Source organism: Cottoperca gobio, chromosome 20 (genome assembly GCF_900634415.1).
Source record: "Cottoperca gobio chromosome 20, fCotGob3.1, whole genome shotgun sequence".
NCBI lineage: Eukaryota > Metazoa > Chordata > Actinopteri > Perciformes > Bovichtidae > Cottoperca > Cottoperca gobio.
The window spans coordinates 12339270-12480320 of NC_041374.1; the positions used below are offsets into that span (position 1 = coordinate 12339270).

Genomic DNA, 141051 nt, shown 5'->3' on the forward strand with positions numbered 1-141051 from the left:
TTTTTTTATTTTTTTTTTTTGTTTTGTTTCTTTTCCTTAATGAGTTTACTGACCATTAACAAGTTTACCATAATTAGTTTTAATTCTGATTACACGTAACCCTGTATCGGCGCCCGATTAGAAACTAATCCCGGCAATTATAGTAATCAGATGAACTTAAGTCATCAGGAGACAATTCAAACTCTGGTAAACTTTTCTCAAACATGATGATTTTTGCTGCTGTTGTGTTTTTGTAATAACAACACATTGGATTATTTGTGTGTTGGACCTCACCTTGCACTCTTTTTCTTTTCCTTTTCCCCCCTTTCCCCCCATAATTGATAATTGAGTAATAAAAAAAGGTCAAATACGGAACAGAGAATACTACAGATCTGTCTTCCGCTTCCTCCCTCTTGTGTCTGTGCAGTGGTATCTGTGTGGTGGACAGTACTGGCTGTCCCGTGGAGGAGGTGTGCTTCATCCTGGGCATCTTGACTGGCCTGTCTCACCTGGGTAATGCGCTGACAGGTAATGGATACCAAACACATACACACCGAAGTCCAATACAACGCAGTCCCCTCTGTCCATCCTCTGCATACTTTTTTGCTTTTAAACACTCCTGCAATCTTCAGCGTCTTTTACGCTGCAGTTTTCACTACCATCACAACCTCACACACAGAGACCATGACACTTGTGCCACGAAGCACAAAGTTCATCCTAGAAAGAATCGCTTTAGTCTCAACAGATGTCCTTTCGTATGCTGCTTTCTAGCATGGTAGACATTTGTGCAAGATAAACAAATGATAATCTCAATCAACCATTTTTCTACACACACACGATGCATAATGGCTCAATGTTATGTTAAAGAGTTTCAGCCTTTCTGCATGTGCACGCTCATTCTGCTGATCTCAGACCTCATGCTCGCATCTGCACGACCCAAGCTCTCCGATAATTGACATAATGGATCCAGCCTGTGTCTGCTCTTTTGTCGGAGATTGAAAATCACACAGGGAAACAGTAAGTTTTTGGAGGCTTGTGAGGGAGAATATGCCAGTTAATCAGCTAACAGCCTTCGTTTATTTGCTGAACCAAATTGAGCATCGCATCTGTTTGTTTAAGACTCGTCAATTAATGCAGCCTCCTGGGAGGAAAAGGAACATTGCTAATCTCAGGTTGGATTACAGTAAGTGCTGCTCCCGCATCCAACTGAACATTGGTTAACCATTTACGGATCCGTCAGTGACTCTTGTGAAAAAATGGCTTTCCTATCTTTTATTTTCTATGTTTATTTGATTGAAACCTCAATTTAAAAAAGTTTTGATTAATACATTTAAATGTAACTTCAATTTGACAAAAATCATCCGTTACATTTGTATTAAGTTTGAATGATGGACTCGTAATCTGTGCTCATTGCTCTACTGCGGCGCTTCGCTTGTATCGTTATCTCTTATTTACGGAAGTCTATTTTCTCTTCTCCAACCCCTCTTACTGTTAATATTTTAAACATTGTGAAAAGTGTTTCTTCTGCTGTTGGCATAATCAGCACTTACATGATCCTTTACATGCTGTTTGTAATTATTGGTTTGTTTAAAAAAAGAAAGTAAGAAGAATTGAATTACTAAAATAGACTTTTGGAAACAAAATGGTCAATTTAATTGATCAATAAGTTGTATAAGTTGTCTGTGTTGCGGCAACGTTCCGTTTTTTCAGTGCACCCTCGTTTCTTCTTCTCCTCGCAGCGTGTCCGGGCCAGACTCTCTGAACCTCTCTAACCTCTCTGACCCTGTCGTTGTGTTGGGGTGCTGTGTGTGTCTCTCCGTACCTCCTCCATCTTCATCGCATGCGTTTTCTGTTTGGGCGGCAGCTAGTGCTGAGTCTACCTCATTCTGGTAACATCACTCTTGAGTATACACATTGCAGGAGACCCTCTTTGTTTTTAAGTTAGTGGAAAGATATTTCCATATTTCGGCTAAACGTCTAAAAAAAACTCTACAGCTATGTTATTTTGTATGGTTGTGTTCTTACACATAGAAATCAAATGTTTCCAACAAAATTCGATACTTGCATTTTGAAGTGCAAACAACGTAAGCACGGACGAACAAGGTCTCCTTCAGAGAAACCCGATTTCTTTCTTTCTCTTCAGTATTTTACTGGTTGTATCAACAAAATATAATTAGGCTCCCCCGGTACAAAACACCTGACGATAACCTTGAAAGAATCTTAACCTGTGAACGCGGCCGCCAACAAACTCCATCTTTGTTTTGTTTTGATCGAGCGAGCCTAGTTGCAGACATGACCTATTGTGCGTTTACGAGTCCTAACAGCCATGTAGCGGATGTTTACCTTGTTAGTTGTGGTGTAAGCAGTCGCACTAAAACCAAATTGGCAGATGAGGCTGAAAAGATTAGTCAGGATTGATGTTGCTTTTTTACGCTCAGGTCTGGAGCTGTTTGAACCGTCTCTCTCTGAGGCTGGTGGTGACCCATGCTGGCCGGGGCTGATGACTGTAGCCGGAGCTTCTGCTGCTGGCCATCGCTCTGGGAATGCCCAGTCTGGAGGGGCCCTGCTGGGCCGCGCCGCCCCGCTGGACACTCTTCCTCAGTTATGGGTACGTGTGTGTGTGGTGTGGGTGTGGTGTGTGTGTGTGTGTGTGTGTGTGTGTGTGTGTGTGGTTGCACTTTGGTTTGTCGGTGATATTCTCATGTGTTGCTTTGTGGATTCCCATTTGGAGGACCTTATCATCTGCATTTTCTGTTCATATTCAGATAATTCTTGTTGCCTTGTACATATATGGTATAGTATCCACATGTTTTTCTTTCCTGTTAACTACAGCAGACAGAGATTGAAGGGGACCTGATAGTCTTTTGAGAAAGTGTCCTGATGCCAACTGACTGGCTGAAAGCTGCTGGATGGACCGTATTGATTTCCAATCCCTCGCGGCACACTGAACCTTTTAGTTCTGTCAGTTGCATTAAGACTCCTTTGTTTAAGTCACCCAGTCCTCTTAGACCTCTGTTCAAAGATCAAGCCTTCTTGCAACTCAAACCAAATTAATAGAGAATTAAAGTATGGTTACTAGCCATGGATTGCAGTTTGGAAGAAAAGCCGGAATTAAGAAATTAAGATTCGCTACTTTTTTGGCGCCCCACGTGGGTATTTTTCCATCCTGATGGAGCCATATTTATGGGTTGCATAGTGTTGGTGCTGGTTCAAAGGTGCAGCAAGAAAGATCAAAGAGTGTCCCGGACATATGTTTGGTCTCTTCTGCAGCATTCCTGGGCTGTTTCCAGAGTCTCCTCGCTGGCTCCTTCTGTCAGAGCGGTCTGCAGCCATAAAAAAAAAAAAACAAACCCCTCCTTCACTGAGAGAAGAACTCCACACAGGGATGGTGAAGGGACGACGAGAGCTTCACAGGTGTGGTTGTTGTGTTTGTGTGTGTGTGTGTGTGAGTGTGTGTGCGTGTGCGTGTGTGTGTGTGTGTGTGGTGTGGTGCGTGTGTGTGACCACATTTAACATATTTTCTCTCTCACTTTTCACTGCTGGGGTGTTCAGCTTTAGGATCTGCATTATTTATGGGTTCCTCATGGCAGTGCATTTCAAAACATGAGTACCTTCACCGACACACCCAAGCAGGTAATGATTCTCCAATTATAATGCCTTGAACTTTTATTAAATACGCATGGAGTTATAATAAGGCGTAATGCCTCGCAGCTCCCATGATCTGAACACTTTGTCTGTAAACAGTTTTCCCGCATTAAACTCGTCCTTTGCGATTGTTTAGGTACATCGTGGCCCCCACAAGTTACATTTTGTTGACAATAAGCTTTAATTCCGTCGTTTTTGAGGGTCCCGCATAGGCCCCTCTGCTAATGTGGTAAACAATATGGACAATAATGCAAATGAACCTTCTTTTCTCATCTCATGTCACTCGTTCTCTGTCTGTGTTTGAGCTGTGAATTAAAAAGCCTGTTTTGTCCTTCTTTGCCTGCTGCAGAGCGTGGATTCAGAGCCGACCCCCTCCTCACCTCCCCCCCACCTGTCCTACCCTGCTGAGCTCTTCCCAGCGGACAATCTGGAAGAACCGGTGTGTGCTCGGCTTCACTCGTAAGTCATGCTCCACACTCGTGACAATTTTATTTTGAGTCCAGCCCTTTAGTTTTGCCGTGCACTTTCCTTTAAGGAACTGGTTCTGCTGGCATATTATTACATGTTCTGACCACTTTTATAATACATATTGCTGCCTCTTTGTTTCTTCTGTTCCTCCTTCAGATTCCTCTCTCACACGCTTCGTCCGGTACAGCTCTTTCCGAGTGACGTCAGAGCCGGCCCCCCAGCTTCTACTGGACGTACTGCTGTCCCGTTGTGTCGGGGGTGGGGCCTGGTTGTTGCTCTGGCGACTGTAGACAGGTGCGGTCGCCGTGGCATCCTGCTCCTATCCATGACCATGACGGGGCTTGGCCTCTTGATCCTCCTGGGACTATGGAGTGTAATCCGCTTTAGTTGCAGGATATTGTTTTCTCCAATAAATCTGGAGTCGGATAAAAGCTTTAATATTTCGTTGCCAACAGGTGGACACAGTCCTCCTTCATCTCCGCAGAAGTCCCCCCCTGGGTGGTAGAGACCTTATGTGAGGCTTCTGTGCGGATTAAAGGCCTTGCTTCTCAAATCCTAACTGAATGGAGGAAAAAGTAGTTTAATTTGATGCTAAGCACAGCTTTGGTGTCCATATTAGATCATCTAAACAGACTGACGTCATGTTTTGGGGCTCGTGCGTCATGTATTAGAAATAGATTAAAAGCAACGTGGTCGTCTCTGATCGTGGGAAAAATATGTTCCAGGTGCCATTTTTTCCTTTACAGCATGGGTGGTCAAAACACACTCATAGTTTTGCCCTCCAGTCTCTGCCTCCCCCTTGTGGCCGAACTGAGTATTACCGTCAGAATTATGTAGGACACTGCGGTAGCAGAAAATGTCAGGTGATGTGCTTTAATTCATGCATCACAGGTGAGGGGACAGTAACACCAGGGGGGTGATGGTGTTTCAGGTGACCTCACTACTGTCTGTGTCTACTGTTAATTATCAGAAGTCTGGAAGTTATTAGAGAACAGATTTTCAGATTCTACATTAGAACATGGTTACATCAACAGGGCAGCATCGTATATTCAATTCTGCCCTGCAAGCTGTCCATGTACCGGTGCTCGTCCTTTCTCCTCCCTTCAGATCTCAGTGAGACGCCCCAATCACAGTTTTTCTCAGTGTGTTGGGTCTCTTCTCCTCCCAGGCCCCCGCCCCTCTTTTTTGCATCTCTTAACTGCAGAGATACTGCCCACCGTCATCAGTAACACTGACCCGGCCACCTGGAGTTTTTTTTTTTTGAAAAGTTAAAACGTCTTTTATTTGTGAGAATATGTTGAGTATTAGAATGTGGTAATCTTATTTTTCGGTCAAAAAAGAGCCCTGCTCAGCTCAGCCTTTGTGCATAGTAAATGAAATGCAGTACTCTCCTCAATCTATTGTAATGAGATGTTTTCATACATCTGAATACTGAATACTGAATGACCTGGGGGTCACTTATAAAATGACATGAACAGCTCTTCTTCATAAATGATGCCTCAAGTTGAGGGAATTTTGTGTAATTTTACAGTGTCTTCTGTGTAACGACCTGATATTCCTTAAATAAATGTTTATCACTTACTTAAATGAAGAGTTCAATATGCTCATATTCACTTTTTCTTAGTTTGATGATAGATCACTATCCACTCTCATGCATGTGTGCTAAATATGAAGACTACAAGCTAGGATAATGTTTAGCTAGCTTAAGCATCATAAAAGTTCTGGACAGGGGGGCGAGCCTCGCGTTGTCCAAAGTTAAAGAACATTTTTAACAACTTTGGTGTTGTATGGACTAAACAAATGAGATATAACTGCTAACCTCTTAAAATCAAAACATAACAAGTTTATTTCCTTCCTCCCAAATATTAAACTATTCTTTTTAAAGAAATACACAGTTTGGATTCATAACATAGGGCAAACCATGACCATGTTTACAAACTTTTTAATCACATTTTATTTATTAATCGATTAAATAAACTTATGAATGCTGTTTTTTACTTAAAACATAAATATTGTTTTATCCACCAAACGGCAAACCCTCAGCAAATAATGGGAGTTTTCTCTTTGACTGAATCCCCCCGAAAAAAAAAACAATTTCGCAATCCTTCATCTGAAGTGTGTCTCAGGGGCAAGTGCTGTGTGCATCGTGCTGGGCCCTGGGCTCGTGGGCCGCCTCACTCCCCGCTCATGGAACCCGGAGGAACCACTTATCGGGGGGTATCTTCTTCACCACGTGGTCTCTCCTCTCTGGCCCTGCTGCCGTGCTGTCCATCCTGCTGCTGGCCCGAGAGCAAAGGAAGCCTCTGCCCATACGTTGGTCGACTGGAGCATTACAGACGCCCCCCCGCTGGGCATGAGGAGGGGGACAACGTGCCACTCTCGCCACGCACGCCCAACCCAGAGACCTAAAACACCCTTTAAGAGTTTAACCAGACTCAAAATCACTCACTTTGCAGCCAGAACATTTACATCCATCATGTTCAATGCCGAGGAGGAGGAAGACGGCTGCACGACGAGTGTGGACCACAATGAAGGACGGTGGATTATCGTGATCAGACGTCCTACAGCTTCCTAACATATCATCCTCCAGTTTCCAAACGCAGGGGCGAGCTGCCATTTTTCTTCAAACCATTCTCTACTTCCTTCCGTGCCCATTCAGAATGTGTGTAATCTGACACACAGGGTTCCCAGACCCAATGTATGGACGTCCTTCATGTTCATCTCCATGTGACACAACCAGCATACATGCTGCGTCAGGCGTCTGTCCTTAGAGATGTTTCGCTTCTTACCCCGTCGACACTCCAGACCAGAAGAGAGTAGTCGCTAATTATTCCTAGCATATGACTTAACCATAGAACGTTCTTTGTCGTGTTTGCGTGTACGACAACACTAGAAGCGCTCGACTGTGGCAAAACAAAGCAAAGTCAGCTTTTGTATACCTTTTCTGTGACACCTGTGATAATGATGTGCACCCTACAAGCAGGGAATTGACCACAGCTCTCGAACATATGTTGTAACTCGCTGGTAGTGGGGTGCCGTTGTAAATACTCTAGACTTAGTTTCTTTAACTTCTATGCTTCTGAGTTTTTGTTTAAAGCAGACCCTGCCTGGGCTGAACGGTACAGTACGCTGTGCATGGAGCGCGTGCACTTTTTAAAGATGGTGGTTCGTTTAAAAACCAGGCTTCTTCATTTTAAGGGGCAGTTCGGATGAAACATTAAGTCATAGTGGCACCAAGGGCGAAAAACAAAACAAAAAGGCCTTCAACTGAAAAAGAGTTCATGTTCAAACTGTTTAAATCCAGTTTAGAATCTGGCCTGGAGCCGGCAATATTTATGTCTTATTTAGGGTATTAATCATAATCGTAATTATCAGAGCCTAGCATTTTAAAGAAGTATTAACCTAATATATTGTTAAATTTTGGATGCGATGACTCGGACAACATTCCTATCTGCATGTATGGAGGCACTGAAGGGGCTTGTTTTCTTCCATCAGAAGCTTCTAGTTACTCAACACCCTCCGTAGATACAGTCTCAGCTGTAAGAAGATCGACTGCTATAGACTTGTATAACCGGCACATATTCTTTGTCAGCACTAAAATGTGGAAGTTTTGTAAAGAGGTCATCTGTTATCTTGCCTGGTGTTTATTGATGCTGGAGAAAGAGTGCCCGGTGATGAAGCTCTGTGAGGTTTTCAGTGAGAGTCTGAAAGTGCCCCAGAGCTCCAATGACCCCCCCCACTACAAGAAGATGCTTTTCTTCATGGCTTCGTTTTTGTGTGCTAGCGAGCTGATGCCATGTTTGCATATGGTTAAATCCTGGAGAATTATATCAAAGCCGTCCTCTTTCAGTGCTTAAAAGAAAAACAATCACCAGTGGTATGTTCGTGTGCTATGGTAATTCGTTTACTCAAGTTTTCGTGGTGTGTGACATTAAGAGGCAGCGGGAGACGTTTCATTTGGAACTCTGAACGTTGAGGATTTACTAAAAAATTTCTGAAGGACACTTTGCTGATGGCTTCTTCTCCGGCAGCCTTTTGGCATCGTTCCCGCTCTGTATGTTGCACTCAACGTCTAACTTTATACACGATTATCACTATGATTAACCTTGGCTCGAGTACTTATGTCTGGCAACACTGATGACCTGTTAAGTGATGAGTGATCATTAACGATATAGCCTGATTTAATGTCAGTAAAACCGTAAACAAACACGACATGGACATTTTCTCTAAAGAGTTGTTAACAGTATGAATCATCTGAACTGCCACTGTACAACAATATAAACAACAATTAGTTTCATGTCCCTTTATTCATAGTAAAATTCTTATTTTGCTTTCAAAAGACACCCATTTGGATGTTTTTTTGTTTTAGATGCATTTATTCTTAAATTGGATCAACAGGTTTGGACATTTGTAAATCGCAGAGTAAAACTTAAAACCTCTGAAAACCACAGAGAAGTTCATCTACATGATACCCCGCTGTAACCTTAAATACAGACATCTGTTTTAACCCATGCTGTCTTTCACATAATCTTAAACAGTGCACCACTATCTCTCACTGATCAGGCGTAACATACCCTAAGCCATCACTTACGGAGCAATGGGTTCACCATAAAATAACCTATTTTTTAATCAAATCCTTTCAAATACCATGAGGAACTATCCTGCAAATCACTATTTCTGCAGATATTTAGAATGTGATATGGCGTAACACTGACTCTGCACTGCTCATCGCAGTGTGAACTTCTAAATCCCTCAATCGTTTTGGAGCTACAGCTGGTGCTTTTGTATGTCATCTGTCCTGGATTGCTATCCACCATCTATGATGAAATCAAAAGAAAAAGGAAAAAGGGTAGCGAGAGCACATAACTGGAATCATTAGCAGGCAATGGAAGAATCGGCAAACAAAAACACTCCAAAGGCAGGCACTGAATCCAAAATACACAAGAATCAGGCTGATGTTAAACACAGCAGGCAACAATGTTTCAGGTAACATTAGATTACGAAACCAGAAGGCAAAGGTTCAGACGCACACGGAGACTTTGATGAATGGGTGGGAGTGGCTGTTGACCACTGGCAGGGCTGACCAGGGAAATTGGACAGGTGTGTATGGGTGAGAGGGGACGTCACGTGACAGACATTCAAAAAGTTTTCGAGCATCAATTGGAAGGTTTCATCAGATTTGCAGGTCTGGCTTAAAGTTGTAAGACATTGTTATTTGCTAAAATCGGAGTAAACGGGTAACATTTCAAACATTTTTTTAAAAGGAAGGCAAAGACTTATTGGTCGTATAATTGATAGCAGGTCCCTGGACCCGAAAGGATAGATTCTGATGAACATGCAGCTCGTGAGATGATCAATGTTGAGCAGTGTGGGTCACATCCACACAGTGTAGAGGAGGACTGTCCCTGTTGGAACTGAAGATGGAGACACCACAAGGGCACGAGGTATCGTCACACAGAATACCTGGACCGTTGAGACAACATGTATCTGTCAATTACTTTTTGAAGAAAGTAGTTCTTTGAATCTTTTCTACATGCAACAAACCACAAAACACAATCACATTCACCTCGACTGTGATCGGGTAGCGGCACAAATATTAGAGTCACAGCACGTCTTCACTGTGTTGCCTAGACGATGGTAACTTTTAGATGTGACACTGAGTTGCATCACTGACCTTTCATACTTGTGGGATTAACCTCCATATTACATTGACATAAACGAAATATTTTTAACCAAACACAAAAAAAGTTATAGCCGCTGGAACACATCACTCAATTACCATGACAACAGTGCACGTTACTAATGTGGGCTTTAATTGGAAAATAATAAAAAGGATTTTTTATTATTATTATCATGAGCAACTATTTAATATGAGTTTTTCTTTTAATTCAAGCCTAAATATCAGAACTGAAACATCTGTAACACAACAGAAAACATAATTGTACGAAAAGTTGTAATAGAAGTAGGTTCGGACTAAACTGTTTACATTATTACATGACAAGAAAAGAGTTTGGAGTTACAGGTCAATACATTACCATCCGCGGAAGTGTCGAAAGACTTACGTAATGTAATTACTTCGGAATAGGACTAAATAAATCTTATGCTAATTTTGATCCATCTCTACATCTATGTTTACATATTTCTGTGTTTCTTACATTTCTAACTGATTAGCAAATCAATAGAGCCTCTATTGTATTGGGGTCTTTCATCTCTAAACGTTGGGGCAAAGACGACACATCTTTACACGACAGCCTTTCCAGTATAAAAATACAACAGAGTATCAGTTAAATACTACTCCGGAAGATTGGTTTAATCTTGGACATTATGATGCACTTTCAGAACTAAATATATATGTTTTTTGAATGTTAATGCAGCAGTGAGCATAGAATAATACACTCACAGAAGGCCATATTACTGAAATATGAGTACTTTGATAATAATACCTACTTACTCTTATTAAGTGAGAACTTTTCAATGCAAGAGTTTTACTTGTAATGGAGTATTTGATCTTGCGTATTGCTACTTTGATTAAATAAACATAAATACTTTTTTCCTCCAACACTGTGACAACATACTTACAAAGAATAGGCAGCCATATGAATACATCACGAATGACATGTTAATTTCACTATGATGCTTTTACCACCGTTTTTTTTCGAAAGGCATGCACAAAACTCTACGCTCATGACAACATGTCCCTTGTTATTAATTGTGTACGGTTTTATAAAAGTTTAGTTATTTTTAGGTCCTTTCCCGCACTAATCCCGTAAACCTTGCACCGGGTAATATTTCATTCATCGGTTCCCCATTTTACAAAAATTATTTAAACTGCCATTTTGGAACTATTCTCATAAGGTGACTGGAAATCCTGCATCACAACTTTCTGAATACTTTACATACGGGAAAGATTTATTCTCCCCCTACCCACCTCACATTTCAATTCAGGCCCTCAGTGCAGCGGCAGTCCCACATCAAGTGTCTGCTGGCGTCGCTTGGCGTCTGTCCTTTGTCTGTAGACAGAGCACCACAGCAGGAGAGACGTTGTGATGGTGAAAGTGTAATGCAGCTGAGATGTGATCTCAACACAGATTGTATGTTTCCACCCTGATGGCAAAACAATGTTCCTCTCGGTTAAGCGGCGCTCTACACATGAGGTGAGCTGTGAAAGTTGGAGCGCGAGGTCAAGATGGTCCCATAGGTCTTCACACTCCCTCCAGTTATACAAGACACTTAACCACCTCGTAACGAAGACGCTGCACACTTTCCCCGAGGCACTCAATCAACACCAAGCACATTTGCCTTACTTGCTGAAGTAATAAATAAGACCTGCCTGGGAGCTCAGCACCTTGTATTTACATCACAGTGCTTGTTATAATTCAGACCCCCACGTCCTTTTCACCCCCTCGTGTAAAAGCTCTTATGTAACCTAGTGGGATTCCTTTTTTTTTTTTTTTTTTTTGTTGGTTGCAAGACCTCCTGGCCCTGTGCACGGAAAACACGGCAACACTGGCTGCTAGTGGAGCACCATGTGCACCCACAGAGGAGGCTGCTGAGGAAAGCACAGGCTGTTCACATTCCAGCCCTCAACTGGGAGCACACAGAGCAGCCTGTAACACACAGAGGGAAGGGCTTCCCTCTTCCCTGAAAAACAACCTTTCAGGGGTTTTCTTTACCCCACAACCGATTAAATAACAATAAATAGTTTGGCCCATAAATGTCAGCTGTATAATCATTCAAGCTGTCTGTCTCTAGTCTAAAATTAGGTCACATTGTCTAGTGGACCCAGTCCCACGTGCACAGGTATGATCTCATAACCCTTGCACTAAATTTACTCTGGATGGACAGAATTGGATTATGTAAACAAGCTCCTGTATGGTACAGTATTCTTCTGTGCTGTAGGAATGTGTGCACATATATTTGCTCAGTATTTAAAATAGTGTAGTCTGACTGAAAGGACCCAGTGTGTCCCCTCTTACTCTGCAACTGTTGGGACAAAATGCAACATTACTGTGTACTTTCACATCCTTGTCACTCCACAAATGACATGCAACATGCTGTCCAGCAGGCACACGGCACGTGCTTGTGGTGAACTCACATGAGCATCGAACTAAAATGTATTTATGTGCTTTTCCTATTGTGAAAATGTCTTTAGTGAAAAAGGTTATGCATGTTTTTTAATGATCTTTTTAAAGATTTAGGCCGCTACAGTCCTCAGGTGTTAAAACTATAAAATGATGCTGTGTATTTCTCTTCTTCCACAGAGCTTTCCTGCAGCTCTTCTGCCAGGAGACCAACCATATCAACATCTTCCCCCGTCTCCACCGTTAACCCCCAACGATGACATCCCCGGACTCTCCCCCTCTGGTCTCCCCTTCCCCTTGCCCTGCTCCCCCTCCATCCCTCCCCCTCCTCTCCAGTTTCCCCTCCTCCCCAGCGCCCCTCTTCGTCCTCCCTCCCCCCCCCAGCCCCTCGCTGCGGCTCCTACAGGTGAGGTGATGGTACTAGGCTCTGGTGGCAGGAAGAAACAGAGGGTTCTGAAGTTGCTCTCTCCCATCCTGCCCAACCTCTTTCTGGCCTTCCTGCTCTCTTCTGACCCCCTCATCACCCTCTCCCCGCCCCACCACTACGTGGCCACCTGGCCGGGGCCCTTAACGTCGCCCGAGGTCCTAAAACGCCTCCGCTGCCCTGAGGAGAAGGGGGAAGAGGGCCCGGGGAGAGCGGGGGACTGTCTCATTGTAGGCAGTATGTCACGGCAGCCAGTCAGCAGTGGTGGACTGCGAGGCCGGCTGGGACTACAACGTTACAGAAGGGCTGAGGAACACATCGTTACTTGAGGTAACGCTCTGGTGCCTGGGATCCTCCTCAAACGCTATAATTATGGTCCTGGCTTAGTTATTTTTGTGGGAGGGCTACCTTTTGGTTTATTCATGAATTTAGGAGCTTAAAATGCTGAAACAGTTGTTTCTCTTTCCTCCTGTATTTATCCACAGGAGGGTCTTGCTGAGCATGCAGCCTCCGTTTTTTGCAATGCTCTGCTAAACTTAATGTGCACATATTTGTACCCATGAGTCTGACAAAAAGTCTTCCCTGGTGGCAGAAGAGCCTTGGATCTTGCTAGTTTCTAATGCGACTTAGCTTTAATTGCCTTTTATTTTGAAGGGAAGTTTTGTAGCGGTTGTTTGGGGACAGAAGTTGTTGTGAAAACTCTTCTCTGTTGGTGCTTTAAGAAAACTCCAACGTCAGAGATCCGGGAGATCCCGATACCTTTTTCCTACACAAACGTCCTGCTGCAGGTAATGACGTGTGTAGTACCCTGCGTGTGAGGTAGTCGTACGAGACTGATATCAGAAGTTAATCTCGGGAGAGGCTGATGCTGTTTGTTCCATACACACTACTGCAGAATTACCCATCATTCAAGAAAGACAAGTTAGTTAAGTTTATGTATAGTGTCTCTCAAACGCTCACCCTCTCACTCTGTGTCTTTCATGAGGCGTTAATAAGAAGAGAGCTAACCAGACTCTGCAGTCTGTTCATCAGCTCTGCTTCAGGCTTGAAGCTAAATCTAGTCTGCTGCCGCGACTGGGATAACACACCTGAATCTCCAACTGAACTTCCGGCAGTCGGTGGCGTGGTGGTTTTGAAAAGGAAAAACTCAAAGTTTTTCTGGATCTGCTGAATCATTTCAGTCCTGTTGCACTGTTAGTCGCTCATTAGACTTCTATTCAACTATGACGGGAGGGTTGTGAAACCAGGTTGGATAATGCTCAGTGACTCATTCAGAAATGTTTGTTTTTACCTACGTCACTGTCCAACAGCAAGGGTCACGAGAGGGAGATTTGACAGAAGTGGAGCTCATGTTTCTCATGTAATTATAGATTTAGGTCAGATTTTTCACATACACAGATTTTTCACATACACACTGTAGGAAAAGCTGGCTCTGCTGCTCTGCTGTTCACACTCCGTGTACATTTATTTGAATTGTCATAATAGGTAAACAATGTAATAAATACAGCAGATAAAAGCTGTGTTGACGCACTAATTGTCACTTCTAAACTGCTTTTTTGACTTTAATTTTCAGTGGGAAAAACATGCATTTCCTATCAGAGCTGGATTTTTATAGTGATAACATTGAACTGCTCTTGTTAATGTCTTTCACGGAGCTCAGCCAGCTGCTCCAAGTTTTCCACTCAGGCTGGTCACCGAGTGGCCTGTGTGTGTTTTCATTTCTTCTGGTGCCTACTGATGTGGCAACCACAACACCCATCTCTGTAGTCCATGGTATTAGGACAGTTCGCTGGTAAGCCACTCACAGCACTGCAGTGAGCAGAGGATACGTAAACGCTGCCAAGGGAAGCATTTAGCCGGAGCATGTATGCAAATGCCTTCTTATAGCGCTACAGTAAGAAGGATGCTTGCAGTTTTGCTCACCCCTCATTGTGCACACTGACAGTGACTCAGACAGACAGAAGAGTGACATATTTTGGCTCTTAGATCAGGTTTAGCTCAGAAAGTATTTTTTTGCCATCATTATGATCTGCTCCTCCAGCGCTGCTTCGCTCTGCTGAGCTGGCAGTCTGGGCGAGCAGGAAGCAGGAGGCGCTCTGATCAGCTTCTGCCCCAGATCAAATGAATACTGTGTCACTTCACTTAACGTCTCTGCACAGACACTTCCTGTCGTCATTAGGGTTGTGCAGTACGATGATAATATGGAAGATTATACATTTGTCAACCCTCAATAATGTTGTCCACAGCGTTTATATATTAGTGGCTATATCTTTAATATATCTGGCTGTATTAGGCACTTTCGGTCAATATTGCAAATCGATAAGCAGGACTGCTTTATGGTAGTATTCCATTCATTGTTTGTCATATTAAACATAACAATACATTTACTGTATATTGACAAATCGCCATTATGACATATTTTTTCCAAATCATTTAGCTCTAAAAGTTGTGTCAAATGATAAACTTCACAGTAAGATTGTTGTCGTACTCGACCGTCTTTCAACCTCAACCTCCGATCTGAAACCTCTGGGTCTGACTGACGGAAAAATTGAGCGGAAAATGACAGTAAAAATATCGATTAGCAAAGTCTCAGTTGAGGCTCTGTGAGTCAGAAATGTAAAAGGAGGACGTGGCTGCTGGTTTCAGTCCTTGGTGCCTGAGCGTCATTCACAAAACCAGTCTGGGGAGTTTACAAACTCGTTTGTTAACATTTCACCCTCCTCCTGTTGTCCAAAGCATTCCACCCCTGTGAGCACTATAGTTTTGCGACGCTGCCCTTTACTCGACTGGCGTGCACTGTTGTGACTCTGCCTCAGTAATGGGACCGCTGATATTATGTGACAGGCTTTTATGTTTCTGTGCATGGCCTCCAATTATGTGAGGCCTTTCTTAGGCCCTCTGCTAGATCATTAAAATCCTTTTCTCTCAGCGGCCGGCAGACAGCGACATTAGCAGATCTCAGCTGTTAATGCAAATCAGTGGGTCGGCTTAATGTGGCTTAAAACTCAGATCTGAGAGCAGATATCTGTTTTCTTTAAACATATGTGCTCACTTTCCATGTGGATGCTCTATTATGTAAAGTCACACAGTGAATGTATGAGACTGTCACACACCACTGTTACTACTATCTACTTCTATTACTGCTGCTAGTACTGCAGTACAACAAGTTCATTGTTCATTGTTATCAGCACATACACAGTAATATTATGTGTACATCCTCCTGTGTTATAGTAATGGAGGCTTTATACTGCGTCATTCTCTCAGCCTGTCGTCTCCTTTTGTGTACACATCATTGTTTATCAAAACACAAAATGGTAAAGTGTTACTACAAGCTGCTTCTCTGGCAACATCTCTGTGAAGTAACTGAAGAAGAAGAATTTATTCTGTTAATTAAATAAAACTGAGCTGCCTTTTGAATCTGATTAATTCATTAATTAAGTCAATTTAATTTGCCGAAGGCGTATTTCTTCACGAGTGAGTCAAGCTAACGCTCAGCGTGAACGCTCAGTGATGTTGTACATTTAAAAGATGGCAGATAGGAAGGCAACACAAACTCTTTTCTACTTCTCTTTCTGTTGTCTTCAAAGCGAGACACGTACACAAGTCTTCACAGCAAGGTGTAAATAATGTGTGAGCTCAGTGTTCGCCAATTTCCTTAATGAGTTACTGACAATTAACAAGTTTACCATATAGTTTTAATTCTGATTACACGTAAACATGTAGTAGAGCCGATAGAAACTAATCACAGGCAATTATAGTAATCAGATGAACTTAAGTCATCAAGGAGAACAATTCAAACTCTGGTTAAACTTTCTCAAACATGATGATTTGCTGCTTTTGTGTTTGTTGTAATAGACAACACATTGGATGTATTTGTGTGTTGGACCTCACCTTGCACTCTTTTCTTTTCCCCCTTTCCCGCCCATAATTGATAAATTGATTAATAAAAAAAAGGTCAAAATACTAGAACAGATAATAACTAACAGATCTGTCTTCCTCCCTCTTGTGTCTGTGCAGTGGGATCTGGTGTGTGGACAGTACTGGCTGGTCCCAGTGGAGGAGGTGTGCTTCATCCTGGGCATCTTGACTGGCTGTCTCAGCCTGGGGTATGCCGCTGACAGGTAATGGATACACAAACACACACACGAATGTTCCAATACAACTCAGTCCCTCTGTCCATCCATCTGCAGACGTTTGTGCTTTTAAACACTTCTGCAATCTTCAGCGTCTTTACGCTGCAGTTTCACTACCTCACAACCTCACACACAGAGACATGAACACTTGTGCACACGAAGCACAAAGTTCAGTCAGTAGAAAGATCGCTTTAGTCTCAAGCAGATGTCATTTCGTAGTGCTGCTTTCTATCATAGTGAGACATTTGTGCAAGATAAACCAAATGATAAATCTCAATCACCAGTTTTCTACACACCAGCGATGCATAATGGCTCAAATGTTAATGTTAGAGAGTTTCAGCCTTTCTGCATGTGCAACGCTTCATTCTGCTGGATCTCAGGACCTCATGCTCGGCAGTCTGCACGACCCAAGCATCTCCGATAATTGACATAATGGATCCAGCCTGTGTCTGCTCTGTTGTCGGATTGAAAATCACACAGGGGAAGCAGTAGTTTTGGAGGGCTTGTGAGGGAGATGATGCCAGTTTAATCAGCTAACAGCCTTCGTTTATTTGCTGACCAATTGAGCATCGCATCTGTTTGTTAAGACTCGTCAATTAATGCAGCCTCCTGGGAGGAAAAGGGAACAGTGCTAATCTAAAGGTTGGATATACAGTAAGTGCTGCTCCCGCATCCAACTGAACATTGGTTAAACATTTACGGATCAGTCAGTGAGCTGCTGTGAAAATGCATTTCTATCTTTTATTTTCTATGTTTATGTGATTGAAACATCACTTTAAAAAAGTTTTGATAATACATTAGAATGTAAATTCAATTTGACAAAAATCAGTCGTTAAAATTGTATTAAGTTTGAAATGATGGACTCGTAATTCTGTGGCTCAGTTCCTACTGCGGCGCTCGCTTGTATCTTATCTCTTATATTCACGGAAGTCCTATTTTCTCTTCTCCACCCTCTTACTGTTAATATTTAAACATGTGAAGAAGTGTTTCTGCTGTTGCATAATCAGCACTTACATGATCATTTACAGCTGTTGTAATTATTGGTTTGTTTAAAAAGAAAGAAAGAAAGAATTGAATTACTAAATAGACTTTTGTAAACAAAATGTCAATTTAATTGATCAATAAGTTGTAGTAGTTGTCTGTGTTGCGTCAACGTGTCCGTTTTCAGTGCACCTCTCTGTTTCTCCGCAGGCTGGGCCGGGCCAAGACTCTGCTGACCTCTCTGACCCTGTCGGTGGTGTTTGGGGTGCTGGTGTGTGTCTCTCCGTACCCCTCCATCTTCATCGTCATGCGTTTCTGTTTGGCGGCAGCTAGTGCTGGAGTCTACCTCATTCTGTACATCACTCGTGAGTATAACACATTGAAGGATACACCATCTTTGTTTTTAGTGGAAAGATATTTCCAATATTTCTGCATTAAAATGTCTAAAAACATCTACAGCTATGTTATGTTGTATGAGTTGTGTTCTTACATTATATCAAATGTTTCCAACAAATTTCGATACTTTGAATTTGAAGCAAACGTAAGCAGCAGGACGAACAGAGTCCTTCAGAGAAACCCTGATTTCTTTCTTTATTCAGTATTTTACTGGTTGTAATCACAGATAATTAGGCTCCCGGTAAAAAACACCTGAACGATAAACATTGAAAGAATCGTAACCCGGTGAAGCTGCCGCCAACAAACTCCATCTTTTGTTATTGTTTTGATCGAGCGAGCCCTAGTTGCAGAACATGACATATTGTGCGTTTAAGAGTCTACAGCCATGTTAGCGGATGTTTACCTTGTTAGTTGTGTGTGTAAGCAGTCGCACTAAACACAAAGTGCAGATGAGGCTGAAACAAGATTAGTCAGGATTGATGTTGATGTTTGACGCTCAGGTCTGGAGCTGTGTGAACCGTCTCTGAGGCTGGTGGTGACCATGCTGGCCGGGCTGATGACTGTAGCCGGAGAGCTGCTGCTGCTGGCCATCGCTCTGGGATGCCAGTCCTGGAGGGGCCTGCTGGGAGCCGGCGCCGCCCCGCTGACACTCTTCCTCAGTTATGGGTACGTGTGTGTGTGTGTGTGTGTGTGTGTGTGTGTGTGTGTGTGTGTGTGTGTGTGTGTGTGTGTGTTGCACTTTGTTTTCGGTGATATTCTCAGTGTTAGCTTTGTGATTCCCATTTGTAGGACCTTTATCATCTGCATTTTCTGTTCATATTCAGATATTCTTGTTGCCTGTGTACATATATGGTCATAAGTATCCACATGTGTTTTATTTTCCTGTGAAACTACACAGACAAGAGAGTGAAGGGACCTGATAGTCTTTTGATAAAGTGTCCTGATGCCAACTGACTGGCTGAAAGCTTTGCTGGACCGTATTGATTCCAATCCCTGCGTCACACTGAACCTTTTAGTTCATGTCAGATTGCATTAAGACTCCTTTGTTTAAGGTCCCCAGTCCCTCTTAGACCTCTGTTACAAGATCAGCCTTCATTGCACCTTCAAAACCAAATTAATAGAGATTAAAGTATGATTACTAGCCATGGATTGCAGGTTTGGAAGAAAAGCCGGATTAAGAAATTAAGAATTCTGCTACTTTGCGCCCCACGTGGGTTATTTTCCATCCTGAGGGAGCACATATTATGGGTTGCATAGTGTTGGTGCTGGTTAAAGGTGCAGCAAAGATCAAAGAGTGTCCCGGACATATGTTTGGTCTCTTCTGCAGCATTCCTGGGCTGTTTCCAGAGTCTCCTCGCTGGCTCCTTCTGTCAGAGCGGTCTGCAGACATGAACTCCTTCACTGAGAGAAGAAACTCCAACAGGGATGTGAGGGACGACGAGAGCTTCACAGGTGTGTGTGTGTGTGTGTGTGTGTGTGTGTGTGTGTGTGTGCGTGTGCGTGTGTGTGTGTGTGTGTGTGTGCGTGTGTGTGCCAACAGTTTACATTATTATTCTCTCACTTTTCACTGCTGGGTTCAGTTTAGGAAGTCTGCATTATTTATGGGTTACTCATGGCAGTGCATTTCAAAACATGAGTACCTATCACACGACCCAGAGCAGGTAATGATGCTCAATTATAAATCCTGATTTATTAAAGACGCATGGAGTTATAATAAGGCGTAATGCCTCGCAGCTCCACAATGATCTGAACACTTTGTATGTAAACATGTTTCCCAGTAAACTCGTCCTTTGCTATTGTTTAGTGACATCGTGGCCCCCACAAGTTACATTTGTTGACAATAGCTTTAATTCCTCGTTTTTGAGGGTCCCCATAGAGCCCCTCTGCTATATGTGTAAACAATAATGACAATAATTGCAAAATGAACCTTTCTTTTCTCAGGTCATCGTTCTCTGTCTGTTGTTGAGCTGTGAATTAAAAAAGCCTGTTTTGTCCTTCTTTGCCTGCTGCAGAGCTGGATTCAGAGCCGACCCCCTCCTCACGCCCCCACCTGTCCTACCCTGAGCTCTTCCACAGCAGGAACATCTGGAAGAACATGTGTGTGCTCGGCTTCACCTCGTAAGTCATCCCACACTCGTGACATTTTAGTTTTGAGTCAGCCCTTTTAGTTTGCCGTGCACTTTATTTAGAGGAACTGGTTTCTGCTGCAGATTATTACATGTTCTGACCACTTTTATAAATACATGATTGCTGACTCTTTGTTTCTCTTTCTCCTTCAGATTCATCTCTCACGGCATTAGTCACTGTTACAGCTCTTTCCGAGGTGACGTCAGAGGCACGGCCCCCAGCTTCTACTGGACGTACCTGCTGTCCGTGTGTGCGGGGGGTGGGGCCTGGTTGTTGCTCTGGGCGACTGTAGACAGGTGCGGTCGCCGTGGCATCCTGCTCCTCTCCATGACAATGACGGGGCTGGCCTCTTTGATCCTCCTGGGACTCATGGAGTGTAAGCCGGCTTTAGTTGCAGGATATTGTTTTCTCCAAGTAAATCTGGAGTCGGATAAAGAAAGCTATTAATATTCGTTGCCAACAAGGTGGACACAGTCCTCCTTCATCTCCCCAGAAGTCCCCCCCTGGTGTTGTAGAGACATTATGTGAGGCTTCTGTGAGGATTAAAGGCCTTGCTTCCTCAAATCCTAACTGGAATGGAGGAAAAAGTTAGTTTATTTGATGCTAAGCACAGCTTTGTGGTCATATTAGATCATCTAAACAGCACTGACGTCATGTTGGGCTCGTGCTTCATGTATTATGAAATAGATTAAAAGCAAACTGGTCGTCTCTGATCGTGGAAAAATATGTTCCAGGTGCCTTTTGTCTTTACAGCATGGTGTCAAAACACACTCATAGTTGCCTCAGTCTCTGCCTCCCCCTTGTGGCCGAACATGAGTATTACAGTCAGATTATGTAGGACACTGCAGTAGCAGAAATGTCAGGTGATGTGCTTTAATCATGCATCAAAGGCTGAGGGGACAGTAGCACCAGGGGGGTGATGGTGTTTCAGGTGACCTCACTACTGTCTGTGTCTACTGTTAATTACAGAAGTCTGGAAGTAGTCGAGAACAGATTATTCAGAGTTCTACATTAGAAACCAGGTTAAATCAACAGGGCAGCATCGTATATCATGCTGCACTGCAAGCTAGTCCATAGTAACCGGTGCTCGTCCTTTCTCCTCCCCTTCAGATCTCAGTGAGACGGCCATCACAGTTTTCTCAGTGTTGGGTCTCTTCTCCTCCCAGGCCACCGCCTCCCTCTGCATCCTCTTTACTGCAGAGATAATGCCCACCGTCATCAGGTAACACTGACACGGCAACACTGAGTTTAAAAGTTAAAACTGTCTTTTTATTTTGTGAAGATATGTTGAGGATTAGAATGTGTTAATATTTATTTTTCGGTCAAAAAAGAGCCTGCTCAGCCCTTTGGTGCATGAGGACATGAAATGCAGTACATCTCCATCATATCTATTAGTAATGAAGAGGTTTCAGACATCTGAATACTGAAATACTGAATGACTGGGGTCACTCTAAAAATGACATGACAGCTCTTCTTCATAAAATGCCTCAAGTTGAGGGAATTTTGGGTAATTTACAGTAGTCTTCTGTGTACGACCTGATATTCCTTAAATAAATGTTATCAATTCGTACTTAAATGAAGAGTTCAATATGCATATTCACTTTTCTTAGTTTGATGATAAGATCAATATCACTCTCATGCATGTGTGCTAAATATGAAGCTACAGCTAGGAGAATGTTAGCTTAGCTTAGCATAAAGTCTGGACAGGGGGCGAGCCTCGCGTTGTCCAAAGGTAAAGACATTTTTACACTTTGGTGTTGTATGGACTAAACAAATGAGATATAACTTCTAACTCTTAAATAAAAACATAAACAAGTTTATTTCCCAAAATATTAAACTATTCTTTTAAAGAAATACACAGTTGGATTCATAAACAATAGGGCAACAATAGACATGTTTACAACTTTTTATTCACATTTTATTAATCGATTAAAAATAAACTTTATGAATGCTGTTTTACTTAAATACATAAATATTGTTTTATACACCAAACGGCACCGCTTCAGAAATAAATGGGAGTTTTCTCTTTGACTGAATCCGAAAAATCGCAATCCTTACATCTGAAGTTGTGTCTGCAGGGGCAGTGCTGTGGGCATCGTGCTGGCCCTGGGCTGCGTGGGCCGCCTCAGCTCCCCGCTCATGGACCTGAGGAACCACTACGGGTACTTCCTGCACCACGTGGTCTACTCCTCTCTGGCCCTGCTCGCCGTGCTGTCCATCCTGCTGCTGCCCGAGAGCAAGAGGAAGCCTCTGCCCCAGACGTTGGTCGACGGGGAGCAGTACAGACGCCCCCCGCTGGGCAGGAGGAGGAGGGACAACGTGCCACTGCTCGCCACGCCCAACCCAGAGACCTAAAACACCTTTAAGAGTTGAACAGACTCAAATCACTCACTTTGCAGCCAGAACATTTACATCCATCATGTTCATGCAGAGGAGGAGGAAGACGAGCTGCACAGACGAGTGTGGACGGACAATGAAGGACGGTGATGAGCGTGATCAGACAGTCTAAGCTTCCTAACATATCATCCTCCAGTCATTCCAAACGCAGGGGCGAGCTGCCATTTTTCTTCACCATTCTCTACTTCCTGCCATTCAGATGTGTGTAGATCTGACACACAGGGTTCACAGACACATGTAGGGAAGTCTTCATCTTCATCTCCATGTGACACACCAGCATACACTGCTGCGTCCGGGCGTCTGTCGTAGAGATGTTAGCTGCTTACCGTCGACACTCCAGACCAGAAGAGAGTAGTCGCTAATTATTCCTAGCATATGACTTAACGCATAGAACGTTCTTTGTCGTGTTTGCTGTGTACGACAACACTAGAAGCGCTCGGACATGTGCAAAATCAAAGCAAAGTCAGCTTTGTATACTTTTCTGTGACACCTGTGATAATGATGTGGCACCCCAAGCAGGGATGGACCACAGCTCTCGAACATATGTTGTAACTCGCTGGAGTGTGGGTGCCTTGTAAATACTCTAGACTTAGTTTCTTTAACTTCTAGGGCTTCTGAGTTTTGTTAAAGCAGACCCTGTGGCTGGACACTGTACAGTACGCTATGCAGTGGAGCGGCGGTGCACTTTTTAAAGATGGTGGTTCGTTTAACCAGAGTCTTCTCATTTTAAGGGGCAGTCGTATGAAACATTAAGTCAATATTGGCACCAGAGGCGAAAAACAAAACAAAAAAGGCCTTCAAACTGAAAAGAGTTCATGTTCAAACTGTTTAAATCCAGTTTTAGATCTGGCCTGGAGCCGGCAATATTTATGTCTTATTTATGTTATTAATCATAATCCGTAAATTATCCAGAGGCCTAGCATTTTAAAGTATTAACCTAAATATTGTTAAATTGGATTGCGATGACTCTGAACAACATTCCTATCTGCATGTATGGAGCACTGAAGGGCTTGTTTTTCCTCAGAAGCTTCTAGTTACTCAACACCTCCGTAGATGACCAGTCTCAGCTGTAAGAAGATCGACTGCTATAACTTGTATAACCAGGCACATATTCTTTGTCAGCACTAAAATGTGGAAGTTTTGTAAGAGGTCATCTGTTATCTTGCCTGGATGTTTATTGATGCTGGAGAAAGAGGGCCCGGTGATGAAGCTCTGTGAGGTTTCAGTGAGAGCTGAAGAGGGCCCCAGAGCTCCAAATGACCCCCCCCACTCCAAGAATATGCTTTTCTTCATGGCTTCTTTGTTTGTGTGCTAGCTGAGCTGATGCCATGTTGCATATGGTTAAATCCTGGAGAATTATCAAAGCATGTCTCTTTCAGTGCTTAAAAGAAAAACAATCCCAGTGTATGTTCGTGTGCTCTGGTAATTCTTTTACTCAAGTTTTCGTGGGTGTGTGACATTAAGAGGAAGCGGGAGACGTTTCATTTGGACTCTGACGTTGAGGATTTACTAAAGAAATTATGAAGGACACTTTAGCTGATGGCTTCTTCCTCCGGCAGCCTTTTGGCAATCGTTCCCGCTCTGTATGTTGCACTCAACCAGTCCTAACACTTATACACTGATTATCACTATGATTAACTTGGCTCGAGTATTATGTCTGGCAACACTGATGACCTGTTAAGTGATGAGTGATGCAGTTAACTATATAGCCTGATTTAATGTCAAATAAAACCGGTTAAACAAACACGACATGGACATTTTCTCTAAAGAGTTGTTAACAGTATGAATCATCTGAACTGCCACTGTACAACAATATAAACAACAATTAGTTTCATGTCCATTTATTCATAGTAAATATTAGTTTTGCTTTACAAAGACACCCATTTGGATGTTTTTTGTTTTAGATGCATTTATTCTTAAATTTGGATCACACAGGTTTGACATTTTAAATCCAGAGTAAAACTTAACCTCTGAAACCAGCAGAGAAGTTCATCTACATGAGACCCGTCTGTAACCTTAAATACAGACATCTGATTTTAACCCATGAGGTCTTATAACATAATCTTTAAACAGTGCACAATATCTCTCACTGATCAGGAGTAACATACACGTACAGCCATCACTTACTGAGCAGATGGGTCACCACTAAAATACATATTTTTTAATCAAATCATTTCAAATACCATGAGGAACTTCTGCAAGTATCACTATTTCTGCAGATATTTAGAATGTGATGATGGCGTAACACTGACGCTGCAGCCTGCTCATCTCAGTGTGAACTGCTAAATCCCTCTAATCTGTTTTGGAGCTACAGCTGGTGCTTTGTGATGTCAGCTGGCCTGGAGCTGACCACCAATCTATGATGAAATCAAAAAAGAAAAGGAAAAAGGGTAGCGAGAGCACATAACTGGAATCATGAAGCAGGCAAGGGAAGAAGTCGGCAAACAAATCCAAAAGGGCAGGCAAGGAATCCAAAATACACAAGATCAGGCTGAGGTTAAACACAGGCAGGCAACAGGTTTCAGGTAACATTAGATTACAGAAACCAGAAGGCAAAGGTCAGACGCACACGGAGACTTTGATGAATGGGTGGGAGTTGGCTGGTTGAACACTGCAGGGCTGACAAGGGAAATGGGAACAGGTGTGTAGGTGAGAGGGGACGTCACGTGACAGACATGCAAGAAAGTTTGAGAGCATCAAGTGGAAGGTTTCAGGATTGCAGGTCTGGGCATTTAGAAAGTTGTAAGACATTAGTATTTGCTAAATCGGAGTAAACGTGTAACATTTCAAACATTTTTTTTAAAAGGAAGGCAAAGAGCTTATTGTCCGTATATTGAATAGCAGTCATGACCAGAAAGGAGAGATTCTGATGAACATGCAGCTCGTGAGATGATCATGTTGAGCAGTGTGGTCACATCCACACAGTGTAGAGGAGGACTGTACCTGTTGGAACCTGAAGATGGAGACACACACAAGGGCACGAGGTATCGTCACACAGAATACATTGACCGTTTGAGACAACATGTATCTGTCAAGTACTTTTGAAGAAAGTAGTTCCTTTGAATCTTTTCTAAATGCACCACAAACACAATCACATTCACCTCGACTGTATCGGGGTAGCGGCACAAATATTAGAAGTCACAGCAAGTATTCACTGTGTTGCCTAGACGATGGTAACTTTAGATGTGACACTGAGTTGCATCACTGACCTTTCATACTTGTGGGATTAATCCTCCATATTTACATTGACATAACGAAATATTTTTAACCAAACACAAAAAAAGTATATAAGCGGCTGAACACATCACTCATTACCATGACAACCAGTGGCACGTTACTAATGTGGGCTTTAATTAGGAAAATAATAAAGGATTTTATTATTATTATTATCAATGAGCAACTATTTAATATGAGTTTTCTTTTTTAATTCAAAGCCTAAAATATCAGAACTGAACATCTGTCCATCAACAGAAACATAATTGTACGAAAAGTTGTAATAGAAAGTAGTTCGGACTAAACTGTTTACATTATTACATTACAAGAAAAGAGGTTTGGAGATTACAGGTCAATAAATTAAACATCCTGGAGTGTCGAAAGACTTACAGTAATGTAATTACTTCGGAAATAGGACTAAATAAATACTTATGCTTAATTTATTGATCCATATCTACAAATCTATGTTTACATATTTCTGTGTTTCTACATTTCTTAACTGATTAGAAATCAATTAGAGCCTCTATTGTATTGGGGTATTTCATCTCTAAACGTTGGCAAAGACGACACATCTTTACAGCCTTTCCAGTATAAAAATACAAACAAGAGGACAGTTAAATACTCCGGAAAGATGTGGTTTATCTGGGACATTATGCACTTTCAGAACTAAATATATATGTTTTGAATGTTTAATGCAGCAGTGAGACCATAGAATAATACACTCACAGAAGCCATATTACTGAAATATGAGTACTTTGATAATAATACCTACTTACTCTTATTAAGTGAGACTTTCAATGCAAGAGTTTTACTTGTAATGGAGTATTTTGATATTGCTGTATTGCTACTTTGATTAAATAAACAGAATACTTCCTCCAACACTGTGGACAACATACATTACAAAGAATAATGCAGCAAATATGAATACATTCAACGAATGACATGTTAATTTTCACTATGCTTTTACCACCTTTTTTTCGAAAGGCATGCACAAGAAACTCTACGATCATGACAACATGTCCCTTGTTATTATTGTGTACGTTTTTAAAAGTTATTTATTTTTAGGTCCTTTCCCGACACTAATCCCCGTAAACATGCACCTGGTAAATATTTCATCGGTTCCCCATTTGAACAAAAATATTTAAACTGCAATTTTGGAAATATTCTCAGTAAGAGTGACTGGAAATCTGCATCACACTTTCTGATACTTTACATAGAGGAAGATTTATTCTCCCCTCTACCCACCTCACATTTTCAGATTCAGGCACCTCAGTGCAGCGGCAGTCCCACACAAGTGTCTGCTGGCGTCCGCTTGGCGTCTGTCTTTGTCTGTAGACAGAGCACCACAGCAGGAGAGACGTTGTGATGAGTGTAAGGCAGCTGAGAATGTGAATCTCAACACAGATTGGTATGTTTCCACCCTGATGGCAAAACAATGTTCCTCTCGGTTAGAGCGGCGCTCTACACATGAGGTGTGGAGCTGTGAAAGTTGGAGCGCAGGTCAAGATGGTCCATAGGTCTTCACACTCCCTCCAGTTATACAAGAGCACATTAACACCTCGTAAAGACGCTGCACACTTTCCCCGAGGCACTCAACAGCACATTTGACCTTTACTTGCTGAAGTAATAAATAAAGACCTGCAGTGGTGAGCTCAGCACCTTGTTATTTACATCACAAGTGCTTGTTATAATTCAGAAGCAGGCTTGAAATTCCTTTTGTGAGTTGAATGAATACACTCTTACTTTTACACACTACATACTGTAAAAACGGCACACTGATCACGTAGCTATTTTTGTAGCCGTACTACTACTGTGTCTGTAGGATGACAGACTGTTGTATCTCAACAACTATTGGACAGATTGCTAAAACATTTGTGTTCCTTATGTTTAGTGCTAATTGGTAAATGTTTGAATGTTCCCCACCCACATCTGGCTCGTTCCATCAGAGAGAAACCCCCTGTGGAGTCCAGCCGGGAGCTCCCAGTTTCCTAACATCTCCCTCTCCTCTCCCCATCAAGTTTCAACCAATCGACATGTATCACTCCTCAGATTGCCTAAAAAATCCTTTAATCCAGAAGACTTCAACAGGGAGTCTGTGACCCCTAGAGGGTCCATGGAGGTACTGCAGGTGCAGTGCCATCCACAGATGGGTTGAGGATTCACTGTCCCTTCTACATGTATGTTTAATAAAAACAAAACATGAATTTGTGAATTATTTTAATAGCTCATTGTTGTATGCAAGATGTATGTTTCAAAATGGTAGTGGCACGGCCACCCTGTACCTTGCACATGTATACAATAAAAACATGAATATATGAACCTGTGTATTAATTGAATATCTTAGTATTGAATTATTCTCATCCATTAACATCTTATCCAACCCGTGAGAACTGGGTTAAAACAGAAAACATAGAAGTGAACAATAAATAAATAAATATGTATGCATATGAAATCAGTGCCACTAAATTACACAATAAACGGCACACATCCAACACGTAGCATACAGCACAAGCTAACACATACAAGCATGTAGCATTCATACACACACATAACCTTCAAATCAGACACAGTTTCCCAAAACATTATGTAAACATACATCGTAGGCTGCTTGTCATCTAGAGGGGCTAATGTCTTAAAACTTCATCTTATTGAGCTTTATATGAGTTTATACTCTAAGAGATCGCAAACTCACACTGTGCTACACTGGTATGGAGCCGCGATCACTAAATGCGTCAATTAAATAAACCGTGTTACACAAACACCCCAGATTAGCTCCGCCTCTATGAACCTGTACCTTAAAGGTAGGAACCAAAATTAAAGTGCAATACGAATACATAAACAGGGAAAACGTGAAGACAGTTACAACAGGATTGTGATGAGGCTTCATAGGTGAGTTGGCTCAAAATTATGATTTTGATTTTGCTTGCTAGTTTGAGGAGCTGGTTGTGATCTCAACATCTAAATAGACGGGTTTCGAAGCTTTCTAACGATGTATGGCATGGGTACCACATCCAGCATGGTGGACTGTACACAACACGGCAAAATAAAACTCCTGGTGGGCCCGCGGGCGGACCGTCCAGCCTTTTACACTTACAACTTTCATAGATAGGCTATATAAATAAGTATGTGGATAATGGTGAATAAGATGCGCCTCCATGCACACAATATGTCTCTGCTGCAAATACTGTGAGTTACATCTGAGCAACCAAACTGAAAACGGCGAGTAATAAATGTCCAGTGTTATAATACTGATCTGACTGAGGCTGCAGTCAGATCTGGAGATTAATATTTAGATATGGAGTTGATCTCAGGCTGATTGTATGAACTTCCTGATCACAGAGATGAGATGTGACTGTAAGAACACATGTGCACAAAATGGACGTGGAGGATTCCATGGTTGCTATGTTTTTCTCCAGGTGCATCATTTATATACATCATTATTTCAAAAATAAACAAAGTCTGAAAACCGTTAAGAAAAGTGTTTCTCAACTTTCACTCGACGATTTCTTCCAAGTTATCGCTGTTACTGAGGACTTTTTACATCCGGACAAGAAGTAAAGACTCACAGAGACGAACGAAAGAGACGCAACAAACTTCCATCATGGAAAATGTGAGATTTGATCCCTTTGAAAGTCTGCAGTGTTTTCTATGTCATTTACCGTCGAATCGTCAAACTATTCGTTAAAAACAACGTACAATTATGTTTTAATAATATTCCCTTTATATATACAATACAATAATGTATATCACTGATCTCCCAGCTGGAATACATTGATATTGCGTATTTTAATGAAGCTAATTAAAATAGGCCTACGGCACTAAAGTACTTAGTACATACAGTAATTGCCAGTAGATATGTGACATTATATTTTCATACAATATAATAAAATATATAATATAATATGGGCTACAGTATATGCATCACTGAGTTATTACTGACATGAGGGCAAAGTCAAAATGTCTGCTTTGAAAATGTTGAATTGTACTTGTGAAGCCTCATTCTAACGTGTGTGTTGTTGCAGTGTGATGTGCCCGTCCACCTGCAAGACAATCAGACAGGAAGGAGAATCTCTGCAAGGAAGCCTGCAGCCTGCAGACCGTGTCCCTGCTGCAGAGACACCCAGGTGAGACATTTGATTATCATGTTTGTTCTTTCATATTGTTAAACGTATGTTGTTAAGTAAGAAGTTTAGTGGAGCCTGACATCCTCTCATGTGTTGCTGACCTTCTCCAGGTGCCAGTTTTAAAGCGCCAGCGCTCTCCTTCTTCGGCAGACCTTCCCCAGAAGAGGAAGCGGACATCTGTGGCCCCCAGCCCCCAGACCCCCACTGCTGCACTGCACCTTGACGGAACTGTAAAGATCCAGAACCGCTCAGTCGAGGACTACCAGCAGCTCTACCATGAAGCTGTGGATCACATGCTGAGGTATGTTGTGTCAACAATCAATCAGATAATTAACACATTTTCCATCACTATGAAATCTATCGCAAAATGTTTCATTCATCGTTCTGATTTAATTTCTGTGTCTTCTGCTCCTCACAGGTTCAAGAGTGGTCGTCTGCGTCCGTACAGTTTAGCTCTGGGACGTCGCATCAAGCAGAAGCTGTGGGAGAGACTGGACCGTCCCACGTTCACACAATCAGTGGATGAAGACGGACTGGTGCTGGTGGACATTTCCTTCGGGGTTGCTGTCCATCCTCCGCTTTATGACGTGGATGTTTCCGGAGAGCCAACTCCGCCTGTCAGCAACCTGCAGGCATAACCTCCACCTGCAGATTCCTGCAAACAGCTTCAGCCAAACCTCCACCTACAGCCTCTGTCATTGACCTACAGCCACCGCCTCCACCTGCAGTTTCTGGCAGACAGCTGCGACAAAACATCCACCCACAGTGTCTGTCAGCAACATGCAGGCATAACACCCACCTGCCGATTAAGGCATACAGCTGAGACAAAACCTCCACCTACAGCCGCTGTCAGCAACCTGCAACCACCACCTCCACCTGCAGGTTCTCACAGACAGCTGAGACAAAACCTCCACCTACAGCCGCTGTCAGCAACCTGCAACCACCACCTCCACCTGCAGGTTCTCACAGACAGCTGAGACAAAACCTCCACCTACAGCCGCTGTCAGCAACCTGCAACCACCACCTCCACCTGCAGATTCTGTCAGAGAGCTGAGACAAAACCTCCACCTACAGCCACTGTCAGCAACCTGCAACCACCACCTCCACCTGCAGATTCTGTCAGAGAGCTGAGACAAAACCTCCACCTACAGCCGCTGTCAGCAACCTGCAACCACCACCTCCACCTGCAGATTCTGTCAGAGAGCTGAGACAAAACCTCCACCTACAGCCGCTGTCAGCAACCTGCAACCACCACCTCCACCTGCAGATTCTGTCAGAGAGCTGAGACAAAACCTCCGCCTACAGCCGCTGTCAGCAACCTGCAACCACCACCTCCACCTGCAGATTCTGTCAGAGAGCTGAGACAAAACCTCCACCTACAGCCGCTGTCAGCAACCTGCAACCACCACCTCCACCTGCAGGTTCTCACAGACAGCTGAGACAAAACCTCCACCTCTCCCGGCAACTTGCAACCTATTGCCATGTGGAGACCTCAGCGAGGATCGGAGATACACACACACACACACACACACACACACACACACACACTATGATCTTTCAGTTTACATACAAACACATTTATAGCTGCCTGGGCAGATAGTTTAAAAGCTGCATTTCTGTTTATGTTCGGTTTACTTCTTCTTCTTCTTCTTCTTCTCCACCTCCTCCAGACCCTGTTGGACTTCACAGACTTAAGATCTACCAGAAGATGATTGAGGGCCGTCAGGATACTTTCCTTCTACACGAGTTGTGTACCAGAGATGCTTCTTCCTCCTCCCCATCCTGCACGTTCACCACCAACTCCTGCTCCTCTTCCAAACTGAGAGCGACCCTCCCTATCTCAGTTCCACCAGCAGCTTCTCACCAAGCAGAGTAATGTAGGTTTGAAGAATGCAGAGACGCTCCACCTGAGACTTCAGTGCCTTGCTTTTCCAGCCATGCTCCCTAAAAAAGACGACCAGTTTGCACTTTTACTGTTTACTTCTGATCCTTTGCACTGTTCAATAAAGGTCATCATTATCTGCAGTCATCAGTTCGGTCATTTCAGTCCACAAGAATGAACATAAAACACATTTTTGGGATCCGAATAAATGAGTGTAACTTTGAATGCTGTTGTCTCGTCACACATTTCTAATTTCTTTTTTCTTTTCTATTTGAGTTTGCCAGCAGATAACTTTACCAACTAGTTACTTTGTGATAAGTCACCCCTAATGAATGGTTTATAGGAATTATTTAATAGCTTAGAAATGCTCATGTGTCTCTCTCTTTCTAAGTTATTAATAAAGGGTCTTGAGTTTTTCACTTTCTAATAAATCATCAGAAAAGCTTGTCAATTATACATAAATCATTAATAAAGGAATTATTACAGTAATCCATTAATGTTGCAGTTGTAAGTGTTTTATTTCTATTAATTCATATATTATGTTGGATATCAATAACAAATGGAGGTTCCCACTAAAAGCTAGTGAAGACAATCCTCTACTAAACGATGCATTACACAATTATAATTTAGTAAAACATTTACAACAAATTACCTCCAAGTATCAGAAAGTCTGCCACACAGCGTACAACATACTGTAGTATCCAACAGTATCACCACGCTGACAAAGTAGCATCTAATTCATTGTTGAGTTTTTTTAATTTAATTTTCCCATATTTCATATTTTATTTATGTTATTTTGTTGTTTTGTCTGTTCTGAGACCAGACCTGCTGTATTTTAGCCTTTACATCACCATGGAGCCCTATGGGTGACAGGAAGTTATCAAAGGTCACTTGGGTTTTAGAAAAAAGAGGAAATCACTGGGTCACATGACACACGATTACTTAATGACTTGGATAATTGCAGTAAACCTGGAAGAGGTGACAATACAAGGCACTAAGCCACCACAAGACCCCATCATTTATCTCTTCTATTAACTAAAAAGCTTCTTGTTTAGTCTACACCATCTATATTGTGAGGGTTAATACTCAGTAAATCAGAAATACACAGTACATGCTCTACTTTTTTCGCTGAAAAGTTGCTAATATGTGCTGAGCAGACATAACAGGTGTCTGACACAGATGTCACAGGCCAACTCTTCATACAACAGCTGAGGAGAGTTTTGTGGGTTTCGAAGCTTTCTAACGATGTATGGCATGGGTACCACATCCAGCATGGTGGACTGTACACAACACGGCAAAATAAAACTCCTGGTGGGCCCGCGGGCGGACCGTCCAGCCTTTTACAACTTTCATAGATAGGCTATATAAATAAGTATGTGGATAATGGTGAATAAGATGCGCCTCCATGCACACAATATGTCTCTGCTGCAAATACTGTGAGTTACATCTGAGCAACCAAACTGAAAACGGCGAGTAATAAATGTCCAGTGTTATAATACTGATCTGACTGAGGCTGCAGTCAGATCTGGAGATTAATATTTAGATATGGAGTTGATCTCAGGCTGATTGTATGAACTTCCTGATCACAGAGATGAGATGTGACTGTAAGAACACATGTGCACAAAATGGACGTGGAGGATTCCATGGTTGCTATGTTTTTCTCCAGGTGCATCATTTATATACATCATTATTTCAAAAATAAACAAAGTCTGAAAACCGTTAAGAAAAGTGTTTCTCAACTTTCACTCGACGATTTCTTCCAAGTTATCGCTGTTACTGAGGACTTTTTACATCCGGACAAGAAGTAAAGACTCACAGAGACGAACGAAAGAGACGCAACAAACTTCCATCATGGAAAATGTGAGATTTGATCCCTTTGAAAGTCTGCAGTGTTTTCTATGTCATTTACCGTCGAATCGTCAAACTATTCGTTAAAAACAACGTACAATTATGTTTTAATAATATTCCCTTTATATATACAATACAATAATGTATATCACTGATCTCCCAGCTGGAATACATTGATATTGCGTATTTTAATGAAGCTAATTAAAATAGGCCTACGGCACTAAAGTACTTAGTACATACAGTAATTGCCAGTAGATATGTGACATTATATTTTCATACAATATAATAAAATATATAACATAATATGGGCTACAGTATATGCATCACTGAGTTATTACTGACATGAGGGCAAAGTCAAAATGTCTGCTTTGAAAATGTTGAATTGTACTTGTGAAGCCTCATTCTAACGTGTGTGTTGTTGCAGTGTGATGTGCCCGTCCACCTGCAAGACAATCAGACAGGAAGGAGAATCTCTGCAAGGAAGCATGCAGCCTGCAGACCGTGTCCCTGCTGCAGAGACACCCAGGTGAGACATTTGATTATCATGTTTGTTCTTTCATATTGTTAAACGTATGTTGTTAAGTAAGAAGTTTAGTGGAGCCTGACATCCTCTCATGTGTTGCTGACCTTCTCCAGGTGCCAGTTTTAAAGCGCCAGCGCTCTCCTTCTTCGGCAGACCTTCCCCAGAAGAGGAAGCGGACATCTGTGGCCCCCAGCCCCCAGACCCCCACTGCTGCACTGCACCTTGACGGAACTGTAAAGATCCAGAACCGCTCAGTCGAGGACTACCAGCAGCTCTACCATGAAGCTGTGGATCACATGCTGAGGTATGTTGTGTCAACAATCAATCAGATAATTAACACATTTTCCATTACTATGAAATCTATCGCAAAATGTTTCATTCATCGTTCTGATTTAATTTCTGTGTCTTCTGCTCCTCACAGGTTCAAGAGTGGTCGTCTGCGTCCGTACAGTTTAGCTCTGGGACGTCGCATCAAGCAGAAGCTGTGGGAGAGACTGGACCGTCCCACGTTCACACAATCAGTGGATGAAGACGGACTGGTGCTGGTGGACATTTCCTTCGGGGTTGCTGTCCATCCTCCGCTTTATGACGTGGATGTTTCCGGAGAGCCAACTCCGCCTGTCAGCAACCTGCAGGCATAACCTCCACCTGCAGATTCCTGCAAACAGCTTCAGCCAAACCTCCACCTACAGCCTCTGTCATTGACCTACAGCCACCGCCTCCACCTGCAGTTTCTGGCAGACAGCTGCGACAAAACATCCACCCACAGTGTCTGTCAGCAACATGCAGGCATAACACCCACCTGCCGATTAAGGCATACAGCTGAGACAAAACCTCCACCTACAGCCGCTGTCAGCAACCTGCAACCACCACCTCCACCTGCAGGTTCTCACAGACAGCTGAGACAAAACCTCCACCTACAGCCGCTGTCAGCAACCTGCAACCACCACCTCCACCTGCAGGTTCTCACAGACAGCTGAGACAAAACCTCCACCTACAGCCGCTGTCAGCAACCTGCAACCACCACCTCCACCTGCAGATTCTGTCAGAGAGCTGAGACAAAACCACCACCTACAGCCGCTGTCAGCAACCTGCAACCACCACCTCCACCTGCAGATTCTGTCAGAGAGCTGAGACAAAACCTCCACCTCTCCCGGCAACTTGCAACCTATTGCCATGTGGAGACCTCAGCGAGGATCGGAGATACACACACACACACACACACACACACACACACACACACACACACACACACACACTATGATCTTTCAGTTTACATACAAACACATTTATAGCTGCCTGGGCAGATAGTTTAAAAGCTGCATTTCTGTTTATGTTCGGTTTACTTCTTCTTCTTCTTCTTCTTCTCCACCTCCTCCAGACCCTGTTGGACTTCACAGACTTAAGATCTACCAGAAGATGATTGAGGGCCGTCAGGATACTTTCCTTCTACACGAGTTGTGTACCAGAGATGCTTCTTCCTCCTCCCCATCCTGCACGTTCACCACCAACTCCTGCTCCTCTTCCAAACTGAGAGCGACCCTCCCTATCTCAGTTCCACCAGCAGCTTCTCACCAAGCAGAGTAATGTAGGTTTGAAGAATGCAGAGACGCTCCACCTGAGACTTCAGTGCCTTGCTTTTCCAGCCATGCTCCCTAAAAAAGACGACCAGTTTGCACTTTTACTGTTTACTTCTGATCCTTTGCACTGTTCAATAAAGGTCATCATTATCTGCAGTCATCAGTTCGGTCATTTCAGTCCACAAGAATGAACATAAAACACATTTTTGGGATCCGAATAAATGAGTGTAACTTTGAATGCTGTTGTCTCGTCACACATTTCTAATTTCTTTTTTCTTTTCTATTTGAGTTTGCCAGCAGATAACTTTACCAACTAGTTACTTTGTGATAAGTCACCCCTAATGAATGGTTTATAGGAATTATTTAATAGCTTAGAAATGCTCATGTGTCTCTCTCTTTCTAAGTTATTAATAAAGGGTCTTGAGTTTTTCACTTTCTAATAAATCATCAGAAAAGCTTGTCAATTATACATAAATCATTAATAAAGGAATTATTACAGTAATCCATTAATGTTGCAGTTGTAAGTGTTTTATTTCTATTAATTCATATATTATGTTGGATATCAATAACAAATGGAGGTTCCCACTAAAAGCTAGTGAAGACAATCCTCTACTAAACGATGCATTACACAATTATAATTTAGTAAAACATTTACAACAAATTACCTCCAAGTATCAGAAAGTCTGCCACACAGCGTACAACATACTGTAGTATCCAACAGTATCACCACGCTGACAAAGTAGCATCTAATTCATTGTTGAGTTTTTTTTAATTTAATTTTCCCATATTTCATATTTTATTTATGTTATTTTGTTGTTTTGTCTGTTCTGAGACCAGTACCCGCTGTATTTTAGCCTTTACATCACCATGGAGCCCTATGGGTGACAGGAAGTTATCAAAGGTCACTTGGGTTTTAGAAAAAAGAGGAAATCACTGGGTCACATGACACACGATTACTTAATGACTTGGATAATTGCAGTAAACCTGGAAGAGGTGACAATACAAGGCACTAAGCCACCACAAGACCCCATCATTTATCTCTTCTATTAACTAAAAAGCTTCTTGTTTAGTCTACACCATCTATATTGTGAGGGTTAATACTCAGTAAATCAGAAATACACAGTACATGCTCTACTTTTTTCGCTGAAAAGTTGCTAATATGTGCTGAGCAGACATAACAGGTGTCTGACACAGATGTCACAGGCCAACTCTTCATACAACAGCTGAGGAGAGTTTTGTGGGTTTCGAAGCTTTCTAACGATGTATGGCATGGGTACCACATCCAGCATGGTGGACTGTACACAACACGGCAAAATAAAACTCCTGGTGGGCCCGCGGGCGGACCGTCCAGCCTTTTACAACTTTCATAGATAGGCTATATAAATAAGTATGTGGATAATGGTGAATAAGATGCGCCTCCATGCACACAATATGTCTCTGCTGCAAATACTGTGAGTTACATCTGAGCAACCAAACTGAAAACGGCGAGTAATAAATGTCCAGTGTTATAATACTGATCTGACTGAGGCTGCAGTCAGATCTGGAGATTAATATTTAGATATGGAGTTGATCTCAGGCTGATTGTATGAACTTCCTGATCACAGAGATGAGATGTGACTGTAAGAACACATGTGCACAAAATGGACGTGGAGGATTCCATGGTTGCTATGTTTTTCTCCAGGTGCATCATTTATATACATCATTATTTCAAAAATAAACAAAGTCTGAAAACCGTTAAGAAAAGTGTTTCTCAACTTTCACTTGACGATTTCTTCCAAGTTATCGCTGTTACTGAGGACTTTTTACATCCGGACAAGAAGTAAAGACTCACAGAGACGAACGAAAGAGACGCAACAAACTTCCATCATGGAAAATGTGAGATTTGATCCCTTTGAAAGTCTGCAGTGTTTTCTATGTCATTTACCGTCGAATCGTCAAACTATTCGTTAAAAACAACGTACAATTATGTTTTAATAATATTCCCTTTATATATACAATACAATAATGTATATCACTGATCTCCCAGCTGGAATACATTGATATTGCGTATTTTAATGAAGCTAATTAAAATAGGCCTACGGCACTAAAGTACTTAGTACATACAGTAATTGCCAGTAGATATGTGACATTATATTTTCATACAATATAATAAAATATATAATATAATATGGGCTACAGTATATGCATCACTAAGTTATTACTGACATGAGGGCAAAGTCAAAATGTCTGCTTTGAAAATGTTGAATTGTACTTGTGAAGCCTCATTCTAACGTGTGTGTTGTTGCAGTGTGATGTGCCCGTCCACCTGCAAGACAATCAGACAGGAAGGAGAATCTCTGCAAGGAAGCCTGCAGCCTGCAGACCGTGTCCCTGCTGCAGAGACACCCAGGTGAGACATTTGATTATCATGTTTGTTCTTTCATATTGTTAAACGTATGTTGTTAAGTAAGAAGTTTAGTGGAGCCTGACATCCTCTCATGTGTTGCTGACCTTCTCCAGGTGCCAGTTTTAAAGCGCCAGCGCTCTCCTTCTTCGGCAGACCTTCCCCAGAAGAGGAAGCGGACATCTGTGGCCCCCAGCCCCCAGACCCCCACTGCTGCACTGCACCTTGACGGAACTGTAAAGATCCAGAACCGCTCAGTCGAGGACTACCAGCAGCTCTACCATGAAGCTGTGGATCACATGCTGAGGTATGTTGTGTCAACAATCAATCAGATAATTAACACATTTTCCATTACTATGAAATCTATCGCAAAATGTTTCATTCATCGTTCTGATTTAATTTCTGTGTCTTCTGCTCCTCACAGGTTCAAGAGTGGTCGTCTGCGTCCGTACAGTTTAGCTCTGGGACGTCGCATCAAGCAGAAGCTGTGGGAGAGACTGGACCGTCCCACGTTCACACAATCAGTGGATGAAGACGGACTGGTGCTGGTGGACATTTCCTTCGGGGTTGCTGTCCATCCTCCGCTTTATGACGTGGATGTTTCCGGAGAGCCAACTCCGCCTGTCAGCAACCTGCAACCACCACCTCCACCTGCAGATTCTGTCAGAGAGCTGAGACAAAACCTCCACCTACAGACGCTGTCAGCAACCTGCAACCACCACCTCCACCTGCCAGATTCTGGCAGACAGCTGAGACAAAACCTCCACCTACAGCGCTGTCAGCAACTGCAACCACCACCTCCACCTGCAGATTCTGTCAGAGAGCTGAGACAAAACTCCACCTACAGCCGCTGTCAGCAACCTGCAACCACCACCTCCACCTGGCAGATTCTGTCAGAGAGCTGAGACAAAACTCCACCTACAGCCGCTGTCAGCAACCTGCAACCACCACCCTCACCTGCAGATTCTGTCAGAGAGCTGAGACAAAACCTCGCCTACAGCTGCTGTCAGCAACCTGCAACCACCACCTCACCTGCAGATTCTGTCAGAGAGCTGAGACAAAACCTCCACCTACAGCCGCTGTCAGCCAACCTGCAACCACCACCTCCACCTGCAGGTTCTCACAGACAGCTGAGACAAAACCTCCACCTCTCCCGGCAACTTGCAACCTATTGCCATGTGGAGACCTCAGCGAGGATCGGAGATACACACACACACACACACACACACACACACACACACACACACACACACACTATGATCTTTCAGTTTACATACAAACACATTTATAGCTGCCTGGGCAGATAGTTTAAAAGCTGCATTTCTGTTTATGTTCGGTTTACTTCTTCTTCTTCTTCTTCTTCTTCTCCACCTCCTCCAGACCCTGTTGGACTTCACAGACTTAAGATCTACCAGAAGATGATTGAGGGCCGTCAGGATACTTTCCTTCTACACGAGTTGTGTACCAGAGATGCTTCTTCCTCCTCCCCATCCTGCACGTTCACCACCAACTCCTGCTCCTCTTCCAAACTGAGAGCGACCCTCCCTATCTCAGTTCCACCAGCAGCTTCTCACCAAGCAGAGTAATGTAGGTTTGAAGAATGCAGAGACGCTCCACCTGAGACTTCAGTGCCTTGCTTTTCCAGCCATGCTCCCTAAAAAAGACGACCAGTTTGCACTTTTACTGTTTACTTCTGATCCTTTGCACTGTTCAATAAAGGTCATCATTATCTGCAGTCATCAGTTCGGTCATTTCAGTCCACAAGAATGAACATAAAACACATTTTTGGGATCCGAATAAATGAGTGTAACTTTGAATGCTGTTGTCTCGTCACACATTTCTAATTTCTTTTTTCTTTTCTATTTGAGTTTGCCAGCAGATAACTTTACCAACTAGTTACTTTGTGATAAGTCACCCCTAATGAATGGTTTATAGGAATTATTTAATAGCTTAGAAATGCTCATGTGTCTCTCTCTTTCTAAGTTATTAATAAAGGGTCTTGAGTTTTTCACTTTCTAATAAATCATCAGAAAAGCTTGTCAATTATACATAAATCATTAATAAAGGAATTATTACAGTAATCCATTAATGTTGCAGTTGTAAGTGTTTTATTTCTATTAATTCATATATTATGTTGGATATCAATAACAAATGGAGGTTCCCACTAAAAGCTAGTGAAGACAATCCTCTACTAAACGATGCATTACACAATTATAATTTAGTAAAACATTTACAACAAATTACCTCCAAGTATCAGAAAGTCTGCCACACAGCGTACAACATACTGTAGTATCCAACAGTATCACCACGCTGACAAAGTAGCATCTAATTCATTGTTGAGTTTTTTTAATTTAATTTTCCCATATTTCATATTTTATTTATGTTATTTTGTTGTTTTGTCTGTTCTGAGACCAGTACCCGCTGTATTTTAGCCTTTACATCACCATGGAGCCCTATGGGTGACAGGAAGTTATCAAAGGTCACTTGGGTTTTAGAAAAAAGAGGAAATCACTGGGTCACATGACACACGATTACTTAATGACTTGGATAATTGCAGTAAACCTGGAAGAGGTGACAATACAAGGCACTAAGCCACCACAAGACCCCATCATTGATCTCTTCTATTAACTAAAAAGCTTCTTGTTTAGTCTACACCATCTATATTGTGAGGGTTAATACTCAGTAAATCAGAAATACACAGTACATGCTCTACTTTTTTCGCTGAAAAGTTGCTAATATGTGCTGAGCAGACATAACAGGTGTCTGACACAGATGTCACAGGCCAACTCTTCATACAACAGCTGAGGAGAGTTTTGTGGGTTTCGAAGCTTTCTAACGATGTATGGCATGGGTACCACATCCAGCATGGTGGACTGTACACAACACGGCAAAATAAAACTCCTGGTGGGCCCGCGGGCGGACCGTCCAGCCTTTTACAACTTTCATAGATAGGCTATATAAATAAGTATGTGGATAATGGTGAATAAGATGCGCCTCCATGCACACAATATGTCTCTGCTGCAAATACTGTGAGTTACATCTGAGCAACCAAACTGAAAACGGCGAGTAATAAATGTCCAGTGTTATAATACTGATCTGACTGAGGCTGCAGTCAGATCTGGAGATTAATATTTAGATATGGAGTTGATCTCAGGCTGATTGTATGAACTTCCTGATCACAGAGATGAGATGTGACTGTAAGAACACATGTGCACAAAATGGACGTGGAGGATTCCATGGTTGCTATGTTTTTCTCCAGGTGCATCATTTATATACATCATTATTTCAAAAATAAACAAAGTCTGAAAACCGTTAAGAAAAGTGTTTCTCAACTTTCACTCGACGATTTCTTCCAAGTTATCGCTGTTACTGAGGACTTTTTACATCCGGACAAGAAGTAAAGACTCACAGAGACGAACGAAAGAGACGCAACAAACTTCCATCATGGAAAATGTGAGATTTGATCCCTTTGAAAGTCTGCAGTGTTTTCTATGTCATTTACCGTCGAATCGTCAAACTATTCGTTAAAAACAACGTACAATTATGTTTTAATAATATTCCCTTTATATATACAATACAATAATGTATATCACTGATCTCCCAGCTGGAATACATTGATATTGCGTATTTTAATGAAGCTAATTAAAATAGGCCTACGGCACTAAAGTACTTAGTACATACAGTAATTGCCAGTAGATATGTGACATTATATTTTCATACAATATAATAAAATATATAACATAATATGGGCTACAGTATATGCATCACTAAGTTATTACTGACATGAGGGCAAAGTCAAAATGTCTGCTTTGAAAATGTTGAATTGTACTTGTGAAGCCTCATTCTAACGTGTGTGTTGTTGCAGTGTGATGTGCCCGTCCACCTGCAAGACAATCAGACAGGAAGGAGAATCTCTGCAAGGAAGCCTGCAGCCTGCAGACCGTGTCCCTGCTGCAGAGACACCCAGGTGAGACATTTGATTATCATGTTTGTTCTTTCATATTGTTAAACGTATGTTGTTAAGTAAGAAGTTTAGTGGAGCCTGACATCCTCTCATGTGTTGCTGACCTTCTCCAGGTGCCAGTTTTAAAGCGCCAGCGCTCTCCTTCTTCGGCAGACCTTCCCCAGAAGAGGAAGCGGACATCTGTGGCCCCCAGCCCCCAGACCCCCACTGCTGCACTGCACCTTGACGGAACTGTAAAGATCCAGAACCGCTCAGTCGAGGACTACCAGCAGCTCTACCATGAAGCTGTGGATCACATGCTGAGGTATGTTGTGTCAACAATCAATCAGATAATTAACACATTTTCCATTACTATGAAATCTATCGCAAAATGTTTCATTCATCGTTCTGATTTAATTTCTGTGTCTTCTGCTCCTCACAGGTTCAAGAATGGTCGTCTGCGTCCGTACAGTTTAGCTCTGGGACGTCGCATCAAGCAGAAGCTGTGGGAGAGACTGGACCGTCCCACGTTCACACAATCAGTGGATGAAGACGGACTGGTGCTGGTGGACATTTCCTTCGGGGTTGCTGTCCATCCTCCGCTTTATGACGTGGATGTTTCCGGAGAGCCAACTCCGCCTGTCAGCAACCTGCAGGCATAACCTCCACCTGCAGATTCCTGCAAACAGCTTCAGCCAAACCTCCACCTACAGCCTCTGTCATTGACCTACAGCCACCGCCTCCACCTGCAGTTTCTGGCAGACAGCTGCGACAAAACATCCACCCACAGTGTCTGTCAGCAACATGCAGGCATAACACCCACCTGCCGATTAAGGCATACAGCTGAGACAAAACCTCCACCTACAGCCGCTGTCAGCAACCTGCAACCACCACCTCCACCTGCAGGTTCTCACAGACAGCTGAGACAAAACCTCCACCTACAGCCGCTGTCAGCAACCTGCAACCACCACCTCCACCTGCAGATTCTGTCAGAGAGCTGAGACAAAACCTCCACCTACAGCCGCTGTCAGCAACCTGCAACCACCACCTCCACCTGCAGATTCTGTCAGAGAGCTGAGACAAAACCTCCACCTACAGCCGCTGTCAGCAACCTGCAACCACCACCTCCACCTGCAGATTCTGTCAGAGCTGAGACAAAACCTCCACCTACAGCCGCTGTCAGCAACCTGCAACCACCACCTCCACCTGCAGATTCTGTCAGAGAGCTGAGACAAAACCTCCGCCTACAGCCGCTGTCAGCAACCTGCAACCACCACCTCCACCTGCAGATTCTGTCAGAGAGCTGAGACAAAACCTCCACCTACAGCCGCTGTCAGCAACCTGCAACCACCACCTCCACCTGCAGGTTCTCACAGACAGCTGAGACAAAACCTCCACCTCTCCCGGCAACTTGCAACCTATTGCCATGTGGAGACCTCAGCGAGGATCGGAAATACACACACACACACACACACACACACACACACACACACACACACACACACACACACTATGATCTTTCAGTTTACATACAAACACATTTATAGCTGCCTGGGCAGATAGTTTAAAAGCTGCATTTCTGTTTATGTTCGGTTTACTTCTTCTTCTTCTTCTTCTTCTTCTCCACCTCCTCCAGACCCTGTTGGACTTCACAGACTTAAGATCTACCAGAAGATGATTGAGGGCCGTCAGGATACTTTCCTTCTACACGAGTTGTGTACCAGAGATGCTTCTTCCTCCTCCCCATCCTGCACGTTCACCACCAACTCCTGCTCCTCTTCCAAACTGAGAGCGACCCTCCCTATCTCAGTTCCACCAGCAGCTTCTCACCAAGCAGAGTAATGTAGGTTTGAAGAATGCAGAGACGCTCCACCTGAGACTTCAGTGCCTTGCTTTTCCAGCCATGCTCCCTAAAAAAGACGACCAGTTTGCACTTTTACTGTTTACTTCTGATCCTTTGCACTGTTCAATAAAGGTCATCATTATCTGCAGTCATCAGTTCGGTCATTTCAGTCCACAAGAATGAACATAAAACACATTTTTGGGATCCGAATAAATGAGTGTAACTTTGAATGCTGTTGTCTCGTCACACATTTCTAATTTCTTTTTTCTTTTCTATTTGAGTTTGCCAGCAGATAACTTTACCAACTAGTTACTTTGTGATAAGTCACCCCTAATGAATGGTTTATAGGAATTATTTAATAGCTTAGAAATGCTCATGTGTCTCTCTCTTTCTAAGTTATTAATAAAGGGTCTTGAGTTTTTCACTTTCTAATAAATCATCAGAAAAGCTTGTCAATTATACATAAATCATTAATAAAGGAATTATTACAGTAATCCATTAATGTTGCAGTTGTAAGTGTTTTATTTCTATTAATTCATATATTATGTTGGATATCAATAACAAATGGAGGTTCCCACTAAAAGCTAGTGAAGACAATCCTCTACTAAACGATGCATTACACAATTATAATTTAGTAAAACATTTACAACAAATTACCTCCAAGTATCAGAAAGTCTGCCACACAGCGTACAACATACTGTAGTATCCAACAGTATCACCACGCTGACAAAGTAGCATCTAATTCATTGTTGAGTTTTTTTAATTTAATTTTCCCATATTTCATATTTTATTTATGTTATTTTGTTGTTTTGTCTGTTCTGAGACCAGACCCGCTGTATTTTAGCCTTTACATCACCATGGAGCCCTATGGGTGACAGGAAGTTATCAAAGGTCACTTGGGTTTTAGAAAAAAGAGGAAATCACTGGGTCACATGACACACGATTACTTAATGACTTGGATAATTGCAGTAAACCTGGAAGAGGTGACAATACAAGGCACTAAGCCACCACAAGACCCCATCATTTATCTCTTCTATTAACTAAAAAGCTTCTTGTTTAGTCTACACCATCTATATCAGGGGTCTCAAACTCAATTTACCTGGGGGCCGCTGGAGGTAGATTCTGGGTGAGGCTGGGCCACATCAAATATTCCACAAAAAAAGGGTTTCTATTATTCCAAAAAAAAGTACAACTGATCCAATCTTCTCAATCTTTAGTAATAACAGTTCAGAACATGAAGGGTTCTTCAGAACATATGCTTCTCTAACCTACTCCTTGCTGCCAGAGACCTTGCAGCGCTTCCTCTTACACAGCAGAGCCACATTTGGCTTGAGGGAGGAAGCAATTGAGACCCTCAGTATGGCTTGAAGATGTTCATCAGTAAGTTTGGACCTGTACTTTGACTTATTAAAGTTCATGGTGGAGAAGAGCTTTTCACACAGATATGTGCTCCCAAAAAGACACATGGTCCGCTTGAACATCCTGGAAAGCTCAGGGAAGGTGGGGGGCAATTCTCTCAAAAATTGTCCGAGCTTGTCTGCTTTTCCACTCACCTCCCTGAACTTGGCTTTGAGTTCAGAATTGCACTGCAGGTCAATGAGCTCCATTTGAAGCACAGGAGGGGCATTTTGCACATCGAAGGAGAAGGGGTCAGCAAACATTTGAAAATTGGCTCTGTGTGTCTTGAAGTCTGCAAACCTGTGATCAAATTCCTCCTGTAGCTTTACAATGCCATCAGCATACTCCTCACCACTGAATGGTGTGCCCACATCCATGAGTGCCTTGCATGCTGGGAAATGGCAGAGGTTTGTCTGAGAGAGCTGGGCTTTCCATAACACAAGTTTTGTGGAGAATGCTCTGACGTTGTCATAGGCAGCACTGACCAGCTGCCCCTGGCCTTGTAATGTCTTGTTCAGTACATTCAGCTCCTGTGTGATGTCAACAAGAAAAGCTAAGTCCATGAGCCATTTGGGATCACTTAGCACAGGAACAGCCCATCCCATCCTTCTCCATGAAGGCTTTCACTTCTGCTCTCAACTCAAAGAACCTCTTCAAGACGTTTCCCCTGCTGAGCCAACGTACCTCGGTGAAGTAGAGCACATCCTCATATGCTGACTCTATTTCCTCCAAAAAGGCACGGAACTGGCGGTGCTTTAAGCCCCTGGATCTGATGTGGTTGATGCATTTCACAACGACAGACATCACATTGTCAAACTTCAGGCATTTGCTGCAAAGGGCCTGCTGATGGATAATGCAGTGCAGAGCAATGGCCTCCTCCACACCCTCATCTCCCACCAGTCCATTTCTCCTCCCTGTTATTGATGGCGCTCCGTCGGTTGTTATTCCAGCAAACCTCTTCCATGGTAAACCGGCATCCACAATGGCATCACACAGCTGGCGGAATATTTCCTGAGCGGTGGTCTGGCCATGCATTGGAATCACTGTGAGCAACTCCTCCATCACTTCAAAATTGTCGTCAACACCGCAGACATACATTGCGAGCTGCGCAGTGTCAGTGATGTCTGTGCTCTCATCAAGAGCGACTGAGTATGCACGGAAATGTTTATCTTTCTCACGCAGTTGATCGTATATGTTACCTGACAGGTCAGAAATGCGCTCTGCCACTGTGTTGGCTGAAAGGCTGATGTTGCTTAACTGAGCCTTCTTTTCCTGACAGACTATACTTGCAGCCTGTAACATGCACTTTTTGATGAACTCGCTGTCTTTGAATGGCTTTCCTGCCTTAGCAATCATCTCACTCACCACGTAGCTAGCTTTGACTGCCGCATCGCTCTCTTTGCTTGCTTTCTTGAAAAGATCTTGTTGCCTCAGTAGACATGTTTTAAGATTGGCGACCCGGTCCTCTCTCTCATCTCCCTGGTATTTTGCATACTCCTCAGCATGTCTAGTTGAGTAATGACGTCTGATGTTGTATTCCTTGTGCACCGCAACTTTCTCTGTGCATATAAGACACGTCGGGATGTCGGGATGCCCCTGTGCTCAACAAAAAGATATTCCGTCTCCCACTTTTCCTGAAATTGTCTGTGCTCGTCGCCAACCTTTCTCTTCACGGCAGGTTTTGAGAAAGACATGACGGGCTGGGTGACAAAAAAACCCGTTGCTGTCACAAGCCTGAGCTATGGTAGCCTATAAGTGATTAAAACAAATATAAAACGCCCAAGGCAACGACTTGCAGGAGAAAACGCGCGGGCCACACTAACACTAAACTTTGATGTCAAGTAGGGGGCCACAAAATATCGTCCAGCGGGCCGCAATTGGCGAGTCTGAGACCCCTGATCTATATTGTGAGGGTTAATACTCAGTAAATCAGAAATACACAGTACATGCTCTACTTTTTTCGCTGAAAAGTTGCTAATATGTGCTGAGCAGACATAACAGGTGTCTGACACAGATGTCACAGGCCAACTCTTCATACAACAGCTGAGGAGAGTCTTCTGAAGGCTTATTAGACTAGGCGGCAAGTGTTGAAAAGGTCTTCTAATGCAATGCAGAGGTCTTGGAGGAGTTAGATGTCATCTCCAATTATATCTGAGACAAATGTTCAACTTGTTGACAGCTGTACACCTAGCACGGTGCAGAAATAGCTGGTTTGATCCTTGTGTTTACTGATCTTACACACCATTCTTTAAAAGTCCCCTTTCAGCTCCTCCTGCTAATTACCTCAACTTTAAAGATGATGGGGGCACTTGATGTCAGTTTACATTGTCAGTAGATTATGTTTGACACCGATAGGAATCAGTTTGTTTCCTCTTGACCTTAGCGCACAAACACTATGTTAGCTTGCCTTCAGTATTTTAAACATATGAAAAGAAAATCCACTTTTTTCCTGAATTTAATAGCAAACACAGTCACTCACAATGTTACAGTCTCTGCTGAGATGGACAAAGGACAATGATTTCCCTTGAGCTCAGTAGGAATCCCAAAAATATTTCACAGGGTTATCTTTGTCCACAAGGGTAAATAGAAGGAAACAATGTCAGGCCAACAAGAAGGAGTGTGGAGTTACAGTTAGAAGTAGCAGTTGACCTGCTCGCTGAACAACAGCTGCAACTGTCATGATGTTCACACTTTGTTATATTGTCTCAACGGTACGGGAAAAATAAACAAATGACACATAAGATAAGTAAGTTAATTGTTTCATAAATTCATAAATATATGTAATTTATTTTACAAAAAGGTGGTTCGTGGTACAAGCTCACAAGAAACAGACAAGATATATCACCAAACACCTTTTTTCTTTTGGTCAAGAGTGTTATAACAGACAGAACTGCCCACCTCCAAAGAGGAAACTATGTGTATAAATTGAAGATGCAGAGCTGTTTTAAAATAGCACTTTCATATTAGGTATGCTCGGGGGGCGGGGGTGTGAGTGTGACACAGAGCCAGGTAGTGTGAGGGTGTGAGTCTAAGTTTGAAACAATGTGACTCACTGTGCCTCTGCGATCTGTGTGTGCCAAAGAAATTTGCAGTGGCTTTGTGAATGTCATGTGGTTACCTCTGAGCTCAAGGACAACAGCAAGGAAACATTGTGCCATGCTATATTAATCCATACCAAGCAGCATCCTCGGGGTCTGAAAGTGAAGTCAATGTGGAAGTGACTTAATGCTGCATCCTCTGTAGTATCCAGCAGGGGGCGACTCCACTGGTTTCAAATAAGAAGTCAGATTGTATAGAAGTCTATGAGAAAATGACCCTACTTCTTACTTCTTATTGCCTCAGTAAATGTTTTACTAATGGCTTTATGGTCTCAATTGTTAGTTTGAATTCTTCTTAAATACAAAATGATGTTCATTTAGTAAATTATGTTCCCATTTAGGGTAAAATAGTGGATAAAGCAGCGTATGCTTTAGGGCGTGGCTACCTTGTTATTGACAGATCGCTACCGCAATGTTTGGGTGCTCTCCGTGTTTTTGTCTTAGAACTTTGATTTTTTCAGAGTGTGTTTTCGGTTCATGAAAATTAATTAAGTAAGTACGATTTTTGGTCGCCCACCGTTTCGTGTCACTTCTGGTTCCGCCAAACTCGAGGCTTCAAGACTATAGTCCACAAACCATTGGGTGACGTCCTGGTGCCTATGACTATCACTTCTTCTTCTATATAAAATCTGTGATCCATACAAGCTGTTTCCCCGCTTCCAGTCTTTATGCTAAACTAATGGGCTGCTTGCTGTAGCTTCACATGTGGCGTACAGACATGAGAGTGGTACCGACCTTCTCGTCTAACTCAAAGGAAGAAAGCAACCAAGCAAATGATCAAAAATGTTGAACCTCTCTTTAAACACAGGCCTTTTGTAAAAAGAAAAATACTACTATTAGCCCAATCCGAGATAATAGACAAGCTCACTAACGAGCAAACTGACCATCACGTATAAAATTGGTTGAGTGCCTCTCTAACCTAATTATCTATGTATCATGAAAATAATATTGACCTCTGATCAAATAAAGACAATCATCCTACAAAACTACACAAACCCCCGTGATACAACCCAATATGCCTGTTAACCACCTGCCATATCTTTCTAAGTCCCTACTTGACAAACAGACAAGGACCCCTGCTGTATATAAGAAGGCTCATGATGCTCCATCATAAGTGTTGACAGCAGAAGGACACAAGACAGCTGGGAATGACAGCCACAGTGTTGCCCTTGATGTGCTGACAAATGGTACGCTGGTTGCAGACAAGCAGCTGTCAAGACCTACAAGGTCTGAGGTTGAATGTGTTAAGTTGTTAAAGTCAAAAGGGCTCGGGTGCTTCTTGAGGAGGTCTTCAGGTGGTCCACTCAATAAACGGGAGCTTTAAGGATCTCCTCTGTTAATGCGACAGTAATTACAAGCCTTGGCCTGTTGTCATTGATAATATGTACATGATAAGTGCTCTGTAGGACCCATATATGTATTTACAGTATGGGCAGTGAACGCAGGCAGCTGTCATACCCAATCTCTTATTATAGATGAAGGAGGGTCAGCTGAGGTCCACTGGGACAACAAGGACCAGGAGAAGGAATCCAAGTCAAAATTTCACAAGTTTATCTTTGTCCTAGGACAATAGAAGTCAGACAATACTAGTCTGTAGACACCCAGACAGTGCGTATTGTATTAGTGACTAACATGTGCAGTGGTCTTAAGTAAAAAATAAAATATATATATATATAAGAAAATGTTAAAACATTTTTTTTTTTAAATGAATCTTTTTTTTGTCATTAATATTAACACATAAAAATATTTTTGAGAACAGGTATAGATCTACATACACATTTCTGGCTAAGAAATATGTTTTAATAAAATGAAAATAACATCATTCATACGTATAAATATAGTTATAATTTATTGCCATTTCAGTCACTTGAAGGAGAAAAGTAAAAAAGATGCCGATCTAAAACCGGCTCAATTCCCTTGCCAATGGGACAGCTATTGTTGTCCACACCTTTATCTCCAAATACAGATCTTTCTTTTTTTGGTGAGGGTCCTCTGTTTTCTTTCTCGTCCCTCATAGGTTGGCTGCGTGTCAAAGCTCTGCCTCCAGGATGAATATAAAGAGGGGTTCAGAAAGAGGAGTAAGGTTGGGAACACAGCACCTGCAGGTAAGTACACAAACATTTTACACGTGACTCAACTATCACGTCACATATTGAAAACAATGGTTACAATTTTATTGTTTCTCTCTAGAAACACACAACTTCTATCAAGTGTAAGAGGAAGAGGAAACAGGTAAATAGTTCTATGTGGTTAGTTTTTCAAAATTAAATCAATATACGAAAATGAATAGACTCAAAATAACATTACTGTGTCTGCTGGTAGCTTCAGAACCCTCTCTGAACTATGTGCAAATGTCTTACATCAAGCTGATTAAAAAAACCTCAGCTGAAATAATTGGTCATCATTGTTCATAGGTGATTGCAGTTACTGTTTTTTAATACTGGGATGTTTTTACGATAATGTCTGTGATATTCTCTTCAGAAGTTATACAAGTGCTACTTAAGGGACAATGCAATCAAAATGTTTTCAAACCATGTTCTCGGTTCACAGCTTTCAAGATGTCCTGCGATGCTCTCATGGCAGAGTTTGGGCCCGCCGCTTCGTTTCTGAGGAAGTCCGATATGGAGCGTCTGGAGGCCCAGACTCGAGTCTTTGACATAAAGAGGGAATGTTTTGTGCCCGACCCTGAGGTGGAGTACGTTAAAGCCAAAGTCACCATTAGAGATGGAAACAAAGTCACTGTTGAAACTGAGTTTGGAAAAGTAAGTATGTCCGATATTTACACTGACTGAAGTGGGAAAGTAGTTGTGACACTGTGAACTTATACTTTGATGACTTTTACGACAATTTAAATTGAGATATTCCCTGTGCTAAATCATTTCAGACTGTAGTCCACAAGGAGGAAGATATCCACCCTCAGAACCCGCCAAAGTTTGATAAAATCGAGGACATGGCGATGTTCACCTTCCTCCATGAACCTGCTGTGCTGTTTAACCTCAAAGAGCGTTATGCTGCATGGATGATCTATGTGAGTAATGACCACAGATCTACTGGTCTTCCCACCGTATGAAATTATAAATCCAATAAGAAAAGAGTTGTTTTATGTGTCTTTGTCCACAGACCTACTCTGGGCTGTTCTGTGTGACTGTTAACCCCTACAAGAGGCTGCCAGTGTACGACCAGGCGGTGGTCAATGCCTACAGAGGGAAGAAGAGGAGTGAAGCTCCTCCTCACATCTACTCCATCTCTGACAACGCCTACCAGTACATGCTGTCAGGTACGTTCAGCTCTTTGTAGATGTCATTTCTGATGCCCATCCAAACGTTTAAAGATAACTGAACATTGTCTTAAATCTTGCAGACAGAGAAAACCAGTCTGTCCTTATCACGTAAGTAATTCATAAAAGTAACGACTGATTCCAATTTGAATAACAGAGTTTATGTTTTGTCTTAATGACACATGTTCACACATTTGTTTTCATTCCCAGAGGAGAATCTGGTGCAGGAAAGACTGTGAACACCAAGAGAGTCATCCAGTACTTTGCTAGCATCGCAGCTGTTTCTGGGAAGAAGGATGCTGCTCAGGAGAAAAAGGTTGGTTTGATTTGACATAATATGATAAATGTTAAATGTTCTGGCCTAAGTTTTTGCATCTATTAAATCCGCAGGGCACTCTGGAGGATCAAATCATCCAGGCCAACCCTGCTCTGGAGGCCTTTGGAAATGCGAAGACCATCAGAAATGACAACTCCTCCAGATTTGTGAGTTTCCTTATTACTCATTTTATTAAAGATACACTCCCTGATTGGGATCGGGTGCCCAACAGTGCCCCAAATCTACATTTCCTCCCAGGCCACTGTTGATGCTTCAATCTCAACACAGCTCACAGTTGAGTTTCAAAACAGTTTGGAAGACATTAGGGGATTTTGGTCCACTAAAACCAAATATAGGACTTGAATGGTTCAATCTAATTGTCCTTTTCTTGCTTCTCACAGGGTAAATTCATCCGAATCCACTTTGGTGTAAGTGGAAAGTTGTCTTCTGCTGACATTGAGACTTGTAAGCATACGAGTAAAACATAAACATCTTTATTGTGCAGTACAATACCCTGGGAGAATGTGGACTATATCACATCATCTCATTGTAATTCTTTGTCAGATCTGCTGGAGAAATCTCGTGTCACTTATCAGCTCAAGGCTGAAAGAGACTATCACATCTTCTACCAGATTCTGTCCCAAAAGAAACCAGAACTGCTGGGTAAGTGCTGAAGGAAACATAAAATATATTTGAACCTAAAGAAGTGCAAAATGCACACAGACTGAAACTTGTTTTCTTTGACAGATATGCTGCTAATCAGCAACAACCCCTATGACTACCCCTTCATCTCCCAAGGAGAGACAACTGTAGCCTCCATTGATGATGCAGAAGAGCTGATGGCTACTGATGTAAATGAAACATATTGCTTGTTAAAAAAACTGCACACATAAAGTTTCACAACTAAATCAAATGTAATTTATGTTGTTTTAGGAAGCTTTTGATGTCCTGGGCTTTACCCAAGAGGAGAAGAACGGCATCTACAAGATGACTGGTGCCGTCATGCATCATGGAAACATGAAGTTCAAGCAGAAGCAGAGGGAAGAGCAGGCAGAGCCTGATGGCACAGAGGGTAAAGAGTCAGCACAAGAAAGAACAGTTTACATATATTCCATATATCTACCACCAATTCAAGCCTTCTTGACACAAAATAATGTAATAAATGCTTCTCCTACACAAAATCCATTACAGATACAGATAAAATTGCATATCTGATGGGTTTGAACTCTGCGGACCTGATCAAGGGCCTGTGTCACCCAAGAGTGAAAGTAGGCAACGAGTGGGTCACCAAAGGTCAAAATGTGCAGCAGGTAAGTTTAATAATACAGACACTGCACTGAAGTTCATCAGGGATTTGAAGAACAATGTGAGATCACATTTTAATGTCATTGGTTGTATGCACTTATCTAGGTGAACTACTCTATTGGTGCACTGGCCAAGTCAGTGTACGAGAAAATGTTCTTGTGGATGGTGGTGAGAATCAACCAATCTCTGGATACAAAGCAACCTCGCCAGTACTTCATTGGTGTGCTGGACATTGCTGGATTTGAGATCTTTGAAGTGAGTATAAAATGTTTTATGGAGTGGTGAGTATAAAATATATACATTCTCTAACTTCTCTCTTTGAATGTCTTCATAGTTCAACACATTTGAGCAACTGTGCATCAACTATACTAATGAGAAGCTGCAGCAGTTTTTCAATCACCACATGTTTGTGCTTGAACAAGAAGAGTACAAGAAAGAGGGCATTGTGTGGGTGTTCATTGACTTTGGTATGGACTTGGCAGCCTGCATTGAACTCATTGAGAAGGTTGGTGCAGAGTTAAATTGGATTTCAGAATGAATGTGACAAATGTTAGCTATTCTTTGTGAAAGCTTTACATGCAACTAATTCTAATCAATACCTTCTTTTAGCCCATGGGCATCATGTCCATTCTTGAAGAGGAGTGCATGTTCCCTAAAGCCAGTGATGCAACATTTAAAGCCAAACTGTATGACAACCATCTGGGTAAAAGTCCCAACTTCCAGAAGCCCAGGGTGATTAAGGGGAAACCAGAGGCTCATTTCTCCCTGCTTCACTATGCTGGTACTGTTGATTACAATATTGGTAACTGGCTGGTGAAGAACAAGGACCCACTGAATGAGACCGTGGTTGGACTGTTTCAGAAGTCCAGCCTGAAGTTACTGGCTGTCCTGTTTGCTGGGTATTCTAGTTCAGATTCAGGTAAGGGAACTTTGATCACACTAATTATTCATCTTTAAATTGTCCAAAATATCAAAAAGGAGATTTACACTTACATATTTACAACTTCTATACATCCCAAGATGGTGGAGGCAAAGGAAAGGGAGGAAAGAAGAAAGGTTCTTCCTTCCAGACTGTATCTGCACTGCACAGGGTAAAATATCTCTAAGGTTAGGTATATGTCCTACATGTGGTATATGGGACTTGTTAATATTTATTGTCTTCATTTACAGGAGAACTTAAACAAACTGATGACCAATCTTAGGTCAACTCACCCCCACTTTGTACGCTGCATCATCCCCAATGAGACCAAGACTCCCGGGGCGATGGAGAATCCTCTGGTCATGCACCAGCTGCGCTGTAACGGTGTGCTGGAAGGCATCAGGATCTGCAGGAAGGGATTCCCCAACAGGATTCAGTATGGAGACTTAAAACAAAGGCAAGAAAAGCAACGTTTATTTATTGCTCTTTCACAAATCTTGCAATGCACTTGGACACAAGGGATGTAACCTGGGGTTCTTTCACCATCAAACACCCTCGCCTATGTAACTATGTCGGGAAGGATGAGGCCCTAACTCGTGTAGGTAGTGTGTTTGTTTTCTGTGGAATCACTTGATGATCTTGAGTGCTGCTGTGGGTTCTCCCCTTCCTTAACAAAGCCAGTTTCCTTCCTTGTTGGGTGGAGTTGTTTGCTGCTGATAATCTCTATGCAGTCGGCCATTCCCCTCAGCACCCGGCCGTGACAATACCTGTAGGGCCTCAGGATGCCCTCCAGTGATCCCCTTCCCTGGCAAAGTGGGCATGCTTGAGTGTCTGCTATTAATTTCTAAATGCATTCAATATTTGTAATGATGCTATGGTTATATGATTTCAGATATCGCATTCTAAACCCCAATGCTATCCCTGAAGGACAGTTCATTGATAATAAGAAAGGAGCAGAAAAACTTTTGGGCTCTTTGGATATTGACCATGAGCAGTATAAACTGGGACACACAAAGGTTGGTTCTGTTTACAAAGAGAAGGGTTCAATGCTGGAATAAGTAATTGTGCCAGGGAGAGGTAACAAAAAACTCTCTGTAAATTTCAGGTGTTCTTCAAAGCTGGTCTGCTTGGTCTTCTTGAGGAGATGAGAGACGATCGTCTTTCTCTCATCATCACAGGAATTCAAGCGAGATCCAGAGGAATACTCGCCAGACTTGAGTTCCAGAAAATTGTTGAGCGCAGGTTGGTGCTTTACTTTTGACATTTACTGTAAAAACAGGCAATGTGAAAAATGGATTCAAGATTACAGATGTTGTCTACAGGGATTCCATTCTGGTGATCCAGTGGAATGTGCGAGCCTTTATGAGTGTCAAGAATTGGCCATGGATGAAGATGTACTTCAAGATCAAACCTCTGCTGAAATCTGCTGAGAATGAAAAGGAGATGGCAAACATGAAGGAGGAGTTTACGAAGCTCAAAGAGGCTTATGCTAAATCTGAGTCCCGAAAGAAAGAACTGGAGGAAAAAATGGTCACACTTCTCCAAGAGAAGAACGACCTTCAGCTCCACGTTCAAGCTGTAAGATCATTCAGTTTATCTGATACAGCATTGTACTTGCAAAAATTAGATGAATAACAACATTTGTTAAATCTACTGTCTGCAGGAACAAGACAATCTCTCAGATGCTGAGGAGCGCTGTGAGGGTCTGATCAAGAGTAAGATCCAGCTTGAGGCCAAATCCAAAGAGCTGGCAGAAAGACTGGAAGATGAAGAGGAGATGAATGCAGAGCTTACTGCCAAGAAGAGGAAGCTGGAGGACGAGTGTTCAGAACTCAAGAAGGACATCGATGATCTGGAGCTGACTCTGGCTAAAGTGGAAAAGGAAAAGCATGCCACAGAGAACAAGGTAATGAAAGCACATATAATTGTAGGTTGGCAGTGACAAACCCACATAGAACTATCACCAGACTGCAGTTCTTCTCAGCTCTAAAGAACGTTTTAGCGTCTTTCAGCTCATTGTTTTGGTTTCATAGTCCACAACTTTACTGTTTTGATTCACTTCAGACCACAGCCGGCAACTGTTTTCAGCACAAAAGTTGCTGTTCAGAGCAAAGAAGATCTAAAAACCCACTATAGGCTATACCTGCCCAGCACTAACCAAAGACAAATAAAGTTAGCTACTAGCTGGTAAAACTAGTGAAGAATTTAGCTTATAAAAAATAAATAACTGAACCAGAGCGAATGTTGGATTTACATTTGACAGGTGGCCAAAATAACATAACATCTAATAATCGTGTCAATAAATGTTTATGTTGCTCTGTGTCTGCATGATGTGTAAATAGGCAACTAAATGCTATCAGTTTTTGCAAGTTTAAATACCAGTCACTTGTATTAATGAAGAATGTTTCTATATTCCTGACATCAACTGCAATCTGTTTTTCTAAGGTTAAAAACATGACTGAAGAGATGTCAGTTTTGGATGAAATCATTGCTAAGTTGACCAAAGAGAAGAAAGCTCTTCAGGAGGCTCATCAGCAAACGCTGGACGACCTGCAGAGTGAGGAGGACAAAGTCAACTCACTGACCAAGGCCAAAACCAAGCTGGAGCAGCAAGTTGATGACGTGAGTATAATGGTATTTGCGACTAAATCTCAAGTTCTGAAGAGACAATTTATGGGAAATGTTTGGAATGTGTTGTATGTTAGCTTGAAGGGTCATTGGAGCAAGAGAAGAAAGTGAGGATGGATCTGGAAAGAGCCAAGAGAAAATTGGAAGGGGACTTAAAGTTAACCCTAGAAAATTTGATGGATCTGGAGAATGACAAGCAGCAGTTGGAGGAAAAACTCAAAAAGTATAACTAATCTTTTTCAATCACAAACACAATGGCCATTATGCAACAACAGCTGATTACTAACATGAACCATTTTGCCACTAATTGTAGAAAAGACTTTGAACTCAGCCAGCAGCTAAGTAAGATTGAGGATGAACAGGCCATGGGTGCTCAACTCCAGAAGAAACTGAAGGAGTTACAGGTAACTGCACAAACAGGTTTTATCTTATTATCTTCATTATTTGAATTCCTACTCAAACTTTATAATCATATGATGAATTTCATCAAGGCTCGCATTGAAGAACTGGAAGAAGAACTGGAGGCCGAGCGAGCTGCCCGAGCCAAGGTGGAGAAACAGAGGGCGGACTTGGCCAGAGAGCTGGAGGAGATCAGTGAGAGGCTGGAGGAGGCCGGAGGAGCCACTTCTGTCCAGATAGAAATGAACAAAAAGAGGGAGGCCGAGTTTCAGAAGATGCGCAGAGACCTTGAAGAATCCACTCTACAGCATGAAGCTACGACTGCTTCACTTAGAAAGAAAAACGCAGACAGCGTGGCTGATCTGGGAGAACAGATTGACAACCTGCAAAGAGTCAAACAGAAGCTGGAGAAAGAAAAGTGCGAGTTTAGACTGGAGCTGGATGATGTGGTGTCCAACATGGAGCAGATTGCCAAACTTAAGGTAAGACAAAACAAAAACAACTCTTCATTGAAGGCATGCTTTCAAATTTTGGGAAATATGTTGTGTTCACTTTCTTGCACTGCTTGAAACTGGTTAACGTGGATCGCACAAAGACAACATGTTGTTGTATCTGGGCAGAGCCAGGCTAGCTGTTTCCCCCTGTTTGCAATCTGCTCAGCTAAGATAACTGGTTTCTGTCTTAAAGACATAATATACAGAAAATATGCTTTGGTCGTATACCTTCTATGAATTACATATTACCATGAATCATTTAACTTAGACCAACCTGGAGAAAATGTGCCGCAGTCTGGAGGATCAGATGATTGAATACAGGACGAAATCGGAGGAAGGCCAGCGTATCATCAATGACTTCACAATGCAAAAAGCAAAGCTTCAAACTGAAAATGGTAATCAGTCTTTATCAAAACATCTCAGAAGATTAGAGCATGCAGACCCACAAGTTACAATAGAATTATGTTAAGAGAAGAAAGATACACCAACTTGATGCGGGGGCTGACAAACCTTTATTTTACAGGTGAGTTTGCGAGGCAGCTGGAGGAGAAGTGCTCTTTGGTGTCTCAGCTGACCAGAGGGAAGCAGTCCTACACTCAGCAGATTGAAGACCTCAAGAGACAACTGGAGGAGGAAGTCAAGGTAGTTCATCCACTGCTTTTAAAATACAGAGCCTGATGTCTACTTGCTAAATTACTTGACCTCATGTTTCTTTATCAAAGGCCAAGAATGCACTTGCCCATGCAGTGCAGTCTTCTCGCCATGACTGTGATTTGTTGAGGGAGCAGTATGAGGAGGAGCAGGAGGCCAAAGCTGAGCTTCAACGCAGCATGTCCAAAGCAAACTCTGAGGTGGCTCAGTGGAGAACCAAGTACGAAACTGATGCCATCCAGAGAACTGAGGAGCTGGAGGACGCAAAGTAAGGATTCAGTCAATTACTGGCACGGTATATAGATCCATCTTGAGACAGTTCCTAAATTTGACCATGATATTCCCATTTTATCTCTAAGGTAATAATTTCATTCTTGCATTTTTGCTATTAGGAAAAAGCTAGTTCAACGCTTACAGGATGCAGAAGAAGCTGTTGAAGCTGCTAACGCTAAATGTTCCTCCCTGGAGAAAACCAAACACAGGCTTCAGGCTGAGATTGAAGATCTCATGGTGGATGTAGAGAGATCTAATGCTGCTGCTGCAGCTCTGGACAAGAAACAAAGAAACTTTGACAAGGTAATGACGTATGAAATGACAGCAGCTCTTTCCTGATAATTATACTTTAGTACAGAATAAAGTTCTGAATGTATGAATTGAACGTGTGTATGATTTGATAACATAACATTATTTAATGTACAATTGAATAAGGTCCTGGCTGAGTGGAAGCAGAAGTATGAGGAGTCCCAGACTGAGCTGGAAAGTTCCCAGAAAGAAGCTCGTTCTCTCAGCACTGAGATCTTCAAACTGAAGAACTCTTATGAAGAATCTCTGGATCATCTGGAGACCATCAAAAGAGAAAACAAGAATCTCCAAGGTAACAATATAGCATTAAAACATGATTTACCTTTAAACATACACATATAACAGTGGGGAGGTTGTGACAAGAGTAAAACAAATGAATGTGAATATGCACACAACAGAGGAAATTTCTGACATGACTGAGCAACTTGGTGAGGGAGGAAAGACCATCCACGAGCTGGAGAAGATCCGCAAACAGCTGGAGCAGGAGAAGGCGGAGATACAATCTGCTCTGGAGGAAGCTGAGGTGAACAAATATAAAATGTTGTCTGATGCATATGCCATTATTTTCATTAATCAATTCACTGAAATTACCTTTCTGATGCTTTGAAAGATATTCATGATTTACTGTTTTCTTTTTAACAGAGTTCCCTCGAGCATGAGGAGAGCAAGATCCTGCGAGCACAGCTTGAGTTCAACCAGGTGAAGGCTGACATTGAGCGGAAGCTGGCTGAGAAGGACGAGGAGTTGGAGCAGGCGAAACGTAACCATCAGAGAGTGGTGGACACTCTGCAGAGCTCGCTGGATGCTGAGACTCGCAGCCGAAACGAGGCTCTCAGGGTGAAAAAGAAGATGGAGGGAGACCTCAATGAGATGGAGATCCAGCTGAGCCTGTCCAACAGGCAGGCAGCAGAGGCTCAGAAGCAGCTCAAGGCCACCCATGCTCACCTGAAGGTACGACAGATACATGGTGTCTCTCTTCTTTTAATTATTGAAATAAAAGATTTAAAGATTTCCAAAATATCTTTCTGAATAGGACGCACAGCTGCAGCTGGATGATGCTCTTCGTGCCAATGATGATCTGAAGGAGAACATTGCCCTTGTGGAGAGACGTAACAACCTGCTGCAGGCTGAACTGGATGAGCTGAGGTCTGTGGTGGAGCAGACTGAGAGAGCTCGTAAACTGGCTGAGCAGGAGCTGCTGGATGTCAGCGAGAGAGTTCAGCTGCTGCGCTCTCAGGTATGTCAAATCAGATCAGTATATTCATGTTGCATACTAATTTTACAAAAGATACTCAGTGTAAATGATTCTGTGCAGAACACCAGCCTGCTGAACCAGAAGAAGAAGCTTGAGAGTGACACAGCTCAGCTTCAGAATGAGGCTGAGGAGGCGGTGCAGGAGTGCAGAAATGCTGAGGAGAAGGCGAAGAAGGCCATTACTGATGCTGCCATGATGGCAGAGGAGCTAAAGAAGGAACAGGACACCAGCTCTCACCTGGAGCGTATGAAGAAAAACATGGAACAAACCATCAAAGACCTGCAGCACCGTCTGGATGAAGCTGAGCAAATAGCCATGAAAGGTGGCAAGAAGCATATCCAGAAACTGGAGGCCAGGGTGAGTATTTCTAACTTCCACTGTGTTGCCTAACAGCACCAGTGTACAACACTAATACGCTCCTTCTGTAAATGTTCTTTTCAAGGTGAGAGAGCTGGAAAATGAGGTGGATATAGAGCAAAAGAGAAACATTGACTCAATCAAAGGTATCCGGAAGTACGAGAGGCGCATGAAAGAGCTCACCTACCAGGTACACGCTACAGACCCTGTCTCTGTGATACACATTCACCAAAAGATAAAAGGTTATGCTTTATCAATCAATGTTTTGTGTACTAACTTAACAGACCGACGAGGACAAAAAGAATCTGAGCCGTTTGCAGGACCTGGTGGATAAACTGCAACTGAAAGTTAAATCCTACAAGCGAAGTGCAGAAGAGGCTGTAAGTAAAAATACTACACTTTCATTTACTGAAATATGGTCCATCTGCCTCTTAATGAGTCAGCTCAATAACAACTTTCCATACGCTCATCTTGATGTTTTAGGAGGAACAGGCCAATACTAATCTGGGCAAGTTGCGCAAGTTACAGCATGAGTTTGAGGAAGCAGAGGAGAGGGCTGACATTTCTGAGTCTCAGGTCAACAAGCTGAGAGCAAAGAGCCGTGACACTGGTGCTAAGGTCAGTAATCATTAAGAATAAAGCAACTTTTAACTACATCTTGGAATCATGCAATGCAGAGTTAAATGATTTTCAGAAAGAAAAAAAATCTGATTATTTAACATTTTTTCTTTTTACAGAAAGCACATGATGAAGAGTGAAGCCTTGAACAGGATCTTCAATACTTAGATTGTAGTTTTTTAGTTTCTTTATTCTCCATGCAACATGAGTGGAATAAAGAATAAATGAATGCACCACTTTGTTCATGTGTCCTGTATGTGAAACAGAGTTAAAGAAAAGTGAATCACTGCACCACAAAGACAAAATGAAAAGTAGAGGCCTGCACTGTGAGGTGTTATCTGTAATAAGAACTCATGGAGCACCTCCCGACAACAGCGTCCAAACCACAACATTGTTGCTTTTCATGTTTCAACATGAGAAGAACGGAAGAGTTCAATCCTGCTCTTCTTTTGGCTCAAAACAGCTGCAAGTGGTTGAGACCTGCATACAGTATTTAACTCTATAATCAAGCGATTTCCAGGATGGTAGATCAAACAGTGTGGAATTAATCCTCACAGGTTTATTGAGGTGAACTGCACTCAGCCACCACTAGATGGTCAAAGAGCTCCAATCACAAGAATTTATTTCACCATAATAATGGACAAAAACATTTTCAAATATCTTTTATTTTGAAGGAGTAGTGCATCGGTCCAGTGCAGTGGTTAATGAACATCAACATGTTAAAACATAATTCAGAGGTACAAAATCACTAAATTATCATTTAATTATTACATCTCAAATAGATTTCTTACTGTGAAACACATTCAATACTTAAAGGATTTGTTTCAGGGATGTAATCAAGTATTACAGTTTAACTACACAGTAATACAGTTGAATAAGGCTAAAGTGAAGTAAACCGGAACAGATTATTTGATTGCATGTTGAAATTACAAAATTAAAAAAACAATCAAATGCTAAAACATTTTTTAACTCAAAACAGACTGTTTATTGTTAGGTCAAAGCTGATAATGCTGTCATGTGTCTTTTAGGTAAAATACTAATTATTTCTAGTCTGCATCATTTGTATTTGGGTTGTTGATTTGTTATACCATAAAGTAAGAATTTATCTTAGATTTTACACAAGAAAAACATGTATTTCTGTGGGCTTTACATACATCCAGTATACAAGCCAAGTACATTCGGCTATATTCCCAAAGACAAAACGAACAGCCTATTGGAGCCTTGTAAAATACTAGATAAGCTCTCCATCAGCCTCTCTTATCAGCTTAGTGCCATACAAAAATACTTTACTCAGAGAACCCAGGGCTCTGGATGAGGCTGCTGACTGGAGAAAGTGTTGCACTGCTGCAGTGTTACCAGTGCTGTACTTTTCTCATAAGGTAGGATGGAAAAACAGATTCCAAATCATTGTTTTGAAGACGATGACACATGCTGTGAAGCAGTCAGGCCTTTCCCTTCCCTGTTGATGTCATTGCTAATAATACGAAGCAGATTGTATTGTCTCAGTGTGGAAGTTTCTCTGGTAAAAATGACACAGCGAATGGAAAAACAAGGACACAACGTACACAGCAAACATACACATACAGCAACAATTTTACAACTCAATCCACCCAGTGTAATAGATGTTTTATCAAACCATCACCAAAACAGTTCATGTGTTGTCACAGCTAAGAACAAAAAGGCTACACCCACTTGAATAATGTGAAACTGTTGAAGCCCCACCTAAAGCAGACACTATTTAAATTAGATAGCACCCAGCAAAGCATTGTGATTAACATGGTCATTAAAAACCACCTGCCTATAGACTGGAATGTGGCCTTGGGCACCAAATCTTCTGTTTGTCATGCCAATACTCAGCAAACCTTTTCACTTATGATGGCTTGTAAATAATGCGATGAGACACCATGCTGGTTAAGGCTCGATAATGTGACATCAAGCAGCACCAAGAGTGTACCCAACTTGTTAAGATAAAACACTAATTTAACACACATACATCCAAAAACATTAGTTATTGTTTGAAATACATTTATTTATAAAATAGATATATTAAGACTTTAGATTGCCACTGTGCAAATAAAAGCAAGCACTGTATAATGTTAACATTCAGTAGAATTACATTTCATCTCAGAATAAAAAACAACAACACTTATTAAACTATTCAAACAACACTAAGAAAATAAATCTGCTTTAAGTTTACAACATTTATTGATTGCTGTATCTGTACCTGCCCAGGGACTGCAGATGGACATTATATTATAGGAAATCTGGCATAAATCATCTCTTTTCTTTTTGAGATTAATGTGTTTTTTAATGCAATGTCCTTGTTTAATAAAGACTAATAATAATAATAATAATTTACCACAATTTATTTCAATCTTTAAACATAGAAGAAAACAGATGACGGAATATCACATGATAGCACATTTATCAACATAACTTCAGCACTGTTAAGTAGCAGGATGAAATGCAAACCTTATGATAAGATGTAAAAACTGACTTTACACAGTAGTTTGATCATTCAAACAACTACAAAGATGTACACCCCTCTCTGATACCATGCAACTGTCAAAACTATAAATCTTAAACAATGCAGATTGCAGATGTGCAGTCCTGTACAGTATACTGTACATACATCATAATCTTTAAACCTATGCTGATAATATTATGCTTGCTCATATAATGAGTTTTTGACGTGACAGCAGCCACCACTTTTGAAAAGCAAATCATGCAGCATATAAACTGTTCTCACGTCTTCTTTGTGACAAAGAAAGAGCAGAGAAGAAAAAACAGGAGACAAGCAGAAGAGGTCACATAATAGATGTTAGTCCATCTTTCTTGATAATGAAGTCCAGGATCAAAGAGACTTGACAGAAGGGAGGATTTAAAGCAATTGTTCTGCTTTCACAATTCTGTCTCTTTTTCTTTTTCTTCGACTTCACCTGTTTCTAAGTAATATTCATCATCTGTCGTTGTGTCTGAGCTGCTGTCTGAAGACTCATCAAAGGTGCTAAGGCTGGATACATAACCTCTGGAGGGCAGAAGCCCTCTGGACGACTGGCTGTCCACTTGCTGTGATGCTCCTGACGAGCTGGGAAAGGTAGGGGAGGAAAGTCTGGGAGGATTGGACATCAGTCTGGACACTGGGGATAGGGGAGGGGTTAGAGGTGGGGTTGGAGGGCCCTCTGTATCCCATGCTAAGTGACAAGTGTTCATGTTAGGGCTCCAAAGGCGGGCTGGCTTTGAGGTTGTGGTTGTTACAGGTGGAGAAGCGGAGACTTCTGAGCTCCAATTTGCCAAGCGCCTGGTCAGTGATCGAGGAAGCGATCTCGATCTCATTTTACCAGGATCGCTGTTGAAATATGACATTCGACAGTCCTTACTGGGTTGGCAATCATATTCTGTGGTCCATTCAGGATTAACAGACCACTGATCCAAGTCCTTACCAGGGCCTTCACAAGTCAAGGCAGATTCAGAGAGGTCACCCACACTCATGAACCTGGATCCAGTGGAGATCCGACCGGGCCCTGAGGGTCGACTTGACAGTACCGAACTCACAGAAAAAGACCTCCTAGGCTCAATGCCATACTTTAAGTCTGCATAGGAGGATGCCAAGCATTCCTTGTCTTGTCCTGGACCTGCACTTGGAGGACCAGTGGATGCCCGGCTTCTTCTTGAACCCCCAAGGTTAATTCCCCCTCCCGGCTCACATGTTGAGGGGGATTCTCTACGACGCTGTAGCTTTGGGCTAAAGAAGACATTGTCATCTGTAACATCCGGTGAGGTAAATGGGGAGACAGGGGAAAGAGAGGAGAAGGGCGAGAAGGGGCTTCTGGGGCTGGATGTGGACTTACTGTACAGAGTAGGATATTCAGCAGAGGTGTTAGGGCTCTTACAAGAGAGGAACTGGTTTGATGGTTTATAATCTGTCCCGTTGTCATTGTAAGGGTCAAAATGGTGTGTTGTTGGGCTGTGGATTGTAAAATGAGGTTGGTTTTGACTTTCCATGTGTTCTACCCAAGCATTTTGCTCGTCTTGGTCAGTTTCTGGAGTTGATTTGTCTGACCAAATGCAAAAGTCATCTCTTGCCATTGAGCTCCCAGTAGCTGAGGGGGGTATGATAGTGTATCTGTTTTGTGACCATCTATTCATACCCTTTGTTCCTTTTTCATTGTCCTCCAGCAGCATCCCTTCCTCCTGCTCTTGCTGCTCTAGCTTTTTGGTACTTTCAACAGTGATATCGTTGACGTCACTTGATCCACTATCAGAAAGTGTTTGGGAGGCTCGCTTCCATTTCCATGGAAACAATATATCATCATCAGACCGTCTGGTGCTGAATGTTTGTCTCAGTCTGTTAATGACCTGGTCCATTTTGTTATTGGTCTTGCTGGCCCTCTCTGAGTCTGACCTTGGCAAACCTGAGTTTGGTGTGCTGACACTTTTCTTCAGTGCAAACCGGCTTCTCTTTGGGCTTTGTTCATTGTGGCTCTCAACTGAACAAAATCTGCTTTTACCCAGTACACTCTCTTTCATTCTTCTGTTAGAACTTTCACCAGGGGTCTGGCTCTCTGTTGAGCTGCTGCCACTGGAACTCTGATCTGAATGACTACGTTGTTCTCTTGTAGCTTCCTTACTCTGCACTCTGTTTGACTGTTGACTTAACTTGGTCTCCACAGAAACCATGTTTGCGGTATGTTGCAAAGTTTTAGGTGTGATGTTATTTGGTGCAGCTGTAGATGCATCTACTTCAGATTTAATATTGTAAACCAGTGTTTCAGTTACACATGTTGAGGAGGAGTTGAGTGCCTCATGAAGTCTGTTGTCAACAAGTAATATCTGACCATTCTGGCACTTTTGGCTCCTGTTATTACTGTAATTATTGTTGACTTGATCAGTTTCTGAAACCCTACATTTTGTGCTTCCCTGGGTGGCATTTTTGTGTTGGAAAGGCAAAGATAGGGGCTGGGGTTGGTTGAAAGGTGACAGAGGGGGTTTGGACATGGACAATGTCATGGCTGCAACTGGATTAGTACGTATGGAAAGAAGTGGGGTAACATTTGACTGAGACTGTTGGAAGAGGGGTGATCTTGGTATTATAGTCTTAGTTTCTCCCTGTGTCGACCTGGTAGACATGAGAGTGGAGTAAGGTGGGGAGCTATATCGAAGTTTATAACCACTTGAAAAGTCAGGAGGGAGAGAGAGAGGAGTAGAAGAACGGTACTGAACTGTGCCAGACTCCACTGATAGTGTCCTCTCATGTCTGGGTGTGATTAAGTCCCATCTTCCCTGGTCAAAGATCATAGTGTCACTAGGTCTTTGCAAAGACCTCTCTTGCTCTCTGGAAGCTGAATCAGCGGAGTCAGATGATAAGGATCGATACTTCCCTCCTTTCAACACCTGTATGCTGGTGGTCCTAGGGCTCGGGGAGCAAAGAGGATATGTGTTTGTGATCGGACTGCTTGATCTTAGAAAGGAAAAGATAGATGGATTTTTGACACTTTGTGGGGAGCTGGAGGGAGATAGAAGGCTCATTGGGACACGAGATGGCTCTGGCTTCTCGATTGTGATGAGCTCAGGATGCTTCAGATCCACTGAGTCCTCCCATGTTACTCGTCGCACTCTCTTTCCCTCTACACGGGGGCGCAGTTTTTTGAGGTCTGTTTCTGGGCTGCTTGAGAATGTCCTTCCCTCCTTAGGACTAGAAGTGTCTGAGTAGTTGGGGCTAGTAATAATAGGGGTGGCAGGGGGGGTTAAGGCAGAAGAAACAGTGATAGTGATGGGGGAAGATGAAATGGCAGGAGTGACAGGAGGAGTACGGAGAGATGGGCTGGGGGCAGTTGTGGCTGCAGGATGGCTGCCAGTGGTAAAATAATAACTGGTGGAAGCAGCGGATACAGGACTGTAGTTTGTTTTAGTGGTAGCATTGACTGTGGGAATCAGGCTGCACACAGTTTCAGGGTGGAGAGGCTTGTGAAGTGAAGCATAGCTTCTTTCAAAGCCAAGAGGTGTGGCATTGGCTGTGTTGGTTAATTTGTGTGTATGGGAAGAAGAGCCAGTGTATGATGACGCATGAATATTGGTCTGTGAAGCAACTGGATGAGAGTTGAAGGAGGAACTAGTTTTAGTGTTTGGAGTTAGGGGGAAACCAACGGTAGTTTTAGAGGTAAGCGCTTGACTATTGAGAGCGTTGGTGGTAGTAAGAGAACGAGGTGGTTCGCTAAACTTTTGACAGTCCTTGTGTGAATATGCGGGGGTGCTGTTTTTGGATATACAATGATTATTATTGTATTTGATGCTACGCTCAATGAGTGTATTTGAGTTCTTGGGATTTAGCAAAGTAGGTGGTAATTCAGCTACATTTGCTGTAAATGAACTATTATTTACATCATGCCTGATGAGATCTTTAGGGTGACTCAGTGTGGCTTGCCCTGTAGCTCTGCTAACTTTAGAACTAGTCAAAACTTCGGGTAAACCATTAGGCTTTTGTGGTTCAATGTTGTTCAAATTGGAGCCATATTGCTGTTTGACAAGCCTGTCTGATTTGTGGTCAGGTACATCCTCAGCATTTCTTTGTTTGAGATGTGTCTTCATAATAAGGTTCATGTTACCTTTGCAAACTGACTGTGTTGTGTTATTGTCGTCTCTGTTATTGAGGATTTGACTACTAAATATTCTGTTGTCAGTTGGACTTGGGGAGGCCAAGTCTTTATTATTATTGCAGGGTGGAACTAAGGGTGTGTTTGGTTTTTCTTTGATGTTCATTGTATCATTGAGGGTTAAAGGGGAACTGTCTTCCTGTGTAATTTTTTTCCACCAGGAAGTGGATGTCAGGGTGGTCCTTCTAGGGAGGGAATGAGTTTTTAGGAGAGCAGACCGGTCATATGGGGAATGTCTGGGTGAAGAGTCAGAGCTCTCTGAGAATGCGTTTATACTTTTTTCTGAAACCCTGTAGTTCTCTTGCATCTCTGATGGGCCTCTACTTGGAAATGCTGGCTTTGAACATAAAAGACTGGACTGGGTCCTATTCATTGTTTGAGGTTGTTGGGTAAAGGGTGTGTCTTCCACATCTTGGGATGACGTCATGGGTGAAGCTAAAAAGAAACGTGTTCCCCTTTGATTGGAGGATAATGGGGAAAGGACAGACCCAGTTTCCGTTGTCCTATATGAAATGGACGCTGGTGAGAGGAGGGGCTTGGACCTCTCTTGCCCATTATTGTTGAGAAAGATTTGAGAAAGGTGTGTTGAGAATAATTTTCCATCTCGATGACTTGGTGAACTGTTCAGAGGCGAAGGATTTATCTCAGAGAGGGTAGAGGCTGCATTAGAATTGCTGCCATTTGAGTTGAATCTTCTTAAAGACAGAAGTAGACTGCTGGTTATTGGTTTTGAACTTAAAGATGACAGTCCTCCTTGAGGACCTGTTTGTTGATTCATCATTTGTTCATTTGGGTCAATGGAGAGGTGTGAAATGGGTGATGCAGCTGTGTGTACAGGGCTGGCAGCCCCTGCATCCTTTTTTCTATTATCTATCCTTCCAGAGTTTACATCCACAGAGACGGTCTGAATCATTTTCCTCTTAGATTCATAGTTCAAGCTTGCAGGATCACTTGTAGTTGACCAGCCCACTGTATTCCTCCTGGTACCCAGACATGGTATCCTTGATTGGGCTTGCGATTCCCCTGACAATGACTTGTCCACAGTCTCCTGAAAGCGTTCATGTGGACGGTTTGCGCCTGTTTTTGACTCATCCTGTAAATTCCACTGGGCTTCCAAATTGCCTGTTCCCTCAGGTCTTTTGGTCCGTCTTGGTCGGCTATTCCAGTGGTGTGGGGCAAGAACTGTTACCACAGCGGGAGACAACATGGTTCTAGTAGGGTTGGATAATTCCAGGAGGTCAGTATGTTTCTCAAGCTTTGTATGGTTTTTTAGATCTTGTTCTAACTCAACTGATCTAGTGCCAGCCCTTGGTTGTGGCCCAAATGGAAGTTTGTGTAAGCCATTACACTCATATGGTGCAAACTCCCCATTTGAGAAACTGTGAGTTATACTCAAGTCCCTGTTAGACTCCAATTCATTGCAAAAAACTGTGATAACCTCTTCTTTCTTCTTGGCTGAAAATGGTATCCTTTCAGATAATGGAGATTCACTGGCTACCTTTATAGAGGTGTCTGATGGTGATGTTTGTCCATTAACCTGTTAGGACAACAAGTCACAAGATTGTGTTTACTAATTTTTGTTTTGTCAAACATCTGAAATCTTTTTTTCAAATTTATTTTGACATCTAACAATTCATACAACCATACAATATCCCAATCTGGATGTTTGTATAACCACAGATCAGTTATCTCTAACTGTATCATTAAAACCTAACTATATTCATATGTCATCTACTTATCATACCATTGCAAATTACTTGCATGCTTAAGCAAAATGCTTTTACAGTAAGTATTTAACAGTGGCCTGCTATTTGTATTGCAAATTGTGTGATGTCAGAGGCCAGAGCTTTGCTAAAGCTTCTGTTCCCATGGTGTAACTATTTCAGAGATTCAGGCCTTGACAAACAGGTTATTTTGAAAGATGTGAGATTTTCAAGGACAAGCACACAAAAGCACACACACCCTATCCCTTCTAACGCTTAAAACAATAATCAATCTGTTTTCAAGGAGTACACAATGTCACTTACTATATTGTGATGTTTTCACAGATAATTACGTCATGTGGGTTTTAAACAATTACAGTGGTTTTTAACTTGTTGCCTTAGATACTGTAAGATTGGTTGGAAATATTTTTTGGATTAACTGGAAATGCAGGTGCAATTTAACATTTGTTTTAGATGGTATTCTACATTGTAATGATTCAAGCATGAACCCTAAAACATTTTTATATTAATGATCAAGATTGTGGTTAATTCTTACCTGACAGTTGCTGTTCTCAGTCCTTTGTTTTTCAGTTAAACTGGCAGAACAGGAGAGAGAAGACATGAAAACCATTAGGCATAATACTTAGGATTACACCCGTAACTTAATTGTAAATTGTTAAACTACATATGAACACTGAGTTTCCTTAAAATATATATCGGATATGATGAATATGATTGCTTTGGAGCTTTTTTGATTACATATTTGTTTCACAATAAAAGGGTTACAGAAACAAACTTCATTATTGTTATTGCTAGATGTGTTATGTACATAAAAAATGAAGACGTTAAGGAAAAATATGACAGAGTAGTTCATCATCGAGATGACGTCAATTCTTCATGTAAAGTACCCTGTTGTGTGCGTTTACATAAAATATACTTTTAATGATATGCAATGGACACTTTAGTTGTTTAGAATTAGGAAAGAATGCTTGTGAAATATATTGGCCTTTAATGTAGTGAGTCGTGCAATGTTTGATTTTGAGATTTGGAAAGTGATTTTGATTTGTTAGGTAAGGTTTCACACAGCAAGACTTTATCAACATTAGGACAATTAAGAACATGATAATCAGGGTGTAAAAATAAACTGTTTCGTAAATATTATTGCTGACAGTAAAAGCGAGAATAAATGGTCCAATATCACATTTCATATGGACACACCCAGTCTTCCTGTGCTCTACTGTAATGTTTTTTGTGGGAAACATTTGAGGGATTAGATGTCTCACATTTGTCACAACGATGCGGATCAACAGGCAGGTCAGCATTCCTCTCCGTCTCTTTCGCTCTCTCTTGACTAAACAGTTTTCTCACTCTCACATGTGCACTAAAGCCACGTCTCATAGGCATTTATGAAAGCACTTACAAGGTATTTTTATGTTAGACACGATCACACTCAAACAAAGATATCTATATAAGGTCATGTTGGATGGTATGAAAATAGGCAGGTGGCTAGCAGACACTTAAACGGGTGTGTTCAGTCTTGAACCAATAAAGCAAGTTCGATCAATGACCTCTATTAATAAGGCTATTGTATTCAAATAGGCATGCAAATATGTTCAAGGGGAAATGTGCAGCACATGCTCATACAAACTGTCTCCACCTTACACAATGTCAAATGCAAATATCATGCCATATCAGATTATATTCAAAGAAAAAGTTAAATATTTCCCCCAGAAGAGAAGTCCAACTTAAAATGACCTCCAATTGTCTTGTATTGGTGACTTGAGGAAGGAAGTACTGTCACACAAAAAATCAGTCCACAGGTAGGTGACTTGTGACAAGGTACGTAAGGATAATAAAGTCTGGCTTCCTGAAAGGGCGGTGAGAGCTTCTTATCGTCCATGTAGTGTGAAGTGCCAACACAAACAAATATGTACAAACTGTTAACTCACGGACAGACAAACACACATAATTGCATATCTGACCTACTGGTCACACAATTAGGTGCACTTCCTTGTACAAGAAGCGGACCCTTCCAGATAAACTGTCACAATCTTATGCAAACAGGGTTCAGTGGTTCAGTTACTGTTTGACTAAATGCTGGCAACGGCTTGTGATTTTAGTGTCTCTGGGACATTGGTCTGTACAGCTAACCAACACCCAACTTTGGAAGGTTTAAGGAAGGCAAGACTCATTTAAGAAACAAGCCGATAATAAATACATCATGTAAAATATACATCAGCACTTCATTTATTTAATACTTGTCTCAAGGTCCTCATTCCTTTCTTTTCTTACCTGTGCAGACAGGGGGCTAAATTCTTCTTGAGACTTAGTTCTGGTTCGTCAAAGTCTGGGTTACTGGAGAGTGTGAGGAAGACGCAGGAGGTAAATCTGGGTCCAATGGGCTTCTGGTTCTGGACCTTTGAATCACCACAGTGAGCAGCCTCTTCCTTCCTTAGTCTGTCCGCCCTTAATATTAGTGCTGTAATGGATTCAAAATAGAAGATTATCTTCTGGTCACTGCTGTATATTCAAAGGCCAGATAGATTACTGAAGTACAGACATACTTCTTGTGTATTAAATGCAACGCATTTGTCTGATATGTGTGTGTGTGTCACCTTTGTGTATTTCTTCCTGTCCGATGGCTGATTGGTGACACTGCTGTCCAGTTGGGGTTTCATCGTCACGTTGATTTTCATGCTTGAACCTTTCACCCAATGTTTCATCCTGCTGTTCTCTAAAACAAACACCAGAGAAGTTTGATGCAATTAATTTACATTAATTCTAACAAATCGACAAAACAATTAAGAAATGCAAAACATTTGCTGTTTCCAGCTCTTATACCGCCTGCCACAGTATGAAGCAGCCGGGGCAGTAAGCGCTCTGCTCAGAGGCTTTTCAACAGTGGGCAAGATTAAGATGGATTTATGATCTAAAAAAGATAATGGTGCATATTCAGTGGCTTCGTGCATATGCTCCATAGCTATGTAAGCCCAACAGTTAAGCTTCAATGTTCAAAACAAATTGGTGGCTTTCCAGTTCAAAGTAGGGCTGCAACTATTATTTTCATTATGCAGAATATTTTTTAATCAATAATCATTTTGCTGATAAAATGATAGAAAATATAGTGAAAAATATAAACGCTAGAGCCCAAGGTTGGTTTAGTTTATGATTCATTTATAAGGTTTATCATGGAAAATCCAACATCCATGCTTCCCTCATCCAGCTCTGGACTGATAAGCAGGAGTTATATAACACTTCCTCTCTGCTCACTCCACACTTTCTCTTACAACCCAAGCTAAGAGCGAACACACCCACTCACACAGTCACTAAAACATGCACATTAGCTGCTGCCAAACACTGAACCCACACTACTATGCCAACTGCTGAGCACGATGATAACACACGAACAAAGATTGGGGGAATATCTAAATATGAATGTCGCTGTCACGGCAACCTTTGTTAAAAATAACACATTAGATGACAGCAATGGTCTGTCAACGGTACATTCCAGGATCACTTTCTCTCTTTTTAATCTACTTCAGCAATTTATAAGGAGCCAGAATTTTTATGCAACCTGTGGTGCTTCGACTGATCACAAAGTGAAGCATTTTGATTTTTCTTTCTCGACCTTACTTAATCACTAGAATTATCTCTGCCTCTCCCTATCCACCTTGCCTTCAGGGGTGACTCAATGGCCTCATTAGAGCTTAATCCCTGTTTGCCCATTATATAAAAGCCCGACATGACATGACATGAGAGAGAAGCAGGGAGAGATATGGGGAGGGAGGGAGATCTTCATGCTCTGCAACAGTTACTTCAGTGCCAATGCCTACACACCCTCCATGTGGATGGTATGAAGTGTTTTCATTTTACCGCACCCTGAGGCATCACAAGAAATCCAAACACACCCGATATTAGCACTTGGACAGTTGAAGCTGTCAGCGATAGGCCTGTGATGAGAAGCTGTTGTTTAGTCCTGTTGTAGCTGCAAGGTTATTGTGACAAACATACATGTCGGGTCATGTCATTTGTAATTCTATTTGAGTGCTGATTTTTCTCCTCAACATAGATATGCAAATATATTTTACAAATGTTCTAAAACCCCAAAGAGATTCACCATCAAAGAAGATGAAGCAAACCAGAAAATATTTTTACATTAATGAACCAAAGTATTTTGTCATTTTACCTTAAATAATAATTTCAGCTTTTTTAATCAAATCATAATTATTTTTTAAGATAGCTGAGTTACTCATCCAAATTTTAAGTACCTCCTTGTAACTGCCGAAGAAACTCCTGCAGTACTAGTATTTCCAGTTTTGATAATAGATTATTGTTTTTTGTCATTCTCTAGTTCCAGCTATTCAAGAGGATTTTCTGCTTTTCTCTGTCATATTAATGTAAATGGTAACTCGGGCTCAAGGAAATTTTAGCGGCCTTTTTTCTCCATTTCCTAGCATTCTACAGACGTAAAGATTATTTAAAAAATAATCTTTGACAGATTAATTGATAAAGAAAATAGTTGTTGGTTCCCAGCCCTCCTTTAGAGGACTAGTTTTGGTCAAATGTGTTGTGGGGAAAGGACACAATAATTTAGTTTGGATGCTAAAATTCTTCAAAAGTTAAATTAAGTTTAGTGACGTGTAATCCTATATTGACAAAACCTATACAAACTGCCACATCAACGCTGCAGCCATAGCGTGCATGTTATCTGAGCTGTGTGTCTCAGTTTGTATTGATAGTTTGGAAGCTAATGAATATTTGTTATCTTAGTAAGGCTCCACTCCATTACTCAGTGTGTCTCATACAAGTATGTTGGTGTTTTCTTCACTTGAGGTCAGCCTCGTTGTGGGTGTGTGCCTATATCTGCCAGCTAAAACTTACATAACGACATGGATCCAGCCTGAACTAAAATGTGGGTGTGTACTGACAAATACATGTAATGTTCAAACCACTGCAAATGATTTACAACCGTAACTTCTTTTTAAGATGCATCAGAAGACAACTTAATGACTTTGCAATGACTGAGTGGTAACAAAAGGTGTAGGCCTACTGAACAAAGCGCGACTTGTCCTACCACACCCTCGTGTCTGTCAGATTTCCAGGGGAAATGTTTATCTTTGAGGGTATGGATGGGAATACATTATATTTAGGTTTAGAGGGTATTAGCAGGAGGATGGCAGATAATCAACAGAGGTAGGGCTCTGGACATGCACAGACAGCAACTCCATTGCAGGATTGGATGTGCATGTATGCACCTGCTAATCCACTGAAACTGAACTAAAATACATCAACTTGGTTTACAATATCTGGATTACAGTGTTAGTTTAGTGTATGACAAATGCATACACTAATACAAATGCAGGCTCAGGTATGCATGCTAGGAATAAAAATGGGACAGGCTACATAATTAATGAATACATGATTGATGATACATAATAGGTACAATAGGCTTAAACCCTATACGTCCAGAATCTGCTTGTATATTTCCTGTATTCAATTATGTTAACTCCAGCCAGAGGCGTCTAGGAGTTAGAAGCATGTCACACCAAACCTTATTCAAAAATCTGTCAATTTGCGTAAAGACAAGGATAACATAATTGTAACACGAATCATTAACAACAACTTTACTCCGACAGGACACATGTATTTATTCAAAATAACATATAAAAAATATTTTAGTCAAGATTCGACTTTCTTCATAAGTTATTCCCGCTTCCTTCTGCTGTCAAACACAGTATGGTGTTCAGTGTCGAACAGTGAACCAAGAGTAAAATGTTAAATTAGTAGACAAACTTAATGCCGAATTTACTCAAATGAGTTCATAACTCGTGAGGCGTTATCATATGACTGTGGGAGACGTCTATGTTTCCAGACACGCGTTGAAACATTAAACATATCAATTCATACACGCAGTTCAGTGTGAGTTGTTCTCTCTTCAAGATAACTGCTTGCATCGCGGTTAAAAAGTCTCTTAGCAAACAAACGGAGAGGTACAAAGTGCGTGTCAACATTTAACAGATCGATACGAAGCAGACTAAATACAGGAGAATTACAAACTCGTTGGTAAAATGCGCTTTAAAGACATGCTTACATACCTTGCAGTTGTAGTCCGTGTTGCTCGTGCTGTGCTGTACAGAGGCGTAGCTTTCTCTCCTCCTACAACTCTGAGCTCCAAAGCTCCTGCGTCACTTGTTGACATCCTATTTTAACCGGTTCGGTAACTCTTCATTATTCAGGCAGACAATTCGGCTAATTCCATTTTATACATGTCGTAGGTAATGTACAGCAATTGACCAGCAAACAGGTGGTCAATCTCATCAATGCCACTTTGGTGGTGAAAGTTCAACACCTCCTGCCAAACAGGTGAGCGGAACAATCGCTGCGTCCTTTTCCAGAAAAGTCCCTACCTTCTCATTTCCTTCTCAGGACAGTTGAGCTGCCTGGTGATGGTGCCGTTTATAAATGACCAGTACACATTATATTTCGTCTCTTTAAAATTAAAGACAAACTCCCAAAGCTTTTAATCAGCCAGAAAAAGCTTAGCCTATTCCCCCAAATTATAATCAAACATGTAACTGTCTTTGCGGATTTCTAACTCTATAAATCACAAGATGCACATGTGCTGAATCATATAACACAACATGTCTCAAGTCATAACGTCATGTAAGTATCAACTACACACTAGGCATCACACACCAATCATACTTCCAAAACAAATACAATAAAATACGGCCTGGGGTGATTTCATGTTTTTTTAGACAACTGATTCCAATAATTCATCAGACCTCAACTCCATCAGCAGTGCACAGGATTTATTTGATGGCTGTGTGCCATCTAAAGGCAATGTGGGAGAATATGTTTAAGGCTAACATGTTGATTTGTACTTGCACATTTGTTATTGGCTTTATTTTTGACATGTGTTGCATCATTTCAGGAAACTCTGAAGGAGTTTGTGTTTCTCAGACTTTAGAATATGACAATAGTTTTCTATTTTGCTTTATAAAAGATGCCTGAGAATATTTGATGTCCATCCGACCACTCTCGACAGCTTTGGCTCAGTTTCTGCAGAAAGAACAGTGCCCTCTTCCTGTTCTGACTGTTACTTTCTGCTGGCATGAAAAATAAATGTTCTGCTTTGACTTTTTTTTTTTACCAGGAAGCGTTGTTAGTGCTAAAATCAAGAACATGTCACATGATCATTCATTTTATAGGTTTTGGACATTAAATAATTGAGCAGGGCAGTCAGGGAGAATCAGAGCTGAGGGAGGAACGTTGTATAGTGGGACCCAGCCTGAGCTGGAAAACCATCTCCTGTGTTGGTACCATGCTGTTACATTAACAAGTGTCTCAATAATGCACCTATACTGGATGGAAATATCGGCTATATAATTGTTTACGGTAACAACAAGGCTACAGGACAAAGAACCAATAAAATAAACTGTAAAAGTAAAAAAAAAAAGTGTAATAAAAAAAAAAATACATTTATTTTATTTTATTTGTTTATTGCTTTATCTACAAACAATTTCGCGACCCCCCTGCAGTACCTCCACGGACCCCCTGGTAACATCACTAATAACAAATATTTCCATACAGCCTAAAGAAAAGATTTCATTGGACTTCAGCAGTAATCAAATCCAGTTGGTATCTTCCAAAGTTATTCTTTCTTTGTGTTTCCCTGAACAGTGTTTCCGTGTTGAGCTGCAGTCCTATAATAACAACACAAAGACGAATTTCTGTACTGAAATGACTGTAACTTTCAATGATTCTCATTTGATTTTCTCAAACTCAGACTGCTGCAGCCTCTCTTTCAATGCACATATGGGCACTTGACTATCGTTTTAAGACGGACTTGAAAAATAGTGAACCTATCCTTTAAGGAACTGATTCACCTGGAATTTGATTAATCAAATAAAAACTTTTCCTATTGGGCTATTCTACAAATCCCAGATATAATGTTATTATTCTAATTTACAAATACCTTGACATGTAGTTTCTTATAAGGTTTCAGGCTAAATATCGGGGAGATAAATTGATATAATTTAGTTGGATAAAAAGAGGCCTACGAATTCAAACGCAACCCAGCCTTTTTATTTAATCTGGGTTAAAATGATCTGAAGGTTTCATGGCTTTCAGTGCTCTGATCGAGGTGCAATATAAAAGTAAACCAGACGAGGTCAGTGTTGCTTTACAGAAGAGAAGAAAACTGCCACCATCAGCGGTTCAGTGGTTAATTTTAAATCCAGATTATTATATATCATAATTACGTAATAATGATATGATAATTATGACGTAGGTTTATATGTTTTATTAATATTATTTTAAATTATTTAAAGGCTTAAAGCATAATATATATTGACATGGTTATAGGCCAAAATTTATATGACAACGTCATTCATTTTAGTTGTGCTTAATTGTGTACAGATATATAAAAAATAATAAAAAATAAGGGATGGAAAAGAGAAAACGCTATTTATTTAAATGCTTTTTATTTATTGCTCGATTCTTGTGGGGTCTTCTGCATGTAGCCTGCCCACTATAGTTTCATATAACACGTTTAAATGTCTCCAATTCCTGCTGAGAATGATAGGGATCCAGTCTGCGCAGTTACTCAGTAAACATAATCCAGTGTCAGTGCTATGTAGGATCCCTATCGCCCTCCTCCCCCTCTCCTCCCACAGAGGATGCAGGACAGTGTGGAATGGTTCTGACTCCTGACGGCAGAGAGAAGTGGCCGCGAACATCACGAGGACAGTCAGAAATCACGCTCTGGGATCACATTTCCTTTGTTGTTGTTTTTATTGTGGCTTTTCCCCTCCAAATCCTTCACTTATTTCCCTTGACTCATGACAGCATGACGGAGCGTGGACTTGCACATTTTGGATGATTTTAATAATGGTTCGCTTCAAATGTACATTTCCACGGAGCTGCTGCTGAGCTTTCATTCAAAGTCCGACTGGATTCTCACAGCGTGATGGATACAAATGAGTTTGCAGTACTGAAACTTTTTGTTTTTGGGATTTTGGGTGAGTATGTTTATTTTTCTCTTCTCTTTCTTTCTTTCTTTTTAATTTGCATATTGCATGTTAACGGATAGTGTGTTATTGCAGGTAGAAATATCGTAGCATCACACAAAAGCCCCTGCTGTTTGAGGAGTTTTTGCCCACTTCCCCAAAACAATCAGACATCCAATACAGCAGTACATTTTCCATGCAATCAAGTGCAATTAATGTACATACATAGCCATGCTTCTGTTCATCACATTATGTGTCCCTGAGTGTGTCAGGTTGCAAAGTGCACTTAATAAGCTTTGGTAAAAATTACCAGGAAAATCAATCACATCTCACAGCACATGCTGTAAACGTGGATTATACTGCACCAGAGCACCATGCCCCAGTGGACAGACCTGACCTATATCGTGGCCAATGGGAATATCTGAATCTGGCTCATTAACTTCTGGTACAAGGATGAAATCATGTATGAAATCATGTTTCATGTGTGTGACTGATGAATCCACTTGTGAAACGTACACACTAGTTGAACTGTTGTCATGATTTAGATGTTTGTGTGGATGCTCTGGATGCGTCTTGCTCCTTCTTAATGCCAGAGTGACGACAAACCCTGTTATCTATAACTGTAGTAGCTATGTAAGCAGAGTAGAGGCTTTACGGTGACTCAATTGTGAAGAGGAGTTCAGATACTGAGCTGATGTGCAGCACAGGGACTTTCTGGCTCAGCTGGTTAAGTAGGCTGAGTGCTCTTAGTGAGCAGTTGTTCACCTGATATTTGGTCTTGGTGCCACCTGGTCTGACACTGATTAAAATTACCTGTCTTCTTCCCATGTGGATACATCAGCAGGGCGATATAAGATTTAGATTTCAAGGTCTGTGGTTCAAAAATACTTCAAACATAGCTGCTCATCTAGAGGGATGTTGCTTTACCTATAGCAGCTCTAAAAGGCAGGTAAAGCTAAAGGTGGATACATCTGGTTTTATTTTGTTCTCAATGCACTTACACAGAAATAGACATAACAGCTAGGAACATGGACACCACAAATACAAGTCAACAATAGACAGGACTAGTATGTCAAAAGCATGTGAACAAATAGGTATATATATAAATATTATATAAATATAAATATATATAAAATATAAGTACCGTGTAAAATTACACAAACACTAAAGCGAGCTCCCAGAGGATGCAGGCTTCTTCAGTTTCACTTAATTACCTAGATTGGATCAATTCTATCAATCAATTTGTGAAATTATTGTTATTTTAAACAAGTATACTGTGGTATTATGTGTATTATTGATGTATTATTTTTGTTTGTTGTAGTTGGAGTGTCTGGTGTGGAGGATTTATATTCTGTGCCAGAAATGTTCAATACATTTCAATATTTAGAAGTGTAAACTATACAAATAGTGCAAACATGCACATACTTAATGGACACACATACACTGTGTGGTTATTTACAATATGAACATGTATAAATAAATAACAGAAACATGGATGGAACTCACTTTAGGAAGGACATTTTAAAGAGTTACACTTAGTAGATAGTAGGATGTGGTCCATGTCAGGCCGGGACTCTCCTGGGTCTCTGCCATGTAGCAACTGTGGTCCAAGCAGGAAACTATCTTAGATGGTCCTATTATGACCTAAAGCATGTTTTCTGCTCAATCTCCCCAAATGCTGATGTAATTGGAAACAGAAAAAGAATTATGTGTGATCAAACTGATTCATCTGTGTTTTGAGAGTCCACAAATGACACATTTCACTGCAGCTGCTGCTGTCCAAGCAATTATATTCCCATGATGTATAGACATGCAGCGGTGGTATCCAAGGACAGCTCTTGTCTGGACTTAACGAGTTTCCCATTGGGAAGAAGAAAGGTGGAGGTCCAGATGCAACGCGTTCAAAGACAAACAGATCACTCTGATTTCTTCCTTTCAGTTTAAGGCCAGTGTTGTTGATGCAGCAGGAACTAGAGTATAAGGTTCTGACTGCGAAGCATCTGCTTACCCCAATAAACAGCTATTCATACACTCTTACAGCAAGAGAAATGCCTTGGGGTTCTTCTGTTCCACTGCCATCTGAAAAATAACAATCTTGTGAATTCTTTTAGTAAACTGCTATTCATAGACCGGTGGTGAAATGTCGATGTTTGTTGAGCTCAGTTCAATGAGCGTGGTTGATTGCAATGCGCCAGGCTGTTTCCTTACACATGGATGTTGTTATACACGTTAGAGTTCATCACCTGCACATTCCAGAAAGGAAATGCTCTCAAATTTAGTAAACAAGCCAAATTACTTATACTTATAATCATTATTACTGATTACAGGATTATTATAAGGCTTCATAGGTGAGTTGGCTCAAAATTATGATTTGGATTTTGAGTGTGCTTGCTAGTTTGAGGAGTTGATTGTACCTGCTGTTGTGATTGTGATCTCAAAATCTAAATAGATGAGATTCAAAGCTTTCTAACAATGTATGGCATGGGTACCACATCCAGCATGGTGGACTGTACACAACACATGGCAAAATAAAACTCCTGATGGGCCCGCGGGCGGACCGTCCACACTGTAAGAGGTTAAATGAGAGATGTTGCTCTCAGTCAGACATCAGGAACAGGACTGATTGTGTCTTTAAACAAATTATGTGCAACTTGCATTAACGCATCAGTAGAAAAGTTTGTATTATGATTTGTTCAGCCCAAAGGATTTTGTTTGATCCAAATTCCATAAAAAGACCAAATCTTACAAAACAAACAAGTACAGTGTGCATATCCCAAGCCTGATGCATCTTATTTCTCTGTGTCATAGATCTCCATTGTTGTTAAAAGAAACTATTAAAAACACAGTAATGAGCCTCACAGTTACAACATGTTCCTTCATTACTCTCACTCTGTAGTTTATGTTTTGACTCAAACCCCTTTAGGCAAATTTGTGATTTGTGATAGTAGGATTTATAAATCAAATGTACTTGACTTAACATTACATCCCTATTGAGTTAAAAGCACGTTTTTCCTAAATTTAGAAAATTAGAGTTGTTCCTTTATTGTTCTCCTGAAACATATCATAAGCATAGTTCTGAATTTGTCGAGGCAATAGATAAAATATAAGCATTCAGAGGTCCACATCCCTCATTGTACCCACCCATTGCTTGGTGTAACAAAGCCCACAGGTAAAATGTGTTGCTGATTCACAGACAGTGTAACATTTAAGCTTCCTCCATAGCTCAACTACAGTGGAAGCATGTTAAGAGCATTATTAATCTTTCATTGGCCTGTTAAAGATTCACCAGAAGGGTTTTTACCTGTCTCTTCGCTCATCTTGCTCGTATCAAAGTCTAACGCTGAGGTCTCGCTGACTCCAAGTCGCAGAGAGTCCGACCATCTGGTCAGTAGGCTTTTAATACTTTATAGATGCGCCTATTAACTCAATGCTTATCCATCTGACCACTTATCTTAAAGTTTCAGTAAAAAAGGTAGCAGATGCTGCAATATGCTTCCATCAGTGAAGATTCAAACTCAGATTGGATCTTGACTGGAAACACTGCATTACAAATATACTTGTATTCATTATCAATAATTTTGATGATTGATTCAACTTAAAATGAATACATGTTTTAAGCAAAATACCAATTATTTATTTGTGTCATCTTTTTAAATATGAGCCTTTGTTGTTTAGTTAATGTTGTATGACAGTAAACTGAATATCTCTGAGGTTTGGACACAACAAACGTTTAAATATATCAATCTGGGCTCTGAGAAAGTCTGATTGGCATTTTTTCCCTATAGAACATAGTGTAAGTTGATTATTTGAGAAAATAAGTAAGACACTCTACATCATGCACGAGGATGAAAGCTATGCAGTGGTCGATGCTGTATAGATATGCTTCAATAATCAATGTTGAATGATGTCATACGTTCTTAAAATATTGCAAATAAAACACATTAATTTGTATGACAGCTCATAGTCTGAGGAAGAAGCAATTGGGCAAACCTGCTCTATCTGATCTAATTTGCAGAAGACGTCATACACTGGTAATGGCTCCTCAAAGGAGCAGCACGAGGGCAGAGTTTGCAGGAGGATGGTAGTTAGTTGTCTGGAGATCTGACAGAGAGATGGTTTTCTGCCAAAGGACGGTCAGATTCCCTATCACAGAATAGGTAATAGGTGGTAATGAGCTCTATTGAACTGAGCATTGAATTGAAGGTGTAACTGATGACTGAAATGACAGATGAAATTAGCGATGATGACGGGAGAGGGACATACTTATTCACAGTTTTTGTTGTGCGGCCAAAAATGATTTTTCCACTGAAATGAGTATAAATGATTTCAGAAGACAAAATGTAATGACTTGAAGCTGTCAGACAAATAGAAGATGAAAATTTCTCAACACTATCCGTCTCGGTTTGCCTGTTATACACTGCACCTTGTGTGAATCAACTGTTGGTTGATTCCTTAAAGCATGCTGAGATTGACCTTTAATTAATACACAAGCAGCCTTTTACATTGAGAAACAGATCCGGGCTCATGTTGAGGCGTTAAGTATGCTTTGGTAACTGAGGAGAGCCCTTTGTTAACATTTTCTCACCACAGACACAGTCTGTAAAAACATTACAAGGATTATTCTTCAAGTTCACTGGCAGGGTTCATGATGCTACTAGAGTTTAATTTGTTTGGAGCCTGTCAGTCAGCGTGTTGGGCAAAAATGCATCCTTATTATCAGGGGAGAGGGTGTTTAGAAAGTTTAGGTTTCTTTTCTTTTTTTGAATGATGTCACTCATCAGTCAGTCGTAGGTTAGGGCTGAAGACTAATAAAAAAAAAAAGATGAAGATGTGAGGAGTGTGAGGAGGCTTTAGAGTTATTTAATGGAGTTGTGCTGAGTAATGGAAGTAACAATAAATGTGACTAATTACTTTAGCTGTTGAATAATTAGTAAAGTAGTATAATATTCAATGAGTAATTGATTGTACATTTCAGGTATTATGTGTTTTAGCACCAGTTTGCTCCATAAGAAACACAAGTACAGCAGTCAGGCAGTGTATTTATTCATGTATAGACCTTGTGATGGTAATTACAAGGTGAGCAACATTAGCATATGTCAGATTTGGATTTAGTTAGTTTTTAATTAATATAGTGGCGAGCAAAGAGAGCGCATACTTCCACAAAAGGGCTCCTCCAGTGATATTGCAGTTCTCTCTGGTATTAGACCGTAACTAAGATGTCAATGAAGGGCTTGGATTCATCAATGCCCTTTTAGCCTCACAGTCTCTGACCCAGTGTTCCAATTTGAATTTATGACTCTGTCACAGTGTCTCTGTTTCCGCATACCAAACTGTCTGTCTGCCTCTTTGCCTCCTCTGCTGTATTCACTCTTTTGCCCTTTTGTCTCTCAAACAGGCTGATGAATAGCATGTTGGCACTGTGCTCACCGCTTTTTAAGGCAGAGGTCTTTGGCACTGCAGGTCAAACAACTGGCAGATATAAAACCTTTTTATGCAATCTGTTTTTTGCTTGACTTTGGCTTTTCATCACACAGATCATGCCATGGGAGTGTAAGTAATGGCCAGAACAAGTTGACATTTTTATAACCGATGGGCGATGTGGGGGGACGGCATCACTCACCGGGGTAGTGAAGTGTTTACTGCCATGGGAGGCAAAGAAGTAATCAGGTGTCCTGCATTTGTCATTGAGCCCAGACTGAATTTAACCGAGAAGCTTTGTCTTTGTGTAGCCATGCGACTGTGACTACTGTCAGAAGCATTTCGTGTTTTTCTAAAAGCCTACACAAAGTGGATAATTAATACATGCCATGATGTTATTCCAAACAACAAATGTTTGCTTTTTATTAGAGGCAAGCGTTCCACTGGAGCTAATTGTTGTGGATGTCAGAGAGAGAGGGTGAAACAGAGTAGCTTTTGGCCATTTTTGGCTTTCATGTTTTTGAATTATACACTTGTCTGGAGTTGAAGAGAAGTGCATGGGGAATACTGTTCCAATTTTTCCGGCTAATTATCTTTGCTAACGAAGAAGGATTTGAAATTGATATGTGTGCTGATACCGCCAATTCACAGTTTTATAATCGCATCTGTGCTTCCTGATCTGTCACCAACAGCCTGTGCATCTGTGTGAACACACAACTGTTTATGCTCAAATAAATACACTTTTCCCCCAAAAAAGAAATGCTAAAAAACATCTTTAATGACAATATTTTGTTTGGATGCCCCAAACTAAAATGTTCATGAGATGTTCAGTGCAGCAGCTGCAGTGCTTGCACAAACAAGCCATGATAGCTCACAGACAGATGGGTTCTCTCCACAGGAGCCTATTCTGCTGAAGCTTTGCTGTAATTTCCCTCTCCACATGGTAAATGGACTGCATTTATATAGAGCCGTTATCCCAAAAGCCCTTTGCAGAGTCTCATATTCTCCCACGACATTCTGTCAAACAACCAACCCTGCAATCACGAGCTGACCTGCTCCGCCACCTGCCCTATACATACAAACAGTGTAATAGGTTTGAAAAAATGCTTTTCTCTCAGGAAAGTCCCCCATCATGGATTCTCTCCTCTTCGCCAGTGACATTTTATTTCTGTCCGTCTCCGTCATGGTCATCCACTACTCCACCTCTTCTCCCCCTCTTCCTGCTTTTGTTTGCCAAGTACGCCTCCGTCTTGAACATCTGTGTCATTCTCCAGTCTCCTCTTCCTCTCCCTCCTCCTTGACCCTAGACCCCCTCACATGGAAGACTCCACTCTGACAGCCTGGATGCTTCCACTCAGGCCTGACAGAAGGGAATGTCCTCCTGGCTTTATCTTGTACTGCAAAACTAAATAAGTGATACTCTATTTCAATGTCATTTTATTTTTGGTTTGAAAGGTCATCAGTGGCAACGAGCACCAAACCATAAGATTAATATATTAGACATGTAGTGCAATTTACCTCTTTTACTTTTTCCCCGAAAGTCTCCTTCACATAATTTCTGAATTCATTTCTGTTTCCCTCACCTGGCACATCCGCTGCTTTCTGAATAATAATCACCCATCGGACAATCACTGTGGCCTTTACTCACTGTGAATCTCACAGGCTTATTTTTATGAGTACTGCGTGAGAATAAAAACTGATCACATGGTTTCCACTCTCGGTTTTCTCATCTACAATGGAAAGTGCTTTGGTCTAAGTAAAATAGCTTCAAGACTAAGCCGAGGACATTAAAAGAAAATCACTCTTTGTGTGCCTGGCAGGTCTGTCTCTATTGGGGCTGTGGGCATTTTCAGAAATGTGGGAAACATCTGACGGCTGAGGCTTCAGAGCAGCAGCAGCAGACAACTGGTAGCGATGGCTGACTGAGGAAACATTAAGATTTTAAGTTGCAGCAGCAGTCCTCTCAGCCTTTGACAGCTGACACATCCAGCTTTAAAACGACATTCCTAATCTGTAAATGTGTAGTATTAGTTGGATATGGAAATATGTATTATTTATATATAATTATTAAAGAAGAAAAAACATTATTATATAAACATTACTGGAAAGGTTTTTAATAATACATGAAGATTTGAATTCTGACCACTCCAAAGCTAACTCTGAAACTGCAGGGTCAATTAGAGGGACACAGAGAGTCAGAGACTTAGAGGATATAGAAGAAACAGAGACGGGATCATGAGGGAGGGTCCTTCATGGCTACAGAAACAGTTCAGTTCAAGTATTTATTAGTCTGTGCCTCTGATATGTGTTACTCACAATAGCCCAAATTCTGCTTCAGAGGCTTTTCAACCCTGAGAAGAAAATGTATTTTGGGGGATAACAATGGAACAAAGCAATTGTTGGATAATAGTTGAACATATATAAGCTGTAGACACAAAATATAATCAGCAGTTTCGGTACAAAGATAAGGATACTTCAAAAACTTTTATGAGCATAAATGTGCAGGGTCAATAAATACAATATGTCTGCTCTAATAGCTTATTATTAGTTAAATCAATGACCAATTTCTCAGACTGAGTAAAACATTGTGCTCAAGTTTCTTTTCACAAGAATGTTGTTTCTGAACATTTAGTTCTCCTCTCATACTAACCGTGGACCAATAAACTCTCATAAACTAACAATAATACAAAGTGATTCTGTGACTTAACGTGACCCGGGCAGGTCAGTGTTTCTATCACGACAACATCCTCTCCTTGTTGCTTTGTCAGATGAGGACACCATGGTGGCCTCTTGTGGTGGCCTTCTTGTACAAGGACATTCATTTCCCTGTCAGAGAGCTCTACAGATAACCGGGGTGACTGACAGCCTATCACTGTCTGTCTGTCTGTCAAAGATTTATTACTGCTGGAGGGGAAAACCACTGAGAAGCTTGTGAAATCCTCGCTGTAGCTTCTTCCTTCCGCTTGTTTAATCCCTGTCCCGTCTTTAATTGTAAAGCTGCTACATGTGTTGTTTCCATATTATGTAATTTATTTTACACGTTGGTTGATCACAAACAAATAAATTAAGAGTAGAGAGAACTGGCAGTCATTTATATTGCTTGAGAGCACAACACTTATGGAAATCCCCTGCCTACTTATTGGCATCCCTTTCAGCCAAAGAGAAAATAAACTACCTCAAGGAGGAGGAGGGGAGATAAGCAGCAACATCCTCTGTGAAGAATGTGGGAAACATTTGTGTGTGAGGCTACCAATCATCTGATTGTGTTTATTTTTCATGCTTAATTTGATTAAAGTAATGATATGAAGGTCTCACACTTAATTTAACAACGGTAATGTACATATGTTACTTGAAGCATTTTTCAGATGCAACATTTTATCTGCTCCCTGTGTGCACACATCACACTCTTCATTACCTGACATCCACTCGAACGCTCCTTCTGCCCGCTGTAGTTAAAAGGCTCATCTGTGAGGGAGTGAGATTATTTCATTACCTCAGTCATTGTTTGAGGAGCCGTGAATTCCTCTGGATCTCAAACAAAGGTACCAAGGTAACTTTATCCTTGTAAAAGCAGAAAGAATTGAGCTAATCTTTCTAAAGAGTATTTAGGTGACATTGAATGTTTATCTGGGTGACATAAAAATAAAAATAATTTAAAGTACCTACTGCTTCTTTTTTAAATGATTGTGGTTTTTGCAAAGAATCTGCTCGACAAATCCTCACAAACATTTCATTTAACCTATATGCTAAACCGAGGGACCCATTTTTATGTCTTTGCTTCCTTCTGGCCAAGCAAACAAAATAAACATTTCCTCTAAAGGGTTGTGTTCTCATTGATATAGCTGGTTTCAGTTGTTTTTCTGCAGATGCTGAACACGGGGGGGGAGGCGGCAATAACTCAATGATCTTTAAAGTGGAGCCGAAGGTTCGAGTGTTATTCTTAAATGCCAAGTGTAGTTTGCAAATTAAATTCAGCCTAACAATTAATCAGACATGCAGAGTTTTTGCCTGATTCATCGACTTCTTTTAAATTGGTGAATGGCATAACTGAGGCACCGGATGGTGAAAAGTGCTGTGCGCTTCTTGTTATAGTTTTGTCTAAGGCTCTTGGCACATTTCCCTCACACTCTTAATGTACACTGTTCCCTTTCTTTTTTCCATTTTCTCTCCATGTGCGTGTAGAAACCTCAGATGATTTGCTTAGAAAGACAGATAGGAGCCCGATGGTGCAGTAGGAAGTGATAGACAGAAGGACACGTGATTTATTTCTTAATTTCTAAGATTAGATTTTACACACAGGACACACGGTTGCTGTAGGCATAGATACAGAAACAGATAAGACCTTCATATCCTGTTTGGGATGCATTATTCTATCGAACCATGTGTTTAAAATAACACTTTTGTAGTGTCATGAAAAGTGCAGCCAGATGCAAAAACTTTCCCTCTCTATTTAAAAATGACCGTTATGACGAACCCTCCTCTGCACTGGTACCTTCCTGTCCCGATGATGATGACGAGGCAGACCTGAAATAAAGTGGACGTAGTAAAAAAAAAGGCCCTGCTACTTGTGCCTATGCTTTAAATCTGTTTGGACATGGCTGGCAATTCATCTACTTTACTTCATCTTCTATTTCCTCTCAACTATATTCATCTTGACAACCTAACAGGCCGGTGGATGACAGTGTGCCAACCGAGCCGGTACTCGACTGTCACGTTGTCAACCAGCGTGTAGCACCTTTTAAACACCATGATTTCGTTTTTTTCCAGTTGGAAATAGCTCTGCTTGGCTGCATAATTCACAAGTTTAATGCTGTTTCAATGTAAGGCTACAATTCCGATGACTCTACAGGTCTAGTTGAGTGCTAAAGATTGGTTTTGTTGACAAGAATTGAATGATTACTGCGTATAGGTACACGCGTGTGGGAGTAGTTTTTCTGTTGATTTTATATGGAGACTTGCAGGAAGCAAATAATTGAAGCTTTTAGCGTCTTTTTAAACCCTCACATACAGAGAATCTAATGACTATCCTGCAGTACGGGTAATTCATTTTTTTCTTCAGTACAATAAGGAACAAAATAACTTAATTATGTCAGTTTTATTACGTTATTACGTGTTTCTTTTAAAGAGTCGGCTATTAAAATAGCCCTTTAAGTGTATTCTAAAATGAAAGACAAGAGCCATGCACAGTTTTGTTCAAAGCCAGAAAAAAGCTCATTGCATAAGTTATTCAAATGTTAATTTTCCTACGATGTTTAAAAAAGCAGTTTCCCCTTTTCATAATCATAATTGATGTGGTTACATCATAAAGAGCTGGGCTCTATGCTCTATGACCCTCACCGTCCACAGTGGAAAGGCTTTATTCACACAGCTGAGAACCCCAGTGAGAACACCATCCATCCACATGAGACTGATGAGAGGTTTAATGATTCTATTGAACCCCCAGATTAAATTGCCGTTTCTAATGAAAGGCTGTTAATGAATTCACTAATGTCACATTGATTACTTTTTAAATGTTTAATTTACATTTTCTAAGAAATCAAAACGTTATGTGCAGAACACAGACATCAGTCTTTCACAGCTCAGCTCATGCTATTAAAAAACGCCTTTCACATACACTAGAGTTACTACAAATACACACTTGTGGTTTCAGTAAATTGAGAAGACACGATCTATGATGCACAACTCACAGCCTAAAGTGTTTGAGATAGTCGAGAAAGCTGCAGATAAATTGTACTGTTGCTATTCATCCCCTCTGCAGAGATGCTGCGAAACACAATGTGTTGGTGATAAAGGCTTCTGGTGAGCTCTGTGCTTTTCTACATCATATAAACAGAAAATATACAGATTTGCTGTAGGCTATGTACATTTTAGAGCTGCACTAGCTAATTGTTTAGATTTTTAAGGCCTGCAGCTTGATAGTTTCGGTTCACTCTCACCGCTAAAATGTGTGTGACGATGGGACTTAAAGCAATAGATTGATATTTTGTTAGTACACTTTGCTTTATTGTCGATAGTTAAAAGGGAAGACTGGTGCTGTTCTTATGAAGCTACAGCTAGCAGCAGTTTAGCTTAGCACACAAACTGGAAACTGTTATCTCTCTAATTAACACATTATATCTTGTTTGTTTAATAAGAAACATTTATTGTCACCAGCGCAGACCTGCTGGTAGGCGGATTGTTTCACCCTTGAACAGAGCAGAGCTAGCTCCCCTCTGTTTCCAGTAGGCTATGCTAAGTTAAGCTAACCAGATGCTAGCAGTAGCTTCATATTGTTGGGTTTTGAGGCCCAAAGGGCGCTGAGATAGTCTTTCAATTGAATCCAGTAAACTTCTAGTTGATCAAGATACTTATTTATTTAAAGTGATGGTGACAGCAATGTCAAAAAATACCCTCAGCCGAGGACACTTTCACACACCAAGTCCACAGTCCGAATCAATAAAGAGCCAGTTAGCTGTCTGTTGGTACAAGTGAAAGTGGTACAAAAACATCATAAACATTTTGCTATATTCTCTACAGAAGGGTGTCGTCGTCTCTCATTGGTCCATGTTGGCGCGGTTATGCCCCTTGGTGGGCCGTCTTGTAGGTGGCAAGATGGAGGTGGACCTGAAACTCTTTGAAGAGAACCTACAGTGCTTCATTCATAACTAATATAGTGCTCATTATACATTTGTGCAGAAATACATGTTGTGCAATAATACATTTTGATTGAGGTGGACGAGTACATGTGATAATCATTAAATGTGACACAATACATAATACATTTTGATTGAGGTGTACGAGTACATGTGATAATCATTAAATGTAACACAATACAATCAGGAGTTTATTTACTTCTCAATATTTAACTGAAGTATCAATCTTCTCCTCTTGGCAAGAGATAAGTGCATTTTCCTAATTCCCCAAATGTTAAATTATTCGTCCGTGTCTGTTGTGTGTGGAAATGGTTTTGGTTTGGAAATGGACAATTGTTTGCTAACATGTTAGCCGGAGCAACTATACAAGGTGATAATATCAGGGTTTTGTTTACAGCTTGTTCCAAAAAAGAAAAATCCGTTAATACTGCTTTAAAACAATTGGTTAAAGTCACCACTCTGCAATCTGTCACACACCAGGATGAGAGATTCAACAAGCTTCTATAATTCATACTCTGGCATGAATCACTATAACTGTAAAGCTAAATCTCTCTCTCTCTCTCACACACACACACACACACACACACACACACACACACACACACACACACACACACACACACACACACACACACACACACACACACACACACACAGTGATGCCAAATCTGTCTGTGTTCACTCAGTTCATAAAGCTGAAAGAGGAGATGCAGTGTCAAACTTCCCCCTGCGGTTGTGCAGATCTCACGCTGAAGGGAATCCTGCTGCTAGGTTATTTTCATCAGATGCTCCATCCTGCTTCTGTTTAATTAATACTATTAATAACTTAGAAGACGAGTCTCTTTGGCGGGTCTATTTGTCAACAGCATATGAGAATCATATTCAAACAAGAATAAGAACAGTATCAATTAGCCAGAATAGCATGTTAGGGCACACACCCAAAAGACAGCAAACACACACAAACCATGAAAATAAAAGCATTTAGTGGCACTTTACAGTATTTTGCTTTTAATCTAGCAAGTATTTGGTTATCTGGTAATGTGTACTTTATAGTAAAAGCATTAGACTAAAACATTTTCATGTTTAAATTGGTGAAATCAATGAGTACCAACCATTTACATTCTTACTAACCTGGTTATAATCTGTCAGATGTGAGACTGTGATCTTATTTTATCATCACTGTAATCACTAGTGTTAGTAATTTTATAATGGTAGTGCAGAGCTTGTGTTATAAGTGGTTTATTATCAAAGGGTGCATGTGGGATATTTGGTTTTGCTGATTCCTGCCGCACAGAAGCTTATGTACTCCAGATGTATTTATGTTAAATGTCATATAGGAGTTGTTGTTTTTGGACTGGCCTGCATGGGGCTTATTGTCAGGAGAAATTAAATGCAAGAGGACACCTGTGGGAATCAGAGGGCTGAAGGTCGGAGAACTTTCAAAGAGTACAATTTTGAGAGTGTTCTGTAATTTGCTATAACATTTGATTTGATGTATTGATTAGCGGACACAAAGGACATATTTTCTTGTGATCTCACGAAATGATTTTCTGTCTGTTTGTGTCTCTGGATCGTCTGACTAGCTCAGGGATTTCAGGCAGCGTCCATAGCTGTCTCACGATCCCGTCTACTAAAGCTGACTAGCTTGTGTCACTGCAGACCCCTTTTGTTTCTAAAACAGCTCGTCTGAGAAGTCCCTGTCATCCTTTAAAGTGTCCAATAGAAAAGCTTTTACTAGCCTTTCCATTTTTCTGTTGAAATTCAACACTGAACACTGTGATCGTTCTTGCTCTTCGCTTTTTCTAAATCTTCAAGTGCAAGTTCAGTTCAATTTTCCGAAGGTTTTCCAAGGCTTTTTGAAAATGTCTACAGAAAATGACCCTTTTGCTCTTCAGTTTTTATACAAAAACAAACAAAGAATATGTAAAGTATTAAATAGTGAGACATAGAGGACGTACTGGTACATTTAGATACTTTTTGATACAGCTAGGCGAGCTGCTTCACGGTTTAAAGTACTGAAATACGTGTTCTATCTATAATATTTAACAAACTCTCAAAATAATCTCATCCCATCACAAACACTCCACCTCAAAACATCCTCACATGCTCAAACAGGGAAGTCTCTATATTTAGCACGTCAACTTAGTAACAGTCTTTGTCCTGCAGGGCGTCTTTCAAACTGATTCTCCTGTTTGTAAGTGTGGCACTTCAAAGGGAGATACACCTTCCTGTTCAGCAGCACGTTTAGCTTTGGTCATCTCTAACTGCTGCGGTAAAAATGAGCTGCCTTGTGCAAGAGCTTAAATCAGAAAAACAGCTGGAGAGAGAAAGGGAATTAACAATTTATATGATGGATGCCCTTTTGTGTTCAGGAGTACTATTGGGAAAACCTCTCTTCAGCTGTAATTTTTAATTCTTGCTCCGTCTCTGTTTTTCTCTTTCCCACCTTCTTCAATCTCTGCTGGGATGAATTATATACACGTAGTTGAATATGATCTTTGTTCTGATGTGTCACTGAGATTATTCTCCAATCAATCAAAACAACAGGAAGTTGTGTGTGAAACTTGCTCTTCTTGGCTGTTGGCTGTCTGTAGTCCAAACACAGCTTTTCACATGCAAGTACAAGCTCTACCTAGAAGATGCTCTTTGTCGCAGGCATTATGTTTTCAAAGGCCAAGTTCACTGTGACCTCACAAAACACATATTTAGACATAACTCAATCATAGGACAATTTTATACAAACGACTAAAAGGATGAAATGATGAAGTGATGACATTTAGTTCAGACATGGATGCAAACAACTGTGAGGCAGTAACTCTGTTTTGATACTGTTGTACTTTGACTATATAGTTTTGGGGAAAGCGAGTCACAGTTAAGACACGGCAGGAAGTGAAAGCCCCTCATCTCTTCCAGGAACAAGCCTGGAGGACACACCTTCAAATGTAGAAGACATTAGAAGAGGACTAAAAGTCTCCAGCTGTGCTAGTCCAGCTGAGGCTGATGGGGATTGTTTGCAAAGCTTTTAATGTGTAACAAGTGCAATGGGAGATTTTAATTAGCAAAAAGTTAACGCAACAGATTCAGTTCAGAGGAGACAATTCTGATTCTTTATCAATGTTGAAGGCTTGGTCGTGATCAGTCGATCATCTCATTGAAGGTCACAGAGAGAAGCAGAAATGTCATTTATGTATCAGAAAATGTAAAGTAAGAAATAAAGTTTCTTATTGAGTATATTTTACATGTCTACCTTGTTGTTTAGCCATCAGATCTAAAACACTTCTTATTTTGTTTCTTTACAGTCAATGCCTGGATGATGAGAGGATTGTCAGGTAAGAATATCCATTCATACATTCATATATCATTCATGCATCTATCCATATATTCATATATTCATTTATACATAATATATAATAAGATGAAACTGTCAAGAACAGGATAAACCAAAATAAATAATTGATGATCAGTATGAAATTGATGATCAGTATGAAAAAATACAAGTTACAGCTTTTTGAGAGCATCCATCTTTGTCATTTTTCATTTCAGGTACTTTATTGTCATGACTCTTTATCAGCGCTAACTGACACAAAGCTGTGATCTATAAATGCTTTTCTTCTTCCTGTCCTCTCAGCCACTGACAGTTTCAACATAGAGCCCACTCCCTCCCGGCCGAGGAAAGCCTGCAATGAGTCACGTCTGCAGTGGGAGGTGGAGGTCTGTGGAGAGGACTTCAAGCGGGACATGGGTCACATAGATCCACATTACTGGTGTAACCTCACACACTTTATCAGGTACAATCATTATTTATATATATATATATATATACACTGCTTATTTTAGCTGCCAACGAAATATATAAAACTACGTAGTATTTTAATTTAAACCAATCTAATAATGAAGCATGATTTCTATTTCAATCCCACCTTAAACAAAGAGATAGAAGTAAGTCTAAGCTCAGTAAACTGTGTAAATGTTACTTGTGTGCTCGTGGAAATAGAACTGCAAGTTCTGACAGTGAGAAAATACAATTCTCTTTGTATATAATTTGAGGGGGAATATAAAGTTGGTCTGAAGTGTCTGTGATAAAAAGAAGCTATTGACAAAAGATGGGCCGTGATAGCTTATTGGTCCATGTTGCATATTTATAAATAATAAAAATAATAAAAAAAGATTGTGCATGCAATGGGAGGAGCGTCTCTCTGCCATTTTGCGTGTACTTTGAGGCGCTCCTTAACGTAAGCATGTGTTGCTGAAGCTGCAGGCTTCATAATTAGATCATGAAGTGAAAATCAAAACTGATGAAATGTTATGTAAATAACCCTCCTCAATATTGAAATGACAAACTATATAAAATTCAGTGTTTGGACATTTTGGAAATGTTGCGTCATGGAAAGTCATGCTGCTTTACTTCCTTTACAGACAGCCACTGAAAAGAAAAAGCTCTGGAGTTTGCCTTTTTTCTGATTTCTAAAATATTTCTGAACATTTATCCACATAAATCTTCCTTCCACTGTAAAAAGTCAGCAGTGTGTGAATGATGCCTGAGTCATGACTTTAACAGGAGGTGATGTGATATGTGTGACCAATTGTGTCAATTAATGACAAATGGTGTATCCGAATAATGTCTTCACATTTGTTTACATCCCTATCGCATCTATGCATTTATCTGCATCACATGTAGCCGAGGCATTCATTCAGACGAACACCCACACGCAAAGAATCCACTCAGTTCTAATTACATCTTGAGGCTTTTCTCACTGCCTAACCTGATTTTGTTATATTCCCAAAATGGATTATCAGCAGCAACATGAAATCCTAACACTGCTTTATGTTCTTAAGGAGATTTCTGCTTAACCGCGTGGGAAAAACTGTACCTGTTTTTAAATAAGTTCTTTGCCCTGAATTGGTTTCCTAATTAATCAGACTCCAAAATTGGACTTTAGAAAAAACATTGCTTCCCCTGTAGAGAGCCCGCAGGTGTGCCCTGTTGGCCCTAAACGAAGAGCTGATGTTGAGATTAGTAGAGAATGTGCTCGACACACAGGATGTGACAAAGTTTAAGAATAACATTACGTTAGTCGCCCAGTCTGACCTTTTACGAATTACTATTATAATCACTTTGTATAACCACCAGTAGAAAGACGAAAGACATCTGGACACAAAAAATATATTTTTAAGATCTTATCTTCTCCCCTCCTATCAAGCACTGTTGTCTCCCTGTCTGACTGCTCTATATGTGTAGTTTTAGTTAAGGGGGTTGTCAATCCTTCATGGTGGGACTTTAAGAAAGAGAAAAACACTACATAGAAAGAAAGACTGTAATCCATCTAAGCCTCGTGCAGCTGGAGGGAGAACAGCTGGAGGTTTGCTTCCCAAAAACAGTGCTTTTTTTTAAGAAGCATCGGCCCTGACCACCCATCTGTATCTATCTTTATCCAGCTTTTCACATCATTCCTTCCACTCACCTTTGACCTCTCACATTCAACTTTTTTTCTTTTAACTGTAGAGCCAAAGGGGGGGGGGGGGCATGAGTCCTGAGATTGCTTGCGCACACATACACATAGGATCTTAAAATCAATGTCAAAATAATCATCTGAGTCACAGATTTGCGGAGTAAATTCTAATGATTCGGGGAAGAAGAACCACCTGCTTCCTCCATTAGTCATGCTTTTTTCTCTCATCAGTTTCACACTTTCACACCAATCATTTTCAGTAATTATAAATGAAAGGAAAGTTGAAACGTGAGATAAAGATACAGAAACTTTGATACAATACAATGGATATCACATCAAGAGTAACTGTGTCGAGCAAACATGAAGCACATGAAGCCAGATGATGAACTTTATGGTCTGTGTAAACATCTGGGAGCTCAGTTAGCAACTGACACTGTCACAGTTAAGACTCGAGGCTCAACACTGAAGTCAAGAAAGCCATTTAATGAAAACACCAGTATAATAGTATTAGCAAGTCAATGCCAGGAATGTTTTGTACAACTGTGTTGTGTCATTTCTTTTTAATTTTCATTTCATTTCAAGATTGACAAAAACAATAATTGGATAACAAATAACAAACCTGTAGTGCAATGGTAAGTGCAATTAAATGTAGGCAGTTGTCAAAGCAAACCAAATGCCAAAGCTATCAAAGTTATTGGCTCACAGGACGACTTGCTCATAGTGACAAATCTACAGAGAATTATCACCTGACTCGCCTTTTAGCATCTTTCAGCTCATTGTTTTTCAACCTCAACCTCAGCCTTCAACTTTATTGTTTAGTTCACTCTCATGGATCTCAAAGCGAAATTTCCAGACCCAGCAGCTGATTTCAGCAAAAAAGCTGATATTCATTGTTCATTACCTGCCCAGCTTCCAATGACAGACAAATAAAGTGTACACCTACCAAACATAATGGAACATTTAGCAGCTAAAGAGTCAGATATTTCTATCAGGAGTCAGTGGAGACCCAAGACAGAGCAGAAACAGAGTGAATATTGAACTTCATATATATTTAATTCACACACAAACATGATTTCAAATGAATGCTCATGTTTCTCCTTATCTGCTGGATGTGTAAATAAGCAACTGTTTGCTAACACGTTGGTAAAAGGTGTCAGAGTTGTGTTTACATCTGTAATGCGAGTTTAAGAAAGAAATAAAAAATATATTTTCGAACCTTTAATTTGCTGTTTTGGTCTACCTGAAGTGCAGCTTGGGTGGTGTAATGTCTGGGCTCTGTATTATTCATGCTCTGCTGAAGTAGTAATGCTTACTTGTTTAAAACCGCAGATGCACAGAATACAAAACAATGTAAAGCAGACAACAGGAGAAAACAATAAACATAATTAAAGTAAAACAATTGTTAAGAAGTTGGTGTCATGATCAACCCAATGAAATGCCAACAAGAGGAGGTGTCTTCAACGACTCAGAGGTTTCTGTAGTCTGAGCAGTTTTTATATGAATAGGTAAATTGTTCCACAGATTAGTGGCAGCCACCTCAAAGGCTTGGGTGCCACAGTTCTCGTGTCTAGTTCTGGGAACATCCGGGAGCATCTGATTAGTCGACCTCAGGGCTCAAATGTCATTATAACAAAGATTGTTTCATAGCCAAAATGTAGCGGGAAACACAGCATGACTTGCCTTTCCAGGAACAATGGCTGAATGTTTATGACAGGGATGATTCATTGGGTGTATTTGTGTTTGATACTTCACTTATATGACTGGAGGATAAACTGACTTTCTCAGCAGCAGCTTACATTGGAGTCAGGAAGAAGGCAAAGGCAAAAGAAGAGTGGTGAGAAGGATTGGGGCTTGGAAGAGCGAGGGGCCTCATGTTTAAACAAGCAGCGACCCCTGCAAGGCTTCCTGTCTTTGACAAATGAGCCGTGCCTCTCTGCAGTGATAGGCCAAACACTCAGCCAACATGACTGTTATTATTTAAACTGAGCTGGTAGAGGTTGTCAGACCACGCAATGAAGGGTATAAACAGACCATAGTACGTGCATTCACGCACTTTAATCATTTACCTCTAATTACATATTGATTTTCTGCCATGAGCAGTTTACAGCTCCGGGAGCAGCCAGCACTAATGTTGGGCACACAGGAACAGGGGAACAGTGGTGTCGCTCTATCTGGACCTTTTAATAATATACATGCTCACTATCAGGAATTATGGTTAGCCCCTGTGTGAACCAGATGCTGCTCTAAAGTCATCAGAGCTTTTTCCTGCTGCCACTAATGACAACTAATTAACTATTTAGATGAGCAAGACTCATTTTGAGAGGCTTATGTGATCCATCGCCTGCCATGGACGGAGAGGATATTTAATGATTCAAATGATAGAATAATGCACAAAGATATAAGTAACAGAACGTCAAGTAAAATAAGTTACAAAAAAGTCTGCAGCAAATTTGAGTTTTTTTCTCAATGTCACTACCGGAAAGTGTGTATTTAGTTTAATCTGATTTATTAGCTAGCAGATCAATCAGTCTCAGAGGATAACATTGACATTTGAAGCAGCATCTTTATACTCTCGTGTGTTAATGTCTGTAAGAATGCACCAGGGTGAGATGGATATGAACGTCAGCAGCATTCAAACAGCAGTCATAAGAATGATAAGTTTGGAGGTGCATCGAATGACCATTTATATTACTGTTAAGAGCACATGCAGTTTATCAGGCGTTGAACAGATGTGGTGGGTTATGTTGCAGTTTTATTAGCGTGGGATTCACTGGAAACTTCAATGTCTCAGGAGGAATTACTTTCTGAGGAATTCATAAATTTTTGGAATTTAAACGCTCTAAAAAACACTAAACATTGGGACGAAAGATAAGCTCTCTGTAGCTTTAGTATAAACTATCATTATCTGTACGCACAAAGAAACTGCATGTGTGTATACATGCACAAACATACTGTATCTTTGCCAAAGTATTACATGTAGCAGGTGCTGTATGTATGTTTGTGGTCATGTTCAAAGTTATATAATGTTCAATACCAAGTTCACTGTGAACCTGGTCATGTTATTTTATGTTAAATTTTAAAGTATTTTATTCCCACATTGATCACTTCTGCCTTCTGAGCTCTAATCATTTTATTTATTTAATTTTCTTCATTCCTCAAACACTCCCCTGTGCTATCATTTTCTCAAGTTCTTGGCTGTGGCATAAGTCACATTTTTAGAAGATTTGACCTGTTCATTGAAATAAATTCTTCTTGAATTTATAAATATATATTTATAAGATAATATGTTTGATAGAACATTCCATTAACTTAGAGTCGTATAAACCTCCAGCTGATATTATGATGACTTTGACCTTTCCCTGCATCTTACAACATTTATCCAAATAATGCTATTAAAAAATCAGTTGTACATGAACATATGAGTTTCCGCTGGTTCAATAATATACCACTGCTGAGTTCAGATTTGACAGAAAGCTTTTCTCAGCAAAACAAATGTCTTATCACTGACACGTTGTGCCCATATGCACTGTACTATATATCTATAGATCAGCACACACACAATATATATGTCCCTGACAGCACAGTTTATTTAATTTGCTTTCAAAAAACAATGGCTACAGCTTGACGTCAGAGCTTAATTTATATATGTGCTGTACAGAGGACGGCGTCATGAAACAGTCAATTTATTAGATGTCATAAAAGCCATTAGAGACGTGAATGAATATAGCATTTCACATCATGTTCGAGATGTTATCTTGTCAGAGTCAGAGATTGATTGTGAACACTAATGTTTATGTGTTTATATTTTCTTCAGTTATAACACCAGGCAGTATTCTGTTGGCTCTTAGCCCTTTGTTTAGCCTCTCAGGCTACATATAGGCCTCCCTAACCATCTTTATGTCCAAATGATGTCAACAAAACATTGCATCTTTTAGATTTGGACCCAGTGTGGGCGTATATAGAGACAATATAACTGTTGCTCAATTCACTTGGTGAGAATACCCTGGATGTCATCAGAAACGACCCTTCACCTGGAGGATTGAGAATCCAGGATGAAGAAAGAGAGATTAGGGCTGTCTGAATGGATTCCTCAAAGCAAAGCTCAAAGCCTGGATATCTCCATTACAGCTCTGCACGGCCCTGAACGCCTGTTGAAATAGACGAGTAGTGGGCCAAAAAAAGTAAAAGGCAGTGTATCGCCAGGCACAATGATGGATTACTTACCAGACCTTCAATGCTTTGATTAATAGTATCTAAAGTTTAACCATAGTAGTGTTTTAAAAGGTTGTGTGCCCTTGGGGAAGTGAGATTAATTTAATCGATAGGTAACTGTCCACCTCCACTATTATATGCACTTCATTATTTTAATCATTTGATCTGTGTCCATTTAAGTTCCCTAAAGTTAGAAAAGAAATAAGATTAAAAGTAATAATCCTTCCCCTCTCTTCTATCTATTTTTCTACCCAGTGAGTACCACATCTTCACCCTCTGCACGGAGACAAAGTCCCACATCGTCAGCTGCTACTGGCCCAATCCGCTGGTGGAGAGCTACATCATCCGCATACACAAGCACTTTTTCTCCAACTGCACCATGGACCAGGTGGTATGGCTGGACCCGCCGGACGACACACTAACCATCCTCATCCTCATCCCTGTTTTCCTCACATTGGCCATGATCGCCCTGGTGGTCTGGTGCAGCAAGAGGAGTGACATCCTGGCTTAGGAGGAGAGGAAGATGGAAGTGGATGGAGAAGAGCGAGAGAAGGACAGAATTCAAGGTCCCAACCTCTCCACTAAAACAATACTGTACAAAGGAGTGCACAGAGGTTTTAAGAGGTTGGTTCAGTTGGTCAAATTAGATCATAAATGGCGCCGCAAACCACCTAAACTTCTTGTGGAAATTAATTTTAATATTTTATGTGTATTTTTTCACAGTGTCATTGACCTAATATCACTCAACATGTTCAACATAATTTTCTATAATAATAATAATAATAATAATACTTATTTGCTTTCTTCAGCAAATTTGAAGCTGGAGCCAGAAGCTGGTTAGCTTAGCTTAGCATAAAGACTGTTAACAGAGGGAACATAACCCAGTGTAAAATCACAGAGTGTCGCTTTTACACAAACAAAGAAGATAAAATGTGTTAACTAGTGAGCTTTAGAGGTGCCGGTAGATGGATTTTACATTTGGATCGCGCCATATTAGCTGTTCCCCCTGGTTTGCAGCCTTGAGCTAAACTAAGCTAAGCTAAGCTTCTTTTTTAGCATACAGACATGAGTGTGGTATTAATCTTCTCATTCTCATCTATTTCTATCATTGTTGAACTATTCCTTCAAACACAGAGGAGTTTGGTGGTTTGACGTCGACGTCACTTATTGGGTAAATTGCGGGACAATTGGCCAAATCTTGGTGCATTCTTTAAAGCTCATGGAGCCCATTAATCTTGGAGATTCTTGTCAGAGCACTGAACCGTTGCTCAAGGCCAAAGTTTCATCCTAGCATCAGAGGCAGTAACTGAAGTCTAAACTGGTGGGAAATGAGATTCCCAGAAGACACCAGTTGTTAAATATTTTAACATGATACTGTTGTATGATGGCTTGGATTTAAAAAAGAAGCCAAATTTGGACTTAATATTGATTCTGCAAGTTTTATTTTACTGTTGAGTAACTGAATAGACTGTCACTACTGGAAAGGATACACTGGTGTGCAACCACAAGACAAGGCAACACTATGATTCATATATTTTGGGAATTTCATGTGTTACTACCTGAGCCTCAAGGGACTGTTTTAGAACAGTGTAACTTATTAGACACTGTTGAATTAAATACTCATAAAGCGAGGTTCTCAATGGAAACAAAGAACTATGAACTGACATTGAGACCTCATACTGTAGTTTACTCTCTGTACGTGCTGTCTACTGTATCTGCATTGCCTCTCCAGACCAGTGAGAAATACACAATGATGCTTTGAAGTGAATTCCTTTAGGCAAATGCTTCATTTAATGTACGCACTTCGTTGGTTCTTTGAACCGCAGTCCTCAACGGCCACGAGGCAAACAAAACCAAGCACTGCTTTTTTATTTCCTTCCAATGCATAAGGCATCAATGTCTGTCTGTCAGCCCCCGCCTGCACATTTCTGTCTATGGAAACTGATTAAATCTCTCTTACAATAACTGGTTGCTCTCCTTCATTACATAGAAAAACAAGTAAACATGCCACACATTCTCACATTCTTTTTGAAATGCAATTGATCTAAGCTTATGTCTGTGAATCAATGTACATGTATATGAATGTTTTGCATAATCAAAGGCATCTGCTGTCTGTTGCCTTCTGTTTCTTTGACTCACAGTCAGCTAAAAAAGCAAAACAAAACTATGTAAATATATGTCCTATTGCAAGAAACCTCTTTAAATGATTTCTTCTTCATCATTTTAAAATCACACAACATTTAAGAATGAAATATCCTATTTCTATAATCTATGTAAACAAACAATGCCACCTGGCTCGACTGGCCTCCTTACATTGTATTCTACGAAACAGTCCGATACGATGCGATACACTGTAAGTTACCAAGTTAAATTCAACTATTGTTTCATGGCACAAAGATTCAAACTTGGCAGTGATTCTTATATTTTGCCAGTAAAGGAAGTAACATGTCTCTCATGTGATGTAAATTGAAGAATGAGGTACCTTAAAGTTACAATCCTATTTTTGGTTGCCATTTGTATTCCTTCAATGGCCATTCAATGTATTTACATTGTGTCACTACCTCTGTACTCAGTAGTTTTACATTGTTAGCGGCGCAGTCTGCCATTCCCATGCAGGATTCAGACGTCCTTCCTTTAGTTAAGACTTGTTTTAGACTTGACTCTGGGGAGTTTTTGAAGTAGCATTGTTTTCATGTTACCTACTATTGAAAGAGCTTCAGCCGAAAATAGGGTCATAAGGGGCTTCATGCCTGATTCAAAACCCTCTCAGCGTGATCTAAATCAAACACTTACATGCTGCACATTCAGTAAGTGTCGTTCATCACAAGTGTTTCCTCCAGGAAACAAACCCGCCTGGAATTTGCTTACAAATAAAACCTGCCTGGTTATCCAATTCCTCTTTTTAATTCATGTCATCGTGTGTAAATGTGTGTGTGTCTGTGTAGCATTTAAAGGAAATGCAATCATTACCGGCTTTCATTAGCATGTTAATTTTATCTTTTGAAGATCTGCTCGCTGAATTATTCAACGTCGACACTATTTAAGGTCACAATTATCTCAGATCAAACCTGGAAGCTTGCTGTCTCAGTTTGCAATCTGGAGCTCAGACCATAAAACAGAAAAATAACACAAATAACCAATCTCTGATGTACCCAATCTGCATTGTGCCACAGGAGCGTGAAATTAAGCCCCACATATTTACTTCTATGTTCACATTTAAATGACAGTAAGGTAACACTATGATGATGATCAGCGGATCGTACAGAGAAAATATAAAGAAGCTCAAAGAGCCAGTCTTTACCTCACCATACCTTTAACATTGTCTGTATCATAAGGAAGAAACAGACGATGAATGAATTTTGCTTTCCCGCCATTCGTTGTGACCAGCTCTTGTTGATACAAAGTCATATGAGATGCTACGCTTGTTTCATATTGGAGTCATCATAGTTTCCGATTTGTAAATAGTATTCACGTCAACATCAAATTTGTAAGTACGACTAGGAAAGTGTGACCTTTCTGAAAGGTAATGATATGGAAAGTCCCTCAGAACCAATCAAAACATGTATTACTTATGTCAGCTCAAGTATTTGATGTGGTTTATTATAAATGGAAATTATTCTTAACTCTCCCACAACAGACTTTGTTATATTACCATGTTGAGTCGTCTTCTCACCCACACAGTCCACACAAGAGGCCGAATCAGGCACAATAAGGTAAAACATCTCTGCAGGTGTACAATAGGTGTGTGAGGCCTTTACAGCATCTATACTGATACAACAATAAGATTGGAGCCCAAATAAATGGATGTTTGGTGTCTGTAACTTTAGTACAATTCATCAGTTTAAACTTGTATCATACTCTTACTGACTGTGTTTCTCTTTATTTCATTCTAAATGCTATCTCTTACGTTTCTCCTGTTCTTATATGAGGTGGAAAACTTCTTTCACACTCCAGAGAAAATGTTCTGTTGGAAAATGCATCGACTCTGTTCAGTCACAACACCTCAGAAAACTGAAGCCCTGGGAGAGTTTATTTGTCAAGCCTGTTTGTGCCTGCATTCAGCCTCAGACATGATTCTTTTATTAAGACAACACTATTATCTTGACCTATACAAACAGCTAAATCCACGTTTCTGTGTAAACCTTGAAACAATACAAAGCAAACCCAGCCATGTAGTTTCAAATGTTATCATTGCATCATGTAAATAAGCTCAGAGTCAAACAATGCAGTCATCACTGTCAGTGGGTGACGGTCAATGATGTTGACATTGCTGTCGAGTCCGGACTGTGAGACACAAAGCCGGAAAAGTCAAACTCAATGACCACAAAACAATCACAGTATCATTACAGACTCCACCTAAACAAACAAACGGCAATATATCAGGCAATATTTATTCCATCTGAAACTGTGCAGGAAACGAAACATGAGTTTTTTGTTTCTTTTAAAAGGCAAAACAACAGTGTGTTCAGAGACACAAACAGAGGAGACAATAGTTCACTGTGTGGTGAGGGGACACATCGCAGTGCAGTTGCCTTCAAGGATGGTCGCCTCTGTGGCCAGCATCTTGAAAGCAGGAAGGATATTAAAGCTTTTTCCCAGAGTTGACAGAAGAATACAGGGAAGTGGGTTGACCCAGCGGTTTTGACCAAAAGCCGTGAAGGAAGTGCGAGAGTGCCATGCCTCCACGCACGGCTGCACTGTCGCGACGGGTGAACTGCTTGTACTTATTTATTGCAAAGGCTTTTCAAGGTTGATGCCAATATCTGCCACTTTATTTAAGTTATTTTCTGCTTGCATTGTAATATTGAAACTAGTGAAATCCTGCTTAGTATTTTTTCAAACACACACATGCTTAAATGGCAGTAATGTTAAAGTGCCGCAGGGTTAACAGTTTGCAGGCTTTCAGTCTACCAATCACCTCAGCAGCTGATTTCACTGATGACTTCATCCTCTCCCCCTGATGGGAATCAGGGCAATCAGCAGGTGGAGTATTTAGTTGGAACAAAGAACTGCAGACTGTTGGCCTCGATGGCATGTGGTAACAAGTTCCTGTTATATGAAATCTGATTAAAATGCTGCATAAGAATGAAGGGACTGGCTGTAGTCAAGGAGGGGACTTCCTTATGTCAGACATGGTTAGCTTAATAGTTTTTCCCAACATTTATCCAACATGAGATATCAGCTCAATAAATAACTGGCAGAACTGGCAACAAAGTTACTCAGTACTTCACAGGATACATCTAGAGAAAGAAATAAGAAACATACATAGATCGCTATAAACAGAAAAGACACAATAATACAGAGGACACAGATAAATGACAGTCCCTGATACAAGGAAGTCAAGTCTGGCAAAAAATGGATTTTGAGAAGTTTTTTTAAAGCCTGTTTGAGACTCAGCTGATATAACAGAGGTGGGGATACAGTTCTTAACGGCACAGGCACAATCACCCTTGGATTTGCAAATGGAGCAGGATATAAAGAAGAGACCTGGGTTCAGATTCTGGTCAAATATTACACATAGGTGTCTTGTGGAGGGTTTAACACTTGTGGCCAGAGGGCCGATACAGGGTTTCATATCAGAGACAAACTTATCAGAACCAATAGGAAGAACCTCAGTTTTGTCTGAATTTAGCTAAGGGGAAATAAGCAACATTCATTCATTAAAAAGCAGCCAGGCAGTCATAGAGGAGACAATATTACTCATGTCATTTTTATCACCAGCGTAGCGCTGATGAGAAATGCAATTGAACTTGAGGTAACAAGTGAAATGAGAAAAGGATGGGACCAACGATCGAACCCTGCGGAACTCCACAGAGTACAGGTTCAGATAACAACCTCAATCTGCGTGTTTGACAGCTATGACCCGGACCAATTGACATGCCTACCCACTATAAGCTGTTCAAACCATGAAGGGTAGGCTGTTTCTATACTATGTTGGTGACGAAAACTGGATTGGAATTTAGATTGAAGATATTGTGACCTTCAATGACCTCAAGGAGCTGCTCTGCAATGATATTTTTCAAGTACTTTGGAGATGAATAGTAGTTTCAAAATAGGTCTGCTTATTTGTATTAAGGGAAGGTTGTTTTTTATATACGTTGGATGCTCGCCATATTATAACCATCAGAAATACAGCCAGAGGTGAGAGAGATTTAAAGATTGAGAGTAGGCTGTGGCCCAGGGTAGGGTTACATCTAAAGGGCAGGAGGACATATGGGGTACAGTGTCAATACTATTGTGCAGTGAGATACAGGTGAATTCAGAAAGGAGAGTAGGACTGATGAATCAGAAGAAACAGCAACATAGTTAAAATTAGATCAAATGTTTCATGGTATTGTCAACAAAGGAAGACAAAAAAGTTTCCACAGTCTACTGGGGTGGAGGCGGAGACATTGGCAGGCTTTACAAGCCGGTCAATGGTATTAACAGAACCTAGGATTGTGTTTATTGTCACTTATCAGGACTGCAAAGTAGGCAACTCTCTCCTCTTCAATGTTTTAGTTGAACAATTTATTCAGATGGAGGAGGTTTTCTTCCATCTTCGCTCCATTCTTCTAGATTCCCTTTTCAGTTGATGAATATTGTTAATAAAACAACCTTGTAGTGATATAATTACTGAAGGCTGAATTATATTTAGCTGCTTCAGTTTCAGGGTCCTGGTATTGTACATGCTGACTGGCTTAACTCACACTGTCATGATTTATGAGCTTAAGTGTTTGACAAGAAGCTTTATGATGTGTAACTTTGGGATTGCTTTTGTTGTCATGCTTGCCATGCTTGCTCCTGCAGTTTCACACACACATTAAGTACATTTAAACTTAATTGGGACACTTAAAGACTGAGCCAACATTTTATTACAGGTCAAAATATCTGATGTGAAAGTCCTCTCTGCAGAATATAAATGTCTATTTCTTTATTCATATACTGTCCTTTAGTGTTTGTTTTTGGGATGATGAATACTAATTATAGATTCATACCTGAATCCTGTCACTTATCATTTGTCATTATTATATTAAAGTGAAACAATAAACAGTGTTCTGTCTCAGTAACACACAAATAGCTACATGTCCACTATCGCAGAAATCACAAAAGCAGGCGAGAGTGCGTGCCAAGGCCAGTTTCGTTTCCATTGTCACTACAGGTCTTAGTTCGGGCTTCGGGGGGTATGTCGGGGCTAGTTTCCAGTTGCTAATGTCTAACTGAGGTGGAGTCAATGGTCATAGGAAGAACTTGCCTTGTGCATCAGTGGAGATGTTAGTGCAGCAACTCATAGCTCATCAACCCGCTTTTATCACTAAAGAATAACGGAAAAATGAAGAATGGACAACAACCGGCAGTATTGGTCAGAGGATAAATAAATCACAAGTTTTTAAATTGTGTAACGTTGAACTGGCAGTTAAGCATTATCTCGGTATCACTCATTTTCACTTTATATGGTCGAAGCTAAAAAATAATGAGTTGTAAAAATCATCCTTTTAGAAGGAGTATATGTTTACCGGTAAGCTGTCAATGGAGGTTTTCCTCCGACAGTTGAAGACTTTATTTTCCTCGTCATTCATTTAAAATGTCCATTAACTTATCAAACAGACTCATCACAAGTTCTTCTAATACATGTTTCATGTTTCACAAAGCACAACTCTGATTTAATAAAATCTTGTTTTAAAAATGACATGGACGTGTTGACTTTGGACACGTCATACTTTTGTTTACTTACTCCCGACTGTACTTTCCCCGTGGTCATGTCACTGCGCAAGTGCGTCATGGAATGGGTGACATTACACTAAGGCAGCATGTAATGGCCGGTTTTCAGCACAATACTGCAAGGCTATCTGTGAAATAGTATAAAAGCAACAGGTTTTTGCACTTGAGACACAGGAACATTAACACTGGCTGGCTTGAAGATAGCACTAACTTGCAATAGTGGAAAAGCGGCTATTGTATGAAGAAAACACGTATTGTTATACATGTTTTAATGGCTGCTACTGTTTTCCAGCTTCCTCCATGAATTTCCTCTTTCTGTTGTCTTTATCCCAGCATGCACACGCGCAGGCATGTTTTTAAATGGTTCTATTTTTGATGTAATGTACACAGTGTGACAGAGCCCTACAGGGGTCAAGTTGTATGTTTTGGTTTTTATAATTAATGGTTAAAGTCTTGTGCATGTGTGTGTTTGTGTTAGGCCCAAGAGGAAAGGAAATCTCTTTATACACACACAAAAAACACACACATACTGTACACACATCCACAAATGGTGGTCTTCTACATTTGCGAGGACATTGTATTGACTTACATTCATTTGATGGGGTTTAAACATTGTATAACCCTAACCCCAATGACTAAAAATCTCTGTGCCAACCATCCAAAATGTCCTTACAAGAACTGTGGGCCTTCAAAAGTCAGTTCTCACAAGTAGCTAAACCAGACCACACACAAACACACACACATTTTCCCACAGTAAAAAGCTCTGAAGCACATGACCCAAACAGGACATCCTCTCAATCTTTCACCCTCTATAGTTCCCACTCTGCCCCTCCGCCCACATGAACCACTCTTTCCCGGTTTATAACTTTGTTTTCTATTCAGCAGAATGTTGAATGTGCCCATTTGTGCTTTCTTAACATCGCCTCAGAAGTAGTTTCTCAAATCTGGAAATCTGATCACTCAATGACTTTCCAAATTTGTCAATGTCTCCTAAGAAATGGCAACGTGTCCCACGTGTTGTTGGTTTTAAGCCACTAAAATACTCATTAAGCCTGCATTAGCTCATTTTTGGTCACTTGGGGGCAACACAGTTTACGTTCACAATAAAAGCTTCCTTTTTTATGTTGACGAAAAACGAGATTGCGGCGGCATGACATTGCCTAAATCTTTTTTTAGATAAAACTTTCCATATCAAAGTAGTTGTATATGACAAACTTTTAGGACACAGTCCTTCCAAAACACATAAACACTGCTCCGATAATGTAGGATAGCAATGTTGTAGCAATGCTGCAGCCTCCTTACTTTACCATCCAAAGTGCTTTTTATCACTCTAATCTTCTTTCCTGCTTTCACCTTTCTCATATTTTTCTCCTCCTCCTCCTCCTTCTCCTCCTCCTCCTCCTCCTCCTCATCATCATCATCATCATCATCATCATCATCATCATCATCATCATCATCATCATCCTCATCATCCTCCTCCTCCTCCTCCTCCTCCTCTCTCCTTTTCCCCAGTGATCCCTTTGTCCTCCTCCCCCTCTTGCTGGCCAGATCACCACACAGCTGGACTCTGTCACACACACTCTCTATCTCTCTCTCTCTCTCTTTCTCTCTCACACACACAAGTACACACACACACACACACACGCACACACCACTTGTCTGGAATATAAAAGCTCAATCCAAGGGGCCATTACTAAATGAATTTAACACAGACATGTTTGCAATAATGTGTTTGAGTGTCTAGATCCAGATGCGGCCAAACTTTGTAATTTATTCCAACATTTGCAACATCTTGAATAATTTTTTCAACAACACAGGAACATGGTCTTGGGACTCCTGGCCCTATTTCAGATTGTATTTGTTTTTTTGTGCAACATCTCTGCTTTAAGTATGTTGCCTAAATAATATTCTAACTTTCAAGATGCTGAAGGAGGAATCTATTTTAAACTGTAACTCATACAGAACCTCTCTGTTCTTCAATAACACAAAAAAACATCTCTGCATGATTTGTTGTTTTCTTTCTTAGTGCAGGGGTGTTTTTCTTTAATAATTAGATGGAGGCTAAACCTGCATGCATGTAGCTAAAAGCTTAATTACATCTCCACAATCATGCGACAAAATTTTAATGATTGCCATTTGAAAAACTGGGTCATTGCTGCAGTGAGAATCGGATGTGCATACTGTAGAGTTAACACGCTGGAGATAAAGATGCAGGTTTACGCAGACTTCCTGTCTGTTTGAGAGACATCTTTTTCAATTCTCTTTCTGACAGATTTACAAGCTGCCAGATGTTTGCAGTTTCCGCATCTTGTTACTTCTTCGCCCTGTTGATGAGACACAGTATTCATTCATCTGGCAATATATCCTGTTAGCAGAATGCAAATATGTATCAGTGGCTCGTCACATGACTTTAGCAGATGCACAAGTATGCATAATTACCATTTGGCATTTAATTTACTGCCAGACTTTCTGTCAAATCGTCATGCAAGGAGGGCAGCTTAGTGAAATGTAAGATGAGGATTTACTGTTTCCAGTGTTTTAGGCCTAATTATTCTGCTAAAGTATCTGGTATGTAACACAACAGAAAACACTTAAAGCAATAAATTGATTTTTTGGGGAAATATATTTATATGCTTTCTTGCTTAAAGTTGAAAATTGATACGACTCTCTGATGTCTGTTCGCTGAATATGAAGCTACAGCCAGCAGCCGATTAGCTCAGCTTAGCATTAGGACTGGAAATGGAAAGAAAAGCTGCACTGGCTCCGTCTAAAGGTGATAAAATCAGTCTCCCAACATTTCTTAAGATCATTAATTAGCATGTCTCATTTTTTTAATCCCCACAAACTCACAGTGATGACAAGACTTCAGACTCGTGCAGCCAAAACAATTATCCGGACGATAAACCCTCCATAAAACTACAATGTCCCATTTTTTGTATGGATTAAACAAACAACATATAATGTATTAATTATCTTTAGCGATGCTGTTTGTTTCCTGTTTTGTTTTTAGTTTCCACTCTTTATGCTAAATTAAAGCTAACGTATTAACCGCACAGAGTGGTATCGATCTTCTCATCTAACACTTGGCAAGAAAGAGATTAAATGTATTTACCAAAATGTTGAACTTTTCCCTCAATTCTTCCAAAGATTATAATCTTTATTCTCAGTTATGAAGCCAAAAACAAGATCACTGCTTGAAGTATGGAAATAAATTCATGAATGACATAAAAACTGTCAGTAGGAAGCGCTTAATGTTTTTTTATGGAGAGACATAAATGTATCTCTGAGGTTTTTGTAACCTCAGAAGTCAGTTTCACTTTTCCGGTGACGTGTTTGTGCCTTGTTGTATTCTGGGTGTTGCTTCCTGCTGTTGCGACTCCAAAAGTTGATTCAAAGAAGACTTTTTCTAAAAGGAGAGTTCCCTCCAGGTCTGTCTTCCTGTTTATACCCACTCACACACTTGTACACACATGCAGTGCACACACACCCATACACATGTATATATTCATTAGTTTGAAACCTATACTGAGTTGCATTCACATAATCTGCACATCCCCTTCATGCAAACACTCACAGCTGCATGCTAATACAAAGACACGCACCAGGGCAGATTTATTATTCTGTATTCATGTTAATATTTCATGATGCATATCATTATTATGGTCTTCCTCATGTTTTTGCCTACTGTTTGACCTCACACAATGCAGACGTTAACCAGCTAAACTGTCTCTGAACAGGATTTCCTGTGACATCATTAGTCCCTGCATCTCCTTCTGTAGCCCAGGCAAAGAATGAAACTTACAGTAATATGCAGGAGTGGTTTTATTTATTAGTGTGCCACTACATGACTCATTCATATCACACACTTACCTTTCTACACACAAAGGCTCGTCTGGCTCTAGCACACACTGGATCAGACGCAGGAGACAGAAATAGTGACTGGGGGAGGACAAGGATTCAGATGAGCCACGCTGGACCCATGAAAAACAATCCCACCACACTATATAAGGACGTTGCTTCAAGCTGTAAGGAGTTTATTTTTCTTTTGAGGAGAGAAAACTTTAACTTTAGGAAGATAGCTTCACTCTTTGTTACTCAACATCATGGTGAAGGATGAGGTAGATAAGGTAAAAAATACAAGTAGAGACAGGCTGAGAATAAAAACCCCAGAGATTCATTGTTTGAGTCCTTTTGCTTTAGGCAGTAACCTCCCTGAGGATCCTTGTGGCCTGAGAGTAGAAGCTCTTCCTAAGCCTCTGGCCTGGTGCACCTTCTGCCGAGAGAAAAGGCCATTATCCCAGTGGTCGGGATTCTCAATGATTCTTTTAGCCATATTCTTGCAGTGCCTGGTGTAAATATCCTTTAAGCAGAGTAGAGCACAGCATGTCCTATGATCAGCCATACAAACCACTCTTTGCATGGCCTTCCGGTACTGTTCGGTGCTTTTTTACATACCCTGTCAGGACGCTCTTGATGGTGCAGGAGTAGAAATTGCTCAGTATTTGAGGCGATGTCACAGGTGACTACGTCCACTTCTTATACAGTCTACAGGGGATACCATGAATTTCCTGTATAATTAAATGGCTTTGTACTTTGTACATTTTAGAACTCCATGAAAGGTGTGCTATTCGACTTGAGATTGAGAATAAGGTTCAACATCATCATTGTTTCTGAGTGAAGGTGAGGATTCAGAGAAACTTCACGTCCAATCCCTTCAGGTGCTGCTGCCTGTGTCAATACCCTCCAATACAAGCTTCATCAAACCTGTTACCAAGCAACCAGAGCTGTTATAAAGTGAGATGGTCACTATAAGATGTTTAGTGCCACTTAGTGTGTATGTGAATGTGCGCTTAAAGCTCTTCAAACACTAGCTGGGTTTGTTTCGAGAGCAATTGTCCAGTAGGCTGGTAGAAGTGCTAAAACTACTGTTGCTTCAGTATCTATGGTTCACTAAGAATTCAACACTTTACATCTATTCAGAACAAGATGTTTGGGGAATTAAGAAGCATAAATTATAAAGTTAATTCCCTCCCTAATTTGAGCAAAGGTTTCCGTTTGCAGCATGCTATGTTTTCATATAAAATGATAAACTGCCCCTGGGTTAGCTTGTTCATCTTTAAATCAAAAGAAAACAGTTTTCTTAAACTTAAATAAAATAATACTCTTTCAAATTTAAAGCTGTGGAATTTGACTGCTCTCAAGCATAAAACGATACATTCGTTTTACTTTTTGATGGTATACGTGTAGGTTTCACATCGCCTCTCGGCAAAACGACTGTGTGCACGTCTCCATTTAAACGGCTTGATGCCAATGTGTGTGTGTGTCCTTATGAGTTATGATCAACATGTCAGCAGCAGCCTGCGAGGTTTTCATTTAGTATCCTTATAACGGCTGCAAAGGATGCCCTGACAGTCAGTCTGCTATGCATGCAATGTGTTACACACACAGATACTGACCTACTAGAACTCACATTAGTACACACACACGTAAACACAAACAGTCTATATGATATGAGCAATGTGGTTTGAATTACATGAGAGCAGGTCGGACATCAGCTGGAGGTATGGGCTGCAGATCCCCTCAGCCCTCAGGGAATCTGCCTGTATAGCTGCCAAGTCTTTGTAATAAGCCGTCAACACCAGGTAGAGGAGAAGTGGTCGGATGTAACAGAGTGTGAAGCAGTTGAAAGTGAAACTGTCCCTCCAGGATATCTCAAATGACATTGAAAGTCAATGCATTCCTTGTATGCTTGTTGCAATATAACAAGTATGTTTTTGCATGGAAAAACATTGGGATGTTGGGTATTTGTTTCTGTTTGTATAAAACTATTTCTGATCTCTATATGGAATGTTTTTTTTTACGGAAGCTAATGGATCATTAAATATATTTTTTATATTTGCATGCACAAGCCAGATGACTCTAATGACTCTATATCTATGTGTCAGTATGTGTTTTAAATTCCATTTTAAAGTCCTATTGGAAATACTTAAATATCACTGTGCAAAACACATTCACGTCTTTCTTTTACAGGAGCTGTTATGTTTTTTATGCCTTCCAAGGACTCAAAACATTTTTATATTATCACATTTGAAAACGTACAATGTTCTTGAATTCCTGTAACTGTTGATGATGATGATGATGATGATGATGATGATGAATAGCTGATTTCCCTCAAAATGTTAATGAGGGCATTTGGAACTTGGAAGGAATAACTGCCACCAATTTGATATGAGAGCGAACATGTTATGAACGGTGGATACAGTAGATATTTCTTAATATTCTTTTGTCATTTTTCAGACAAAGAAATTCCAGTGGCACATTTAACACAAAGTATTTTCTCACTTCTTGGATTGACAGCCAGAAAGCAATCACTGAGTACCGTTAAATTGCCAAAGCGACTGGCCAGCATCCCAATGGAACTCTATGTTTGAGTGACATGCAGGACACGTGGTAGTGGGTAGTGTGGTATTACTTATAAAGACACAGCAGAAAGAGAGAAAGAGAATATTTTGCTAGAATACTGTGAGAGTCTGCCCTGAGTCCGGGATTACTGTGAATCCACAGGAGAGGAGCTGTTTGTGTGCATGTTTCATGTGTAATGTTGCTGCTATCAGACACTATATGCTCCTACATACATGCAAAGTAATCCATGACATCTCTGGAACTCTTTCCTGTAAAATGACCTTTATCATCAAATATCATAGCCTGTAAATCAACAAAGGAAATGCTAAAGTGAAGCAAGGCACCAATGATGTATGAGGAGAAATGAATGATTTCTTCATGGAGGAAGTTATAGATAATCTATTTCAATTCCCTCCCTCATCTTGACAGTCTGGATGCTTCAAGAGAAGCTAGTTGTGTCCCTGTCGTGTGCGAGAAACAAAGACAATCCAGGAGAAAGAGACTCGGACGCTTCTTTATCCTTTCAGGACATATTTTACTACTGAATATAAACTGAAAGCTAACTGGCTTAAAAGCGTCCATGAAATAACTACTTTTCCCTTTGACAGTGTGGAGGCAGGTCAGCAGACTGAAGTATTGGGCAGACGCAGAGTGGAGGAAGAACACAGCTTTAAATAGAGGTTTCAAGAATGGAATATGTAAATATGTTGCCTGCGACTACTATAATACTATATATTCTACAACTACTACCAATATCAATACACTTAGTACACTTTGGAATTATTACCAACTACAGGTGTCCATCTCCATGATTAGTTTATTTCATAAACGAGATTACTGGTTAATCTTACAAAGACTAGAATCTTACATCGATGAAACTGTAGAAACAAGAACAACTCAAAAAAGTATCCTGACAAATAACTTTTCTTTTTTTGGTTGTCCTTCAAACATATCCAGATGCAAAATATATATGTTTCCTTTTCATGTATCTGAGGGCTTCTGTACATGTCTACAGCTGATTTTGTATTATATATTATATTATATTAGCATGTAATGTGTCTTTTTGTAGCATTGATATTGCAATTTACTTCCACTATATCAAAACATCCGAGTCATTAAAAGGTGATTGTTATTTTGTGAACACAAATGTTATCTCATCATTATTCCAGCTGTAATTTTGTCCGTGTTAAACGTCAGGACGAGTCAAGAAAAGCACTTTCTGATACCAGGGGAACAATTCATGAAGCCTTCAGAAGCTCCTTTAATCTCAGACAGCTCTCTGCTGTGCAGCAGTTTTCAGCCCCCTTTTTAAAATGTAATTTGATCATGTGCATAAACTGCTGTGACATGCAGCCTGAGAATCTTCACATAGATTCACCTGCGCACTCACACAATAGTTACTTACACAAATGCCTTTATTTGATGCTGCACAGCCAGCTGTGCTCTGCTGAAATGTTTATTCCTGAGAAACTTGTGTAGCATCTGTATGAACACGGTGACAGCAGCCTCAAAGTGTTTCCAACAGAGACACAAGATGAGAAGATAGTTCTTGCCCCCGCTTTGCCTTTCACATCACAAAAAACCTCAGCCACAGTGGACACAGTTTAGCATAAAATCCTCTTTATCTTGTTGTTGGGAACAGGAAATAAGAGTGGAAACATGGAGCTGAGGGCCAACAATGTTCTGAGGATAAACAAAGCTTCTGTTTGTCAGCATGTTGATTGGCTCGTGAGTAATATTGTATGAAGGCATGACGCAGATTCTCCAGTCTGAGGGTCAAAACTGCTGCTGACCTTGTGTCATGTTTATCTTGTATCCTTGTTTTAATGTTCATTTATCATTTTAAAACTCAACAGGGTCAGAGTGAACGGTAAACACAGCACCACTTCATCTCAGCTTCATAAAACTGTAATTCAACACATTGTTTACACTTGTCCTACAAATAAGCTGTCTTTTTATTTATTCAATAAACCTGTTTTATTTAAAGACGTGGTATTAGATTTGAAACTACAGTATATCTTTATCTTTCTGCTCAACCAAAGTTCCTATCATACAGTATCTCAAAATTAATATTTCTTATATATGCGACTACATGCTGTGGAGCTTATCATATAGTCATCTTCCAAGTAAAACGTGTTGTTATTCCTCCACACAAAACAAGTTTGCATATCATGTCTGGTTGAGAGCTTTCAATTTAGTCAATCAATTATAATCCAGGACGCTCAGTGGATGATTTATGAAGGATTTAGATTTAAGGATTTGCCACTTCCCATTTAACTGGAACAAAATGTTTTATCTCCATAATGAACACAATCTAAAAAGTGATCAACATTCAGAATAAATTAATTGTAATAACACGTTTGAATTATACATATTTCTGTAGTCAGACAATGGGCTGACACATTATTTAAATTATTCAGATGTTGTATTATGAATTTGACATTTAAAAAAGGGCTCAGGACTTTTTTATTTTTTTATTTTTGAAAGACCACTGATCTTTTTTGGCAAGCAGGATGCTCAGTAAAAGTTTAATGAGGGAGGCCAATATATTTCCTCTTCTCTTCCTTCATTTAGGCTTCACCCGTGGTTCTTGTCCTTTCATCCTCTAAGGACGACTCATTTTTAGTCCCTTCAATCCTTCTAATCTGTAAACTTGTATCTTTCATGTCCATGTCTCACACTATATAACCAATCAACGTCAATCCAATTTACTTGCAGAGGCAAAAAGTTATTACAGAAACTATGAAAGGCATCGGTTGCTTTGTGCGAGCAACTTCATCCACACAGCCTCAAATCAAATTAAATCAAATCAAATTTATTTGTATAGCCCAATATCACAAATTATACATTTGTCTCAGTGTGCTTTACAGACTGTACAGGTTACAGACACCCTCTGTCCTCAGACCCTCGCATCGCACAAGGAAAAACTTCCTAAAAGAAACCCCAAAATTAAAGGGGGAAAAATGGAAGAAACCTCAGGGAGAGACTGAGGAGGGATCCCTCTCCCAGGACGGACAGACGTGCAATAGATGTCGTGTGTACAGGATAAACAACATAGTGAAAGACTGAAAGAGCAACATTACTTACTGTGTGCAGGTGTCCGTTTTCTATGAACCATACACAACACTATTCTTGAATATAACAGTTTTTGGTAACATGTCCAGGATTCACACTAATTGTGCTAAAAGGATCCAAGAATAGATCTGTATCCTCATGTACACATAGATCCTCCCTCACTCTCTTTACTGTATTGCAGTTCTTGGGACGGATGTTTGGCTTTATCTTGTGTTTGGGCTAAAGGTCCTGTGGAGATTTGTTGTGTATATACACAGATAATGCAGTTTGGTTTGACCACTGACCTGCATCCTGCCTGTCTAAACTAGAGGAAGACAATGGACCCCATTGATCGTTCTCAGGGGTCCCAAACCGTCTGCTCCTTCCCTAACATGGATTTCTCAAGCTGCTGGGTATACTTTTTAAATGTTCACAATGTAATGATGTTGCTTTGAGAAAAATGTTCAGGAAATCTGTTAAACATAGAGCATCGCCATCTTGGTTTTTGGCTGTCGCAATTTTGTTTTTTGGAACCAGAAGTGACACGAGAGGGTGGAGCTAAGTACAACCACTGAACAAGACCATTTTTGGTGTCCAAAATGTAACTTTCATGAACTGAACACAAAGTGAAAGGGTCAAAGTTCTAAGACAAAAACTCTGACAACTGCCAAACTGGACTGGACACCGTGATAGCAGCTTGGCAATCACAAGGTAAGCATGCCCTAAATAATAATATAAATATTTCCAAAATAAACATCATCCGATGTTGAAGACTTGAAACAAGTGTGACCATAAATGCTTTAGGGAAATGCTTATTCATGGTTTAAATCAAGCGCAAAAAAATGATCATTTTCTCATAGACAACCTCGCAACCTCGCATTTTCTCATGCAACCTCTTTTGCAATAAGTGGAGTCGCCCACTGCTGGCCGTTTGAAATAATGTACTTTGGATATATATCAAACAAAGTGGCTATCAGATTGATTTGACACAGACATGTTCCGTTATTGCAAGATTACTTTTCATAATAATGTAGTAAGAGTTATTAGTGATCTTATATTTCTACGTAAGATGTGTAATAGCAATTTAAATGTCTACTGTTTTAATTATATAAGTTTCCTATGTTAAACAAGCCAACTGCCATTTGATGCTAACATAGGAGTGCCGGTCAAATCAAACCAGGGCCAACTGCCATTTCATGTTAATACAAGACAGACGCATCCTGATTAGACTTAACTAACAAAAGACAGGACACAGCCAAATGTTTCAGACTGCTTAACTAACAAAAGACAGGACACAGCCAAATGTTTCAGACTGCTTAACTAACAAAAGACAGGACACAGCCAAATGTTTCAGACTGCTTAACTAACAAAAGACAGGACACAGCCAAATCCTGATCAAACTGTTTAACATACTGAGACAGAATATAGAGTGTATCACCCAATATTCTGTTTACATAACTATTACCTTACAAGCATCAAAGGGCAGTTTGGCTCGCCCCCCTGTGTTTTTTCATCACCTCGTCTCCAAACCAAATTGTATAAAATGCCTATGTGTCTTCTTCCAACTTGTGCCCTTCCATAGACTACTCTGTATTCTGTGAAACTGGTGCCATTTGTGGCCACAAATAAATGCACAAAGACAACTCTGTCTCTATCACCATTTATTTGATTTTATATACAGCTCTCCAGAGTAAAGCAGGAAAACTTCCACAACAGATGTGCTTTGTGTTTATAGCTAATTGTGTTTGCATGCTAACAAACTAGACTACATTGTACCTGTTAAACATTAACATGTCATTGTGGGCATGTTAGCATGCTGTACAAGCAGAAGTAGATGTGTGGGGTCCTTGTGGTGGGAAGACCTTTTATTTGTCATTTCAGTTGTCATTTCTACTTCATTACAACCTGATTTACAGCAAACTACAACACAAATACATAACCACCCACTTAAACCCATCATATCCTCCTAACATATCATTCTTATTAATATTTATTTCAACCAGGACTTGCATGCCTCCTAATTGATTTCTTGAGGAGGTGGATTTTCTGGCCTGACCACAAATCCCAAAGCATCTGAGTGAACCTGTTTTAGATGTGGCTTCAAAGCCACAACATCACTGAGTGTATGTGAGGTTTTCAGTTTGAGCTGTTCCATGTTTCATTTATTTAATATGCCTCATCTACCATGTCTGAACATGACATAGTGAACTCTGCATTATAAACAAAATGCTCAGATTTATCATCCTCAGCTTGTACTATTCTTTGCTTTCTCTTTACCCTCCAGCATCTTAGAACCAATCATCAATGAGACCTTTAACTCAGCTGGAATTAGGTTTGAATGAAAGCTCGGTGGTTTGTGATTGATGAGACCTGTGTGTGCAGGCGTGTTTCTAAACGTATATAAACCTCAGAGGCGAGAGTTACAAGCTGGAGATTGGTTTTATGGGAACTTTACAGAGCAATAAGCCACCATGAAAGTCACCACAATGTGGGAAAACATTCTGAGAGCTACAAGGCTACTGAATTTATTTAACCTCCTGGCATGGGATTGTATTGCCTCCTAAGTAGAAGGTGAAAGTGCCATCTTGCAGGAGAATAAGTCCGTGGTTATGTGTTATGATCTTTGAAGAAATTGTTTTCGATCTATATCCTCAGCACTCCGAGTCAGAGAAACTTTTAAATCTAAAGTTCTGCAGACAGAGAAATGTCTCAAGGCTGTGAGCGATGTGGGAGCTGCTTACTCCTCACACTTTATTTCCATTGGTGTAGATTGAGATGTGTTTCACAGTGTTTAGTCTTCCTGCAGCAAGTCCTCGAAATTAAACGTCAAAATACATTGATGGTGCACGCTTTCCAGAGTGACACTTGTATCCGTTTTCTGATGTGACGGCACTATTAACAGGAATGTTTCTAAAATGTTCATTTCAATTTTTATGATGTGACCCCCAGGTGAATAGGATACTTTTAACTCAAAGTTACTACCATGAAACTTCCCGCAGTGTTCTGAAATATTATGTTTAGATATGCAAATGAGGCATTATCTAATGCTAACTTTTGGTGGATTTAGGAGAAATCTACAGATGCAAATAGACAAAGTGGAGTATAATTAAAAACTTAAATGTGTATTGTGGATGTTTTCTTTCCTCTACTTTGAAAGAACACGAAGATGGAAGCAAAATATCCCAAAATCTCAAATTTGACCAGTGCATGAAATCTTTGCCTGGAGAGTCTCACCTGGTTAGGGAAGCTTCATAGTCATGGTTCAAATGACAACCACGAGTGAAGCGTTTCAGTCAATATTCTACAATGGACACATAATATCTCTGTTACACAACCACAGTGCTCTCATGGCGCTGCAAATACACCTTTTACTGACATTATACAGTATTTTCAGATTTAATAAAAACCTCCATCTAGGAAAAAAAGATGGAAAATATCAAAGGGCTTTCTTTTATGTTAATGGTAAGAAATATTACTAATTTAGCTTCTCATTGTATATAAATATATAACAAGCCAGGCGATATGTAAAAAAGACAAGAAGTTAAAGAAATAAAGATTCCTTTGTCTTGTGTTTTTATGATCATGTACTGTATACATACTATCAACCATTAAACACAATTTTGCTAGAAATGAGAGACTTATGTGGGGACACGGAGGAATGAAGACACAGTGTTTGTGTGTGTTACACGGTCAAATACACACAAAGCAAAGTTCAAAACTCCTGAACAGTCTCTCTATATACTTTATGTTAACAGCCTGACATGTTTCTGTACTTATATCTCCACATTGCAAGAACAATGCTGTTTCTTTATTTCCATGTCTGGATCATCCGCTTGTAAAGATTGACTTTTTGCCCGGGTTGTTATCCGGGTACCATTAACATTTGAAATGTGTATACATGTGGTGCAAGAACAGGTGTAGCAACGGCATAATGGTCGATGTGAATTATGAGCCGCCTGTGTAGAAAGCGCCGACTGTCCGGCCTGTATCTGTTATGAGAGTCACTGAGAATGTGACAAACTAGGGGAAAGGTCCAGGTTGAGGGGAGTGGAAGTGACACCAGCCATAATTGGCTGAGAGAGCAGTTGTTCTTTGGATCCACAAGATATCGCTCTCAAGTGTTCTTGACGTGTCAAGTAAACATTAGTGATGGAGGAGACCACTAGATAACCCCTGAAACCCACTCAGCTGTGTGGCATTTAGATTAGATGTCTGTGGAACAGTGTTGTCTTTCTGTTGCTATTGATCTATGACAGCAGACGTCCTCTACTGTCCCCTGACCGGCGCCCATCATCTAGATGAGTATTATTAGATACTGTAAAACTGTACACATCTCTTTGTGTAGTATGCTCTGTAGTTGAGTCCAGTTGAGACTCTTTTTCTTATTTCTAGTCATCCTACATATATTCCTGTAGTCATATATTCAAGAAAGAACCAGGAATGAATGAATGGATGTTACCTATAGCTATATAACTCCATTTTTGAGAAATAATAACCAGACAGCACATATTCCCATATGTTTGGTCAATATGAAAAAGCAACCCATATTGTGTGGGTTAGAGTGTGTGTGTGTGTGTGTGTGTGTGTTATTTCCTTCTGTGTGTTTGATTCATTGTCTTCACACTCAGAAGGAAATAACTGGGAGGGATTGCTAGTAAGCGAAATGAGATGATAAGGCATTTCAGACGACTGTTGAATTAAGGAGAACAAAAGCAAAACTTTTTTCTATTCTCTCCAGCTACGCCTGAGAAAAGGGGTTACATACATGACAGGCCGCTCACACTGTTTACAGTATAATCAGTGATATAGTACAAGTTGCAAATGCTCTACTTTACTTGTCCTGAAAGGCTAAGTTATGATGTGAAGATCCTCAAATTAATAGTGTAGCCACAAGTAGTTGGAATGGGATATTTTTAGAGGTCAACTACAGTAAGTCAGCTCCTCTACTGTTTGGTTTAACCTCTTGTCAGTCGCTGCTTCCGTTTGAAGCTCCACACTCCTGAAAACACAAAAGAACGGCTGTTTGAATAGAAAAGAAGCAGTCAATAGCTTTATTGACCACCAAAGTGGAAAAGTGTTTACTGCTTAACAGAAACAACAACATCCAAACAGCACAGTGACTTGTTGAACAGATCTGGTAGCAAAATGCTAACAAAGTATAAAACACAATAGAATAGTAAAAAAAAAAAATCTTTCATACAAAGGAAAAAGTAAATTACTGTGGAGCAAGAGAAACAAAGGTTACACATCTGGTTCTGAAGCTTGGAGATTTAAGTGACCACTCAGCAGAAGTGCTTTGGGATGATTGAACAGTTTAAACTCCACTTCGCACAAATTGGACATGTCTTGTCTTAGATTCTGAAACGTTTACATGCACAGAAACACAACACTGTCTTTTTTTATACTATACAAAAACACACTATCAAACTAAACAACGACTGGTTGATACTGTATCTGACCTCTACTTCAAGACCGTTATGACAGATATTCCGCTCATCCGACTCTATTGTGCCAAAAACCAAACACCGGTAGTAAACATGTAGAACAGTGTTTCGCAGTGCTACTTCATTAAAGCTACAGAGATATTAACTGCACTGACCGTAGTGTGACCCCGAGGAGACAAAAGGAGCGACGATCATAAGGAATCATATAGCATCCGACACAAAAAACATCTTTGTTCCAGCAAGTGGGAACACTGAAGCACTCTGGGACGTGAATGGCAAAGACGTGGTTTGTTGTTGTGTACGTCATTTTGTGCCGATAACAAACCCTTGGTCGTGTGGCCATCGAATACAGGCTATGTGAAAGATTTATGATGTTATTACACTTCAGTAAAATGGGGTCTTCATTTGCTCATATTGGCTATCAGACATTTTCTTTTATCACTTTTCAATTCAGCTCTTCAGTCACAGAGATTGTAATCACAATCAGTCACGGCGGCTTTAATGGAAGTCTGAAAGTGGGAAATAACTCAAAGTCCAGCTTGATTGTCGTAGCACTTGCACAACTCTAGATAGACAGTAGAGTTAGAGTTAAAAATGTGTGTAAAATGTCATCGATCAGACTAACAGGGAAGTTCTCTCAAATCGGAAGTTCACTACATTATTAAAGTGCATGGACAGATATGAGATATTGCATTAACTCATAGTAGTCCATCAATTTACTATATATTCTGTTCAGGGACACAGGGAGCAGGAGTCTATATTACCTCATCCCATCTTAATGAGCTCACTATAGCTGCACTTCATATAAGAAGAGCAACAGGGATAGTGGAATTTGCATGAGGAGATAGTAGCTGTCACGTATGCACCATTTGAATCTCATCGGAGAAGATTGGCCTTCACATTCATTTCAATTCAAATCTGTGGAAGGAAATGTAACAAGCGAGCTTGACGGTGAAGAGGATTTGCGAGCAGCAATAGACCGTTCGTTAAGTTTCGCTATGAGCTTGTGACATTTAAATCCATTTAGTGTCGACTTTCTCTGTGCCGCTATCATGTTGACTTATGGCTTCTTTGGGAAGCTAAGAGGCATAAAAGGTCAACAATATGTTGATATGTAAACCATGCATGAAAGATAACATTGTCATAAAGTGAAGCGCGACTGCACCAATGGTTTATCGGGTACTGATATAAGCAGAGTTATTTAATGTTATCTTATTATAAAACAGTAGAACATGTACTGCTTTGTTTTTTACTGTGTAGAAGTGTTGCTGCGTACGTAGATCTAACTAATGAAGGTTGTGAATAAAATCTTTGCAGCATCAATATGACTGAAGGCCTGAAATGTTGAGGCGCATATTTGTGAAGCATTGAGCCACTTCAACACATTTTCAATGCTAATGTCTAATTTGGTAGTAAATATTTGTTGATATAAAATGACTTGGCAACTCAGCTATACAGCATAAAACCTGTTTCCTTTAAATCTTAAAGTGAGTCAGAAGATAAGAGAGACACATCTTTGACCCTCACTGGTAGTGATGAATAAAACCTGAAGAGAGAAGTAGAAATGTTTAAGAGATAAATGTACTTCTTAGTGCCCAATACATCTTCTGCTTTGTTTGGTGACAAAATAGGTTTCAAGCTTGTGTTTTCATATTTTGGTAGATGGACAATGTTTTTATTTACATATAGATTATTGACTGTACTTTTAATATATTGGACAGTTCCGTTAGGATTAGAAAAGTGAAGAGATGAAACCAGTTATAAATAACAAACATAAACCTGCAAAGCCTCTATACCCAGTAGACTTCTGCACATTTTATATTTTGGATTTTCAACTGGAAAATACAGATTTGCGTACAGCTGCGTGGCAAAGTCACACTAATCATCATGGTGGGTAATAAACAGCAATTATTACTGCAGTGAAATTAGTTGATAATGTCACAAATAATTAGCTTGTGAGAGTAAAAAGACACACACACACACACACACACACACAACACACACACACACACACACACACACACACACACACACACACACACACACACACACACACACACACACACACACACACACACACAGACACTGCACAGCCTTGCATGTTATTACACTAAAGGGAGTGTAACCTCAAGGGTCAAGGTCTGTGAATTTTCAATTGCCTGAGAGACACGCACACACACACACACACACACACACACACACACACACTATTATTGAATTCCTCCAGATCACTGAACTCTTTCAGACCTAATGTACTGTGTGTTGCTCCTCTAGATTAACAGACCCCTGGTTGGGGGATTTTTGTGCTATGATTAGAATGAGTGTCAAAGTGTTTTATATTAAACAAATCTCCTGCTGAGATTATTCAAGGGCTTCTTGTTTAATGAGACACTGATCAACAGAGAAAGTTTTGGTGTGAAAGGACGATGAGTTGTGATAAATGCAGATCAGATTTGAATTTACTTTGTCATTAGTAAGAACCATCAACTGCAGAGACACCAACAAGCCAAGGTTGGGCAGTTCTCAGAAAAGTCTGATCTATTTGGGACTTATTTGAGAACAATTATATGAAACCTTCTGTTTAGGATTTTTGAGCAAAATGTAATAAATAGATTTAAAAGTAATTAATATAAAATAATTTCTCACAACCTGGAAACGTTTTTCTATAAGGCTTCTTGTAAATGACATAGCCAGTGGTAAAAGTATTGTGCTTTCTCTTTTCTTAAGTATTTTTATTTTTAAAATGTCTGAATCATAAAAGAAAATGTATTAGCCTACAATTATTATATTTTATTTACCCAACATCTACAATTACTTTTTCGGCCATTTGATACACACACCAAGAGCCGGTTCTTCTGTTTGTGCAGTGAGCTTCATGAAGAGGGAGGAGAGTACAGAAAGATATTTTGCCTCAGTCTTGGGGACAGATCCCACACACTCAGTATAGACTGTATTCTTAATGCAGATAGAACTGCCATCCTCACGAGGCTTTATAAGGCTTGTCTACACCTAATTTGCAATACTTGCTAATTCTCCCTTATCTCTCCCTTCACGCTCTCCCTCCCTCTCTTCACTTCATTGCAGTCGTCTTCTCTGTCTTCCCCACTTGTGGCCTTAAAAATATTTCTTGCATAATCTTTTCCGTGGGCGGGTAAACTTACTCCTGACCTAACTTGCTCTTTGACAAAATAGCATTGGCCTGTATGATGACACACTCTCACACACACAAACACAGGAACACAGGAACACAACTAAGCACACACATTTGCACAACATACACTGGCAGTTTGTGAGCCTGATCCATCTCTCGGGAAACAAGAAGTTTACTGGAAGCTACTGGCTGAGGTTCCCATGGAGAATTATAGTGTGTGGGTATATCTGTATGATATATATATATATATATATATATATATATATATATATATATATATATATATATATATATATATCTTAGAAGCAGATTGTATAAGAGAAGTTAAATAATAAATATGGGGTATTTATAAAGTACTTACTTGGTACCTACATGCAACAAATATGTAAAAGATGAAGACAAGAGGTTATGGAAAAGGGGATAAATGGGGATTAACCCTAACTCTCACGATGTATCCTGTAATATCCAAACATGTGCCTGGCAGTAAAGAAAGTACTTCAAGGGTCATCTTATTTATATTAAAATAATAACTAAAAAACAATAAAAACATCCGCATATATCTTGGCTTTAATGTAAAAACGTTTTTTTGCTCATTTAATTTCCTCCCTCCGGACAAGCTTGCATCTCTCGGCTCTGCAGGGAAAAACAAAACAAATGACAGCAATTTACTGCTCGCTGCTCCTCGCTGAAGGAACAGGCTTCGTGTCAGCCGGTGTGTTTGTGTGCATAAATAAAATTTCAATAATTTTTCTGACAAGTTATGGGATGCTACGCTGCTTCCTGACAGTCTGAAATGTCCCCTGATTACTTCAACACACTGAAGCTTTAATGGAGGAGATCAATTTGTCATCATTGTATCTGCTCTTATGAAAGTCATCAATCTCAACACTGTGAATATGTGGTTTGTTTATTTTAAGACAGAGAATAATGGACGCCCAGAGGAAACAGAAAAGCCTTTGAGTTATGAATGCAAATCTTCACATTTACGTAGGGACTCATATTGTTATATTCTATCACAACACAGTTAATCTGACAGGCTGAGGCTGTTGACAGTGTATATCTTTTTGGGCTTGTTTATCCCTGGTTGGATGTGGATGATACCAGCGTTAAAACATTCAGAAAACATAATGAAGAAGAGCGAGCGAGAGAGAGAGAAATCTGAAGATTTTAGATAGCACTGAGGTGTTGTGCTGATAAAAGACCTTTTAAAACTCCTGTGAATACGGCCTCTGTGTCTGACTCATCTTCTTATCTCCCCTACACCTCTCGTCACATGACATCTGTGTGGGCCTCCGGATTTCATTATGCAATTACATATCCAACAGCTCAACGACATGAGACAGGTTGTGCTTCAAGTTCTTTTATGAGCAGCTGAACACCTGCGGCCTCGGCCCACACAAAGCGTGTGTGTGGTGTGGTGTGTGTGTGTGTGTGTGTGTGTGTGTGTGTGTGTGTGTGTGTGTGTGTGTGTGCTAAATGCCATCAGAGCCCTGTGAGCACATGGAGCAGGTCAGTGACACACCACCAAATGGCCTTTTCTTGTCCTTATAGGAGGGAAAGAAAGGTTTTTTAATGCCATATCATCTCTGACTATACTCAGTGCTTCTGAAATACATTTTATAAGGTTTTAGGAACAAGGGGGAGAAAATGCCAAAAAGGCTAACTCCAAAACCTGAGAAAAGTTGAGAGACTGCTTCAAGGCTGGATTTGCAGTTATTAGCATCATTACAAATGAGGTTTTCTCATTTCTGGAACAGAAGCAGTTCCAGAAATGAGGTCTATAACAGTTACAAGGTCAACATGACAAGAGAAACGTGAACTCGCCCAAGTGCATAGAAAATTGCTACGGTAACATATTGGACCAGATCAACTGGAGTATGGGAGAAACCGTTCTCCTTTAATGTACACTGCTGAAACGTGTCCGGCCAAGCTTTGTTACTCTCTATTGTCCTGATAAGGCTAAAAACTTTTTTCTGGGAGATAAGCACAAAGTCCTGACCTGCTTTAATAGCTTCTTTACCACATCATCTTGACCTGTCACAGTTCCCATGTGCTGATACAGATGAACGCGGTCAGAATCCGCTGACCTGTGTATAACTGTAAATGGTTCCCTCGCCATGGTAGTCCTTCTCATTCATCTCCGGTCAGATGTGTGCTGATGGGAAGGTACAATAATGAGTCTTAGTTTATGCTGGCAGCGACCGTGACCCTCAGCTCCCGCTGTCAAGACATTATGTTTGTGTGTGTGTGTGTGTGTGTGTGTGTAAGGATGTGAAATAATTACTCAAAGTTTACCTTTACTTAAGCACCTGCTGAGTTCAGAGAACCCTGCAATGTGCATGATTGAACACACACATGTCAGGAAGTAATACGCATGGCTGAAAGTACGGTGACCGTAAACACAAGGAGCAGGGAGACGAGTGTGAGAGCTGAAATTAATTTAGGTCATTCATCACATTTCTGTACTGTATTTATACATTCCTACAGTTATATCGCTTCATTTAATAGCTCCACTTGTATTTTTCCATCATTACTTCTCAGTTCATTTAACCATAATGAAACAAGTTTTGCATTTTTCATTCGAAGCAGAAATATATTTTGTCTTGTCTTCAGGGAGCATCTCATAAAGCTGTTGGCTAACATCAGAGGACTTTCGAAATGTGTTAGCATATGGATGTGTTTTCTAATTAACATTATATTCATCACAGCCTCCAAGGAATTCTGCAGAGTACAATCCTCGTTCAATGTCAGTATTCAGTGCAAATACACTAAAATAATTAAAATATATATATTTTATATTTTATATTATATATATATATATTCAAAATATATTTTGAAAAAAGGTTGCAGTATTATGAGAATATAGTCATACTTTTACGATAAGCCTATTATTATGAGGTAGAGTAATTTATGATGAGAAATCGTAATAGTAAGAGAATAAAGTTTTAACATGAGAAACATTTTGTTATTATGTGAACAAAGTGATAATAATTTGAGAATATATAATAATAATATATACATAAATATGGTGGAAAAATCTTCTTTTTTGTGGAAAGTGTGATTGAAAATGTAATTTTTACGAGAATTAATCAGAGTAGTAATTTGTATTTATTTTCAAGCATTTTATGAGAATAAAGACATATTACTGAAAATTGTCCTTACGTCAAAATAAACAGGATTAAATCATAATAATTAGGCAAAAATAAAGTATGTGGACATTGTAATAATTTAGGTAAATTACATCAATGTTTTTACCCTACATTCATGAATTTATACCCACTTTAGGACAGCTAATAGATAGAAATGCATCTATTTTGCATTTGTTTCTCAATCAGAAGCTTTCTCATCATCCATCACACTTTGACCAAACTTTATCGATTTCAGAAAGCTGTGTTCTGCTATTTTCAGAGCTGTGTTGTCCCCACAGGAACGAGAAGCTTCTGCTGCAAATGTCCCAGTCTTGGATATAGTGCTTGATTTCATAAGAGAAGATTGATGGTGGAGAATCGACTGACTCTGTGCCTAACACAGAAAAGGACCAAGCAACACAAAAGATGGAAACAAGAATAGATAGATATATAGATACTTTATTCATCCCGAGGGAAATTTAGGTTGAATAGGGTGTCGATGGAACAAAGGGAATCATGGGAGAAAAAAACCAGCAATATGAAACAAACAATGAATAACAATAAATAGTGGGAGGAAATATGAAAGCTAGAAAGAGAGAAGCGGAAGGAGAAGCAATGTGATTACATCCAACCAGCCAGTATCTCCAGTTTTTCCAATAACCTTTCACTACGTTGGACACCTCAACATTTCTCTCAACACAGCTCGCATTATTCAGTCATTATCCCCCAGCAGAATAGAACTTATGAATACCGTTGTGACAAATGATCCAACATTTCCCCAAAGGTGTTCAGCCAGATGGATTATGGGAAACTACAATGGCTTCAGTTAGGAGGAAAAATACATAATATTCAATATATGATTAAGTACATTTTGAGGTGGCATTCTGCTGCTGAGGCCAAACTAAACTAAACTACTTTTTCTATAATGATGTTAAATGAATTGAAGATGAATTGAAATAGCATATCAGTGTTAGCTTTCCCTCACTTCATCCATACACTCCCAGTGAAGATGAATTAAATCTTTTAATGCAGTAAATAGATATTCTGTGTTATCCACAGAGTTATGTGATGTGTAGAGTTATGACAAGCCAACAATGCTGTTAGCGGTGCAGGGCCCCTCTGTCATCCTTGATTCCTCTTTGTCCTTTTCTTTACATCAATTCATCTTCCAAACCCGTTCTCTCCGCCTTAAACTGAGTTTCTGTCTCACAAATGATTAGAAATGGAAAATCCTCAAAATGTTAAAAGGGTTTGGCATATTTTCTTAGCTGTATTGCAAAACAAAGATGCAGCACATGTCTTGTAAAACCTTGTGCCTCGTTTACTGTTGCTAAGCTAATCCTCTCAAGCTTTCTCCTCTTGCATATACAGTTTACAATGATGATTTGTATTACTTATAAATATTGCTATTTGATTTTAGACAGTTGTAGACAAAAGCAGGCTGCTCATTTCTATCTAGCAACCATTGATTTAAGCTGCCATGCCATTATCCCGAAACCCTGTGTCCAAAGAATATCCATTTGGACGGAAAGTCCGTTTATCTGATGGCCTGTTTTCCCAAAAGGAAGCTCAGAAAGGACGTGTACAGAGCTGTGTACGGTGGAGGAGCAGTTGTCTTTATGCAGGGAGCTCTGTAAAGACTTAGCAGAAGAAAGAAAGTCTAAAAGGTAAAACGTTAATTGTTTTCTGAAGTCCAATTGCTCTAAAAATACACATTCTCCATGCAACAAACAAGCACATGGCTACTAATTATGCAAAATAACATCAGTCATGACCCGCTCTACTCTGATACTGGTTATTCTTTCCCTAACCATAACCAATCTCAGAAGAAGGTCCGATGACATCATTCTGCATAATAATTAGTCATTGGGTTTTCAGAATAATAGTTTAATGAAACAAGTGTGTGTGTGGGTGCGTTGTTGACTATCGGAGTGAGGATGTGTGTCGGCAGCTCACCAGCCTGTTGAAGAGTCCTGAATAATACATTTAATACTGCAATTGTAAAGGCCTGACTTCACAGGGAAGCTCAATACTTCTTATTAAAAGCCTTTGATTCTGAACACATATATCTAGATGCTATGCTCTGCATGAGACCAATTAGTCTCATTGATTACTGCGAGTAATTGATGAAAAGGCCTTGGTATGCTGTACACAGTGTGATGTGGCTGTGAGGTAAAAACACTCATTGATCCGTCAGGGACGTAAACAATAAGAAGAAAGAAGCAAACAAAATGTATTATCAAGGCACAAACAGCTCACTTCAACAGAAAGATGCTCGAGTGAGACTGATTTCAATTAAATGTCACGCCCCGAACATGAATACCAGTGCAACAGAGATTACAGAGACAAACATACATCTCATAAAGGGCAGTTTAGGTTAAACAAATGCATTTATAGAATGTTATAATGTTGTTAACATAACGTTCTATTGAAAGGAGTGTATGGATTGCATATGATTGTCAAGGTGTATCTAACAACCTGGTAATTCATTGTACATCGGAATTGGCTCAGAAAATCCATCCTGTGTGGTGTGTGAGGATTTTAATCAACAGTCTGTAAAACCCGTGACTCCTCACCTTTCATTAAAGAGCTGTCACCTACTATAATTTCATTAATTTCATTAGCCTGAATATCAAAGGAGATTTTAAACCTCCCAAGTGGAGCTGTGTCTTCTGTTTCAGAGGCTTTTCCTACTCACACCAATAACACTCCAGGAGTAAAATGATTCAAGGCTGTAAAAAAAATATATATATATATATATATATATATATATATATATATATTTTAAAGGCTATTCTCAGTTTTCATCCACAACAGAGGAAGCCCATTTCTCCAAAAATGTAATGTCTATGAGATAAAGCCAAAATTATGAGATAAAAATAAATATAATATTCTTTCCTCATTTTGCTGGCAAATGTTCTTCCATACAAATCTCAGCTCTTTGATTTCCTCTTTGTTCAATCTTCATCTCTTAATGTTATTTCTTTTTGAAGGTGTGCCTGTGACATATGCAAGTGTATGAAGTCAACTGCATCACTCAGGATGAGGTAAAGCTTGACGTCCATTACATACTGTTCAGGTGCATATCCAGCGGGCCACAGGTGCAGGCGGGTGCAGCGAGATCAGACGAAGCTGCATGCCTCGCATCACCATACATCACCCTGTTTGCTGCTGTGGATAAATCTATGTCATTAAGTTTAACTGGACATGATAACAAGCATACAAGGAAAGGATATGGAGCAGTGGCAATGTTTATTCAGAAGCACGAAAAAAGTCCCATGTTTTATTAGCAGAGCATGTTCAACAACATGTCTCACCGTCACCGTGCTGCACTCACACATCGTATTTATCACATACGCTAATGATCTTGTAAAATCGATCTTTGCTGAACCGTAACAAGCACATTGCATGCATGTTCCTCCAAATAAAAAATTACGAAGAACGGAAAAAGCTAACATGAAGAACGTGTTTTGTATTTATCTCATAGGAACCACAAGCCACCGATGATATAGTTTATTTCAAGTTCTCTCAAATGGCCTTCACCGCAGCCCAACTTCATTTGGGTATTTTCCAATGACAGATCTTAGTTCTGGCTTCAGAGGAGATACACATTATTAACAGGAGTAATTGGATTAAAGGGATTAATGATGGATTGATGCAAAAACAAAAAGCATCTGAGGAGAGAATGTTGCATACAAGAGGAGACACAGGAAACAAAGAACATGGTGGAAGAAGCAGCATGGGAGATCAGAGGACTGATGTGCCACAAAGCCATGAAAGAAGACACGAAGAAAAGGGAAGGAGAATAGAAGATGTGGAGTGGGTGGAGAGTGATGCAGGGGACTATGGGGGGAGGGATAGTGATGAGGGGTAAAGTTGGTGGGAGGAGGAGGAGGAAGATGTACTCTGTAAATCATTCAATGTGAACTCTAAGAGATGCACAGGCACAAGTACACAGATATGCAGACGTTAGTGTAGTAGGTTTGTCATCCACTTATGAAATTATGATAAAATATCAATGACTGCATGTGGAAAGTGAGTTCCAAGAGAGCTGCATTTCCCAGCATATGACCTCAAACCAAACAGCTTGGTTGAACCAAATACATTTAAGGGTGCAAGGTTATAGGTTTAGTTTCATAAGTGGGGAGGGACACACTTTATACATGAATATATATATAGAGAGAGAGTTACGTATAACAAAATATGATAAGTTGCTTCCACTTCCTACAACAATGGCATAACAAAAAATAAACAATCTATGAAAACCTCTGTGTTGTTAACGCACTAAACCTACTTAAAATAAGTTGCGGTGTCTGGTCCTGTACTGTCTTACCTTTGACTGATGTAGGTTCAAACTTTGGCAGCACTTTTTTTTAGGCCAGAGTTAGACCAAAGAACCTTCACCAATAAGTTATAGGACAGTCTGAATGCGGCCTGACAGGTGAAACATGGGGCATAAATAGTCTGCGAGCTCATTGCTTTGAGCGCATGGAAATAACTGAAGGTGATCAAATGCGTTTATTAACTGCTTAATAAACTCAGATCTTCTGTCCTTTGGACTCTGGTGGATGTTCAGAGAGAATAATGTTCATACAGACTTTAGTAAACAATATCAACCTGAAACAATAACAGTGAGGGGGACATAATATGATTTTTTTAAACTAGTCTCGAGTCTCTCGAATGGGTCAAACTCCAAATCCACTGGATCTTATATTTCCCAGAATGCAACGTGTTGGTAAATGCACACATTTTTCAATCTCCAATTTGAAAGGCTTTGAAATCACTTCACTGAAGTGATATTATTTGGACACTTTGACAATGCTCCTCTAGAGCCACGGAGGACATTATACATCTGTTACAGGCTGGGTAACGCTCCTCAGGACTAGTAAACAGTCCCTGACATGTACTGTGAAATCAGTCTAAACTTGCAGCATTATCCTCATCAGACCGTATCAGATCAGTACCGTATTAAATTGATACCATAACAATTCCCAAAAGTACAGTAAGATTGATAATAACATACTATTCAATACCACAGACTCATTACAGTAAATTCATATTAAATGTCGTGCCATAAATACACAGTAGATTAAAAAAACGTGAGGAATGTGAATCCAAGAGCACGGTTCATGAATCCATCTTTACGGATTAACTTTATATAAACAGTCTATGGGATTAACACATCCATTTTCTTTGTACCATGCGACCCCAGAGGGGCTCTGTAGGTAGTTTGCCTCTTATAAAAGATCTTGATCAGCATATTTGGGGAAACGCATGTAAATAAAAATCTATAGCTGCCGTTCATCATCCCCAATAGAAAAATTCCAAATGCATGAATGCCAATGTTGACGTATAGATATATTATGGAGCTTATAGTCAGAACAAGAAAGCTGCCACACATTATTCATAAAACTTCCTCGCCATGAAATAATCCTGCATATCCTCCATTGTTGCTCTAGGGAAATGGTGAAATGCTTAAATGCTTAAATAAAATGTTATCTCATTTCTTTACGAAATAGGAACTTACTACATCAGCGGTTTGTATACAATCCCCAGTTGTACAGCGCACGCATGAGTGTACAACATGGGTGAGTGCACACTGAGTGTCAAGAAGTAGGAACAAGCTGCACATGTTGGGACACTTAATAAATAGCTGCCAGGCTCTGCATTGCATGATTGACAGAGAAATTACAACCCCTAGTTCTCTTCTTAGACATGCTGTCTAAAGCCCAACAAAGACATGATGATGGCAGAGTAGCCTGAAGTAGATGATTCTGCACTGATTGTATGTACAGAAGCTATGTGTAATATTAGCTGTTTGTATTGTAGGGAACAACAAAGTGCTGTCAGTACTTGTTTTTATTTACCTTGCTGTCGTTATTCTCTATTGATTCAGTCTGTCGATAGCTTCCTCTTCTAGTAGTTATGAGTGATGACAGCCATTTCCCTGCTGTCCTGACTGCAGTCAGCCCACACTGCTGCCTTGTCATTTCTAATTTTCAGAGATTGAGATTTTAGAAAAACAAAATAAAGCATATTGGATATTGTAGCTCCAATAGAACCCAGTGTGTTATCTACCAATACACATCTGTGTATAACAAAGGCCTTTTGAACAGGTATGTTGACGTAAAGGTATTGCAAAGGGAAAATCAATGACTATTAAAAGCTCCATAAACATACCAACATTTTTTGTATAACAAATGTTCCAGTGTTGTTCCTCCATGAAGGTGTCGCGCTGAAGATCTTTGGATTTAATTGCAGTGATGATTATTTGTCACAGAGGATGAAGAAATCGACTCATCCCGAGAGCTGATATAAATTCACATTTACACTTTTACATTCGGGTATGTGGAGTACCTGCTAACCTACAAACTGTGAAATAAGATGACCAAGTCAGTTTTTGTCGGCTGTCTGGGTCAGAAAACATGTGATTCAATAAGCCATTCAGATTTGTCACCTATGCAGCCTCATTTGAATAGTATTGAATATCTCCACTCTCGGCTTGAGAACTACCTTTTCAAAGACGCACCATATGTTTCTCGAAAGCCAATCAGAGCAGACGGGGGGTGGAGAAAATCATTTTAATAATTTGATTTGAAGCTAATTGTGTTGAATATTCATGTGATTATAACATATTTTAAGTTATTTTGATGGAATATATTTAGTTTTTTTTATGTTTTCTGCTCATTCATCTCAGTCCCTGAGTTGGATACATTGGCTGTGTTTGTGGTGGTTTTATAAGCACCTCACTTACATAAACAAGAATCAATAGAACTATTTGAACAATATACCTTCCAAAGACATTGATGATAGATAGATAGATACTTTATTTATCCCGAGGGAAATTCAGGCATCTAGTAGCTTAAAACATTTATACAATTAAACAATTACCCATCATATTTTGTGTTGTGTCATGTTGTGATTTGAAATTTGTCAATCTTGCTTATTCTAATCACACACATACACACAACCCTGGGGATAAATAAAGTATATTATCTACTCAACACACGACTTTCTTGGGTGCTTTCTAAGACTTGCCACACAGGAGACAAGGAAGGAAAGATGGGAGGTGATTTAGCTGTGAGGTCATTCACAGGTTGTGTAATGTGTGGACTCAAAAGCAGAACTCACAGACATTGAACTCAATTTAAAAAGATTTGTTTAGATATACCTCAGTGATACATGTGCACTGATGGTTTGTGGCGAGCCTTTAACCACGGTCATTTTACAATGTCATTGTATACCCCCACACAGGTCATGGCCATAATAACCCGAATAATGTGTGGAAAAGCTGACATTTACTAGGCTCTGTATTGTATAGATCAGGGGTCACTAGCAGGTGGACCGCGGTCCGAGTCCAGACCCAGACGCCAACCTATCCGGACCGGATTTATAATCAATAAATGATTAAGGGATTTTCAATTTTGACGGGGCGCTTCTATTTTTTCTCATTTTTACGGCACTGGTTTAGCGGTTCAGGAAACTCACAGACCATTTATATGTGAATTAAGCCATCTCACGTGATACTACTCAGCCAATTAAATCTGAGCATTCCAGGCGGCAAACATTGCGACTCTGAATACAGACAGATGAGAGGCGAGATCAGATCTCCAGTAAATGGGGTGATGATGTCTTCTCTTAAACTAATTGATGATACTCATATTTACATAATAGTCCGTATAAACGGTATGTACTTTCTGATAATTGTGTTATTAAATATCTGTATTCAGTCAACTAAATCAGCTCCTGAGTAAATACCAGGTGTAATAACTAAAGCACAGCACAGCAAACATTAATATTCATACTGCTCTCTCCTGCCACGTCAAAACCTTTTCCAGGGCGAGCAGTAAAGATGAGTTAACCACCCACCAAAGCCTAAGTAGCATGCGCTATATATATTTTTATATGTTCTCCTAAGCAGCAGGCAGAGAAAGGTTTACTGAGGAAAGTTCTCGAGAAAGACAACTTTGAAGGAAATACAAGCTATTTCTTTGACATCTTGTACAACTGTTGTTTATTTATATTGCAATTTATATAGTTATCGTGAAGTCTTTTTGCCACAATAATTATGTAATGAAAATCTGATATATTGACAGCCCCGGTATAAAATAACATTCATTTAAAAATATATATTATGTTTTCATTTTTTTTTTATCACGGCAGCACCCGCTGCTCGTTGAGGACAGTAACTGCAGAACGATAAGTCAGAATCTCCAAAACACCAGAAAAGTCTCAAAGTCTCCAATAACACCAGGAAAAGATTGACAAAAAAAGTCGCCAAGAGGGTTTGGAAAGTCGCTAGATTTAACGAGAAAGTTGCCAAGTTGGCAACACTGAATGTGTGTGGTGTGTGCGATGCGTGGCACGGATTCTATTTAGTTCCTTCCTCTCCTTTCCTCCGCTCTGTCTCTGACTGTAAGTGTATGCGCAGTCTGTGTGTGTGTGTGTCGGGAGCGAAGCCTCGCCTTTTGCAAAACTGAGTAAAGAAAGTAAACACTGAAACGTGCACATAAATTAGATAAACATAAGCGTTTAGTTTATTTAATAAAAGAGCACCCGTTCAATGTGAAAAGTGAGTTGTGAATATATAATTGTTTTTGTTTTTAAAGAACTCTAGAAAAACAAAAAAACACCTTGAATTTCAAGGGGGGGCGTGGGGCTCTGTGAAACAATGGTAGGGGAAACACTGCACTATATACAGATAATGTTTGGCTGAGCAGGGAGTCCATGGTGGTGCTGCTGGACTTGGATGGGCTACCACAATACCCTGGTGTCTTCTGATGGTGGGCATCATCTGGGGTGGTCTCCAGAGCGTATATGGGATGCTCATATATCGATTACATGACCGATCCCTGTGTTCATTTTCATAGCAATCCATCCAATAGTTATCACGACATTTGATTAAAACCCAAAAAGCCTCATGGTGGCACTAGGGGTAAATTGATGGGATCACCAAAGTCAGTAAGTAACTTACAAATGACTAAAGAAATATAAAACGACTACAAAGACATGCAAAGCAACTGCAAAAAGACACAAAATAACTAAAAAAGGAGCAAAACAACACAAAGACACAAAATGACTCCAAAACGTATAAAGCTGGAGTACATACAGTAGTTTTAAAGTATATTGGACACAATTCCAATCCAGAATGTTAACTGATGTCATAAAAAGAATTCTCGCACGCAGTCTCTGAGTGTGTGAGATAATTATTCTTCAGTGTATCACTACTGACAAGCTGATGTACACCTTGTATCGTATCTATGTGACTTTTGTGTGGCTCTGTGTGGCTCTGTAAGACTTCGGTGTGGCTCTGTGTGGCTCTGTATGACTTCGGTATGGCTCTGTGTGGCTCTGTATGACTTCGGTGTGGCTCTGTGTGGCTCTGTGTGGCTCTGTGTGGCTTTGTGTGACAGAGTCTGGCAGAGTGTGACTGAGTCTGGCAGAGTGTGACCAGAGTATGACTGAGTCTGGCAGAGTGTGACAGAGTATGGCAGAGTGTGACCAGAGTATGACTGAGTCTGGCAGAGTGTGACAGAGTATGGCAGAGTGTGACTGAGTCTGGCAGAGTGTGACAGAGTATGACTGAGTCTGGCAGAGTGTGACCAGAGTATGACTGAGTGTGCCTGAGTTTGGCAGAGTGTGACCAGAGTATGGCAGAGTGTGACTGAGTCTGGAAGAGTGTGACCAGAGTATGATAGAGTATGACTGAGTTTGATCAGAGTATGGCAGAGTGTGACCAGAGTCTGGCAGAGTGTGACCAGAGTATGGCAGAGTACAAATGGAGGTTCTCATTAAAAGCTAGTGAAGACAATCCTCTACCAAATGATGCATTACAGCAGGGCTGTTCAACTTCATTAGCAAGTGGGCCAAACAGGAAAATCACTGGGGGTTTGTGGGCCACACAATACTTGGTCAATGAATCTACAAATAACTCTTACTTACAGTAGTGTTAATAGAAATACAAATACATGAAATGAACTAGTCACGTGCATCCTTTTTTTTTCACTTTAATTGTATCACCATAATTCATTGCAGAAAGCAACCAGTCCATACACAATAGTAGGAAAGCTATGGCTACAAGGTTTGACACAAAAGTGCAAAATGTTGCATCTTGAAAACCAAGGAGACATGAGTTGTTTTCCCAACAGGTCCATGTCCACTAATGTAAAAAGAAAGATGAATATAGTAAAACAGTATTCATCACATTAACAGTAAGTAGCCCTGTTATAACATACATAAGGTGCTTTGAAAACAAGTCCATATCCATAGAATTAAATACTAAATTCAAATAGACCATAGTAAAACAGTAGCCATCAGAATTACAATAACAAACATATCTTGGATACATTTTGGAACATACAACTCACTTTTCACATTGAACAGATGCTCTTTTATTAAATGATATTTATCTAGTTTATGTGCACGTTTCAGTGTTTACTGCGTTGCTTTGCGCATTCACATTCTCTCCTCTGCTGTTTCGCGATGGGCAGGGCTCCACCCCTGACACTGACACACACACACACACACACACACACACACACACACACAAACGTGTGCACACACCTACAGTCAACACAGAGCGGAGGAAAGGAGAGAAGATAAAAGCAGGGATGCTATCGTGGCTCTCTCTTGTTCCGTGCAAAAGCGACCAAAAGCCACTTCAAATGATGCTAGCGGTCCCTGTACTTTCCTTCTCTGTTCCTCTGACCCCGCGGGAAAACTGAGAGAACACAAGTCGTTATTTGACTTGTAGTGCCTCTTCCCGGTGTATTCTTTCATCACGGAAATACATTCGTTGCACGATAAACACACCATTATTACTTGTTGCAGCTGGCAAAATAAATAAATATTTGTCTGTCCATTAGCTCTGGAAGTGACGATTTTAAACGTGTTTTTTGTGTGACTTAAATAAATAGTTAAATTAGCTCTGATTTAGGGAACAATTCATCTGAATTTAATTTAAATCGCAATGTGGACTAACGCAATATCGACACACACACAATTAGGAAAACTAGGAATGAAAATAAAAAGGGAAAGATATGTGTTAAAACATCATTCTGAACTCTATCGGCTGGAGAAAAAAGGAATTAACATTCCCTCCAATATTATGAATCATCAAGATATTTCTTTATAAATCGTTAATCTCTACTCCGGTCTTCAACAGGGGGTCCGAGACCCCCTGTTGAAGACCGGTCCGCGGAGGTACTGCAGATAAACTGTCTGTAGATAAAGCAATTTAAAAAAAAGAAAAGAATCGGTTTTACAGATGCCTTCAAATGACACAACTTTTAAGCCGCCACAACATAGGCTATTGTTTATTGTGCAATGCAAGATGTTATGCCAGATTTTAAATGACACTTTATTTCAAACTGTTGGTCTGTGTTGTCTAAGATAATTGTAGCAAACAAGATATTGGAGAAATAGTATTGAAATAAAAGACATTGGAATTATACACTTATATTTAAGTGTATAATGCTTACTCATTGATTCACTCATCTTCCAAAACCCATTTGAATATTTTGAAATGCTTCTCACAGTAAATATTGATATATACGATTAATTTAGATTAATTAATCACAAAGCTTGTAATCAATTAGATTTTTTTTAACCGCTTGACAGCCCTAATATATATTAGAAGTGACTTTATTAAATGACATCAATTCACAATTGAAAAACAAACAAAAACGGAATTTTAAATAATTGTAATAATCCATGCATGCATGAGCAGAATCAATTCTACAAGTGCAACACTCCCAGTAAATGGAATAAAGCTGCAGGGAAAAGAAGGCACTGCTAATGGATTCTCTCTGTCAATACTTTTTGAG

At 40.4% G+C, this 141051-nt stretch overlaps 3 protein-coding genes and 1 pseudogene across 4 annotated transcripts; 3 read left to right on the plus strand and 1 right to left on the minus strand.

Annotated features, from left to right (window-relative positions):
- The first annotated feature begins 12429 nt into the window (after positions 1 to 12429).
- Positions 12430 to 24375, plus strand: LOC115025805 (solute carrier family 22 member 17-like; annotated as a pseudogene).
- Positions 24376 to 51024: 26649 nt separating this feature from the next.
- On the plus strand, positions 51025 to 61415 carry LOC115025324 (myosin-6-like). The gene is made up of 37 exons (XM_029457451.1): positions 51025 to 51228; positions 51351 to 51494; positions 51587 to 51743; positions 51827 to 51854; positions 51954 to 52059; positions 52134 to 52226; positions 52461 to 52524; positions 52624 to 52722; positions 52807 to 52910; positions 52993 to 53131; positions 53251 to 53369; positions 53470 to 53619; positions 53699 to 53869; positions 53974 to 54283; positions 54385 to 54455; positions 54535 to 54740; positions 55176 to 55299; positions 55389 to 55525; positions 55606 to 55861; positions 55947 to 56189; positions 56729 to 56905; positions 56989 to 57134; positions 57225 to 57315; positions 57403 to 57792; positions 58073 to 58199; positions 58328 to 58446; positions 58527 to 58723; positions 58848 to 59031; positions 59164 to 59329; positions 59436 to 59560; positions 59680 to 59988; positions 60071 to 60274; positions 60353 to 60649; positions 60735 to 60839; positions 60934 to 61029; positions 61133 to 61267; positions 61387 to 61415. The coding sequence occupies exons 1-37, from the start codon at positions 51025 to 51027 to the stop codon at positions 61405 to 61407; spliced, it is 5814 nt and encodes a 1937-aa protein (XP_029313311.1). The 3' UTR covers positions 61408 to 61415.
- Positions 61416 to 61914: 499 nt separating this feature from the next.
- Positions 61915 to 75997, minus strand: LOC115025323 (uncharacterized). Its single transcript, XM_029457450.1, has 5 exons — positions 75719 to 75997; positions 72239 to 72357; positions 71916 to 72102; positions 70180 to 70219; positions 61915 to 69457 (listed from the first exon to the last, which is right to left on the minus strand). The coding sequence occupies exons 1-5, from the start codon at positions 75820 to 75822 to the stop codon at positions 64169 to 64171; spliced, it is 5739 nt and encodes a 1912-aa protein (XP_029313310.1). The 5' UTR covers positions 75823 to 75997; the 3' UTR covers positions 61915 to 64168.
- Positions 75998 to 78285: 2288 nt separating this feature from the next.
- On the plus strand, positions 78286 to 101441 carry LOC115025653 (receptor activity-modifying protein 3). Of its 2 annotated transcripts, none has more exons than XM_029458069.1 (4): positions 78286 to 78646; positions 93984 to 94013; positions 94313 to 94472; positions 100602 to 101441. In XM_029458069.1, the coding sequence occupies exons 1-4, from the start codon at positions 78595 to 78597 to the stop codon at positions 100855 to 100857; spliced, it is 498 nt and encodes a 165-aa protein (XP_029313929.1). In that variant the 5' UTR covers positions 78286 to 78594; the 3' UTR covers positions 100858 to 101441. The 2 variants fall into 2 exon arrangements, with proteins under 2 accessions (XP_029313929.1, XP_029313928.1); XM_029458068.1 differs by lacking the exon at positions 78286 to 78646 and adding an exon at positions 91329 to 91455.
- The last annotated feature ends 39610 nt before the right edge of the window (positions 101442 to 141051 follow it).

Excerpts from the sequence above, each read along its gene's own strand:
- LOC115025324 (XM_029457451.1), top strand. The coding sequence starts at position 51,025 with ATGTCCTGCGATGCTCTCATGGCAGAGTTTGGGCCCGCCGCTTCGTTT. Across the intron at positions 55,526-55,605 it reads CAGAAAATTGTTGAGCGCAG|GGATTCCATTCTGGTGATCC; the intron begins GTTGGTGCTTTA and ends TGTTGTCTACAG. Across the intron at positions 59,032-59,163 it reads AACAAAGAAACTTTGACAAG|GTCCTGGCTGAGTGGAAGCA; the intron begins GTAATGACGTAT and ends CAATTGAATAAG.
- LOC115025653 (XM_029458068.1), top strand. The coding sequence starts at position 91,344 with ATGCCAAATCTGTCTGTGTTCACTCAGTTCATAAAGCTGAAAGAGGAG. Across the intron at positions 91,456-93,983 it reads GAAGGGAATCCTGCTGCTAG|TCAATGCCTGGATGATGAGA; the intron begins GTTATTTTCATC and ends GTTTCTTTACAG. Across the intron at positions 94,014-94,312 it reads GATGATGAGAGGATTGTCAG|CCACTGACAGTTTCAACATA; the intron begins GTAAGAATATCC and ends CTGTCCTCTCAG.
- LOC115025323 (XM_029457450.1), bottom strand. The coding sequence starts at position 75,822 with ATGTCAACAAGTGACGCAGGAGCTTTGGAGCTCAGAGTTGTAGGAGGA. Across the intron at positions 72,103-72,238 it reads ACAGGAAGAAATACACAAAG|CACTAATATTAAGGGCGGAC; the intron begins GTGACACACACA and ends AATCCATTACAG. Across the intron at positions 70,220-71,915 it reads TTAGCCCCCTGTCTGCACAG|TTTAACTGAAAAACAAAGGA; the intron begins GTAAGAAAAGAA and ends CTGTTCTGCCAG.